This window comes from Cavia porcellus, unplaced genomic scaffold (genome assembly GCF_034190915.1).
Source record: "Cavia porcellus strain 051 isolate PalLab524CR breed Dunkin Hartley unplaced genomic scaffold, mCavPor4.1 scaffold_20, whole genome shotgun sequence".
Lineage (NCBI taxonomy): Eukaryota > Metazoa > Chordata > Mammalia > Rodentia > Caviidae > Cavia > Cavia porcellus.
In genome coordinates this window covers 29,024,514-29,152,116 of record NW_026947503.1, presented here as the reverse complement: position 1 = coordinate 29,152,116, position 127,603 = coordinate 29,024,514, and the positions used below count along the sequence as shown (strand labels likewise).

Here is a 127,603-nt window from a genome sequence, read left to right as displayed (position 1 = left end):
ATATGGTTATCAATCTTATACACTTAAATATACATGCAGTTATACCGTTTAGAGCACTTTCTTTTCCTCTCTTTTGTAAAATGACATGAATTGTCATTCTTAAATTGGCATTTCCACATAAATTTTTTATATTCCTCAAGTTCCTAGGATAAAATTTTGAGGAATTCTTCATAGTTCTTTTTTCTCAGCTGATCTGTGTTTCAGAAATTGGTCTCAGAACTCTGAACTTATTTTTTAACCACTGTGATAATTCTGCTCTGTGCAAAAAATTTGCACAGATCCAGGTCTGACTGCTTTGTGTATAAAAAATATACTAGCTAAAAATTTGACTAATGTCTAGAAAATCAGAGGTTCTATTGTCTCAATGAGTAAAGAGCCAAATAAGAGAGCTGCAGGCTCAGGAGAGAGAGAGAGAGAGAGAGAATATAAAGCTTGCTCTTTTAATGAGAATTATGCCCTGATTATTTTCCCTTATTTATCTCCTCCATCTATTAGTAAGAATAATTATTCTAGTTTATGAGTTTCATGGAGTGACAATAAATGAAAAACTATCTAAAATTTTAAGGGAAAATATTTTTTCTTTAAAAGGCATACAAACATAACAGTTTACAAATATTAAGATGCAATTTGTCTATAGTAATACATGTGTGTATGTATATATATAGAGAGAGACAGAGACAGAGACAGAGAGACAGAGACAGAGACAGAGTCAGAGAGAGACAGAGAGAGAAAATACCTTCTAAAATCCATAGATTTCAGGTTAATTATTTTGTGCATCATCTTTCAGTTTGTTTTTGTCTGATGTTTCCTCATGATTATATTCATTATATTCATGTTTACGTTCATCTTTCACAGGAGCAGCGTAGAAATAATAACTGTGATCTACTCCTTATATTCTTTCAGTTGAAACAAGATTTCAGTTTGTCCCATTATTGGTAGTATTAGTTGGTTTTGCTGTTGCTAGGAGATAATACCCAACTCCCACACCTTGCGGGAGGACAGGTTTTTACATAGTTCATGCCTTCAAGGAATTCAGTGTGTTACTGGCAGCTTCATAGTCAAGAATATGATGGCAGGAGGTATGACAAGGCAAAGCAGCTTAGTTTGTGGTGTCAGGAAGCAGAGCAAACTTTCAGAGAGCAGGAGGCCAGACATAATAGGCAGACCCCAATACCACGCCTGCATGACCCATTCAGACACACTCAGAATGTGTTCCACCAATTCCTGAGTTAGTTCCCCAAACCAATCAAACTGACATGCTACCCTCACTGCCTCGCTGGTAATGTTGACTTCAAACTGCAAGGTGGCCTCTGCCAAGCTTCTCCACTGTAAAGTTATATGTGTTACCATTGAAATTTATTCATATTAAATATAGTTTTAAAAAACAAAACTGATACTATCCATTTTAAGATGGTGTAGAGCAACTTTTAAGCCTGTTTATGATATTAACTTAATTTGTTTTTGAATGAAATTTAGCAATCAATTTTCTTTAGGTCCTTCCTATATCATTTCTTTCTTTTTATTTTGAGGTTCTTCAGATTGAGCTTGTGGTCTCAAATGTGCTAGGCAAGTACTCTACCACTGAGCTACATCCCCATCCTCTTTCATATAATGTTGGATGATTCTGTATTATTTATTTTTTTCAGTTATGCTTTCATCTATAATTATGAATTTAAAGAAGGTTTAACACTGAGTGGTAATCCTGAACTGTTTACAACATTTCCTGGGAGTAAAGCTTCTCTGTTAGTTTTCTATTACTGGATAACAGATTGCCACAAATTTAGTAGCTTTCTTATTACCTAATTTCCCTAGGTCAGGAGTGCAGTAGGCATGACTTAGGTAGGTCCTTTGTTAATGATTTCTGGCTCCCCTGTTCTTGGCTGTATTCCAGGTATTGACAGGCACTAGGGTCCCAGGTGAGGGCCAGCATCTGCCTCCAAGATTACATATTTGTCAGCAATGTTCATTGATTTTAGCTGTCAAACTCTTTCTTAGCACTTTGTTTTTCTTCAGGATAGTAGAGAGTTTCCGATTCTTACAGAGGCCTTCTCAAAGGGTTCAGACTCTTGAAGGATGATCTCCTTTTCAATTAATTAGTCAGGGACCTTAATTATAATTGACCTTTACCATCTGGTATAACAACATACATTGAAGCCATAACCTATGATCATACAAAGCCTGAGATCTTTAAGGAGTTATTTTGTAGGGGCTGGGGATTTAGCTCAACAGCATAAGCGCCTTCCTTGCAAGCAACCAGTTGTGAGTTCGATCCCTGGTACCGATAAAAAGGAAAAAGACAAAAAAAAAAGGAGTTACTTTGTAGATTCTGCTACCACAACTTTCCTGCCACCTGGATTAGTATATTTGAACTTTTTGCACTACCTCACTAGTTATTGACTCCTCTCTGACTCAGCTCTTTTCCTCCCTCTCAAAATTTAGATTTTTGCATGTCCAAACACATAAAGTTGTACAGGCAAAAATGCCATGCCCCATTGTGAAATGTCAGGCAAAGCAGAAGTGTATCTAATTTATAAGTGCAAATCATGAAGTAAAAGTTGTGTAATAATAAGTAAAAGTATAGCACGTTGACTGGCTTATTTTCAAATTAGATCATTTTAACATATATGTAAATTTCTGTCCTTCTTCACTGCTTTAGTAAGGAATAGAATATAGACTGTTGGCCGGAATGTAAACTAGTACAACCACTATGGAAATCAAAATATGAGATTCCTCAAAAAACTAAAAATCGAAATTCCATTCAACCCAGCTATTCCTCTAGGTATCTTTCTGAAGGAGTTAAGACATATACCATATAGTGGTATATGCATACTTCTGTGTATAGCAGCTAAATCTTGGAAGTGGCTTGTATGACCATAAACAGATGAATGGATAACAAATATGTGACATTTACAAAATGGGTAGTAATATGCCATAAGGAAGAATAAACTTGGATCATTTATAGAAAAATGGATGTACCTTGAGACCATAATGTTAATTGAAATAAATCAGGCACACAATCTTAAATACTGTATGTTTTTTCTTAGAAACTCAAAAAATATATAAATAGCAAAATAAAAGATAGACAATAAAGGACAGGGAGACAGATCGCCTGCAAAAAGAGAGAGGACTGAGAAATGAAGGGAGAGGAAGGAAAGGAATGAAAAAATGAACTGAGATATTGTGTACATACACCAACTCACCGTTGCACACAGGATTTAATCATTATGTACTGTAGACATGTACCAATAAAAATAAAATTTTTAAAAACCTAGAACCAACATGTTTTTATCATCCTTTCAAGCTTCTCGATCAGTTTAAGGGAGAGCATGTTTACTTTTCAATGGGCACCGATTTTAAAATACATAACTGCCGAGAATATAGCTCAGCAGCACAGCACCTGCCTAGCAAACATGAGGTCATGAATTTGATTCCTGGTGCAAAAATAAATAAATAAACAAATAAATAAATAACATATCTAAAGACTGAGGGCGTAGCTCAATGGTAGCATTCTTATCTAGCATGCATGAGAACCTAGATTCAATTCCCCACACCCACAAAATGAAAAACTTTCAAAGTGCCATACCTGTGTTACTCTAGAACACTTTTGAAAAGTATATTACAAGAATGAGCATTGTTTTGGTTTTCTTTGTATAGTGTCAGGAATTGAACCCAGGGCTTTGCACACATTAGACAAGTACTATAAGCACTGAGCTATATGCCACAAGCTAGAAGTGAATGTTGAAGGTGATATACCACCATCCACCCCCCACAAATGCTGCTTGGCAAATCTCATGGTAATTTTTCTTCTCCTCCGCTTCTCTTTCCCTTGCCGCCCCTTTCTCTCTCCCTTTTCCCCATATCTCCGCCTACTCCTTGTTCTTCTTCTTCTTCTTCTTTTTTTGTCTTTCTCCTTTTTATCGGTGCCAGGGATTGAACTCACAACTGCCTGCTTGCAAGGCAGGCGCTTATGCCGCTGAGCTAAATCCCCAGCCCCTTCCCTTGTTCTTCTTGTCCTTTTTCTTCTCCTTCTCTTCCTCCCTCTCCTCCTTCTTGTGGCATCGGTGATGAAATCTAGGGCCCCCCACATGTGAGGCTTTACCCCTGAGCTGTGTTTTCAGCCTACATTTTAAAATTTATTTTATTTATTTACTTATTTGAGACAGGTCCTCATGCCTCAGCCTCCTGAGTGCTGGGATTACTGGCGTGCACCTGTGGAACAGATTGAAGTTTTTCTTATTGATTTATAAGAAGAAAAAAGTAAATTTGCAGAATAAGCATTTGGTTATTTTGTGCTTTTATTTATAGAAGTGATGACTGAGGTGAATGTTTTGAAGGAGCTTTTGTTAATTAAACTGTTACTTAAAAACAGTTTGAAAGCCAAAAATCAATTTGAGCTGGAATAGCTGCCTGGATCTGCAGCTAGTGAATAAGTCTAGGAAATTCAGGAGTCTCATCCAATAGTACTTAAATTCAATGCTTCCTTTGTTGGAACTTACAGAGCAGTTTCACAAGTTGATTATATTTACAAAGCCTGAATAGCCAGGTAAGGTGGGTGGTACATGCCTGTAATCCCAGCACTCAGGAGGCTGAGGCAGGAGGACCAACACAATTTCAAGGCCAGCCTGGGCTACACAATAAGTTCAAAGTCAGCACGAATTACATGGCAAGATCCAGTCTCAAAACACCAAAAAACCAAAACCTAAGTCTGATTCTATAATACTTTTCCCTTTTTGGTGCTAGGAATCAAACCTGTACACAAGGCACATAGTAGGCAAGCTCAGGCTCCTCAGGGGAACAGCACAGCTTCCTGCCACAACCACCTTGGTTGCAGAACTACTGACGTCACTCTAAACTAATGAACTCTTGAAGTAAAATTTGTTTTACCCTCTTAGAACCTTCATGCTCTTCTACCGTGACATATGGTAACTCATTCTGTGTTGAATTAAGCTACAGAGCTTAATAAATCAATGTTCCATCATCAAGATTTGTCTATCTGTATTTTTTTTTTTGTCTTTTTTCATTTTTATCGGTACGGGGGATTGAACTCACTACCACCTGCTTGCAAGGCAGGTGCTTATGCTGCTGAGCTAAATCCCCAGCCCCTGTCTATCTGTATTTTATGTAACAGTCTGAACTGTCAGCTATAGTTTGGGTTAATGTAGACTACATAGGATCCAGGAGACAGTTTTTTAAATGCAGATTCCTGGTAAGTGCTTCATAAGTGACATAGATTTCTTTCTTGAAAAGGGCCCAAGAAAGGACCTAAATCTACAGATTCTTAAGTGTAAGGCTTTTACATATGCTTTCTTATCAATTTTATTAAAGTATAATTGAAGTATATCAACCACATACATTTAAAGAGTACATTTTGATCACGCTTAATATATATATCTGCCTTAAGCGCCTGCCTGGCAAGCATGAAGTTATGTTTGATCCCTGTTACCTAAAAAAAAAAAAAAATATATATATATATATATATATATATATATACATATATATGCCTGATGTAATAATACACACTGTAATCCCAGAACTCTAGGAAGGTGTAGCATGAGAATCCTAAATTCAAGCCTAGCTGGGGCAATTTAGTTAGCTGACATGAAATGGTCTCCAAAAAAGAGTTTACAAAAATTGGGGGTGTAGCTCAGTGCAGATGCCCCGGGTTCAATCTCCAGGGGCAAAAAACAAGCTGGCAGTCAAGATAATGAACATTTCTACCAGACTCAAAAGTTTCCTTTGACCCTTCTCTATCCCTGTCTTCCCTAGAAAACTGTAGATCTATATTTAGTCAATGATAAAAGTATCAACATTTTCTAAACTTCTGTATAAATGGAATTATCCAGTCTGGCCCCTATCCTTCTGGAATTGAGTGGGGAGCTTACCTTCGTGAATTAAAAGTCTTTATGCAGGCATGTGTTCATTTTGGGGGATAATCAGCTAAGAGTGGAATGACATTTAGAAGATGCATATTGAGCTTTCTAAAAAAATTGCTGTTTTCCAAAGTTACTGTGCCATTTTTTCATTCCTCCCAAGGGGGAATATCCTCATTTGTAATTTACCTGGTCCATTTTTTTAAAAGTTTAACTTTGCTTATGTATGTAGTAGTACCCCATTGTGGTTTTAAGTTACATCTCCCTTAAGTAATGATTTTAAGCACCTTCCCATATCCTCATTGTCCATGTGCATATCCTTTTTGTCATAAAGCATCTGTATACAGATTTGGCCCATATTTTGGTTTGATTTTAATGAATTTGTCTGGCAAAGACTTAGTCTCCAAAAAACCTTTTGAAAATTAGTTAAGATAGTTATACTACTCATTTCTCAGAATTTGTTGAAGAGAAACATTTGTATTGGTATCGCCCAGACAATTGAAGGCAGATGTCTTGTGCTTTGGGTGAATGATTTGGGAATGACAATGTGCAATGTATGTACCATTGTTACCCCCTGATTGATGTATTTTAAAATTTTGTTGTAGTTTTTTTTCTTTTTCTTTATTCATGAATAAAATAGATTTGGAAAAAAAAACTTTTTCATCATGTTGGAAGTTTTGATTCAGGAAGGAGCCAACTATTTTGATTTTGCCAAACCAAGTGACTATAACAAGAATCCTTCTATACTGCTTGATCTGTTCAGTCATGATTTAATGCCTTCCTTATCACTGGATAATCATACCCAGTACTTGTAGTAGACATTATTGTGAAACATAAGAGCATTGAATTGATGCAAGGGATGCCAACAGCCTGACTGTCAACAAATGGAAGTTTTTGCATGTATGTTTTATTTAGATTTTAATGGTTATGCTTCTTGGGAGAATATGTGAACTTAAATACAATATTTTTCTCTAAATGCATCAATAAATAGAACAAGATATGACCAGTAGAAATCTAAGGGAAACTGACTTTTGTATTGAGCATTACCTAATAAAACAAGACATATTCATTTAAAGATAATTAGATATTTTACACTCTCATCTTCAGGGTATTTTTAACTCGATCGACATTGACTGATAGCCTCTGACTCGAAATCTTAAACAGCTGCCTCCAAGCTGAGTTACAAGAATAATTGGAGGCTGAGACCAACATTATTTGATAAAACAAAATGCAAACAGAGTCTCATCCAAACTACTAATAGTTATTTCTTTTTTTAGCTGCTGTAAGAGGCCATTATTGATTTCCTATTGTTTTGAAGTCCTGTGCATTTACACTGGTTTGTTTTGATTGGATTTATTCTGTTTTATTTTGTTTAGTTTTATTCTCTTTAAAATAAAAATAAAATTTCATGATCAGTTAGTCAGCTAGAGGCACAAACTGATAGTTATCTGGAAGGCAAATAATTTTTAGTTTAATTATATGTTACCTAAAATATCTATAAGTATAACCCTGGATCAGGATAACATGCATGTGATGTGAAGATTTCAGGTTTTTTTTTTTTTTCCTTTTTTTTTTTTTTTTTTTCTTTCAATACAGGGTCTTGCAATGTAGTCCAGGCTGACCTTGAACTCCCTACATAGCCTAGGCTGGCCTCAACTCCTGGCAGTCTTACCAAGTGCAAGGATTACAAGTGAGCAACCGTGCTTTTGGTTTTTTTTTTTTTTTTTCAGTTTGTTTGTTTGTTTGTTTGTGATGAAGGTCTTAGAACTGGCAGAAATTTTGGTAATTTTTTCAGTTCCATAATCCTAAAACAACTGCCCTGAACTTTGTAGACTGCAATCATTTTTCTCACTCAAAATCAAGAATACTGCCTCAATATGATTTATTTCAGTGAAGAGCTCACATTAAATACAATGCACAGTGAGGGTTTCGGTATCTGAGCAATTCAAAACCCTTTTTAGTTTTGTGAGTTCCAAGCTTTGCCTACAATTTTGCCGTATATTATAACAATGAGTCATGTCTGGCCTAATGTCAGAGACATTATTTTCAACACGTATAATAGATAAATTAATTTGTTGTACATTTCATCTGAAATTATTCTCTTCTTTAATTACAAGTTAAATTTTCAGATCAATATTGAATTTAACTTTAAGTAGGACTATTCCACTGTTAATCTGGGTGTTTTTTTTTTTTGTTTGTTTGTTTTTTTTTTTTGCATCTATTAATTAAATCAGTTGGAAAACAATGAGTCTTGGCAGTTTTTAGTGGCTATTAGTTCACCGTAACTAAGGGCTAAACTGTAGTTAGATACAAATCCTGGTTATTGACAGTTTTACAAAATCTGTACCTCCCTAGTCAAAAGTGGTTTCCTGACATCTGTCACAGATTGTCAAATACTCAGAGCTACCCATGACCCTTGTGCATTTCCTTTGCTGTTATCCAGCTCTTCCCAAACTTAAAGATTTAGTTGAACTCTGCAAACTGGCTCTTGTGGCCATAGTTTTTTCCACACAAAACCATGATGTGTAGACGAAAATTTAAGCAACTTGAGAAACGGACTCTGTCTAGGAAGACAGTTTTTGAGATTAAAAAACACTGGTGTAGGAACCAGGAAACCCGTTTCTGCAGAATAGCTCAGCGACTGTGAACAAGTTACTTAATCTTCTGGTTTTCAGTTTCCCAGTCTGTAAAAGAACCCAATTGGACTGGATAAGCCTTATGATCCCTTTCGCACTGCAGATACTTGGATATCTACTGTTTCTAAATATTTTGGCATTTCTTATAAAGCCTCTTTCACAGATTTATAATTTTACCCTCACAAGCACCCCTGAAACAGACAAGGCAGGATTTTAGAGGATAGAGAGACAAGCTGAGTAACATTTTAGATGTTGTTATTAAGGTTATGAGAGATTAAGTGAGTGGAAAAGATTATCTTTAAAACAGCAGAACTGGAACATGAACTCAGGTCTTCTGACTCCAACAAATTTTTGTACAGGTCACAGAGGATGACACAAGAGGAAGCGTAATTGTTGGGAATAGTTATATGCATGAATTACTTATGTTTCTAATGTTTCCTTTAAAAGTTACTCAAATCATGCTAAACTCAAATTCAAGAAATAAAACTACTGAAAGGGCCACTGCTCTATTGCAGTATGAATAAGGGGATAATTATAAGGAACTGAAAAAACACAACTGAGCTTTCCTGAGTAGCTTTGAGGCCACAATGTGGAGGAAAGTTATGATTTGGTTATATGGTCTCTCCTTACAAGAAATATTGAAATAGTGTACAGAGAGGAACAAACATATGATGAATTGGGGAAAATTAAAGGGAAAATTCATTGACTAAAACTATGTGAAAAGCAACAGCATATGGATATGGAAAATACTGAGTAGGAAAAGATGTTTAGGATATAATTTTTGTCCTTTATTTTGTTTTTTTAACCAGGGATTGAACTCATGACCATGTGCTTGCCAGACAGGCACTTATGCCACTGAGCTAAATCCCCAGCTCAAGGATATAATTTTTGAAAATTCTTGACTACACAGTTGCATGCCAAAAACAGTGACTGTATATAAGAAGTATATGCAGGCAATGGACCATATGTACAGTGGGGAACCCATAGCATTGTAATGGGGCTGAAATATTCCTATTACCTGGTACATGGCAGTTGCTGTAACACAGTAGTATTACTGCACTACTCATGAGTTTGTGATGATGCTGGTGCAAACCTCCTGGCTGCCAGTCATATAAAATTATAGGATGTGCTATTATGTACAGAGTACTATATTGATGATAGTAAAAGGCTGTATGACTTGTTTAAAAAAAAAGTATGTGCAGAAATATTAATGAGTAAAAGACAGTATATGGATCTGTCTCTTAAATAGTTCATAATAAATAATATCTATGAGAAAATGTTAAAAAGTGATGAATCTTAGCAATGAGAGTTATTTCTGCTGTTCTTACAACTTTTGAGGAGTCTAAATTATTTCAGAATTAAATATTTAAAAAGTAATAAAAACACAGCTATTGAACCACTAAACTATGTCACAGTGCCCTAAAAGAGCTGACAGCCAGGTGTGGTGGCACATGCTTGTAATCCCAGCACTCGAAAGGCTGAGACAGAAGAATCATCATGAGTTTGAGGCCAGCCTGAGTTGCATAGTAAGTGGATAGCCTGAACTACATAGCAAGAACCTCTCTACAAGAGAGAGAGAGAGAGAGAGAGAGAGAGAGAGAGAGAGAGAGACAGAGACAGAGAGCCAGGTATGGTGGTGCACCTCTGCAACCCCATCACTCAGAAGGCTGAGGCAGGAGAATCACTGCAAATTCGAGGCCAGCCTAGGCTACATAGTGAGTTCAAGGCTAGGCTGAACTACATAGTGGGACCCAGTTTCAAAAACAACAACAGAAACACTGGGGCGAGGGGAAGGGAGGGGACAGAGAGAACCAAGAAAGATTTCATACAAATTCTGAAGTACTGAAGATTAGAACTTTAACATACAAACTTGGGAGGATGGCACAATTCAACTCATTGCACAAAAATTAGTTTGTTTTGTGAATTTAAATGCAGAATCTGTTTCTTGAAGATCTAACTCTCTGAGGAGCCATCAATTTTAGTGAAAAACTATTTTATCCATTTCAATCATGTCTCATTTGAACTGCAGAATCTATCTTACTGAGACAGAGAAAGGGGAACAGATGAGCTTCCCCTTCATAATAGCACAGGAGAAGACAACAAATTCGAAGGACAGCTTTCCGTGCCTGTCTCTAAGTATACGTTATCTTTTCTCAAAAATTCAGGAACAATGTGTTAGAGTGCACTTTTTCACTTTCTGCAACACCCATAAGGAATGTAGCTGGCTGGTGGTTTAGCCACAGAACATAGCTCTGCAGGTGGGCGTTCACTAATGTTAAAGGAAAAAATAAAGATTCTTACAGTGCGGGGCTGGGGGTTTAGCTCAGCGGCATAAGCGCCTGCCTGTGAGAACTACAAGGTATCAAGAAACCTTTCTTTCTATAGCTAAAATATTATTAAACCCGAGAACTAACCTTTTTATTCATTTAAAAACATAAAGCCAAATTTATTTATCATTTGAATAAAAGTATTCTAGCTAAAATATTCATTGCAGCAGCCAGCATTTTCTATTAAGTTTAAACAATGGTGTGCACCCCCTAGATTTAAAATACAATCTTCGTTTGTCATGTATTAACATGTACTGTACATTTTAATGCAGGCAATTAGCAAAAATGTCTTTGATGTGGGAAGATGTTTTCGCCCAATTTTACTGTTCTGACTCTTCAGTGCTCAATGATTAACTCTGAAGACCAAAAAACAAAATGAGGCAAACAAACAACAATAAAATAAAGCCTTTTTATGAAACCTTCCTGAAATTTTAATTCAAATAATGCCCAGTATAACTACTGCCTACGTACTTACCCTAATAGCAATAATTCTTAAATAGTAATGAAAGCTTTATAATCAACAGTCAGCAAAGCACACAAAAGAAGTTTCAAAATCATCCTCCGGTAAAAGAAGCTGAGAAAAGCTTCTGGCCTGCAACTGCATGCAGGGGCAAAGGTCTGAGAGTGGAACTCTCCGAATTAACCTTTTGTAGCAGCCTAATTTCCAGCCCTTGCACTTGTATATTTACAAATGCTGTCCTTGGGTAAGAGCAAAAGTGCACCATTGGACTTAAATCATCAGTAAGTGGTGATGACAAACACTGAGCCCCAGATAAATTGAAGTATTGGCAGGAGGATCATGATGAAAAGGAAAGAATCTAGTGTTTCCTGAACACATACACAGAGACTGAGACAGTGCTTCTCCAGCTTTTAATGTGTTTGTGAATCATTCAGGGAATCATTTTAGCGGGCCTATTCTGATTCAGCAGGTCTGGAAAAAAATTCAGATCTGCAACTTGAACACATTTTCAGTGACTGCTAGCTGCTGATTGCTAACTTCTAGACCATACTTTGTGAAGCCTTGAACCTTCATATCTAAACTTTACAATAAATTTGAGTGCTAAATAGTATTGCCATCTTTTAAAACAGGCAAATTTGTTCACAGAAAAACCTGATATGTGTCTAATAGCAGGGTTCAAACTCTTTTTAGCATCCTAAGAATGCTCCACGTAGTAACAAGTGTTTTTTTGTTTTTTTTTTAAATGATCCCACTGTGTCTCAAATACACCTCTGTGCATTTGTCTAAAATTCAGATTCTTGGTATAGGGGTGTAGCTCAGTGGTATGTCACTTGCTTAGCGTGTGCAGGGCCTTAAGTTTTAATCTAAGCTCTGCAAATTTAAGTAAGTAAGTAAGTGAAGAAATAAATGATATTCAGACCCCCCAGGCCCAACCTAAATCTCTTAAATATGAATGTATAGGTGTGGTGCCTATTTTTTGAGTGGTATCTAAGTGCTTCTATGATCAGGAACATTCAGGATACAATGATCATCTAGGTTACAAGTTAGTTGTGAAAACTCAAGTAAGTAATGATGATATTTTGTGAATTTTTGTTTTTGTTTGTTTGTTTGTTTTGGAGAGCTTTGAGAAAACATTGTCTGCTCAGGCAAAGAGGACCTCAGAATCCCTTGAATGAACTTCATTGAGAAGGGTTGCTGGGCACACGGAATGAAACTTGTTGGTTTCATGATGTCAGGGATAAGTTTAAACCTGTATCTTATAACAAGGTTCTAAAGTATAGTGTCTAATTATGTCACTTTTAATTGTGAGGTGAAAGCAGCAATAACTACAAAATTTTCTTTCACTCTTTTAAGTAAATGATCTTGTTTACCAGTCCAATTATAGAGCTTCTATATTGAAAATAAAAGCTTAACTGGAAAATATTTCCCATCTTCAGAGTCCATAATTAAATTTTTATTAGGACCGCTCAATGAGATCAGAGAAAAGGTAATTATTTATCTCTACTTTGAAAGAGTAAAATTCAGCCAAGTTGATTACCCATAAATTTTTCATTGTAGTTCTGAATAGTAAATAAAGGATCAAGGAAGTAGATTTTTAAAGTAAACATTCAGAGTTATATGTTTAACATCATTGATATTTTTTCTGGGTTTAAGAAACACACTCAGTGTACTGCATATACATTACTGAAAAGCCCTCTAGATTTTAATGTTAATGTATTGATAAAAGAAATTATTTATTAGATGGATATAATATGTTATTAACAACTTAATAATTTAATTAATAACAAGTTCTTGTTTTCACATAGTTCTATTCTTTGAAGAAAATGTAATTGTAAATGACGTTTGTAATGAAATATCACATTGCATATTAAAATTAACATTTTTTCAAGTACAATAAGGACTTAATTACTGAAATCTCACTATAACACAGTTTACCAAGGGTAGAATTTGTGGCAGGGTAGAGCATCCACTATGAGTAGTTAAACATGTAGAGACAGAACAATATGACTTTTAAGCCAAAATTGGGCTAACTACTTAACTTCTCTGAGGATTCATTCCACATGTGAAAAGAAATAGGCAATTTTCAAGCTGAGTTTTATGTTAGGCTAGAGTTAAAATGATGAGGAAGCATGTGAGAAGTTAAAATAGCATGTAGTAGGTGAACTACCAAAAGGTTCTCCTTTTTAATGATTGTCATTTACAAAGTAACTTCAAAAACATATTTACCACTTCCCATTTAGCAGTTTATGTATCTACTTCCTTCAAGGAATTTCCATGGAATCTACATTTTACTTATTCAGATTCAACTTGCATTTGACAAGCAAAGAAAATTCTCCATTTTAAAATATCTAAGCAATTTAGCCCAATATTACACTCAATGAGCTAATGGTCTGCATAAATATTTGCCAGACGCTTAATAATTCTCTTGAAGTATGAAACTCTCAGCACGCAGAGTTCAATTCTAGTATGTTAAAGCATGTATTTTTGTACAAAATATTCCTAAAACACAAGGCAACCACTGCATTCTGTTTGCTACTCAACTGAAAAACAATGTTATGTTTCAGAGCTGCAGGGGAAACTGGCTGTATTGGAACTATTGAGAAATATGTCTCACTCTGAAGTAACAACTTCCTGAGGAATTTTCCAATGTAGCTTTCTTTTTTATCTTTTTTGTTTTGAAATAATTTTAGACTTACAGAAGCTGCAAAAAATTATCAAAATACTTCAGTAAATTGTGTACTCTTTACTCAGCTTTCCCTAATGTCTCTAAGAACTTGAATAACCATAGTATAGTTGCCAAAACAAGCTGAAAAATTGATACAAATTGAACTAAACTATGAACCTTTTTACCTCTCACCAGTTTTTCTTCTGTCTTTCCCAGCATTTGCACAGAGTTCCATTATTCATTTATTTTTTTACATTTTCTAATCTCCTCCAACTCGGTTGTTTTTCAGTCTTTCTTTGTCCTTTCACAGAGTTTATGTAGGTAAAGAAAAATAAATAAATTCAATATTTTTTTTCAAGTCTTCATTACTGATGTCTCAGGTAATTCTGTGTAAATCTAAAGCCTGGATGTTTTCTACAGTGGATTGTTAATTTGTGAATGTAGTGGAGAGCATTATCTAGTTGAATTTAATTTACCTGGTGATAACAAAAAACCAAAACAAAACAACTACTGTATTGTATTCTCTTCAGTTTTTACCTTCTAGAAGGAGCCATTTCAGACACCGGAAGAAGACTCTCTGGTTAGCATTTGATTTCTAGCACCTTGAATGAATAGCAGATTTAGCAATTCTGACTTCAAGCACTTACTGCCATCAGTTACTTAACAGTGTTTTTTGGCTTTGATGAAAAAGGAAAATAAGCGAAAACTTACCAACAAATGAGAATCATTTCACGTAGAAATTCTTTTTTAATGAGTGGTGCTTTCAACAACAGTAATTGTTTATTTACTGTCAGTAGGTCAAAAATATTCTCCAGCTATAAACACTAAATGGGCATTAATTCTGATGAAGCATCATTTAAGTATTTTAAAGTATTGTGACAAAAATGAAAAAGGATAGTTGAGATCTAGGAGCTTTAAAAACTTTTCAACATAGTTCAAAACATTGTAGTTCACTGACATAAAAAAGGCAGAATTTGCATTGCACTTTTGAACATTACTAGCAACATATAAGAACTTCTCTAGCCATTTTAATTTTACATTTTTATTTGGAAAGATTAAAAATTGTGGGTTACTTAGATTCTGATATGTATTTAGCTGTTTTATAAAAGCTTTATTTTGGGATAAATTATGTTTACAGGAAAGGTGCAAAGATTAAGTTCTCATAAAATTCTCACCAATCTTCCCTTTGATAGGTTAAAACAACCCTACATTGATATAACTTGAAGTTTTTCCTACAAACCAGAGACTTTATTCAGATTTCACCATTTTTCCATTAATATCCTTTTTCTGTCCCAGGATCCAACTACAATGCCATATTGTCTTTAGTCACTGAGTTCCCTTCACTCCATGTCTTTCAGGCTGAGCAGTTCCTCAGTCTCATCCGTCATGACCTTGATTTTTCTGATGATTATCATTTTACAGAACACTTGTCAACTTGGGTTTATGTAATGTTTTCTTGCTATTTGATTGAAGTTAACGTTTTGGGAATTTCACGGAAGTGATGCCATATTCTTCAGAGTGTCTGCTATCAGGGGTTTATGGTATCCGTGTGGTTGTTTGGTAAACATGGTGATTGTTGGTTTCCCCAGTGTAAATTTACTATTCCTCTCTTCGAATGCTATTTTTTGACAAGTCACTGTGTCTTGTCAACCAGGAAAGGATTATGCTTTACTCATTCATGTGGGATAAAGAAACTCTCCTGTAAGGGAGATTTGTAAATAGAGGACTTTAAAAATGTCACATTATCAAGATATCCAACTCTTCTATTTATGTTACAATAATATTGTTTATTTGCTGTGCATGTACTTTTAGTAGATTTCAATAAAATATAAGTCACACAGAGTTTCCAACTTTAAACAATTTATATTCAAAAGAGAGATGAAAAAGAGCTTGACAGTAAACAAACAAGATAATTACATATTGGGGTAAGTGTTAGAAATGAAACTTCCTAAGACATAAGAGAGTAATTTATGTAAATGGTAACTGTGGGGGAGGCTCTGAGCAATCACAATTTGGAAAGGTCAGCCTTTAGTGTTGCCATTTAATAGAGAATTTTAAAAATAGAACAAACCAGTTTTGTGAAATTACAGAATGGCCTGCTGACAGAAAATGGTCCATTAATTCATATGTCAACTTGACAGGGTCAGGAGGAACCCAGATATTTGGTTATTCTGCCGCCCCATTTTATGCTAGAGGTCGAACCAAGAGTCTCATATATACTAGGCAAGTGTTATAGTATGGAGCTTATCTCCAGTCCTTAATTTCTTAAACAGTGGATGAGAAGAAAAACCTTTTTTTTTTTTTGGTACTAGGGATCGAACTCATGACTTGCGCTATTGCAAGGCAAGGTGCTTATGCCGCTGAGCTAAATGCTTGACAGAAAATTTTTAAGGAGTAGGCACAAACATTACTATTAGGATTTAATAGTTATCTCAATGAAATATTTGAATCAATTTTAGGAAATGAGTTCTATAAATACATGTATATATTATTTTTGTTGATAAAGATTTTTGTATTAATCTCAAACCAGAAACAATAAAAAATTCATTAAATGTAGTAGTATTTCCAAATTGATGTTGAGAATGTCTTTACTCATATTCATTTTCTTTAAACTAACTTTAAAAATAAGTAAATAGAAGTTTTTCTGAGTCATTTATTCAGACTGTATTACACAGTTCAATGGTTTGATGAGACAGATATAAAAATTTATTTGTCAAATAAAACTATTTCTTTTTAAATTCTGCTTTTTTGAAAGACTATTAAAGCACAGTTATCTTTGAGTACCAAAATTATGGATTACTATAGACTGTTTCCATTTTTTTCTTAGTTCCTTTGTATATTTTCCAAATTCTCCAGTATTACTTTTGCAATCAGCAAAAGAGAGTCTTTTGAAAAGAATGTTAAAGTAAAATGTTCACAAATACGACCCAGTATATCAGGTATATATCAATCTACTTGCAGTTTCTATATGACATCAAGTAGTTCTCTTTCTCCCAATGACTAAACCTTGCAGATTTTATTTATAAATTGTGACCAAATGATCTACATCGTGATCATATTGGTGTCTCCCCACCACACTTAAAACTGACAAGGCCAGGTCTATGGAGCATATCCTGTCAAGTAATATTAAAAAGGTTATTATCAAAATGACTATGCAGGTTTTTCACCATACTTGGACAGAACCACAAAGAAAGGTCAAAGCAAGGAGAAGCTATAAGAAAAACTCCAGCCTCTAAGACTAGCCTGGACTACATATTGAAACCCTGTTTTAGAAGAAAGAAAAAGAAAAAAGAAAGACTCCAGCGTCTTACACCTTCTATTAGCCCCAAACAGGGCATGCAGCAAATCTTTTCAGGTTATATGAGCATGCAAACTGCATGTATACTGTGCAGTGGATCGGGGGTGGGTAGGGGTGGTTTTGAAATATAACAGTTGAAAATTTTATTCCAAAAGTTTAAGACACTTGGATGAAAGTTATTAAGTAAATGCTGTAGACTATACACATTGTACAACAGCCAGTGTAGCATAATTACGGTTTACTTCTAATCATACAAACCCTTTCTGTGCTTTGGCTTCTTAGACTTTTAAATTATTTCTGACTCCAAGCCTTTCACCCTTGGGGAAACTCATAAGTTTTATAAAATAGTGGGTGTTCTTCTCAAATATCTTTTCTAACCATGCGCTTTCAAATTTATTTTTAGCCAAAGAAGGTAAATCTCTCAGAATGAACACAGCTAAATAATATTAGTTTCCCTCTTTATATCCCCCTTTCTCTAAAAATGTCCCATTTACAACAAAACCACATGAAAATTAAGCCCTACTTATAATTTAAAAGCATATAACCGAAGGCCAATGCATTATGTCTACAGTGCCTAATCCGAAGAGGTAGTGGGGAGCAAGATGGTAGACTATCACTTCACCATGGCTAAAGATGGTAAAGATACTCACTACTAGGATCCCAACATTGGCCCACTTGGCAGTTTGGCCTAAAGGATTCTTTGTTTTAAGGGACTATCCTGTTGTAGAATGTTCGATAACATTTCTGATCTTCCCTAGGTGTAGTAGCACAGAGCTCCTCACCTCCACCCCAGAGGTGATCACTAAAAATGTCTCTAGACACTGTCAAATGTCTCTTCAGAAACAAAACTCTATGTGGAATGAAAACACTGAACCTGACCAAAGATCTTACTGAACCACACGTTCTGTGCCTCTTGTCAATTTTAATTTTTCTCCTAACTCCACTGTCAACATCTAGCTAGTTATCCACCCACTAACATGGCATATAGATGCTTACAAATGCCCTCATGTGCTCCATGTGAAAGCATGGTGAATAGTGTCTGGCGTTTGCAACCATACATGACTAATATGCCTAGGAAGAGAAAAGATCGTTGCTGCTTGTTCCCATCCTTCACTAAAATGAGCTGTCATGATTAGACTATAACTTCTAATGTACTTAAATTCTTAAGTCTGGTTTGGTGGCACATCCCTATACTATGAGGAGGACTGAGAACTTGAGGTCAGTCTGGAATGCATAGTGAAAATCTGTCTCAAATAGACAAGTTCTTAAGTTCTTAATGTCTTCAGTTCTGATATCCTAAAATGTCTGCTGTCTTTCTCTCTGTCTCTCTCACTTTCTTTCTTTCCCACAAGATGTGGTCTTGCTATGCGATGTTACCTAGGCTGGTCCTCAGAGACCTTCCTGCCTTACTTTGCCAAGTACACAGAATGACAAATGAGCACCACCATGCCTGGCTGTCCCATCACTATCAATGACTCCTCATAAATATTATCTTGACCGTGATTTTATTTATTCTGTTCTGCTTTGCACTTGTTTTTCTCACTTAAATATATAATTAGGATTTGAGCTCAAGATATGTATTCTGAATTATCCTAGATTGGTGCCTATTGGTGCCTTCCTCTGGTTAAAATCAGAGGAAGGGATTTATAGAGTATTAACGAAATCTTTTTCTAAAATGTTTCACAATAACCCAATGCATTTTAGCACATATAAAATTTACTTTTATGCCCCTAATATATTTTAAAGGGTTTCTTCTACTATTCCAAGTCATCCAGTATTTGAAACACAGGAAAATGGCAGGAAGGAAATGGTTTCTTCCATGGAGAAATTTTACCAATGAATTTTTCTTTGTCAAAAACTCTGAAAACTGGATATTCCATTAGTAGACTCACAATCTAAAGTAAGCATGATAGTTTCTCCAAGTCAATTTCATCTTTAGTAAAATGAGAATAATGGTACTTGATCTCTATAGCCTTACTAAATGAATGATCTATTTAAAGCTCTTACCCTGTGCCCAGTATACAGAGTTTTTTTCCCTTTTATTTTGTTTTTGTTTCTTGAGACAAGATCTCACTAGATTGAACTTGAACTCACTACATAGTCTAGGGTGGCCTTGAGCTCATGGAAATCCTCTTGCCTCAGCTTCTTGAGTGCTGGGATTCTAGGTGTGCATGCTTGGCTCACAGGTATTTTGTGAGTCACTTTCCTTACAGCTTTCTTTCCATGGTTCCAGCACTGGCTGAAGAATTTGTGGAGCTCAGTGTAGATTGAAAATATGGAGTCTCTCATTCAAAACCAAAGCAATAGCAGAATATTAAATGAAATGTAGGAGTTCAAAATGTGAGGCCTAGGCTACACACTCATAAAACCAACCCTGCTCACTCTGCTGTGCTTCCCAAAGGTCCAGTTTTCTCCCTTTCCACTAAATTATAAGCCGTTCTTCAAATCTGACACTGACAAGGAAGTAAATGCAGTTGACTAGAGAGAGTGTGATTATGCGTGTTGTATTTTTACTGCCAACTCACTTTTACTTAAGCAACATGTCGAATGGTAGTAAGCCTAAGGCTTTTCTAAAGGGACTGGTTTTATTTGGCAAGGTATGTCATTGGTTTGCATCATTCTCAATCTGGGAGAAAAGAAAAGAGGGAAAGAATGAAGGAATGAATGAAGAAGGGAGAGAAATGAAGGAGACGGAGGAAAGAAAAAAGAAAGAAAGAGGGCATAGAAAGAAAGAGAAAGCAAGCAAGCACTTAGTTACAAGAAATGGAATGCTTGAGTTACAGCTGCAGAGGCGTTCAGTGGTCACACAGGCACTCAGTGCTAAAGCTCTCTACTTAAACTTACCAAACAGCATTCACACAAAAAAGGTGGTCTTTAAACAGGCGAATTAGATTCTGTGCAGATATTTTGAGATCTACTGCAAATGTGTAGGAAATAAGAGGAAAATTTGGTCTCTAACTCCCTGAGCCCCAGCTCTACTTGTTATTTGTCCTTTATAGTTGCATCAGCATGTCCTTTAAAGGGTTTCTCAAAGTGCTTATATCCTGTTTGATAAGAATCAGTATCATAAAAAAAGTTTGAATATATGTATGTACATAAATTAACAAACACATAAATTGTCTCTAAATAAGAACTCCGTTTTATAGAAAATAAAATTGTTTGAATCAATTTGGGTAACCATGTTCCGGGAACGTGGATTCAAGATACTCTGAATGACATGTTCCAAAGTGAAAGTGGTTACTTAGCTTTTATAGTCAAAGAACAAAGAAAGTGATAAATCAATATGTTCAACAAATACAGCTGGGTGTGGTCGTTTGCACTTGTACTCCTCCCTATTCAGAAGGCTAAGGCTGTAGAATTGCAAGTTCAAGGTTGGAATTGGAAATTTAGCATGACCTTGTTTCAAAAAATAAATAAAATAAGTTTAGGGATATAGCTCGATGGTAGAGTGCTGATCCAACATACAGGAGGCTCTGGGTTAAATTTCCTGGATCCAATTTCCAGTACCACAAAATAGATTAGTGGGGGTAGTAGGTAGTCTGGCTACATTTGGAGAGGTTACCTAATAATCATTAGAATGTGAGGTCATATATAACAAAGATTAAAAGTAAATGCCTGGGCCAGGGATATGGCTCAGTGGTATAGTGCCTGCCTGGCAAGCATGAAGTCATGAGTTGGATTCTCTATAGAATAAATAAACAAACAAACAAATAAATATAAAATAAAAGTAAAAGCCAGTCTGCCCCTCTTGTGAGTCGGCAGAAGCCATCCTGGGACTGGAAGGAGTGTAAGAAGCCAATTTACTCTTCCCGTAAGCTGTCCAAACTATGAGAGACCCAAGAAGAAAGAAGCTAGTTCACCCTTCCCCTGAGCCACACAAGCCATGTAGGGCCCAGGAAGAGAGAAGCCAGTTTGACCCTCCTGTGAGCCAATCAGTGCGTGGACTGAGAATCAAAACCCCATCACACACACCAAACAACCTGCTGGTTCAGAGTTCAGAGGACAGGCTGAGTTGATATCAACTGAGGTACAAAAACAACTAAATGCTTGTATTGTTTGATTGACTTTTCAGGCCTAAGGCAAGTAGTCTGAGCATCCATTAGGTAGGTAACAGAATGCAATAGAGCAAATATAAGGCATTTCCTTCTGTCTTGTTTTTGAAATCCAATATTGCTCTCATTATTTAGTTTTGTCCTGATTTATTGTTTTGTTTTATTTAATGTCCTGTTTTGATTGGTTTTATTGTTTTGTTTTATTTGATTTTACTATGTCTGATGGTATGGACAACTATTGTGAAGTTAGCAAAGAGATTATGGTAGCCATTGTAGATTTCCTATTATTCTGTTTTGAAGTTCTGTACCACTTTCACTGTTTTGTTTTAATTGGCTTTATTCTGTTTTACTTGGTTAGGTTTTATTCTCTTAAAAAAAAAAAAAAGTAAATGGCTGTTGTCCTAAAGAACTTAAGAGAATTCAGGATAATTTTGGCTTTTGACCTACAACACACCATCTCTCCACATAATGATGTTTTACTCAATCAAAGTCAAGAAAGACAAATTTTTTTCTACTGAAAGAAACACACACACACAAACATTAACCCACACAGGCACAAATGGCATCCTAACAAGGAAAAGGGAATGCTGATTGGCCCCAATGTGCCTAATTCTTTATATTCATTGCAATATTAAAGTATATTAATTTTTATTCCTTCATTAATCTCAAGACAATTTTTTAAAGAATAAAATACACTTTTGTTATATAAACTTTTATTTAGAAACTTTCTTTTCATAAAATATATCTCACTAGCAATTCCCACAGTGTGAAAATAATTTCTTACAGTTTTATATTTGTAGACAGATTTTAGGGCAAGTAAAGAATTACTGACAATAATTTGTTTGGACTATAATATTTTGATACATGTAAGAGATCTCATAGATCTTGTCTAAATTCACAAGCTCTACAAAATTTTCTTCCTAGGATTTAGAGATCTGTATATTAGCATCTCCTATTTTAAAGTTTCTCTAGGGTATATAATGATGATTTGCTTGAACCAATTGAACAGTGAAGTTTCCAAAAGTAAATACTGATTTTCTGCAAAATCTTTACTCATTAACAATATTTCCTTTTGTCCATTATTTCTCAAAAAATACAGAAGTATGATCATGTATTAGTAATAATAAAGCTGAATCCTCTAAGAAATTGAGTAAATTGAAAGGCAAAGTTCATATGTAACATTTAGTTATCCTGAGTCTTGTGACAACCTCATTAACTCATCAACATATAAAACCTGGTCTCACCATTTCTTGGATACAATTTCTCTCCAGCTGTTTCCCCAGAATTAAATTCTGAAAATACCTATGTGATGAAGTTTGTTCACCAATGGACTTAACTGTTATTTCTTCCTTATAGTGAGCTGAATCGCACCACAGAACAGAGGCAGACTCTTATTAAGACTCTTATTAATGAGTCAACTCTTATTAAAGTATTAAGTCAAAAAGGTCAGAGCTTTCACAGCATGGCAACAGTTTTGCATATATCTAAGTCATGAGAGCCTAAATAACAAAGTTCAGCAAAAGTCAAGGTCAAAGAGTATTGAAAGTCCTGCCTCGGCAGCATCCGTTTGAACATAGTAACAACTCATCCTAGGCCTCGGTGGCTACAGAGAGGTAGGGCTGCAGCTAGGGAGTGGTCCATCCGCACAGACCACGCTTGGAACAAGACTTGAGGCTTGGTGACGGGTGAACATGCTTTGCTGCACAACACGCTGGGGCAGGTTGGTTCTGAAGAAATGCTGAGACCTGAGCAAGTCTGCCCACGAACCACAGCAACAGAGCTCAGCCTGTTTGAGAACCCTAGAGGTCATCCAGCCTCAAGAGAACTACCATCTTGTGTTTCTCAAGATATTTTGTTAAAATGGTGGAGCAGCTGGGACTTAGAGGAAATATAACCGGCCCAAATCACACAGCAAGATGCTGGATCTGGATTAGAAATTTTCAGATTTTCTTTTTTTGGTGACAGGATCAAACTCATGACCTTATGCTTGTCAGGCAGGCACTGTGTCACTGAGCTATATCCCTGGCACCTGAATTAGAAATTTTATCTGACCTCTTCCCTTCTAAAGCTCAGAATCAAAATTTCAGTTTTGATGTATATATCCAGTTTCAATATATTACAGCCTTTTAAGTAAAAGAAAGAAAACATACTTTCTAATTACACTAGTTTACACAGCTGCTTTGCTTTTTACCCGATTTCCTCTCATTCCGAATCCCCACAAATGACTAGGTGGAGGGCTTAGCCACTTTGTTAGCAGTCGATCAGATGAAGAGTAAAGGTAAAAAATTAACATTTGAGTCACAGGCCTAACACTAAAGCGCTTAAGAAAAAAAGTGAGCAGTGTGGCATTTCACTCTCTCACTTCCGGCCTCTACTGTGTTGCACAAAACTCCAGCACGCATAGCTGAGTGATTCTCTGAGCTCGCTTCACTTCGGGCTCCAGGCCGGTCAGCCACTACTGCGCAGGCGTGAGGACCCGAGCGATTAGGGGGCTGTGGGCCCGCGGTTTCCTTGGAGACCGAGTTGAAGCTGCCGGAAGTGGAACTGCAGTCGGCGGCAGCAGCGCGGGGGGTGGGGCCAGAGGACGAAGGTGGCCGCTCCGAGGACCAGGACTAGGATGAAGATCCTGCTATGGAGCCGGCGGACGCGGGGGCGGCTGGCGGCTCGCAGGGTGCGCCAGGGCCTCAAGAACCCGGCATTCTCCCTGGGCGTGAAGGACAAGGTTGGGGCGGGCGCCCGGGGCTGCGAACGTTGGGCCGTGCCTCCCTCACCCCTGTTCGGTTCCTTTCCTTTTCTGGGCCCTCTTCTAGGTGTTCGCGACTAGTATCTTGAGAGCGAGGACTTCGCCCCGTAAGAGCAGGAAGGGCGCTTCGGTCCCACAAATGCGTGTGGAACGTACATCTGTACCGCCCCCCACACACACCCACGGGAGGGGGCGGTAGTCCCAGCAGCAGCCCCGGAAAACTCCACCCGCTTCCTGGCCGGTTACGGTTGCAGAAGCTGTGGACCTTGTGGCTCCTCTTCCTGGACCGAGGTTGAGACCTGGCCTTTCTCAGGTGGAAGGCGTGGCTCAGAACTTCGCACGTCTGTGGTTGCTTCTGTGGTGACCTATTTCCTAGTGTTAATATCTTAAAACAGCGTTTTGACACATCTGTCAGGAAGAAATTAACATTGGTGTGCCAGTAACTAGCAATAATATATTCAGATTTGGCTTTCTACTAATTTTCTTTTCTTCTTCAGGATCCAAACTAATTGCATTTACCCTGATATTTTTAACCATAGCTATGAGCACGATTCACCTCTGACACTTCTCCACTCATGGCATAGTTTTTTTTTTTTAAAGTATTTATTGGTGCGGGGCCTTGATTTCAGGACCTCCAGCAAGTTGAGCTTCTGCACGACCAAATGAATTATGCCCCAGTCCCTAAATTTTAAAATCTCATACCAGTGTACTAATGCATTCTTTCAATTTATTGTTTATTGTTGTATTCCAAGTTCTGTTCTAGGCCCTGGGGATTTAGCACTAAAACAATCTATTTTCATGTGGGAGCTAAGTATATTTCACTCTTACTTACCGGTTGATTTTTGATATTTTGTATTTCAGATTTTTTTTTTTAAAGTGGGACAGGTACTAAGGATAATTTTCTAGTTGGTCCGAAATCAGCATTGTTTCAACTTAACTACCTCCGATGATTTATTCTAACAGTAGAAACTTCTCTGTGGTAGTAGTCAGTTATGTTACTGATCAACATTTTTCTACCCTCAAATTGCTATTCTAAGAAAAATAGTGTGCAAAGAGATGCTAAGTAAAGTATTGAAGACCCTACTGTAGATGTAGTTTCATTTTTTTAAATGTCTAGATGCTTTGACATAAGAATCCAGAGAAAAAAGTTGAAACTACTGTGAATGCCTTCCCAGACAAAATATTGTAAAGAACTGTTGGCTGCTCAGAGATAATAAGCTGCCTGGATATATTGTTTGTTTCTTTGTATAATGTGCAGCAGTTCCTGATCAAGTGGTGCCTACGCGAAACATTTCACCCAGAGTCATAGTACATGTGGATCTAGATTGCTTTTATGCACAAGTAGAAATGATCTCAAATCCAGAATTAAAGAACAAACCTTTAGGTAATTCTTGACATTGATATTTTTTGTTGTATAATGATAATAGAACTAGCTACTTACAGTATACTGTATTGATTAAGCATGTTAAACATTTTGAAAGCTGTTAAGGTTCTTTATAGGCAGTATTTGCTTCGTAATCAAGTATAAACTTCATAAACCTCACTAAATGATAACTGTTAAGACTAATACTGGATAGTTAACTGAATTAATAGCAAAATAAACTTTGTTTTCTATATTAAACATTAACAGTTTTCTAGGAAGATATTTTTTCAGTTTGAAATTTTACAAACCTAGTATGTCAGAAATGCTCTTGTTATTTTATTGCATTTTAGTGGAAGTTTTCATCTATTTCTTTTTAACTTAATTCTTGAATAGTAATGTCTAACAGTTGGATTTTAAACAGAACTGTAGTAACAGCAAACTTTCAGCAGCAACTCAAGCAAATTTTTAAATAAAAGAAATTTTACATTGAGGATTTATATATTGATATTTTTCATATTTTAACATTTATTATTATATCTTGCATTGGAGAATAAGGATTTCTTTCATGCATGCCGGAAGGATATTTTAGTGTCAGTGTAGGGAACAAGTTTGCATTTCTGCTATCTTCCTGTGCCTTTTCAGCTTCTTTGATAATTTATAGAACAAAGGAGTAACTAGTTTTTGGCATACCAGGGTAAGGCTAGGATCTTTAAACTTTGCGAAGGATATCAAGAATTTAGGATTAAAGGATCTAAATTTTTTCTTCTGCAGACATTTCTAATTGTAATAGCAATGCAGCACAAGATGCTCTGCAGATAATACATATTAAATTGTCTTATGTAAGAAGTACAAATGCATGATGATGAAGTGAGGGATTTGAATGCTGTGCATTTCTTGGAAAAAAAACTTTAGTCCCATTTATACTTCACAAATACATTATTAACTCAAGCTGTGATATACAGTAAGGAATCCTTAGAGTGTAATTCTATAAAAGACTTTATGGAAGACTTTACCAGCCTGATTTTTATGTGTTTCACTGATAATTAAACTATTACCTTTGACCTAGGGATTATATTTTTGAATATACTCTGATATAAAGAAATTAATACTTTGTCTAGTTTACGGTATTAAAAATTTAAGAACAGTTCCCTATGATGTTATCATTATCTAAAACATAGCAATAAAATTAATTAGAAAAAAACTAAAAACAAACCAGGTGAGGTAGTGCACATTTGTAATTCCAGCACCTGAGAGCTGAGGTGGGTGGATAGGCATAGGTTTGAGGCCAGCCTTGGCAAGGCCATCCTGGACTAGATAGTCCTGTCATAAGACAACTACAAAACACAAAAATTTAAAAACAAATTGTAATGGGAATGGGCACAAACTTTTATGTGTTTGCATTTACATATTTTTTAGATGAACATTGCTTTTATAGTGGTGTCAACTTGCCAATTTGTTTTTAAAAAGCAAATTTTAGATGTTTTAAGTTGCCAATAAATTAGAATTTCTGTGTAGTCTGTGGGTGATCATTTCTGATAGGGAGCTTATAAACCTCCCTCATTATCAAATTGTCTGGAGCGTATAATAAAGAACAGTAGTAATTAGGGTATTAATTGGGGAGTGATGCCTAACAATTGCCATAAGTTGGCACTTGTAGCAGAACATTGGTTTTATCTACTGGCAGTTTACTCAGAAGATACTGTAAGTGGATTTTCATAGGCAGCAACAAGTTTTTAATTTTTTTGACTGTTTTACATGATATGAATTAATGGGATTTTGTGTTTGAAAAAAATCCTAGAATGATTTGATTTCTGTCTTATCCATATAAAATACTGATTTGCGATGATCTTTGTTTAATGCACAGCTTGACTTGTATAAGAATAATAGACCTACATTCTAATATATGATTCCTACTACTGTTACTCAGTGTTTAACTTGGTAACATCCTTCTTCTCCAAAGAGACAAAACAACCAAAGATTAAAAGTATAATATGGAAAGCTGGATGCAGTGATGCATGCTTATAATCCTGGCCCTAAAGGAGTGTAAGGCAGAAAGATTTCAAGTTGAGTTTCCAGTCTGGTAATTTAATGAGACTGTGTGACAGAAAAAAAAGGGGGGTTGGAATTATAGCTCAGTGGCAGAGTACATCTGGGTTCCATCTCTAATACCAAAGGAGGAAAACAAGGTAGGATGGATATGGAAAAATAATGTTTTACTACCTTATAATTCATAGTTAGGAGAAAGCTCAAAAACATGTGTCTTCAGAGAGTTTTGACGAACAGGCTGCTAAAGACATCTTTTTATGAAAACACATTGCACTGCAAGTGAAACTCTTGTGAAATGGAATTAGTAAATCATATTTTAAGGTGTTTCTTCAATCCTGTGTGATATTCACAGTGTTTGTTTTTTTGTAGGTGTTCAACAGAAGTGTTTTGTGATTACTTGCAATTACGAAGCCAGAAAACTTGGAGTTAAGAAATGTATGAAAGTGAAAGATGCAAAAGAAAAGTGTCCACAGTTGGTATTAGTTAATGGAGAAGACTTGACTCGTTATAGAGAGATGTCCTATAAGGTTACAGGTACAAATTACAGACAATGTATACTTTAGCATTAATTTTTATACAGGATTCCTAATATGCATTCAATAAATTATAAATGCCATGAATCAAGTTTTTTTTTCCAAAAAACTTTATTTGGGGTCCTATCTACTTTAAAATTCTATAAGAGGGTGACTTATGAATAATGTTGACAAAATATGTATAATTGGAAGTAATTTGAATTTTGCAGTGACTATAGTACATATAAATAACCACTGAGTCGTTGCCTAGTATGTGCAAAGACCCCTGTTCAATCTCAGACCCCCCCCCAAAGGTAACTGTTATTGAACCAAGTGATGCCACTGCTAGAAACTGATTAAATAGAAATAAAATCATAAGTACTTAAAGATACCTGTTCAAAATTATTTTAGCATGGTGTGTAACTGGCAAAAGAATCTAGCTTCAGGAGTGGAATAGTAAAGTAGTATTAGTGGTTCACCAGCTTTATACATGAGTCTATATTTAACTTTTCCTCTTAAAGCTTTCTTGTCAAGAATTCAGTGTGTCAGTAATATGGGTATCAATTAAAGGGGATGTTCTTGTATTATATTGTGGAATAACTGCTTAGTGAGAATTTATCAGTCTGATACTGAAAAGTTTATGAAAGCAAGAATAGCTCTATTTGTTATCTATTAATATTTAAATTTTATACAAAATCAGTAAATACAGTAGTTCTTTGAAGAGTGTCACTGAGTTCCCTATGATTTTAAGAAAAATAAAATCATTCATGTCCTGAAATTAAAATAATACTTACCTTTTTAAATGTAGTATTCTTTTGATGTTATTCTAAATGTTATTTTTGAATATTAGGTATGTATTTCTGAAAAATGATAGCAATTCTTTATAATCAAATAAGCGGTCATTTTGTCCTCAAAGGAAATAATGGATCTCTAGGTGGATCCGAAATTACTTTAGATGTTTACCAGGTCACATTGTTGTCTTTATTGTTTCTACTTTTATCATTGTTGGCATCCATAAAAGATAGGTGTTTTAGTATTTTTGTGAAATAAGATCTGTGTGGAACGACTTAGTCCTTTTACTTTCATCTTATAGTGCCTTAAGCCCCCATCGATTTTCATGTGCTAAGAGAGGTACCGTCAGCTTATTCTGTCCATCAGTTCCATATCTACGGGTTCAACCAACTGTGAATTGAAACTATAAAACATTTCTTCTGTGCTAGACTTATGCAGACTATTTCTTGTTCTTCCCTGGACAATATAGTATGACAATTATTTGTACTGTGTAAGATACTGTCAGTAGAGATGATTTAAAATATATGGGAGGACGTGCTTAGGATATATGCAAATACTATATCATTTTATATAAGAGACTCAAGTATCTGCTGGTTTGGTCCTAGAACCTGTGTATACCAAGGAACTACTATATTTCTGTCACTCAGCTTGTATCAATAAAAGGTGATTTAGACAGAAATGAAAAATTCTTCTAAGTTTCAGAGTTATTATTAGTTAATTTTAGTAGGTGAGAATTGATAGTCCTTTTGAATTTATTCTTAATATTGGTGAAGTTCAATTCAATAAACATTTGACTTAATGATTTATTATGCCAAATGCTGGGTATTTGAATACCAGTAAGTTCTGGTTCATCTTTGCTGTTCTACTCTTAAGAAATATTCTGGGGGTTAAGGGATGTAGCTCAGCAGCACAGTGCCTGCCTGGTAAGCATGAGTTCCTGAGTTTGATTGCCAGTGCCAAAAAAAAAGAAATATTCTAGGGGATGGCTAATCAAAATACTGTACTACAGTATTTTTTTGAAATTTAACTGACTTTTGTTTGACTCAATAAGTAGAACATTTGACAGTTACTTTGTTTTGCCTGTTTTAAACTCTTATGGAAAATATAGCTAAAATACATTATTAGATTTTTTTTTTACTTTTCTAAACAGACTAGTTTATTTGATACACTGCTTCAAGATTATAATTAACTCTAAGCATTGGTATTAATATACTAGAGATACAGAAATAATAGAAGATTGAGCTAAATATATTGTCATTAGAAATTGTCGTGGGAATGTCATTTTTGGACTTACTTCATTGAAAAATATTGCCTTTACTGAAAATGCTCTATAGGAAAAACATTTTTCATTAAGAGAGGGTGTTATTAACATAAATTATTCATATATTAAGGTTTATTAAAGATACTTTATATATAAACCTTTAAAGATATATTTAATGTGCTTTAAGCATTAGAGCTATTCTAATTACAATTTTGATTACATCAGTATTGTAATATTTCAATCTAGAATTGTTGGGAGAGTTTACTCCACTTGTTGAGAGACTTGGATTTGATGAAAATTTTGTGGATCTAACAGAAATGGTTGAGAAGCGACTCCAGCTACTACAAACTGATGAACTTGCTGCTCTGACTGTGTCAGGCCATGTATATAGTAATAAGTGTGAGTGGGTTTTATTCATTTTGCTTAATGACTAAAAGTACATGTATTTCTTAATGTTAAATGAATTCATTGTGTCACTTGAAAAACTTAGGACTTTGCATTGAGGTATAGCTATATTTAGTCAGTAATCTGTCTAAGATAACTAAAATTAGGCATTGCTATTCCATAGTAAGTGCAAAAAGAAAGGACTTTAATGATATAGGTCAGTAGTCTACGTATTTTTCATGTATTTTTGGGTCTGATATAGTGTGTCTGTGCCATTTGTTTTACCATCCTTTGGTCATCCCCTGATGTTGTTCTCTGACTTTCTAGGTAAGTGTTATACCACTAAGCAATCCCTGCAGTCCTTTATTTACTGACTCTCTTAAGTTAACAGCAGTGGAATCTTGTCCAGGCCATGGAATCATGTCTACCATGTACTAGTGTATTCTCCAAGCTCCTATTTAATCATTCAAATAATTATTAGTATTAGCAAAAAGCAGCATGATTCGTCTTCATTCCATTAGTAAGTTGTGAATGACTGATAATATTTTCAGGGATGTTTGCGTTGAAAATAAGTAAGTGCCAGTGAGAATCTTAATTGGACTTATAGACATCGTGTGACTGCTGGTGACTCTCCATGTCCTACCACATAGAAGACAGGCTGCTCTGCTTTTGTGTAGGAATTGCTGGACCCTTTTAGTCCTAGGCCTTAGCATGTACACCTCATATACCCCTATTTTGAGGGCTGATCATCAGTCTCCTATATTGTTTTCCATGGAAGGAAAGGGCTACCCTTTTTTTGTAAAAGCTCCAGCTTTGAGGGGATACAGAGCATTTCATGTTCCCTGTATACCTGTGCTTTTGTGTTAAAGCACTGAGTTGCAAGAAGATTCAGAACATATTTCTGTGTAATTTTTAAAGCACAATCAGATTTTATTGATTGAAACATACCATTGTACAGAGCTAGATTTCATATCCCAAATAGGAAATTCCTGATTATTCAGTGATCTTTTACCCAAGATTAAAAAGTTCTATTCCAAACCTATAGAAAAGTTGATAGAAACATTGCAGTGAATACCCATTATATCTTGTAGGTATTCCACATGTCATTTTTCTGTGTTTAGCTTGTTCTTTTTGTGGAAAGACTGGTTGATTGATGAGCCATTTAAAGTGCATCGGAGCCAGGTGTGGTCACTCATACCTGTAATTCCAGCACTAGGGAGGCTGAGGCAAGAGGATCTTTGTGAGTTCAAAACCAGTCTTGGCCACAAAGTGAGCTCAAGGCCAGCCTGAACTGCATAGCAAGACTCTCTCTCAAAAAGACAAAACAAAACAAAACAAACAAACGGTGCATTGGGGCCAGGGATATAGCTCAGCGGCACAGCACCTGCAGTCTCAGTACCGAAAAACAAAAACAATAAATAAACGAAGTGCTTTGCAGAAATCATGACACTTCCTCCCTGAATCTCTCTAGCATGAGTGCAGAGGCTAAGGATATATGTAACTCTTACTATTTCATGCCTACAAAAATTTGTTTTTATGCAGTTTCTCTACACTTTTCAAGAAAGTTCTCTTAAAGTTATGTACAGGTCAGAAATGTTTTAGCAGCACATAAAGCGAGTGTGTAAAATTTAAGCATCAATGCCAGTAGGAATTTTTTGACAGATCAGTTTTCATAATCTGTTTAAGCATTCTTAGTACATATTTATTACCCCTGGAATTTACTTGTGGTAATTGTTTACTTTACATATTTCTATGGAAAACCAAAGAAATAAGTCAGAGGGGTAGCAGGGGAGTGGCAGCAGAGGTAAGGGTTTGGGTGTAAACAGCCCTGTACCTTTTTAAAATTCTTGTAAAAAAAGAAAACTACAATAATTTTATGTGACTTTTAACAATTTTTATAGCTGTAAACATGAATGATATCATGCACATCAGACTACTTATTGGATCTCAGATTGCAGCAGAGATGCGGGAAACCATGTATAATCAGTTGGGACTCACTGGCTGTGCTGGAATTGCTTCTAATAAACTGTTGGCAAAATTAGTTTCTGGTGTCTTTAAACCAAATCAGCAAACAGTCTTACTACCTGAAAGTTGTCAAGATCTCATTCTTGGTTTGAGCCACGTAAAGGAGATACCTGGTAAGACAAACAGATTTTAAATGCTTGTATTGACTTTATTGTATTTCTTTATAACCTTAAAATTTATAGAGACAGCATAATTCCTGGAAGTGTGTACTTGGCTCTTGGAGAAGACTTCAACCAAAGCGAAACAAACCTGTAATGTTTCCTGGAGCAGATATGTATAAGGAACTTTGCTATCTGTGATCATAAAAGTTATAACCTGGAAATATATGATCTTTTATTACCAGTCTGTGTGCTCATACTCCACGCTGTGCATTGTATCCATACAGGAAAGTTCATTTTTCACCAATGGCCCATGGGAATTACATATAAAATATTTGAGCTACAGTGAACCTTTCAAGTTTCTAGGCCAAGTTTCTCATTTTAAAGATGAAGGAACAGATTTCCTTGAGGGAGGGGTTCACTGAATAATAGGTCATAGGGCAAGCTTGTATCTTTAGAGATCAAATACTTATGTTTTTATAACCACAATGAACATTAAATAAATTTCATTACAGTAGCAGTTGTGGAGAATGAGATGAGTAAATCTGTTAAGACAGTTAAAATGTAATTTTCTCATTTTAACCCGTTTGATTCTAAAATGAAGCATATACTGTCTTGCCTTCCTTGATATAGTACAGCAGTACCTTGGTTTACAAACTTAATTTGTTTTGATTTTGGGGAAGATGGCTACATTGGTGTGTGTGTGGAGAAGATGCCTGCGATTGTGATTATAACCCAATGCAGAGTTTGCAAATCAAAGCAAAATTTTGCAAAATACATTTGTTTGTGAATCAAATCGTTTGCAAACAGAAGTGTTCATGAACTGAGGTGTCATTGTATAATTTGAAAATTTGGGCCTGCATTCTGAAGAATAGTGTCATACTAATACACTGAGGACGGTATATTGGTGCAAAACATTTTTACTTGCTTTGTATTTTGAGTGACTGTATGTGTTTTTATAGGCTTTTGATTTTTGCTCATTGCTATTGCTACTCTTCTTTTCTTTTCTTTTTCTTTTTTGGTACCGGAGATCAAACTCACAACTGGGCACTTGCAAGACAGGCGCTTATGCCACTGGCTAAATCCTCAGCCTCTCCTCCTTTATTTCTACTATAAAACATCTATCAGTCCACTTTAATAATTATTCCACCCTTCACCTTCTCTGTTCACTAGATTTACTGTGCAAGAAAACCTGATAGTTACAGAATTACTGTTTTTTGTTTTGTTTTGTTTTTGGTATGTGGGATTGAACTCATGACCTCCTGCTTGCCAGGCAGGCTCTTGTGCTGCTGAAAATCCCTGGCCCCTAGAGTTACTATTTTTTTAAATGAAAGAAATACAAAGGTATTAACTGATCTGTTTCTTCTGTGAATAAAATGACTGACTTTTAGTGCAAAAATTGCATAGTAGGACTTTTGTAAGTAAGATTTTTTTTGTTTTCTTGCTCTTAGTTGTATTGTCATTAATACTGTAAGATACCATCTTGCACATAGAAAACAGCTTAGCTAATAAACAACATGAATTAAAATTCCTGTAGTGATATTTTTGTTTACATTAATAATCATGATTCTTGAGTTTTTCCACAATACTTTATAACAAGTGATAAAAATTTCATTTTATCAAGACAGACTATTGGCTGTCTATAAACTTATTTTACTATACTACACACAGAGGCTTCAACTATAACTCAGGGGGGCTAAGTAGAAGAATAACCTAACGTGCAACAGAGTTTGATTGAGTGAAAAACTTTTTTTTTTTTTTTGCTTTGTAGTCCAAGCTGGCCTTGAGCTCAGTGTGTAACCCAGGTTGGTTTTGAACTTGGAACAACCCTCCTGCTTCAGCTTCTCAAGTGCTTGGGATTATTAGCATATGCCACCATACTCAGCTGATTTTAGCAGACTATTACAGTACTTATGGAATTTAAGAGATGGTTCATATTTTTTTTAACATTTTAATTAACTTTAAGGAGTAAAGGTACCGTAACACTTTATACATTTTTTGTTGTTGTTGTTTAGGTATTGGCTATAAAACTGCCAAATGTCTTGAAGCACTGGGAATCCATAGTGTGCATGATCTTCAAACTTTTTCATCCAAAATATTAGAAAAGGAATTAGGAATTTCATTTGCTCAGCATATACAGAAGCTCAGTTTTGGAGAGGACAATTCTTCTGTGATACCCTCAGGACCACCTCAGGTATAAGACCATGCTATTTAACTTGATTAAGTACTGGTGGTCACAGTACTTGGAATAAAGATTTCTAGCATTTGTATTAGCCGAGTTGGCTTTTCTAGTTTATTATTATGTTTTTACTGTTCTCATTTGCTTTTCAGTTAGTAAATGATCCCTTTCCTCTGAGATGTCTAATTTATTATGCTAGATTAATAAATATTCTTAAATTGAAACTTTGATATTAGTATTTTTAATCCTAATGCTAGCCGCTTTGTATACAACTTAATTTTATTAGCTTCTGATGGCACATGTGTGGCAAATATTTAATCTTTTAAAAATCTTGTATTCTGAATAGGACAGTGATTTAAAAGACAAGAATAAGTATAATCACCCAGCTAATACTGATTTTTTTTCCTAAGTAACAGACATTAGGTGCTTTATTTAGCCCACTTAATCTTCACAACAAGTTTCTGAGTTAGGCAGTAGTAGGACTGTTTTTTCTTTCTTCTGCCCCCACCTTTTTTTTTTAAAGATTAGGATAGCATACTTCAGAAAGGCTAATAACTTATCCAAGGATAAGTCACACTTGGTTTTAGCGGATTAAAATTCTGGTTGTAGTCATACAGTAAAGTTTGGGATTGAGACGAGTTCCATAATTTCTTGACTTCCAATGTACTTTCTCTTGGAGGACAATAACTTGCAGATAAAAAGAGTTAATATAAATGTGAAATAAATGGTTCAAACTAAGCATGAGAGATAAGTTAATAAAGAATGTGTTAAGTATTTATTTGACATATACTGCTAATTAGATATATTTATTTGAGTTTACATTAATTGTTGTTTATGCTTCTTTGGTAGTCCTTTAGTGAAGAAGAATCATTCAAAAAATGTTCATCAGAAGGTGAAGCTAAAAAGAAGATAGAAGAACTACTTGCTATCCTTTTGAATAGGTGATTTTAAGTCTATTTTGTTGAGTCTTCAATTCTACATGCATTCACACTCATATGTTCTAACTTGCATTTTATGGATTAATTGGAGACTTAAATAATGCCCTTCATCATACGGCATTTATCAGCTATATTATAAACTATGGCAGAGATAGTAATACGTGTTTTTTGTTCTTTGGTTTTTGTTTGCGTGTTTGTTTTCTTGAAACAGGGTCTTGCTATGTAGTTTGGGCTGGCTTTGAACTCACTATGTAGCCCAGGCTGGTTCTGAAGTCATGGCAGTCCTCCTGCTTCAGCCTCCTGAATGCTAGGATTATCGGCTTGGGCAGCCATGCCCATTTTATGTTTTTATCTGATTTAATCCATCTACTTCCATTGTCCAGTACTTCCATTAGTCTTCTAGTGGCATGATGGTTGTACTGTACATCTTAAACTATAGTAAACCTGAATTGTTTTTATGGATATTCTTAGTCCCTAGATATGTTCAGCTCCCTAGGTGAGAAGAAAGTTAATCTTTCTTGATGGCAGTTACAAAGCCTTTGCCCTTAACAATATAGTTACTAGTATTGTCTTTGCAGAATTCGTAAATTCCTTCAATAGGAACAGTTCCATAAATTGTGATGGTTGAGGATAGGAAATTATAAAGCACAATGATGGAGGAACTGAGAGGTACCTTTTATCTCCTTTGCCTCAGTCTGTATAAATGAGACAGGAGTCAAAAGAAGCAGTGGCTAAGTGAGGCTATGTGTGATAGTGGGAATGTGCAGGGATTCTGATTTCTAAGTAGGCATGAAGAATCTCTGGGATGATTGTGCATGTATGCAGAGCATAATAAACTGAAGTACAGATTTGGTTTGCTGATATTCCTTAGCATGTATTTTTCACTTTTCATAGAAGAGTGTTAATCTCTTTTTCCATTTCTTTGCTTCTCTTTGTTATTACGAATTTCTCAAATTGGGTTATGAGAAGTCTTAACACTGGAGAGTGCATGTGCTTCTGTAATAATTCTGGGAGGGCTGACCGTGTACTGATGAGGTGACGTTGCCTTCAGCTTAGCTGTCACATGCAGCATGTTGTCACACACAGCATGCTGCCATGTCTGGAGTTTTAATCACTGTTGGCTGCATGCAGTGGAGGCTGCTTGTCTGTCCCGCTCCTGCAACATGGTGCAGGCTCTGCAGGGGAGTGCACAAGTGAAACTGGGTCATCTGCTCAGCTCAGCTAGATATGACTACATACTGTGAAATGCCAGGCCATGAAAAACAGTTCTACACATAGGGAAACCACAAGAAATGTATGTGTTACAGGTTTTTCTTACTTGAAGAATCAAACCAGATCCTAGGACCTGTATGATACCAGGTGTTAAAACAGTTATCCAAGCTCTGCTTGTCAGTCCCTTTATCTCACATCACGGACTCTGCTTCAATGACTGAAATATAATAGCTTCTAAGTTACTAGTAAAAAATAATACATGTATGTCTCTGTAATTTTTTCTTCAGTAGATGATGATGAATTCTATAGGTATGAAAGAAGTATAAGATGATATAATTGTTAATCTATCCTGTAGACACTTGTTTAAAATTGTTTAGGATTTAATCTTTTTCTAATGTGTCTTAATTAGCATATCATACTCTTTGAGTGGTATACTTACATAAAAAACAAGTTTAACTGGAAGATATTAGTAATACATTTATAGGTATTATCCTAATTGAATAGCCGTCAAATTTTCAGATAAAGCAGTAAAAAAAACATTATTTGGTAATAATCTCAGTTTTCTAATTCAAAATCATCTTGAGTTTAACAATATTAACAATATTATTTGTGTTCTTGATTTTTATATGTATTGGTATACAAATAAAAAGCACACTATTACCTTTAATGATATCTCTACTTTTAGTAGTTAAATTTTCTACTTTTTAAATAAATTTTCCTTTTTTTTTTTTGGTATTGAGGATTAAACTCATGACCTTGCTTGCACTGTTCAGGCAAGTGCTTCCACCACTGAGCTAAATCTCCAGCCCAAATTTTCCTTATCATTAAAACTTTTGTTTTAACACAAAATCCAGGATCATTTGGATGTAATTCTTTTAAGATGTGCGTGCATGTATGTGTCCTTAATATAGCAGGTAACTGGTCCTCATAATAATCATTCCATCATATGATGAGTTACTGGTTCTCTGGGATCTGTTTGGGGAATGCCTTTTATTTTAGTAAAAATAATCTCACTTTTAAAGCGAATAAAAGTTGTGTAATCTCATTTTGTGAAACAAATTCATAAAAACTTTTCTTTGTAATTTTTTCATTTGCTTGGTTTCTGCCAGATTTCCTGCTGATTTTAGTATGTTGCTTATAGTTACATTTTAGATTTAGATTATAAAACAGCTTGTTATAATTATGTCTTATTTCTATTCTGATTCTGACAGCACCCAATTTTGAGTGAGGCCTATAAACCTTACATTTAAAATTTCAGAGCTTAAATGCATGACTTTTAAGATATTTATCTGTTTATTTTGGAACTTTTATTGCTTAGTATTTAGTTATATACTGTATATATAATTACTATAGTTACACAGTTATATAATAAATTGTTATGCCATTTTAAAAACCATTAATATTTTTATAATTTCTCATTTTTTAAAGAGTGTGTAAAGATGGAAGGAAGCCCCATACAGTAAGGTTAGCAATCCGTCGATTTTCATCCAAATACTATAGTCGTGAGAGTCGGCAGTGCCCTATTCCAGCCCATATAATTCAGAAGCTGGGAACAGGTATGGACTAGTTTTCTAAGGGTTTAATTGTATTTGTAAAGAGCAAACTTTGAATTAGAAATATACTCCAAAAAAGAATATGTGTGTGGAGTAAGCAAGCAGTTAAATATTTTTATACTTTCTGTTTTGGATGTATTTTTTTCAATCAGGTTTTATTGGTACATTTTAGATATACATAATGATCACATTCATTATGGAAAATTTGTACCTCTGCATGGTACAACTTGGTTTTTTTCCCCATCTAAATGTTCCTTCTACTTCTGTCTCCTGATTGGTAGGATTGCAAGCATATGTCACCATGCTTAGTGGATTTTAATTTCTTTTTCTCTTTTTGTACTGGGAATCCAATCCAGAGGCACCTGACCCTGAGCTACAACCTTAACTCTTACTACTTTTTATTTGGAGACCAGGTCTTACTAAGTTGTACAGTGTGGCCTTGATCTTATGATCCTCTTGCTTTGGCCTACTGAGTAGTAATTTCTTAATCTAAGCAATAAAAATTTATCCTCTTAATGTTAATTATGATGCAGTGTGTTTAGATATTGTCTTTTAAACATTTTATTTAGGAAATAGTGATGTGATGACCCCATTGATTAATATACTAATGAAACTTTTTCGAAATATGGTAAATGTGAAGATGCCATTTCATCTTACCCTTCTAAGTGTGTGCTTCTGCAACCTTAAAGCACTAAATACTGCTAAGAAAGGATGTATGGATTACTATTTAACACCATCATTAACAACTTCACACTCTGGCAAGCACAGTTTTGTAAGTACACTGGATTTATGTGATTAAATGATGTATTGATTCTTTGGGGTGCTTTGTTTGGTTGGTTTACTTGTTTTCTAGTATTTATCACATTTACTGGCCTTAATATATACCATATTTCCAAAAAATAACAGTAGATCTTATATTAATTTCTGCTTCAAAAATGATAGGGTGTATTTTCAGGGGATGTCTTATTTTTTCATGTACAATGATCTACATTTATTTATGGACAACAATCTACATTTATTCAAATATAGTCATGTCATCTTCTTCTGAAATGTTGTCATAACTGTCCAAACCCTGAATTCTGGCCTGAATTTCTTGAGACTCCATTTCCTGTAGAATCATTGACCCCAATCTCTTATGTCCAGCAACAAAGCTCTCCTTAAATGAACAGTTCTTATCTGTGTAGCCTGCTTGTAGTGTATTTGTTAGCTCTTAGTGATTTTATCCCATGAATTCTTCACCCAAATCACCACCTCTTGAAGACTAGGCTTCCCAAAGTTTCCCTTAAATCAAGTGTTAACCATAGATGTGTGAGACAAGAGTGGCAACAAAAATGGTGACGGGAAGGAATGAAAGTTCAAGCCAGGCACAGTAGTGCATGCCAATAATCCCAGGACACAGTAGGCTGAGGCAAAAAGATTGCCATGAGTTTGAGGCCAGCCTGGACTATAAAATGAGTTTGAGGCCAGCCTAAACTACTAGTCAGACTCTGTCACAAAAAGCAAAACAAATAAAAAAGGTTGGTTCATACAAAAATGACGAAAAATTGCAGGCACCAAAATTCAGAAAATGTTTATTTCACGAGTGCATTAGCATATTTGTTATAACAAATGACAGATTAAATTATGAAGATTCATATTAGACAAAACATATCCATTTGTTACTGGAACGTACATTATTTGTGCTTTGTGGTACTCTGATCATTCAGCAATTAAGTCTTATGTTCATCTGTTTACATAGGTGTTTACCTGTTGTCCAAAGGCACCTAGTTGGATATTTACAAATACTTAATTATAACATATTATCATATAGGTATTATTGTGAGTAATATTTGTATTTCATTATATGTTAATATTATAATTCAATATATCCCTCACGTGTTGTAATGGATATACTAAGTGCCTACATCTGGTTGATTTGGCTTATTTTTGGAGTAAGGTTTAAGCATCTTGAAAAATCATGTTAGGACTTATTTTCCAGTTAGATCTTATTTTGGGGGAAATAATGATCTAAGAAAAAGATGTAAGGATTACCAGATCAGAGAAAACCATTATAAAGCTTCCCTATTGTGGAAGTGTAACACATTATCTTAACTACTTGTAGAAAGATGGTAGGTTATCTCATATATGACAATATATCCAGAAATTGGGAATAAAATTTTTTTGTCTGACAGTTTGGATATAAGCTACTAGTACCCTTCCTACAATTTTTTATTAAAGTATTTAAAATTTTGAAATTATGTTGAATTTTCATAGCAGTATTGATAGAATTTACTGATTTTACAGTTGTAACAATGTGGCAATAGAGAGGCAGAAGCCAGTTGCATTGTCAAATGACTAAAACACCTTTTTAGATGAACCTGTAGTTTAGTAGATGTGAGGTACTATACAAGTTTCTTTTACCTCTTATGGTAGCACATACCTGTAATCGAAGGTACTTAGCTGAAGCTGGATGACTATAGTGTGCAGCTTCAAGGCTGACCTGAGTAATCTGGTGAGACTTTAGCTCAGAAAAAAAGAAGAGCTGGGGATATGGCTGAACAACCCTCTGGGTTCCCTAGTACTGCAGAAAATAAATAGATAAATAACATTTTTATGTAAGTTGTTAATGCTTGTAATTAACTCATAATTTAAATATTTTAAGTTAGTATAATTTTAGTAGTATTTCATCTCTACTTAAATTTATAATGAAAATGAGTAGTGTTATGAAAACAGCAAGTTAATACTCTCCAGATTAATTTTAATCTGTGACTTTTAAAATTCCATGTATTAATTAAAAGTTAAAGTATTTTATTTTTACACTTAAATTCCTATAAAGAGAATTAAAGCTGGGCATGGTGGCACATGCCTATAATCCCAGCACTTTGGAGGCTGAGGCAGGAGGATCACCATGATTTCAAAGCTAGCCTGGGGTACATAAGTTAGTTCAAGGCCAGCCTGCACTACGTAACAAGACCCTGTCTCAAAAAAAATAATTAATGATTATAATTAACATTGGCATTAGATGTAAATAAAAGTAAAAGTACAGTGACATTAAATAGAAGTGAAAGTACCTTCTATATCTGAAACAGTATAAAGGTTAGAATCTTTTGTATTCCTTTTATAGTCTTGGAGTTACAATTGTAGTAATGTTTACTGAGCTATATTTGCCTGTGTATACATTTGGATGATATTATGTCCATCAGCAGATGAATGGCTAAAGAAATGTGGTATTTGTACATAATGGAGTACTACTGTACTGTAAAGAAAGATAAATTTGAGTCTTTGCAGGAAAATGGATGAACCTTGAGACCAGAATGTTAAGAAAATCAAATCAGATCCACAGCTTAAATACCACATGGTTTCTCATATGAGAAACCCAGAATATAAAATAGGCAAGGTAAACAATAATAGGAAGTAGGGAGATAGATTTTGTTCAGATGGGAAGGGGATAAAGAGATGGAAGAGGGTCTACCGGGCCTGGTGACATGGGCCTGTCATCGCAGCCCTCAGGAGGCTGAGCCAGGTGGATATCCATGAGTTTAAGGCCTGCCGGTATTACATACCGAGACCCTGTCTCAAAAAAGCAAAGAAAACAAAATGAAACAAAAAAAGAGAGAGAGAGCGAGGAGGGAAGAGAAGAAAAGGGATGGGTGAAAAAAAGAATTGAGATGTGTTATGTACATGTACCAGTTCCCCATAAGGAATGTAATCTTTTGTAATGTAAACATATACTAATAAAAAATAAAACCAGAAAAAAAATGGAAAGGAAATTTAAGCAAAAACTAAAGAAAAATTATATAAGTTAGAATTTAAAGTGTTTTTATTTTATGTAAACATAAAAAATGTTGCATGTTAAGAAAACATTAGGGCTGGGGATATAGCTCAGTGGCACAGTGCCTACTGGCAAGCATGAGGCCGAGTTTGATTCCTGGTAAAAAAAAAAAAAAAAGAATTGGAGTTTTACTATAGAAATATTCTTTTACTTTCCAGTCAGCATAGTTTCAGGACAGTAATTTTTGAAAAATCAGGCTTTCATGCTCTATGCATATATTTATAAAGAAAAATGTTTAGGTGACTCTAGGACACTTATTTACAGAAATGAATGTTTAAATACATTATTATTGAGCTCCTTTCCAGGCCTCTAAGTGCATACTTAGCTTTTTCCTGGCATAATAAGTAAATATCTACATCATAGTGTAACTGATGGGTCATCTCTAATTGTTTGGAACTGGCCACAAAGGATTGAAGGTGCTGAGTCGTTTTGAAATATTTGTCAGATAATAGCTACAGCCTCATTTCAGCAGCAGTTTAAAAACATCAGATACCTGAATTTTTCTGTTCTCTTTGTATTCTAGAAAATGAAGGATACTTACATGGAAGACTTTTCCAAAGACAAAGAAGCAAACTGTGATTTTCTAACAACTGGAAGAATTGAAAGAACAGAAGTATCTTCCCTAGATAGTACAAATTTTTCTAAAGACAAAGACATCAGTGAATTCCTACACTATTCATTTCCTGAGAAAATTGACCAAGAAGTCTTTAGGCAGCTTCCAGCAGATATTCAAGAAGAAATCCTTTCTGGAAACTCTAAAGAAAAAGTTCAAGTGAATGAAAAGTTGAGTTGTTCACGACAGGCTTCCAGAGGACTGTTATCTTTCTTCTCTACAAAACAAATGCAGGATAGTCCCTTAAATTCTAGAGGTAACTTGTCCAGTTGCAAACAGGTATCCTCTGTATCTCCCTGTGAAGCAGGAACATCAGGCTTAAATAGCCCACAAGGTTACTCAAATTATATAGTCAACGGATTAAGCATGAGTCGGGAACCTAAAGAATCTCATGGATTCCATTTTCCCAATACAAACCCTGTTCTCCATTCATCTCCTAATTTGCAGAATGAGCAACTTTTCTCCAAAAACCACACTACAGATAGCCACAAACAAACAAAACCAACAGCCTCTCAGCAAGGACTCAAAGAAAGTAGAGATTTTGCTGAAGAGAAAATTAGTTTTCCACCTGACATTGATCCTCAAGTTTTCTATGAACTACCAGAAGAGGTACAAAAAGAACTGGTGGATGAGTGGAAGAGAACTGGATGAGATTGCCATACTGTACATAATGAGCGTGTTCAGAAAAAGGTCTAAAAGCTGGAAAGTATCAGTGGTCTCAGATTAGCAGCTTCTTAAGCTCTTCTGAATTAAATACTAATGTTCAGTAATAAAGAAATCCAATGTAAAATGTTCCAGATAAATCAAGAATGGATATAAGAAGTAAATTTCAGCACAAAGCATAAATACATAACAGAAGCAATAATGTATATGTATTGTCACAAGTTTTTGTTTGTTTGTTTTTCCTTCCTCCCTGGGACTGTCTTGCTATGTAGTCCAGGCTAGCTTTGAACTCAAGATCCTGTTATCTCAGCCTCCTGAATGCTAGGATTACAGGTATGTACCACCATGCTTAGTTTATAGCTATTTTTATTGCTTTTCAATAAAAGGAATATTTTTGTCAACACTCGTACATTTTCCATAAATTGGGGAAAAGATACACGTGCCTACAAATAAAATACAGGATCACCAAATCTGTTATAATAGAGAATAAGGTTCTTTTTCTAAGAAATACTGGACTGTCTCACATTCAGGCTATTATGAAATAGCCATTTAGGAAATTGTATTCTTTGTTTTTTTTTTTTTGTCTTTTTTGTTTTTATCGGTACCAGGGATTGAACTCATGACTGCCTGCTTGCAAGGCAGGCGCTTATGCCACTGAGCTAAATCCCCAGCCCCGGAAATTGTATTCTTGGTAAGCCTGTTAAAAATATAAATTTCTTTGGCTAAATACCACATATCCTTCAGTAAGTTGACTTAAAATAGCAAAGCAATTTATAGTCAGTCCAGCATTTAATGTGCAACTCACAACATATTGAATGAGTGAACTGGGAATTTGAATGTAGGAGAAAGGAGTGTGTTGTAGAAGACAGTAGTAGAAGGAATTTTTTTTTTTTAATCGGTACCAGGGATTGAACTCACGACTGCCAGCTAAATCCCCAGCCCCTAGAAGGAACTCTACATGCAAGTATATAATAGGGAAGGGACATCTGAAGTGCAAGCCGATATAAGGGGCTATAAGAATACTAGTAGTGGAAGTACTCCCTTGTCTTTTAGCCAGTTTGTAAGGTCTAAAAGCAGTAGATTAATATGTGTGTGTGTGTGTGTGGACGTGCGTGTGCACTTGCACATGTCTGTGAGCTTAAGGATGTGGCTTAGCACTGTGTTCAAGCCTCAGAACTTGGGTGGGGAATCAGATGTTCTTTAACATCTCTGAATACTGCATTTAGACATGAGATCAAAGGTGGCGTATAAACTAAATTGGTGGGTGTTGTCCTATAGCTGCCTGTCCTTTTATCAGCCATATTAAAAGCTGAATATAAGATTGAGGACACTATGACATAGCGGTTTGTAGAGCATAGCAGAGTATTCCTCAGCAAGTTTGTAATTTTTACAGATACAACATTTAAAATACAGTACACAAATGTGGATAAGGATTAAGTTAAAAACACTTTTCATCTAGGCCACTAAGTTTTAGATCCCTTATATTTTGAAAATTCCTTAACTACTAAGATATTTTAAAAATTTGGGATTAACCGAAGGAATTAACTTGGGCCACTTAAATACTTAGTGCTGTAGATGAAGGACTATATATTTTTCTGTATACATTATTCTGGGAACGTAGTGAAACTGATAAAAGGAATATTTTAACACTTTGTAAAATAATCCATTTTAAAAATTCTTGGAGCCAGGGATATAGTTCAGCAGCACAGCACCTGCTTGGCATGTGTAAGGTCCTCAGTCTGATGGCTGCTAAAAAAAGAAAAAAAAAAAACACAACAACTTTGTGATGATTTCAGGAACTTGGTTAGCCAAAATGATTTTCAGGGAAAATAAGTAAAAAGGAAATGGTTTGGACCAGTTTAAAAAAGGAAATAAAATAGAAGAGCAGTTTCTCAAGAATGCCGGAGGTTGCTTCACAGATTTGCTTATTTATAGCTCTAGATAAGGGCTTGCCTGATAATCAAACCTTTGGGTTTAAATTCTATTTCTGTCTGCCTTTAAAGTTATCTTTTTTTCATTGTGCTCTGCTGATTTACTCTACTATTTGGAAATGTGAATTTCTTTTTATTTGTTACATGCTAGCTTCCTGTGTGTTTCAGTTTATGTTCAATCTAATTTTCTGCCACTAGCCCTTAAACTGCTTTTCCTATATTTTGGGACTCTAATTGCACAAATGGTAGATTTTCTTGCTCTAGCATTCATGTTGTCTAATTTTTTTATATTTTTCATCTTTGTTTCTTTTTGAATAATTTTACCTGTTATCTTCCTGTTCACCAGTTGTTTTTTTAGCCACAATTAACTTGTTTAACACACATACAATGGTTTTTATACTATTTCCCATTTGATTCTAAGTTAATCTTCAATTCAGTCATTATAATCTCATGTAAATCCATTTCTAATTAAAAAAGAAAAAAACTTGCAGGCATGCCAGTAATCCCAGCACTTGGGAGGCTGAGGCAGGACTATCACAGTGAGTTCAAGGCCAGCCACCTGACCTACATAGTCAGCTCAAGGCAAACCTGCACTGCAAAGTGAGGCCCTATTTCAGAAAACCAAATCTCATTTTGTATTCCACTTTTGATAACATCAATGTTTTACATATTTATAAGCTTAAATTTATGGTTATTATGTACCATGTGTAGCTCATTTCCTTGAGTACGTAGCTTAATTTAATCTGCAGGACAAGGGACCTACATTATGGATGCTTTCCTTCAGATAATAATTTGTATTCACTTCTCTTTGAGTTGGTACAAAGACTTGGCATTGTGATGGCCCGCTCTGGGCATGCTGACTGAATGTCGTTTCTTAATTTCAGCTTTCAGTCCTAGCTTCTTGTACTTTTGGTTATAGACGTCAAGTACAGGTTACTGTCAGTGTTTACCTTCAGAGCAGACCTCACCTTTCAGGCTTACTTCTTGGCTGGTGCCTCCTGCTCTTTTCCTGCTTTTGTTTCAGGTCTTTGTTTTTTTCCTGTGTTGACTGTACGGGGATTAGGACAAATCAGCAGCAGGATGTGATTATTATCTTTGAAAGCTGTAAAAAGTTTGCCATCACTGAACTAGTGCTTTGTAGTAGAACTCTGTAAAGAGTGCTTATAGTACCAAAGTACCAATCTATTTGCATTTATTTTTGCAGTCTTTTTTTTTCTTCTTCTTGCAATATTAATGTTCTCCTACACACACATATTTTTATCATCTCTTCTTTATGGACTGGTCTAGTCTTGCCATTTATGTTTGAAGTGTGAACATTCTATTGTAATTACTTTTGATTACTTGTAAAAATTTAACATGCTCAAACATGGTTTGATTTTCCAATACAATAAATATCTGCCTTCCTTCCAAACAACAATCATATTCTACTTCTTTAATCTTTAAATTGAAGAGACTGCAGCCCTTCCAGGGGGAGAACCAGCAGTGTCTCCTGAGATCCACGCCATGTTGGAACTGAGGACGCTGTGAAAACAAATGCTTAGGAATAGTGAACCTACTGCTACATGGCCTAGAGTCAAATATCCCACTTCCCCTATCCCCCCCACCCCCCCGGCCCATTAGCAAATAGGAACCAGAAATCTGAGCATCTCCTGGGAGGTTGGCCATAGGAAATAAGGAGGACTTCCTTCTACCATTTCTTTGAAGGCAAATATTTTTATTACTGTTTTGCTCTTTTCTGATTAATGGTACTGCTCTATTCAATTTTCTGTTTTGATAAGTTCTATAGTGTTCTATATTTCATCCCATTTTGATATACGTGATTGAAAGAACAACTATTATTAAAGATAACAAAATATACTGTGATACCTATAACTGTTATCCCGGTAACCTGCTGTGAAGTTCTGTACCAATTTCACTGTATGATCTTAGTTGGCTTTATTCTGACTTGTACTGTTGTATACTTTCAAAATTTAAAAAAAAAAGGCAAAAAATTGAAATATTATTAATATGTCCCAAATGCTTATCTTGGGAGAGAGGAGTGTATTTTTTTGTGTGTGTTCTTATTCCCTTGAATCTGAGAAACTATTTCTAAATTTAAAAATATTTCCTATATGCTTATCTTGAGAGAGAGGAGTGTATCTTTTTATCTTTTTTAATCCTTTTGATCTCAGAGTTTTTTCTGTTTAATTTGAGGCAGGGTCTCACTATGTAGTTCAGGCAGACCTTGAACTCACCATGTAGCCCAGGCTGGCCTTGAGTTATGGAGACCCCCCCTGCTTCAGTACCCCCAGTGTTGTGATTACAGAGGTGTACCATCATACCTCACATGCAATTGCTTAATTTTTAAAAAGTAGTTGGCCTGGGGTATAGCTCAGCAATGCAGGATCTGTCTGGCAAGTGTGAGGTCCTGAGTTTGACTGCTGGTACCAAAAAAGGGGGGGAAAAGCCCCTTAAAAAGTGGTTATATTTGTTTAATAGAATTTTTTTCTGAAATTGCAAAATTGGACTGTAATAAAATTCAGCATCAAGTTGCTCTATCTCAACCAAACGTACAAGGCTGTATAACAAATGAGAGAAATTAGAGATGTTAGTAGTACAATATTTCATTGTTAGTCTTAGCTACACTATATAATTTTCTAGCACAGTATCTTCATTGATGCAACAGTAACAGAAAAAATCACTTAGGGGCACACATTCCTGGTTTATGTGTATATTTACTAATATGTTCAGTGCTAGTTGGTGTTCAGCCAAATACAGTTATTTGGTTTTAGGTAGCAAAATAATTATTTCAGCATCATTTGTGGCATCCCATGATATGCATGAAATGTGATTCAGTTCTCATCATATCTAACTAGTATTCATGATTTCAGTCTTAAAAATAAGGCATCACATTTAGGTTTTTTAACATCTGAAGATTTATCTCAAATTAGATAAACATTCTAGATGTTACTTAAAATCTCATGAGCTTTCTGTTGTGATTCCATCAAAACAAATATTATTTTAAGGAAAAACAGTAACCAATGATTATGAAATCTATTTTATGTATAAACACAGTTCTCAAGTTGCTGAGCAGGGAAAGATTGAGTTAATATTGAGAGTGCATTAGATCGTTTTATAATGAAGCATGTTCTTTATGAGCCACCAAAAATAAATTTGTGCTGTTATTTCAGAAATAGGTAACTGCTGCAGCACAACAAAAACAAAATATATGGTATTTAGGATTTGTGGTAACAATAGGTTGAGAAAACTGCTAGTAAATGTTTCAGTAATGATAAAGAGACTTCATAAGGTTTTATAAAAGAAAATGTATCTAATGCTTGGTTTTGGACTAGGTATTCCAGGCAAAATGTAGAAGGCGCCACCTGGTGGTACTTAACTGCATAAGAATCAGTTGAGGTGTTTTTGTTTTTTAAAGCCCATTAGTTTGCAAGCACATGTGAAATGTAATACAGAGAAATGAGCAAAGCAAACTTTTTTCCCTCTGGCTTCTCTAACATAAATTTCAAAGATATTACCAAAGGTCAAACATCAAATCAAAGGAGATTCTGTCAGATGCTTCGTTAAGCCTCCTTAGGTGGTGCTGAGTAATCTCAGATTGACAAAGTTTAAGGGTAGGTTCTGATGGAATTCTGATCTCAAAAGATCACTAAAAGTCTTTAGAGAAGTCATAATACTTGTGTGGCTTTTGTGTATGAATGGATCATAATCAGAAACAGAAAGCTCAAAAGTTTTAAAGTGTACAGCTTTGTAAAAACACCAAGTACTAGAACTAAAAGTTCAATTTATAAAAATGTCTGTGGGGTTTGTTGGTGCACATTTGTAATCTCAGCTCTCAGGAGGCTGAGGCAGTAGGATCCCAGCGAGTTCAAGACCAGCATGGGCTACATAGTTCAAGGCCAGCCCGAACTACATGGGAAGCCCTATCTCCAAAATATAAAAATTCTGTGGGTCCCTCCCTTTCTTTTGGTAGGATGTAGCCTCAGGAAGTAAATTAGAAGCTATCTGGTCATTTCTTCAGAAATAATAAAAGATGGTGAGGGAAAAAGGACATACCAGACTGTGTAGCCAAAAGCTGTGGAGAACAGTGTATTGCAGTTATTCCCAAAGAACAGAATTGGCGTAACTGAGTATTTTCCAATTGCCAGAATGGTAGGCTTGGTGGAGTGTCAGAAAATGTTAAGTACCAATGACTGTGGTTCCCATTCTTTCCCATTTCTGATGTATTTACTGTGGTTATCCTGTTCTTTGTCACATGTACTGGATACGTGCATGTTGGGGGGGGACAGCTTAATAAGTCTGTCTCAAGTGGAACTGCATGTGTGCCTGCCACATACTATGAAATCCTAAACTTGAAGACTGATACTGTGGTTTTATGAGACCATTCAAGGTCTTGGAATAGAATACTGTGTATCTTTCATATTGAATGAAGGTAAGTATACGTATAGGGTGAAATATGGTAGCTCAGATAGATTAATGATCTCAGGTCACTTTGTACCCAGATAACCTTTTATCATATTTACAGTTTTACTAAAAAAGTAAATTCTGTTTTTGCTTATGAATTTGCTCCTGTGACTTTGCCAATGGAATATCAAACTTGAAAGGTATTTAAAAACGTTTGTGTTTCCTCTCCTGCTCCATTTCCTTCTTCATGAGAATATTGTCAACTTAGGCTTTTGAGGATGACAGTGTCAAAGCAGAGAGAGGTCATCCCAGGTGTGGTCCACAACATTTCTCTCAGATGTTCCACAGCTAATGGTCAGACACATGAGAGCCCAGCTTATGCTGCATAAAGCACTGACAAACACAAGATAAGTGAAGTCAATTGTGCCAGGCTTTTTATCTGGTACACATCATCACTGTGGCAATTGATTGCCATAGAGCTATAAATTATCTTCATTGCTTGAAAAAGATAAGTAAAGAAAGTGAAAACCAGTTACCAGTTAGTTTTATTCTGACCAATTAAGTCCCAGAGCAACCTCTAAAAGGTAGGCTGAAATTCAAATTAGAATTTATCAAAATGATTTATTGTAAACTGCCAGGTTTGGTAGTTGAAGAGCAAGCATTTTAGAGATTTGGCAAGTTATAAATCCTAAATCAAAAGTTCATTCTGAAAACTGTGGAGTTGAAAAAAACCGTTATGTTCAGATAAGCAAGTAATTTCATGTCACTTGAATCAGAAGAGAGTGAAAGAGAGAGTGTGTATGAATGTATGTATTTACGCAGTACTGCAGATGGAAGCCAGGGTTTGCGCATGCTAGACAAGCTGCTCAACCACCAGCCTACGCTTCCACTCCATGAACCTGAGTGTTTTTTTTAATATGGATGATGTACAACATAGCATCTGTAGGTATATATGGTCCAGTAACTGACAATTCTAACATTGTTTTTCCTGGAACATAAAAATCAAATTTTAAACTGCTATTAAATTTTTAAACACAATCAGTACCTTTGAGTAAAACCTCAACTTTGGTTGGGCCAAATACTGATTATATACTTAGCTATTTGGCCAAACTGTACATTTTAATATACTCGTGTTTTTATTCACTTCAAAGTTATAAGCTTGTACCACTGTCAATGGATCATGTGTCATGACAGGTGAAGTTCATTTTTATAATAGTGAATATAATTTCTAATTTCAAAGGAATATACAGTTGGCTTTCTATAGCTGCATGTTTTGCATCCCAGAGTTATCTAGCCTTGGCTTTAGAATTGTGAAAAACAGGTATTGGACATGTCAGACATTTTTCTTATCATTATCACTGAAATAATACAGTATAATGATGCTGTACATAATAGCATTTATACGGTATTATCATAAATAAATAACATGACAATGTAAATGGATGTCCATAGGTTATTTGCGAATATATGCTACACATTTTGATATGGAGGGCTGGTGTGCTGGAATGCTGATGATACCAAGGGACAAATGTATCAGATGTAATTGAAAAAAATGATATTTAGCTTTAAAAATAATACAGTACAATACACATAGCCATTAGTTCCCCTAAAAATCCTTTGCCTCACTTTGAACACTCATTCTATGATTCTTGCCACTTCCTGAAGTAGTTCTGAAGTCCTCTTTCATGTCTTTAGTTGTGTTGCTATGACTGTTTCAGTGTCCTGAATCAATTCAAACATTTACCTTTGCCATCATCTTAACTCTGAGGAAGAGCCAGAAGTTACATGACACCAGATCTGGTGAATAGTGAGTGAGGAGACTGCAGTGTTTTCATAAGGCTGTTTTCCATTGGATGGCATTTGGCAGTAACATGTACTTGATTCTTGATCACACGTCATAAAGACACATAGAAGGATTTCCAGAACTAAGTGGCAAGGAGTGTGGGAAAAGTGTGTTCGAATTGAAGGTGAATATATTGAGGAGGATTAATGGCTACATGTCTTTCACTGTAACAAATGTTTTTAACATTCACTGTATATTTTGATTATCCCTTGTATATTACAGTGTGTGATTCAACCATTAGTATGTTTATGGAGTTAGTGAATAAAGACTCACATTCTTCTAAGAGGATACTAAATTGGAAAACAGCAGAAGTGACTGTTGTAGTTTAGACCTAAAATGTCCCTCAAAAGTTTCATGTTTGGAGGTGAGGCCTGGCCAGAGGGGATGTTACTGAGTGCGTGACTTGGAAGGTGCATTCTTTTCCCCAGCTCTTTCCTCTGCTTCTTAGTTGCAACGGGGTGAGCAGCTGTCCTCTGGCATGCCATTTTTGCCTTGAAGCCAGCCTACTACAGATTGAATCCACTGAAACTGTGAGCCAAAATGAACCTGTTCTTTAAGGTTGTGGGTGTTGGTTATTTTTGTTCCAGTGCTAAGACATGCAGTTGATACCAGAGAAGTAGAGCTGTTGGTGTGATTGATGATAACTGACCATTTGATTTGGAAGCCTTTGGAACTGTTTGTTGGGGGACTTTGGAAAGCTCTGTAGATGTGGGTTAGAGAAGCTCTAGAATGATGTAAGCATATCTTGATGAACGAAGGTTAATAGTGGATAGTTAGTGAAGTTCAGGCTCATAAAGTTTCAGATGGAAATGAGTTCTGTTTTAGAAATCGAACTAGAAGCCATGCGTGTTTCATGCTATAAAATTATTTGTCTAAGTTTTGTTCTGTACTAAGACTGTGTGAGGCTCAATATAAAGCTGTTGGCTTATTAATCTGGTGGAGCACATTGAAAGGTAGTCTATAATGTTCAGGCTGTGGCATGGGTACTAATCACTGTTTTTAGCCAAGATTTACAGTGAGAATAAAAAGTAAAAGCAAATATAAAAAGTTTGCAGTCCCTCCAGAAAGAAAGCATCTACAAAGTTGGACAAAGGAGTGATTGCTAAAAGGATTAAATGTTCTAAAAATGATTAATACATTAGAAAGAAGCCAAGCTGGGCATACTTGCAGATGCCTATAATTTCAGCACTCTAGAGGATGAGGCAGGAAGATTACTGTGAGTTCAAGGTCAGTAGGCTACCTAGCAAGATTGTGTCTCAAAAAAAAAAAAAAAAAAAAAGAAAGATAGATAGATAGATACATAGATGAGTTGAAGGCATATAAGAAATTGACCTGACTCCTACCTCTGCAGGCACAAGGGTGGACCTGCAAACACCTTTGAAAGATTACTATGAAAACCCTAGGGTGTTGTAGTCATCGGGGGTCACATAAATAAGTGCTCCCCGAAGTTCATCCATCTGGCACTCCAAGGCCACTGCACCCAGGGTCTAAGGGGCCAAGTTACTGCCCCAGCTTGTGGTAGAACCTTATTGTCATCTATACAGTGCTTGTTTTATAGCCATGAAATTCAAGAGCTGTACGGTCATGGAGGCTTTCCCCCAGAATTCAAAAGAAAGCCTGGGAGAATGGGCAGTGTGCCCCTGAGAGCAGTGTATGAAGCTGTGACAGTGTAGTCAAAGATGCAGTTGATAGCCCCAGAATTTGCTATTTAGTTTTGCTTGGTTTTTTGAAACAGGTCTCATGTAATTCGGGCTGACTTTGAACTTACTATATAGCACAGGCTGGCCTTGAACTTGCGATGACGCTTCTGCTTCCGCCTCCACAGTGCTGGGATTACAGGTGTGCACCACCATGCCCAGCTTCCCCAGGAATTTAAATGATTCCAAGAACACTGACTATTTGCTGATGAAAACTGCAGGCAGTGAGTGGAGCCAACCTAAAAGAGAGGTCAGGTGGGCTGCAACTGGCAGTGCCATAATGAAGAGTTATGATGAAGGCAGGCAGTCAGACTGTGACTCAGGGAACACATTCCTTAAAGGGAATGGAATGTATTAAGTAAACAAATCTCTTCCTGCATCTGGGTTGGTCTGGGAGAATTTAGGAATGCTGAGCAACTGAACTTTTGAACTCTGCACTAGGAAGCCAAGTACTATTTGGGTACTAAGAAGCTACTTGTGGAGGAGGAGGAAACCTCTAGAGCTGTGGTGGAGAAGCTTTAGAACTTTCAGCTCACGGCAGCATGGTACCATAGGTTTGCCACCACTGCTCTAGACAAACTTCTCGCACTGTTCAGGACTCCATCTGGTCAGCAGGGGCCTTTCCTTGTCCTTTCCAAGTTTTCATATTTGCAACTTAACTCGCCCCATTGCAATGCTATTTTATTATTTGACTTCCTGTGACCCAGCCTTTTGATATATCATATTCACCTCAGACTGCCCTGTGTGTTGCACAATGAGCTGCAAGAGTTAAGGTTTGCTGATTTTTGGTCTTCTGTTAGTCTGATTAAGGATTTTACTATTCATCCAGTTTCAAATGGGAATGCTTATCATGAGTCATTGTATTTTTAGAAGTATTTTAACTTTTTTTTTGAAATTTACAAGGATTTACAACTCAAGCTGTCTTGAATCTCAGAGGAGACTTTGGAAACATTTTGTCATCTTTTAGAGATGGACTAAATACATTTTGCATTTTGAGATAGACATGAGCCTTCTGGGGACCAGGGGCAGAACGTTATGGTTTAGGTCTAAAATGTCGCCCAAAGTCTGGTTTAGAGCTGGGTCTGGTGGAAGGGGTAGGCTGCATTGGACATGACTTAGAAGGTGTTTTCTTGTCCCTAACTCCTCCCTTCTTGCACTCTGCTGCCTGACTGCCATGGGGTGAGCAACTGTTCTCTGCCATACCCTCTGCAGTCCCATGTCTGCCTGGGAGCCAGCTTATCGTAGACCAGACCCTTTGAAGACCACGAGCCAAAGCCAACCTCTTTAAGTGGTGGATGTCTACCCCAGTGCTAGGAAAATGATTTAATACAGTGGCATATTCAGCAAAGTAAATCATACCCTAAATCATAAATGTACCTATAATTCTGACCCTGAAAATGTATTAGAGAAGGAAAAATAATACCCAGTATCTACAGTTTTAACAAGATAGAAAACATTCAAACATTGGGGAACAGAAAGCAGAGATTACCTTTATTTCTCAAACCTCAGTGGTTGTACATATTTCTCAGCTTCCAGCATCTTCCTCGCTGTGTTCTTCTCCCTGCTTACTAATTTTCTTTACATTTTCTCTCTCTCTCTTAAAGGTGGCTAGAAGACAAACATTTTAACCTAGAAGGTGGTTATTACAGGTATCTGAAGTGACTTTGCATTGGAAATATCCCATTTTTCATTAGAATATTTATCATCCTACACTTCAATTTTGAACTTACATTTTTAATAAAACATCAGATCTCTTCAAACCACAATTTCTTTTTTTTTAAGAGAAAAAAATTTCAAACCTAATTTTTTTTTTTTTTTTTTTTTTTTTTTTTTTGGTACCAGGGGATCGAATCCATGACCTCGCACTTGCAGGCCGGCGCTTGTACCATTGAGCTAAACCTCCAGCCCCGAGAAAAAAATTTCAAAAGAAGATAAAAGAGTATCAATGGCTAATATATTACATTGTTATCTTTAAATTAGTTACTCAGAGAACAAGACATAGGCATTTAATTGTTCAAACAAAATTAGCACAAACCTGTCTTTTCAATTAACTAAGAAAAGTTAGTGTATGCATCTCAGATGCCCAATTTTGGATTGGATCTTTAAATTTGGGAGGTCTGATTTTTTTTGAGTCTTCATATGTTTCATCAAACCACAATTTCAAAAATACATGTGCTAGGTCTGTGGATATAGCTCAGTGGCACAGCACCTGCCTGGCAAGCACAAAGTCCTGAGTTCGATTCCCGTAAAAAAATATGTGCTAATTTAGATTTATGACTTCATATTTAAATTTTTTTTGTCTTTTTCATTTTTATCGGTACTGGTCATATTTAAATTTATAAAATTAGACTTTACTTTTGACAGTCATTTCAGTCCCTATAATGATATTAGAAAATCTTCCCTATAGGAAGAGTAAGACTTGGAAAGAATGTTCATAACATAAACCTATCAACTATCTATTGGTAATTAATAAGGAATGATAGGTAATTAAAGTCAAATTTTAAAATGTTATTATCTGTGAGATAGCATTCTAATTTTATGACTCATTGTTTTCTTGAATAGGTCTTTCTGTTTATTATTTATTATTTTGAGACACTATGTTGTCCAGCCTGATCTCAAATTTGTAGGCACAAATGACCTTACCATCTAGGCCTCCCAGGTACCTAGGACTACAAGTATGTGCCACCACAGCTGGCCTCTATTTTTTTTAAAAATCTTTTTATCAGTACCGGGGATTGAACTCACGATTGCCTGCTTGCAAGGCAGGTGCTTATGCTGCTGATCTAAATCCCCAGCCCTTGGCCTCTATTTTTTAAAAGTGATTTTGAGATCATTATAGATTTGCATGCAGTTATAAGAAATAATATGTAGTATCATATTTACCCAGTTTCCCCCAATGGTAACACTGTGGGTAACTATAGTGCAGTATCACAATTAGGAAACTGATACTGACATAATTTATTCAATTTATCACCTTTATTCAGACAGCACCAGTTTTATACTTATCTCTGTGCATAGTTCTATGTAATTTTATCACGTGTAGATTCATATGACCGTCACAGTCAAGACACCAAACAGCTTTATCATTCTGCGTTTTCCTTCTGCTACTCTTTGCAAGCCACGCCACTTTCCTTTTTGTCCCCTGCCTTCTTATGTGACTATAATTGAGTTCCTCATCTCTATCATTTTGTCATTTCAAGAGTGCTGTATAACTGGAGCATGCCTGAAATTCCAGCACTTGGGAGGTTGAGGCAGGATCACCTCACATTTAAAAACCAGCCTGGGTCATAGCAAGGCCTAGAATAACAAGACCTTGTCTTTAAAGTTGTATAAATGAAAGCATATATTATTCAGTCTTTGGAGATTGACTTTTGAAATTCAGTATGATTCCCTTGAGACAATCCAACTTATTGTGTGCGTCAACGGTTTGTTCTTGGCGGGTGTGGTGATGCATGCCTGTAATCCCAGCACTGCTGAGAGGCTGAGGAGAAAGTTTGCTACAAGTTCAAGGCCTTAATGGGCTACATAGTGAATTCAAGGCCAGCCTGGACTATGTAGTGAAACCTTGTCTCAAAAAAAAAAAAAAAAAGTTTGTTCTTTTGTTCAATACTATTTCTTGTAGGGATTACCACAACATATGCCCATTACAGGATTTGTAGGTTGTTCTCAGGTTTTGTCTCCTTTGAACACTCTTACACAGGTTTTTGTGTGAATATTTTTTTTTCTAGAATAAAGGGTGCATATGCTGAGAAATAGTAAACACATGCTTAGTTATGTGAGACACTTAAAACTTTTCCAGATTTGCAATACTATTTTTCATTTTTGTCTGCAATATATGAATGATCCAGTTTTTCTATCCTTTCTAATAATTTTTATTATTATATATTTTTAAAAATTTAGTCATTCTAGAGGCTGGGGATTTAGCTCAGCGGCATAAGCGCCTGCCTTGCAAGCAGGTAGTCATGAGTTCGATCCCTGGTACCGATAAAAATGAAAAAGACAAAAAAAAAAAATTTAGTCATTCTGAAAAAAAGTACTGACATCTCATTTTGATTTTTATTTCCATCTACTTAATGACCAATTATGTTGAATATTTTTTATGAGTTTACTTACTGTGTTTTCTGCTCAATGAAATGTGTTTAGGCCATTTTCTAATTGGATTGTTATTTACACTGTTGAGCTTTGAACATTCTTAATAAATGTTAGATACAAACTCTTTGTCAGAATGTCTTGCTGATGTTTTCTACCAGTCTATTGCTTGTCTTTTCATCATCTTCACAGGGTCCTTCATATAGCATAGATATTATATCTTGATGATCATCTTAGCAATCTTGCTTTTGATGCCATGTTTAAGAATTCTGCCTAGCTGTCAGTTATAAAGATTTTCTCCTAAAAGGTTTGCATTTGTATATGTTCCATTTTGAATTAGTTATTATTATGGAATAATATTAGGTATCCAAATGCTCCAGCACCACTTGCTGATACACTTTCTTCCATTGAATTGTCTTTGATTCTTTGTCAACATCACATATGATTAGTATACTTATGAGGGTAGTATATCTTTATCCATCCCAGTCTTCTGTCCTTTGTGAAGCACTCTAGACTCCTTTTTAGCAGGCAACCTCAGGATTCAGGTGTGGTGTAAGGGCCAAACAGTATTTATCACCACTCTGACTGAAACTCATTGTAGATGAATGAGATGGCAGTTCATCTTCCTTTCTGTTAATTCCTTCATGACAAAAGTAAACATTCATGTATATATTCAGGGTACCTCCCAGTGGGTATATAAACCCACTGACACCAGGGGAAGGAACAAGGAAGTGGAGTGCTGGCTAGTTCCTTGTCCCACCACCTTATTTTACCTTGTTGCTGCCAAGTGGGAATGGAGACTAAATGTCACTGGTCAGGTAGTCTAGTGGGATTGTTTTTTTCAGTGCTGAGGATGAAACCTAGGGGAAGTACTATACCACTGAGCCATACCTTCAACCTGCTAGTTGAATTCTTCTTAATTTTTATGTTCACATTTCTTGCAATCCTCAATTTAAGCAGTTAGTAAAGAAAAAACGTATTTACTACTGATCTCTAAATGCATTTGTGTTTGTATGAAATTATTTGCATACACAGCATTTCCCAGAGACAAAAAGCAACAACTAAAAATGTATTAATCATAGTTATTTAGGAAACAAAACTTTATAAATAAGGAGGAAAAGAGGAGCTGAAGGGAGGGAAGGGGATTGGGAAAAAAAGCAGCATCAAGAGCTATCATAAACAGGTGAAAATTCTCTATGATGAATATGATCCTTATGTATATTTAAATTGCACTAATAAAGTTAGTAAAATATCTGCATACAAAATAAATAAAAATGTTAAGGAAAAGAAAAAAAGTTATTTAATGTTATATGGTATTAAAATTATACTTGGTTTTGTTTTCTTGTTTTTATTTTTATAAAGTATCTTCACTAATTTGTAGAAGAATATTGTCTACAATAATTTAACAGTATGCATGTGTAGAAGTAAACTGCAGTTAAACATTATACTTACTAGCAGTTCATATTGTCTTTAATTTGTGATTTAGTAGCAGAATGATCTTATTTTTTGGGGGGGGATGATGAATGGCCACTATGATTTCCACATCCTGATGGAGCTTTATGTGTCCTTAATCCATCTTTTGCATTGAGGACAAACTTTATTAAGTTGGAAGGCATCGTTTTTTCAACTATTGATGTGGGCAGTTTCCCTCTCATGTCTGTCTGAACAAACATCACTAGTTTGGAATATGCTGGGTTTCTGTAAGCAAAGGAAAAATTTTAAAAAGACAAAGAACGTTTAGAGTAGTCTATTGAATTTATCATTTTATGAAGAGCAGAGTTCTTATCTTACCATTGATTCTTTTCATAGTGCTTATACTAAGAGTAAACAAGAAGAGAATGTGACTTGTCATATCTTCATAAATAAAAAATTTACATAAAATATTAATATGTTTTAAATCTTCAGTTTTAGGCACCTTTTCCTTTTTGTAATTTTATTGATTTTTTGAAATTATATGGATATGAACCCCACATGCACCTACACATACATTATTCATAATGTGTATATATAAAAATACACCCACAGATATGTATGGTTTTATAAAAGGAGATATATTTTCTACAGGTAGCTTTATTTTCCTCTTAATAGAATATCTTGTCCTTCCTTGTCTATACTTTCATTGCTTGTTTTTCATAGTTATCTACAGTACTTCATACTGTATTTAATGGTCCTTTAATTCACTGTCAGGTTCTGAGTAGTACTTTCTGAGTAATTTCTGAGTAGTAAGATGTTGCAATAAAACATCGTTGTAATAAAACTGTTCATGCTTTTATAAACACATAGAATATTTAGGTCAAAGCTTTGTACTTTTAACATTTTGATATATTATTTCCAAGTAGTCCTCTGAGAAGACTAATGGTTTCTATTCTAACACAGTGATCTTCAAACTGGGTTATGAGAGATCGAATACTTTTAGGGAATAAAATTTTAAATTCATAACCTCTATATGCATTTTTCCTTAACCTGATCTGTGTTTCTGATGGAGATGTAGGGTTTTCATTCTGATCAGCCTGTTCAAAATAACTCACTTGCTTCACAAAACAAAGACATATTCACCACTTACACTAAAAAGTAAATGACTAACAACTATGGTGCTTTTCCATAGCAAATGGTATAAAAATGCTTTACTCTACTGGAAATGAGTTGTGAAAGCAAATGACTAATAACTGGGAGGTAAATATTATTCAAAATCTTGTCAGTTCTTTCAATAAATTTAAGGATTTGATGGCTTCAAATGCCAGTTATATTCTTCCCATTTTAATTATTTTTGTGAATAAAATGTCTCAGAAAACATATTTAAAAATTTAAATTCACATTGTTTAGCAGAAAATTATGATAGGATGATTAAAATTTAATTCAAAACCTGAAGTGTATCCCATTAGGATACAGTTATGTGAGGAGGAAAAATTAAAATGTGTGTTCAAAAAACAGGAATGATGGGAAATTGCTGATAAAATCTTTGTGTATTCTGCAGTGGACAATGTAATGGTGGATTCCAAATTATGGTACTTACATTTTACTAATACATTTATAAGGGTGATGTCATTTTTAAAAATGCTAATATTTACACTATACAAGAAATTATACTCCTTCAGCTTAGTCCTATGGAAATTTTTAAGGGTGATAAGAACATGCAAGAGGAAACAGTTTTAAAAATTCTTTTGGGGGTATGAAGATACTACACTAACCAATAGTGTTAGATTCCATTTTCTCATACGTTTCTCCATGCAAAGTGTAAACTATTTTTACTGTGCCTCAAAGGGTTGGATTGAGAATACTTTACCAGTATTTTATGTGGTCGTAAATCTCTATTTGCACTGAGGATTTACAACACATAAAAAAGCTTTCCCAGTATTTACTAGAGAGTGATGTACTACTGATTCAGGTGTCTTACATGTCTTGTTCATAAATGTTAGCTGTCCAAAATGTTGAAAAAATAAGGATGATTTTTTTTTGTATTCTTCTCTATAACTGAAGAAACATATTTTTATTCCAGCAGGACATGAGGCAGATTTTGGATTCTAGATGGGATATCAAGATCAGAGATTTTGTCTCATTGTTTTGTACTGCAAATTAGTGATTAAAAAAAAGCTCAAGAAAGACACTTGTCCTATGAAGCATACTTGGAGTCTATAATTTCCAACTAGAGTCTCTAAAACTGATTTACTTCCCTGATTTGGAGCAATAATCCTTCATTTGTTTTGTTCTTGTCTGCTATGGAGAATAAAATCTTGGCCATGCATTTGAAATTAGCATCTTAAGAAAATAAATGTATGCAGAGTTTATATATTACCAATAAAAGTTTTTACATTTATTTTCTTAACATATCATTAGCATAAATTAATGCTAAGCTATGTGTGAAATGTACATTGATTTACAACATGTGTTTTTACAGAATCTGTGTGCATTATATTGCCATTTTGTCCGGATGCTGGCCACCTGTAGGCTGTAACTCACTTTTTTTGGTACCAGGAATCAAACTGAGGACCTTGTACTTGCCAGGCAGGTGCTTGTGCCACTGAGCTACATCCCTGGCCCAGTAACTCACTTCTGGTTTCTTCAGCTTTTCTCTAATCTGAATGTATGTTTCAGATGTTGTATTCTGCAGCTATCTGTCTCAGCATGTAATCTATTGGAAATGGTTCATTCAAGTGAAGAATTTACTGCTGATAAATATGAACTGTTCTAATGAAATTTTTAATTCACAAAAAATTCTTAATATATAAAAGTGACTAATAGAGAAATAGGAAATATTAGGACAAGTTGAACTGTACAGAATGTTTGTGTATTCTTGACTATTCCCAGAAACCTCAAATAGTACTGTATAGAAAATATATATTCTAATTATACTTAAGATGAAAACACATAGAAAAAGTTATTTTAAAATTGATGTAGGGGTAGCTTTTTACCGACAATATATGCTAGTGTATGTTTCTACTAATGAGCAAGTTCATCTTAAAAAACTGAAATAAATGCAAATAACACTTACTCTTTCAGAGGTGAACATACAAAACCACAAGGATAGTTATAACCACGGATATACTCAGAAGTTGGAGGATATCCTGGGAAATCCACGCTTTTAGCTAAATGATTTAAAAAATGAAAATGAAGATGAAAAATACTTCCAGGAATGCATTTTTAAAAATATGTAACATTTAATTAGTTATTAGCATCAACATTAGTTATACATTTCTGTATATATTTACACTAATAAAGATGCTGTTATTCTTTTGTATGATAAGAGAAATTATTCAAAGTAATTATTTCCTGAGATTTGAGCAAAAGAAATTACAGAAAAAGATTTGGTTGTACTGTTATGGTACATAGATTTTCTCATTACTTTGTTATTAGTATTTTTCATTAAAATATTTTAAGTAGTTGAATGGTTTAAAATTCCCGCTTCTGGGGCTGGGGATATAGCTCAGCAGCAAAACGCCTACCTGGCAAGTGCAAGGTCATGAGTTTGGTCCCCGGTACCAAAATAATTAAATAAATTTCCCTCTTCTGCTAACTTCTTGTAAATAACTTCAAAATATAATTAAAAATCCATAGAATTTGTTTTAATAAATGTGTGGAATAATATCTAAATTATATGCAAATGGAGAGGGAGGTGATTTGATTTTGATTTTTTTTTTTTTTTGTCTTTTTCATTTTTATCGGTACGGGGGATCGAACTCACGACCGCCTGCTTGCAAGGCAGGTGCTTATGCCACTGAGCTAAACCCCCAGCCCCTTTGATTTTGATTTTGATTAAATGTATAATTATTCTTTTTCTATAAACATTTTAAATAATATATCTGTTTATTTTGGGCAATTAAATCTTGCTCTTGTTGGAGAAGATGGATTTTTTTCTATGATTTTAACGTAAATTACCAGTTCAAGGGGTAATACAATATGAAACATTAGTTTAGGAAACGTGAATGAATTTCCATTTTGTACCATGGTTTTAACAGAGCCTATTATGTTGACTTAATGGTACTGCCAGAAGTAATATTAAAATTTTTTTTATTTAAAATATGGATGTTGGGATTCATGCTTGTAATCCCTGCACTCAGGAGAATGAGGCAGGAGTATTACTGTGAGTTCAAGGCCAGTCTGGGCTATATAAGAAACTTCAAGGCCAGCCTGCACTATACATAGCAAGACCTTGTCTCCAAACAACAGCAAAATGTGGAGATTATATTTTATTCTTTAAAAAGCCTTTTATAGTTTAAACACAGATATAGGTCTTTGGTGAGGCACATAGTATGCTAGGTTGCAATTCTTTTGGAAAATCAGAAGAGTTAAATTGTTTCAGTTGTTTTATAGCTGTTCTGCTTCATTTTTAAACTGCTTCATTTACGTGAACTTCAGTTTCCTAGTGAGAAAATGCATGTAAAATATTTAACTCAAAGGAAAATGCAGAGTAAGCTAAAAAAAAAAAAAACACTAAGTGTTGGGAGCCGCGTCTGTGATAGCTCGCCTTGCGCGGCTGACGTGCGGCCTGTGGTAAAGAGCAAAGCCTGAGGTAGATTACCCCTTCCATCGAATATGTTAGTTTCCTGCTTACCGCGTAAACAACCCGCTCAACAATATAGTCTGCCTGGCAACTGATGATGTTAGCCAATCAGCTTGCCTTGCTTACTTTAACATGATTGGACACTGTACCCGTATATATACCGGTGCCACCCCTGGGCGGAAGAAGAAGCCAGGTAGAAGCCCAGAAGTAAAAGCCCAAAAGGAGCCGCGGAGAGCGGACCGGTAGAGGCTTTGGGGCAGACTGAAGCACAAAAGGAGCCGCGGGGAGCGGACCAGAGGAGGCTTCAGCTGGGAGAACCCAGGGCAGGCTGTACGGAGAAGGAAAATAAAAAGAAAAGGTTGTCCACTACCAGACTTTGTCGTGTGTCCTTCCTGCCGGCCGGGAGCGGACATCGACAACTAAGAAGGAAACTAATGGTATTCAAAACTTTGTTCAATGGAAATTTCTTACAGCAAATTCAATAGTGATTAGTGTACCAAATGACTGATTACTTGTCCTTGTTGGGTTTAACCTCTGTGCTCCTTTTTAAGTTTCCCTCTCATCATAGTAGAGAATAGTAATTTCAAAATATGGACAATAACAGATTTATGATTCAGACAATTTTGTATTTTAGGCAGTGAATATATTTTGTGTGCCTTCACTTCAAAAATGAGACAGATCTCTTGGGCATGTTATGAACATCAGTCTTCAGTGGTCTGCTGTAACACAGAGTGAACTGGGTTTGTGTAAACGTGATGACTCAGTCTGGGTTGTGAAACTTCACATACAATCATTTCAGGGTAACTGAAACTTTGTTGGGAAGTAGTAACAAGACATAATTGTTTACATCCCTAAGTAGTTTACAGTAGAGGAAACTATTCAGATATGAACAATAAGATTAAATCAAATTATAAAAAAAACAGGGATCTTTGTTACTCTGCTACCGAAGTTATTTTACCATTATCTAAGCTGTCATAGTCTGACAACAATTATGGTATAAAATGTTTAAATTTAAGTGAATAATACAAGTAAGGGAATGGTCTCACAGTTGCATTTTACAGTGACACATTTTCAGAGGAAATATTTAGGATATATCAAAACCTCTAGTTCCCAAAAGAAACATGAGCATGTTTGTGTAAAGACCCATCTAGCAGACATTTTTAATAGTTTTATCAGTTACTGTATATTCCCACTTTAAGTAATTCAAGTATAAAATTATATACCCAAAATTAATTTGGGCCCTTAAGACCTAAAAAAAGTATTCCTTGAAGTTTTAACAAACAATCATCTATTGAGTCCTGCAGTGTTTATGCTGTAAAAATCCAGGAGATGCCATAATTACTGACTCCTGTATATGTGATACCTTCTAAGTTGGGTAGAATATCTGGCATCACAATATAATAGGTGTACTTGTGGGTCCTACTGAGTAGATTAAGAAAAAAAATTGAAAAGAGTTTCTTCTAAACTCTGAATTAAAGAGAAAAGTTATTAGTGACTCATAACAATTCCAAAATGTGGGCAAAATGTTTCAACTTACAACTGATAATGGCCATATTCCCTTCATAGCACTTGAAGCATACTACGTCGATAAAGTCTCGGGGGGAAATTGAGCCCATGGCAAAACTTTGTGTAATGGTATGACATATAAATGTGCTCTGTAACAAACCATAAAGATTACAAAATTATTTAATATCATTTTTATTGTTCCCCAAAGAATCTCATTACATAAGATAGGCCTTGCTGGAAAAAGCAAGGCTTTGAAATTTTAAGACTGTCTTCAAATAAGCTTGCCTTTTTAATGTTAAAGGAGCATTATAGCTACATTTATGAATGTAGAAAATTCAAGGAATAGTCTTAAGATCATCTCATCTTCCACTTTTTAGATAGAAGTCCAGCAATTATATGTATAATGAGATACATGCGAAATTAGAATCCAGATCTTCTAGTTTTTCCCAGGACAGTACTATTTCTACTATACCACATTGGCTAAGAAATGTAGTACGAAAAATACATAATTTAGTACCTTGTGATGTAAGGCCTAAAATAAAAACCATTGTTATGAGCTACCTATGATATCTGGCAAAACTTGGTGGGTCTTGACTATCATAACAGCAAGTTTCTCTCCCTATTTTTTTTGCAAATAAGATCCACTGGCCAAGCAACTCTTGTTATCAAAAGTACCAGCAAATTACATAATCTCTTGATCTTTCAAATTTTTTGATGCCAAGTCTTGTATTCTTTCCATCATAACAGCTGACTTGCGCCTCCATCAGAAATATCTTGGTCTTTTGTTTGTTTGTTTTTTAGTATTTCTTTTTGGTACTGGGAATCCAACTCAGGGTCTTGCGCTTGTCTGGCAGGTGCCACACTGCTGAGCTAGCTCAGCAGTTCTCTCTTTATGACGTGATGCATACAAAGATGCATGAGATAGTTCAATGTTTAGATTTTTATTTGTGATGGACAGTGTTTCTGAGACTGAACATTCAAATCTCAAAATGGCTGTGGACATCTTTTATTTATTGATAGGAACTTCAGGGGCTCTCTACAAGATGAAGCTGATTCACCGTCTTGGGCTTCTTACAATTTCCTTCCTAGACTTTAAGATCAATTTAATAAATGTAGAGAAAATTACAGAGTTCTAAATGTTAAAATGATGAGCAGATACCATTCATGGAGCCTAATTTTTGTTTTGATGGGTTGAAGACTAACCAAGATTTACAGTTTTTCAAATGCAATCATGGATAAAAATCAGAAAAAAAAGTTTGTTTCATTTCCTCAGTCTCATTTCCTAATAAAGCCATCATTAGCTAAAATCATAGCACCACTTTTGGGCTGGGGATAGAAGTGTATGTATATGCTAACAAGTACTCTACTACTAAGCTATATACCCAAACCTGTTTGAAAAATAGTTAACTAAGGTATACTTTATACATTATAAATTCACCCATTTTAAATATACAGTGAGTTTTCTAAAGTTTATTGAATGGTGCATTCTTCACCACAGTTCAGTTTAGAATTCATCTTTGTCTCTTTTCTCCTGCATCAGTAAATCCAGTTAACTCTACAATGCATCTTGGACCTCTGATTCATTGCCTCCTCCTCTGCTGCCATCCTACCATAAGCTTCTACGTATCTCCTTTGATTACTATGAGAATCTTCTAAGTGTTCTTGCCAATTTCATTCTCACCCTCTTCCAATCTGCTCTTGGTTCAGCAATTGTCTCCTAAAACCAAATCAGTCCCAAATCAGGTTTAAACCACTCCACTGGCTTCCTACTGAATTTAGAATAAAATTTTTTCCCTTTGTAGAATCAGATCCCATCCTACTCTCTCCAACTTTACTTCTTACCAAATTGCTTCTTTTTGTTCAAACTTTACAGACTTCCTTCTTCATTAAACAGTGCCAAACTCCAAAATTCAAGTTCTTCCCATTTTCTCTGCTGTGTCTCCTAGTCATTGCTTGTCTTTCCTTCTCACCTCCATATTCCATTATTCACATTTCTACCCAAATATCTCTCAAAGACTTTTTTTTTTTTGGTACAGTATATCAAACACATAACCTTGCACTTGCCAGGCAGGCGCTTGTGCTTCTGAGCTATTTTCTCAGCTCTCAAAAGACCTTTTCTGATAAGGTGTCAGCTGCTTTTGGTCATTGCCTTTAGCCTTCATAGTACTTATTTTTATCAATCCTAACCTTCATTATACTTTTAATTATCTGATACTATCTTTTTTATTGTTTACTTAAGATGTGTCTTCTGACTAGAATATATTTTTTCTGAAGGCAGGGACCTTTCTATCTTGTATTGCAGTATCTGAACAACAGTATATAGTTCACAACTGGTGCTAAAAATCTAAAAATGTATTTGCAGAATGAACTAGTCAGAGAATTAATATCTTTCCAGGAGGGAGGAATTGCAGTGAAGTCAGGATTCCTTCATAAAACTGACTCGAGAAAAAAAACACAAACAGTGGCAGAAATGGAGGATAAATTATAATATAATTATATTATTTTCCTTTCCAGATGCTTATTTATATAGCAGCCTCAACGAATAAGGGAGCTATTGCTTTTTATTCCTTGTTTCTTCCTAGTTTTTTTCACTGTATCCTCCCTCCTACTGATCTTTCTTCTTTCCCCTTCTCAGCCTACCTTGCCTCTCACCATCTGTTTCCTTTCCCTTGCCTGTCTTCCATTGTCTATTCCAATTAGCTATATTTTTATGTTCTCCATTTTTATTGTCCCTCTTCCTAGCTATTTTACTGGAATAAGTGAAAATGTTCTAAACTGTCACATTTTGGGTACCATTGAAGTATTTCTGTGTACTTTACCCTTATGCTTTAATGCTAGTCATAAGTCCTTATGGCATCTACATTGTTCCTGTTTTGCAATGTAATATGAATTGCCTTGACTTTTCATCTACAAGGAATGCTTAATTTTTATTTTCCATATAATGGAGGTCAAATTCCTTCATAAAAAAAAAAGTTCAATTCCTTCATAACAAAATGTATACAACATCAAGAAATGAGTTTTGGGGGCTGGTGATTTAGCTCAGCGGCATAAGCACCTGCCTTATAAGCAGGCAGTCATGAGTTCGATCCCCGGTACCGATAAAAATGAAAAAGATTGGCCTGGAGGTTTAGCTCAGCGGCATAAGTGCCTGCCTTGCAAGCAGGCAGTCGTGAGTTTGATCCCCGGTACCGATAAAAAGGAAAAAGACCAAAAAAAAAAAAAAAAAAAAAAAAAAAAAGATGAGTTTTCAAACAAAATGAAGCTATTTAAAAGTAAACTCTTGACTAATACAGAAGGAAGTTTTTTGGGATTGAACTAACGGCCTTGCATTTTCCAGGTAGATACTATGCTGCTAAGCTACACTCCCAGCCCCAAAAGGAAGTTTTAAGGCTTTTATAAAAACTTCAACTCAAGTCTATACAATCTTGTCTATATGCATAATTTTACTAAGCAACCCGAGACATAAAATTGAAAAAAATTCAATAAAAGTATATTACTAACAAATCACCGAATCAATCTTGTGTACCACATCGTATGTTTTCAATGATTTATCCCACATAACCTTGTTCCCAGGCTGGTAGAGGAAATCAGATAGTTTAGTTGATGATTCTGGAATTATCCCTTCAACACGATATCTGTAAATAAAAAAAATGAAAAGATTTAAATCTTAAATTTAATCGAAGCTGAAAATATACTATTGAAGTTAAAGGTAGGCTAATGGAGCAAATAACAGTGAAGAAAACTTGAAGTATCTTAAAGTATCTTGAAGATGAGTGTGTATCATTATCTGAAATGCTTCCAGTGGTTCCACTGTATGACTGTTAGTTCTCTGGACTCTGAAATGCTTGGGACCAGAAATGTTTCAGATTTGTTCGGCTTTGGGAAAATTTACATATAAATAATGATATATCTAGGGGATGGGGCCCCTCATAGTAAATGAAGAGCTAAAAGAACAAGAATATGAAAGGTAAGAAGGGGACTGTTGTGATGCAGCTCTTTTTAGAAGATCTGGAAGACCCTTTAATAGTTATTCCTGCCAGCGTCAAGAATAGACAACATTCAAGTGTTGGTGATACTGATGATACCAATTCTTTCACTTGTGAAGTACAGACGTGTGTGAAGTGATCTAATCTAAATCTCAGATTCTGTTTTTAAGAATGCTACAAACTCACTACTGAATAACAAATTTTCTTCATAAAGTGAGAGGGCAGCAGAATTTAACAACACTTTTCACACTATCTTATTAACAATATCTATATATTTGATAGTCAAGAATAATTTCAAAACTCAAGGTTTAGAAGGTATTGAGCCAGGATAATATGGGGCAAAGGTAATGTTCTTCATTTTGGTCACGGAAAATGTGTTTGTTTGTTGCTTTAACCTCAATGTTGTAATTTAAAACACTTATTAGACTCTCTCACTTGTCTGCCTCAGAGGACACAATTACATGTAGTGGTGGTAATGAAGGTAATAATAAAAATATGGAAATAATTGGCAGAGAACAAAAGGTAGTTTGCTAAATAACCCTGAAATGTCTAAAGGTAGGAAAGGTATACTACTACACTCTTCTAGATAATTTGCCTTAATTATTCCACAAATAGTTTGGGGGAGTCAGAGAAAATAGTGATTAAGAAAGTACACTGAGCCTTTGCAGCAAAGGCTTAGCCTTTAAAACTTTTTGTTTCACCAACATTTATGAGCTAGGAGACCTTGGGATAGTAACCTGTTCATCTGTAAAAATGGGCATATGAACAGTGCTTACATCATGTGATACATGAGGAGTAAATTTAAAAATAAATCATCTGGCATAAGGCCTGATTTATAATGAAATGAATAGCTGAGGAGCTTCTAATATTTAGGAAAATGTGTAGCCTGAACTGTGTGATGTTAAATTTATATTTCATTTCTTAAGGGCACAAAGAAAAAAAATTCTAACCAAACAACTAGCACCCTTTTCATGTTTATAAGTGTTCAAAGCCAATCATAAATGGCCCTTTTTGGGTAATAAATTTTAAGAAAAATGATAAATGTTGATAAGATATGTTATTTTTTGTACTGCAGTTAAGAGATATCTAACTTTGGTATTGTCCATAAATTCATTCAATAAATATTATGAGTCTACATGAGAGGGGCTGCTCTGGTGCTAGGGACACTACTCTGGTTCCTGTTAAAGTTCCTATGCTTGTCAAGTTTATAAGAAAGACACAAAACAACAAATGAATCATAAATAAATGTCACGTAGTGATAAACAGTGGCTGAGGGTATCTATATGGAGACTTTGGACAGGTGGCCAGGGAGGTATTTCTGAAGAGGAGATAATGAAGTTAAAAACTTGACTACAAAAACATTAACCTTGTAGAGATCTGGGAGAACATGCTAGTCAAAAGAAGTGCAACTATGAAAGCCCTGTGGGTTTAAGTTTGATGCATCAAGCAAGAGAAGTCTGTGGTGGCTTTAATGTAAGAACAAGGATCAAGAGCTAGGAAGTGAAGTCAGCGAGGCAGGCAGGGGCCAGGTAGTAACTTACAGATCATCATAAAATGTGTGGGTTTTGTTTTAGAGGTCATAGGAAGCCTTTAGAAGATTTAGCCAGAAGGATGACACAATCTGACATACTTTAAAAACCTGCTGTGGCTGGTGGTACATTCTACAATTCCAGCACTCGGAGGCTGAGGCAGGTGGATCATTGCAAGTCCCAGGCCAGCCTGAGCTACATAGTGAGTTTTGCACCAACCTGAACTACATAAAAAGACCCTGTCACGAAACAAAAACCAAAACTACTTTGGCCATTCTGTGAAGAATAGGATGTAGCTGAGTAAGAGTAGATACAAAGATTTTTAGGTAGCTACTCAAATACTCTAATGAGATGATGATGGATGCACTGGGGTGATAGCAAGGAGATAATGAAAAACTGTTACTTCTCTCTGTATGTGTTTGGTTAGATAGAGCTTCTTTTAGAGTCCAAATCTGAGGTTAGTGGCTCATTTTCTAGCCCAATGTTTTATAAGCATGCTATAGGTTAAGAAAAATAACTAAGTTTGAAATTAGACACCCTTCTTTACATTAGAACTCCTTGAAGCCTGAGAGTGAATCTCCAAGACAAGATTCCATGCTATCACGGAGTGTTTTAAAAACTTTTTTGACACTGCAACACCACCGCCCTTTTTTTGGTCTTTTTGAGACAGAATCTCACTGTGCAGTTCAGCCTGGCCTTGAGCAGCTCATTAGTAACCCTGGCTGGTCTTGAACTTGAAATGATCTTCCTGCCTGAGCCTCCCAAGTGCTGGGATTACAGGCACGCAACCCATTTTTCTCCCATGAAAGATTGTGAGAGGTCACACTTTATATACTATACTATAGCTCCATATTATAGATCTGTAGATCTATATTGTATAGATACTTCACACTTTATATACTATACTATAAATGTATAATGGTTAAATGGATATGTTTTTTGCTTTGATTTCTTACAACTCTTTTAAATACACGAAGCTTTGAAGCACTGGAAGACTTTAAATTTCCCTAGATTTTCCCCAGCTTGATGACAATCTCACTTTGTTCTCCCTCTAGGCCAGGGAGTGTACACTTTAAAATGAGGCATGCCTAGGTAAACAAAGTTTTAAAAGTCAGCACAATTTCCTTAGCATATTTGTATTTGAAACAAGAGTATCTTCAAAAATATCCTTAAAAGTAGCTTATGGGGAAAAAAAAAACATGTCAGCAAAACAAATGAGGAAAAAGACCTACTTTTTAGTAGTTTAAGAGAAAGGAAAATAGTTTAAGGCTATAAATATGGTACTACTTCTAGCAAGAAGACAGCAATATGCTTGTATACATTATTTCTTGAAGTGGAATTTTCCTATCTTAGCATATTATTCATTAGAAGGGATATTTGTTTTTGTGGGTCTCAAACTTGGCCTCATGCATGGCAGGCAAATATTCTACCACGGAGCGATACTGGCAGCCAAGGAGAGAGTTTTTTGCAGTGGGTGGGGGGAAGGTGGTTGTTTTTAAGTTTGAAAATAAATGATTAGATAGTGCACAGTCACTATTTTATTAATATCACATTGCAACGGAATTTCTATTTTGTGTTCAATAATTTGCTGTAGTTAATGAAGCAGCACTAAATTCTGGATACACTGATGCTACTGAATTCTTTAAAACAATGATTACAAATAGAAAATTGTACTCACAGATTTCCGACAAATCTTTTAGAAGCCTTGGTGGAAACAGTTATCTTTTTCTCAAAGAGAAATAAAAATCCACAAGTAAATTGTCAGATTTAGAAAAAGAAAGAACACAAAAGTAAAAATATTTTTCTAGTTGGTAAAAGAAACTTTTTAAGAAGTGTCTTTAACAATGAATTCTCATTAAAATATAAATTCTTGAAATATGATTGTTTTCTTACTGAATTTTTAACCACTTTCCAGCCAGATGTGTCTTGATTGTAACCAAAAACTTCTTGGGAAGTTTGTTGAGCAATTGTCTTATAGTCCATCTACCTGCAAATTTTTAAAAGCAAATGACAAATAATGTAATCATAAAACATTTTTTTAAAGAGAAAAAGATAAAATTTCAAAAAGATACTTGGAGGGTAACAATGATTAATAACTATATTGTGTATTGCTATCTTTATATTTCTTACTCAGAGCAGAAGATATCTGCAATTGTCCAAAAATATTAGCACAAATCTTTCTTTACAATGAACTGGAAGACAGCAGTATAACTCTCTTAACTATCTTTTATGTACATATTTCAGTTTCCCCCTACATTGTAGGTTGTCTCTTCACTCTGCTGGTGGTTTCTCTTGCTTCTTAATGAGATGAGATACCAGTTGTTTATTCTTTGTGATAGTGCCTGTGTGATCAGGGTTTTATTTGTAGTCTTGCTTACACTAATGTCTTTAAGAGTTTTACCTATTGTATCTTCCAGTAGATATAATATTTGTTTTAATACTTAGATGTTTGATTCATTCTGAATTTAATTTAGTGCATGGTGGAAAGGTCCACTTTTAATCTTTGGCATATGCAGAGCCAGTTTTTCCAGCACCATTTATTAATCAGTCTGCCAGTGAATGTGTTTGGCACCTTTGTCAAGGATAAGGTAGTTTAGTGTATCTGGAGTTGTTTCTGCATCTTTTAATCTGTTCCATTGATCTTAAGGTCTGTTTTTTTCTTTGCCAGTAGCACACTTTTTTTTTAAATTAAGTAGCTTTACAGAACAATTTCAAGTCAGGGACTGTGATGCACCATTTTGTCTGTTGTCCAGAATTGCCTTTGCTATTCTAGGTCTCTTCTGGTCACTTCTGGTTTCACATAAATTTTAGGATTGTATTCTCTAATTCTGTGAGATATGCAATTGGACTTTTAATTTGGATTGCATTGAATCTGTATAACAGTTTTGGAAGTATGGCCATTTTCACTATATTGGTTCTTCCCATTCAAGAGCAAGTGTTGCCTTTCCGTTTTCAAATATCCTCTTCAATTGCTTTTTTCAGAGTATTGTCGCTTTCAATGTAAAGATCTTTTACATCCTTCATTAGATTGATTCCTAGGTATTTAATTTTTTTGGATGCTATTGTGAAAGGTGGTATTCCACTTATTTTTCTCCCAGTGACTTTGTTATTCATGTACAGGAAAGCTATTTAGTTTTGAATGTTAACTTTACATTTAGCTACACTACTGAATTTGCTTATTAAATGTACCAGTTTTTTAGTAGAGTTTTTGGAGCCTTCTATGTAGAATGTTATGTTATCTGTAAATAACAATGATTTAACTTCTTCCTTATCTTTATTCCTTTTATTTCTCTCTCTTGTCTAATTTCTCTGGCTAAAGTTTCTGGGACTATGTTGAATAAGAATGGAGACAGTGAACATCCTTGTCTTGTTCCTGATTTTAGAGAGAAAACTTTCAGTTTTTCCCCTTTTAGTATGATGCTGGCTTAACATAGATGGCTTTTATCAGATTGAGATAAAAAGAATCTTACAATTTTTTACAGGGTTTTTATAATTAATAGGTGCTGGACTTTGTCAAAAGCTTTTTCTGCATCTATTGAGATGATCATATGATTTTGGTCTTTGGCTCTGTTAAAATGATATATTACATTTATTGATTTACATATGTTGAACTATTCCTGCGTTCTTGGAATGAGTTCCACTTGGTTATGGTGTATAATCTTCTTGATGATTTGCTGCATTCTGTTTGCATGGTTTTTATTAAAGATTTTTGCATCTGTGTTCATTAGGGAGATTGGATTATAATTCTGTTCATTAGTTGGATCCTACTCCAGTTTTGGCATCAGGGTAATGCTTACTTCCAGGAATGAATTTGGGAGTACTGCCTCCCTTTCAATTTTATTAGAGTTTGAAAAATAGTGGTGCTAGATCTCCAAATTTCTTGTAGAATTCAGTAGTTAATCAGGGACTGGGCTTTTCTTTGTTGGTAGGTTTTTAGTTATATCTTCAATTTTACTGATTGATAATTGGGTTATTTATGATTTTTAAATCTTCATTCAGCTTTGGTAATTCATATTTATCTAGGAATTTGTCCACTTCTGCATTTTCCAGTTTATCAGAATACAAGTTTTTAAAGTAACAAAGGATAGGGGCTGGGGATTTAGCTCAACAGCATAAGTGCCTTCCTTGCAAGTGTGCGGTCATGAGTTTGATCCCTGGTACCGATAAAAAACAAAAAAGACAAAAAAAAAAAAAAAGTAACAAAGGTCTTCTAGATTTCTCCAGGGTCTGTTGTGATTTCACCATTTTTATTCTGAATTGTGTGAACTTGAGTCTTTCTGTTTTTGATGAGGTTGGATAAGGGTTTATAAATTTTATTTACTCTTTCAGAGAACCAGCTCTTTATTGTTTTTTAGTCTCTAATGCATTAATTTCTGCTTTGATCTTTATAATTTCCTTCCTTGTCTGAGCTTTTGGCTTAGCCTGGTTTTTTTTCCTAGAAGTCTGAGGTTCACCATTGAGTTGTTCATATGCATTTGCTCTGTTTTCCTAATATGGGTATTTACTGCTATAAATTTCCCTCTTAGGACTGCTTTCATGGGTCCTGTAAGTTATGATATGTTGTACTGTTATCATTCAGTTGTAAAAACTGTCTAATTTCAATTTTAATTTCATCTGTGACCTATTGGTTTATTACTAGGGTATTATTAGTAAGGGTATTATTTAATTTCCATGTGTTAATGAAGTTCTTGTGGTTTCTTTTGCCACCGATTTCCAACTTCATTGTACTATGGCCTGATAATATGCACAGGATAATTTCAATTCTTTTGCTTCTACTTAAGCATGTTCTATGGATCATATGTGCTCTATTTTGGAGAACATCCCATGTGCAGCTGAGAACAATGTGTATTCTGATGTTGTGGATGGAATACTTTGTAGAATCTATTGTCGTTTCGGTCAGTTCTAGTATTTCACTGTTGATTTTTTTGTCTAGTTGACCTGTCTTTTTGTGACAATACTATTGTATTAGTGCTTATTTGGTTTTCATGCCTATTAGTATTTTTTTATGTAGTTGGGTACATTGATATTTGTTGCGTATATATTTATGATAGCTATCTCTTTCTCTTGAATTGTTCTCTTTAGAAGAATGTAATGGCCTTCTTTATCTCTCTTCATCAATCTTGGCTTGAAATTCACTTTGCAAATAGAATAGCTACCCCTGATTTTTTTTCTGGGTTCCTGTCTCATGGAGTATTATTTTCCATCCTTTGAGTTTGTCTTTCTTTTTGAATTAAATATTTCTTATGTAGCATATTATTGGGTCTTGTTTCTTTTTTATGTTTTAAAAAAATTTTATTTAAAGAGAAAAAAGAAAAACAGAAAAAGGGTAGAAATAATATATAATTTCAAAAAAATAAACAGTAAGAAACCACTAGTTGATAAATTACATACTGTCCTCTTAGAAATAGTTGCTCAAGTTACAAAATTAAAGCATACAAAGTGGACATTTCAAAGAGTGAGACTGCAAACAGCTCTGTTCAATGATCCAACAAAAACTTAGTAACATGGTTATCAATCCTATACACTTGAAACATACATGCAGTTTTACCCTTTAGAGCACTTTCTTTTCCTCTCTTTTTTTACAATAGCAATTACACATTTTGGGTTTTATTACTCCTACGTTCTTATTTCTTTTTACACCCAATCAAGATGGTATAGCAATTTTGAATAACTCAGTATCAGCTATTGAAATTGGAAATGTAATTAAAAACTTACCAACAAAGAAAAGCCCAGGTCCTGATGGAGTCATGGCTGAATTCTACAAGAAATTTAGAGAAGATTTGATACCAATACTCCTTAAACTCTTCAATGAAGTTGAAAAGGAAGCAATCCTCCCTAAATCATTCCTGGAGGCAAGTATTACTCTGATACCAAAACCAGAGAAAGACCCAGCCAAAATGGAGAACTATAAGCCAATCTCACTAGTGAACACTGATGCAAAGATTCTCAATAAAATACTGCAAATAGAACGCAGCAAGTCATCAAGAAGATTATACATCATGACCAAGTGGGATTCATTCCAGGAATGCAAGGATGGTTTACAATAAGCAAATCAGTAAGTGTAAAATACCATATCAACAAAGCCAGAAAAAAAACATATGGTCATCTCAATAAATGCAGAAAAAGCTTTCAATAAAAGTCCAACACATGTTCATGATAAAAACCCTTCAGAAACTCGGATCTTGCTTGATCCATTCTGTCAAGTCTCTTTTGATTGGCAAACTGAGACCACTAACATTGATGGTAATAACAGATACGTTTTGATTTATACTTGTCATATTATTTTCCTGTTGTTGCCTCCCCCAGCCCCAGTTTGCTTTGCCTGGTGGGTTCCTTCTATGGGGGTTTATAGAGTTGTAGTCCTTATCTCTTTCTAGAATGTCCTTCAAAACATTTTGGAATGCTGGTTTGGTGTTTATAATTTCCTCTGATGTTCTTTGTCATGGAAGTATCTTATTTCTCCATCCGTTTTTTTTTTTTTTTTTTCTGGGAGCAGGGATCAAACTCATAACCTTGTGCTTGCCAGGAAGGCACATACTCTGCTGAGCTAAATCTCTGCTCCTCTCCATCAGTTTTGTGGGGTATATCAATCTGGGTTAAAAGTTGTTTTCTTTTAGAATTTGAAATATTTCACTCCAAACTCTACTTTGAGAGTTTATGTTTAGAAGTCAGCTGTAATTTTGATGGACTTTCCTTTATAGGTGATTTGTTTCTTTTTCCTAACAGCTTTTAAGATTTTATTCTTGTGTTGAATTTCTGTAATTTTGACCATAATAAGCCTGCCTGTAGATTTTTTTTTTTTTGATCACAGCTAAATGGAGTTATATATACCTCACTTACCTATGTGTCAAATTCTTTTTCTCCACCAGGGAAGTTTTCTGCCATGACATCAATGAGTAGTTTTTTCTTTTCTTTTGCAGTACCAGGAATCGAACTCAGGATCTTGTGCCTGCCAGGCAGGTGCTTATGCCACTCAGCTAAATCCTTGGCCTCTTTTTTTTTTAATGAATAGTTTTTTAAATATCTATTTATAGGATCTCCTGCTTTTTCATTGACTCCAATCAAACTTGAGTTATTCTTTGTCTCATCTAGCATCTGCTGGACTGATTTCTCATGGTCCCCTGATATTTTTGAGAATTCTTTCTTTTCATGATCGTTAACTGCAAGCCTGTTTTCTCTATCTACAATCCTGTCCTTATATTGGCTTAATCTGATGCAAATACTTACAATGGAATTTTTATTCTTCTGGATACCTGCTTGAATCTGCCTTATGGATTCCATCTTTCCCATGCTGAACATTTATGGTTTCTATAATTTTCTTAAACTTAACTATTTTTTTCCCTGTATCTGCTCTAGGTTCACTAAGCATGGTCTTTATTTTGGATACCATCTCTGCAGTTATCTGAGAGATTGATTTTTTTCCAGAGCTTCATTCAATTGCTTTGTTGTTACTACTTCAGAAAGGCCAGGTAGGAGGTTTTTGAATTATCCCATCTTACTGCCCTCTGGGTTTGCCGTTGGTGAACTAGACATCTGGGGTTGCATCTGGTTTTAGTGTCTTCTCATTTTTTCTTTTTTTTTTTTTAGTTTATTTCCTGAGGCGATGCTTGTAAACTGCCTATGGTGGGTTGTTTTATTGCTAGTTTTTAGGATCCTTAGGTAATGACGTCTTTGAGGTATTTTCCAAATGTAGCTGGTTTTTGGGTTTTGAGTCTGTTGGAAGATCAGACTGTTCAATTTGTTGGAGATGAGAAGTTGCTGCTTGTTTGGCCCAGTCCATGGTTCTTTGGCATTGTGCAACATTATTTTCTGTGACCCTTAATCAATCTCAGACATGGAATACCAGGAAGAACAGATGTTTAGAATAATTATGACACTTTTGGATACATTGGTACCAATAGCATCAAACACAGACTAGAAAATAACAGATTGAGCTAACCATTAATTTGCCACTGTTAACCATATGAACTAGATTTGTGGTTTTATAACAAAATCTAAAACAAACTAGAAAATTAAATGTGGTATACAAGTCCTTACTATGTCAACTTTGCCCTCAGGGAAAAAGACTTTTGAAACAGGGTCCTACCATGCTGCCCGTTATTCCTGAACTTGTGGGCTCAGTCTTCTCGCCTCAGCCTCTTGAGCAGCTGTAATCATAGGCATGTGCCACCATCCTTAACTCATAGAAAAACTTTTGAATTGGTATATTACCTTTTAGTACTATTTCTACAAAGTCTGTCACCTATAAACACAAAATAGTTATGTGTTCATTGTATGCATGAATCTTTTCTCTACATTTTTTCAACTGAAAAAACATGGCCTAGTGGCAAAAATCAGGCTTTGGAATCAAAGACACCTAATAAAAATTCTATCTCTGACACATCACGCAAAGCATTTAACTTACTATTTGTTTTCTCATTTTCCTCTTGGTATAAAATTGGGATAATACATTGTAAGAATGTGTGAGGATTGAGATAATGTACTTACATATTCTACCCTCAATTCTGGCACATAATAGTCATTCACTAAATAATTATTTCTTACATGCTTTCTTTTTCTGTAATGTATCACAATATGCTCTCTGGAATTGAACTTTCCAAGTGTGTAGTAGTGACAGTATCTGATCTGAGTTCCTCTTCAAAACATATCTCCTACTAGTTGCCTTCTTGTCTCTTTAGCTCTAATCATATTGAACTCCTTCCTGGCTGCTCTTCAAACATAGCTAAGCAACTTCCTACTTCAGATCTTCGGACTTGCTCTTCTGCTTGGAAAATTCCTGCTTGGTATGTTTACACGACTGACTGTGTCACGGTTATCTTTGCTTAAATGGCACCATTTCAGGATGAAGTTTAAATGAACTTATTTCATTTACCTTTACTGAACTCCTACTTGAAGTTAGGTCTGAATGGACTGAGTGTTTGTGCCCACCTTAACCAATTCATATGTTGAGATTTAATCTCCAATAAAATAGTATTGGAAGAGAGGCATTTGGGAGGTGATTAGGTCGTGAGGGCAGAGACCTTATGAATGACATAAGTATCCTTATAAGAGACTTCAGAGAGCTCATTTGCTTCTTCTGACATGTGAAGACATGGCCAGAAGATGACAGTTTACATTTTGGAAAAGGCCCTCACCAGAAGCCAATTACGATGGCACCCTAATCTCAAATTCCAGCCTTTGGAACTGAACCATATATTTTTACTGTGTATAAACCATTCTATGGAAATCCGTTGTTTCAGCCCAAAGGGTTTTAGCTCAAAAGGTTTAGTGGTTTAGACAGTTGAGAACAGTACTGTTTCTGCTGTGAATGAAGCTATATTCCTTCCGGTTCTCAGCCTGTTTTCCGGTAGGCAAAGCTGGCAGGTATGATGCAAAGAACATGCAAACAGACCAGGATTTAAATTTTGACTGTGCTATTACTTGCATTATTCTGGAAAAGTTGCTTAACCTTTTAACTTCAATTTACACATTTAAAGAATGAGAATAATAATAGTTCTCTCATGTAGCCTATAAGGATTGGGTTAACTTGAAACAGTGAGGGACCTTGTTACAGGTGATCTAAAAGGTTACTTTTCTTAAAATGGGCACATTTAAAGCCATCATTTAAAGAATCCTTTAAAGAGCTTTTTGTTAAGCACCTTGATAATCTTAAAGTTTAATTATCAGAAATTACTTTTCTTAGGTGTCATCATAACTTTTTTCCCTATTTCTCCAGCAAGTACAACACCTAGATGACTTTTAAAATGTGTATTAGAAAGGCTTTAGTAAACTATTATAACCTTCTCTTTCCTGGTACAGACCTGGTTTCTTTACTTTTCCTAACAAATTTAGTCCAGAATTTTAATAACCACAGGGACTCTTCTCTAAATTCTCCTGGAAAAATCCATATCTGTTAACCTGTAAGGGAACAAAGAGGTAGAATTACTTTGATCCATGAACTGGGTCAAAACATTTAATAAATCCCTTTGTATCTTAATGTTCTTTATGTTGTCTGGGAAAATGAAGTGACAAACTTTAAAAGCTAATAGTTATTTAGAATTTTTATACAAAGCAGAACAGATTAAAAAGTTATTTAGGTAGAATGTGGGTTGGAAACATCAGCAACTTACTTGATCTTGACTGATTTAGAAATTTCACAGATCCTTATTACCAGCTGTAGGGATTGTGTTTTATAATTTTCAAATCAGTAACACTGATACAATGGATGCATTTAATTGAATCACTGAACTAAATTTGATACCTTCTAAACATTTACTAAGAAACTGGAAAGTAAAGTTCAGTACTCTAAAGGGGCGGGGGGCAAATAGCACAGTTCTATTACCTGGTGATGTAACATCAGATGAACTGGAACATACTCAGATGTAGTGTTGGTCCAGGATATCTTCACCCACAGGACAGTGGAAAGTAAACATAAACCAATATTGAGATGGCACTGTTTGGTTTTGCCATACCACTAGGTTGAAACTGGATTCTTTGCACCTCATACCCTGTCCAGGTCTTGTAGACAGTTTCACACATGTGGTAAATGGGTCTTTAAGTCTGTTCTTATAATTCCCTTTCTTCGGGCTACCTGCCTAGGTCCCCCATCCGTGTCATTTTTCCTTGGGAATCCAGGTCCCTAAAGAGTTTGTTCAGTCCTGTCCCTGATGCAAGTCCCTTCCCCAATCCCACATCTGCCTTTTAACTCGAGGAGCTGGCTGGAAGGAAGCCCTGCAGGGCCAGGGTTGCGGGGCGAGCCTGGGATGTGGCCTGGGAACTGGCGGCGCCACAGCTGCCGGGGAGCAGGAGTCGCCTGCCCGTCTGGGTGCCCCTCCCACAGCCCCGGGGCAGCCGAAGATCCGCGGATCAGAGGAGCGGAAGTGCCGACCAGAGCGGCGGCCAAACCGAGGAGGGCGTGGGACACGGCCCAGAACCCCTCCCTCCCAACCGCGAGAGACCACGCGGCGGAAACTACACCTCCCAGGAGGGACCAGGACCCAACGCCTCGCCGTGCGCCCTCGCGTCCCACCTCGGGCACCCCCGTCCCTCGCGCTAGCGCCGCGCACGCGCACCGCCAGCCGGCGCCATGTTGGATCGGTTTGAACGCAAGCGCGGGCGTCGAGTTCTGCTGTGACGGCAGCGGCGGCGGGAGCTGCGGGCCGGCGGAGGCGGGGCGTGAGCTCGGCGCGGATGCCTCGTCCCGTCGCCGGTACCGTGATACACCCAGGCTTCCGGCGGAAAGCTGTGGAAGCGTGCGTTTAACATCTCATTTTGGGCTTTCGTGGGTAACCGGCCGGACAGGGAGGGGGCGTCGCTTTCTCTGACAGGCGAGCGAGAGGAAGGAGGAGGTCGGCTCCCGGGGGAGGGCGGCGCGCGGAGGGCGTCCCGCGGGCCGAGGTTCCCGGTCGGGGAGTTGGGGGCGCGGATTCTGGGCTGGCTCTTTGGGGGCAGAAGCTGAGTAAAGTATTCCGAGCGAGCCGTGGCTCCTGTCGGAGACTGCGCCTTCGTCTGCGAGAGCCTGGGGCGCGCATTTCACCACGTCCAGCTCTAAAGTTTGAAACGAGCGCGCCCGTGTGGGCGAGGGCTGCGCTCGGAGTTGTCCTGAACTTCCCGAGCAGTATTCCCGTGGGTGATTTAACACGAAGCGTTGTTTTTGAATCAAGGTCGTTGAAATGTCTCGCCCTGACTTTAGCATTCTGTTTGCCAGGATGGGTTTGCTTTTGGAGATACGAACGGCAGCTTTTGCAGAGGAAATGGTAAGAGGAGTGATGTTTGCTTAATGAGATTCAAAATAATCCCGTGGTCGAAGTGGCAGGGGTGCATTGTTAATCAGCTTTCCGGTCCTGTTTGTAGAAAGGCTAAAATTTCATAGTGGCGCTTACAGTATTGACAGTAAGTAGTCTCCATTGACTGTTCTTTTAGCCAAAAATCCAAGAAGCGATCCCTTCTTGTTTCCAAAGCTTCATTTGGTATCTTGAAAAAAATTTATTGACCACTTCATTATCTTCAAGTAGGCACTGGTGATTTAAAAAACAGTGTGTGTAGTGGGACTATTGAGTATTGTGATGTCATAAAGTATTGCCATAAAAAGAAAAGACAACAGTTTTTAGGACTTTGAAAAGCGTAAATATTCTTTCCTTGGTTTTTCCGTGTATATTCTTACATAATTTTTGTATACATGCAGGCGTGTTTTCTGTATCATTGATGACATAAGTCACAATAGACAATAGAAAACATACAATTCCCAATTAAGACTATTATAGATATGATTTTATTCCTTAATGAAAAAATTTTAAAGTTTATAATATGTAAATATTCTTTGCATAAATAGCCATTATTTTTAATTTAATTGGCGCTTTGTCCTGTTATCTTTGTATTACAGCTGTTTCATCAGGGAAATGCATAAACATTTTGAAGAAGCATGGCAAAATCAAAAACAAAATACAGAGTTTGTTCTCAAGAGTCTTCAATATCTTCTCTCCTGGCAAGCTGCAGCCTAAGTAGTAGCAATTCCTCTAACTCTGTTGGCTCTTTTCACTATAAGGATAAACTGTACAGTTCTGCTTCTCAGGCTCTACAGGCCTATATTGATGATTTTGATCTAAGCCAGGTGTATCCTAGTGCAAGCACTGGAAAAATTAGCATTGATAAAGGTGCTGCTAATATTCCACACTTCTCCAGTTATATTTCTAAACCAAGCAATGGTACGCTTTTGTTCTTTGTTTTCATCATGTCTAGTGATTTGAAGCATAAGTAGGTAATTGATTCTAAACCTCTAAAAAGTTGTTTTACTGTATACCATAATGGTAACAATGTTGCTTCAGTGATTCTGGCTTTCATTGACTAACTTAACAGTTTTAAACTTCAGCACATTTGAGGTTATACTTGTTTAGTTTCACTTGATGGGATAGGATTATATTAGTCTTTTTGATCTGTTTTTGTGTGGACCAGTAATCACAAAATGTTAAAGAGAGTTTGTCTTTGATAAAACCTCCATGAAGGTGAATCTGAAAGTGTTGTTGATAAACTAGTTAGCACTTTACTAAGCAATGAACCGAATGGGACTAGAGGGCTGGGGATACATAGCTCAGCCACACTGCACCTACTTGGCAAGTGTGAAATTGATTTTTATTCCTGGTACCAAAAATAAAAAAGGCCCTAGAAAAGAAAAAGTGTGTATTCAACTGTGGATGATGTATTTCAGAAGAAAATGAGCACAACTTTTCAGTGTGTGTAACCATGCTGTTGTGAGTAGGAAAGAGAGCACATTATTTTTCCTCTTAGTTTGATAGCATATCTGTGCTACAACCAATATCAAATGGCCAGTGTTAACATGGTTGTATTAGAATATCAAGCATGTCTAAATGAAAACTGTTGAAGACATGGTGAATTAGAGAATATTGGACAGTTCAGGCAGTTGGCGATGAGTATGTAGAGTTAAATATTGAAGACAAAAAAACAAAGGCATTCTAGTTTAACTGTTTATACCTTTTATACCTTTGAAATTCAGTGAAGATAAGAGAAAAGCAGCAAAAAAATTATTAAATTCTTAATTTGCATTTACTATTGAGTTTTTTTACTATTGCATTTACTATTTTATGTTGTAAAAGAAAGGTAAGTAGAACTATGCTTTGTTTTTCAGCTTTTGATCACAAAGAGCACTCACACTTCGTGTCCTATAAAAGAGAGCCTATTAATGACGTAGACTCCGTTAGCCTAACAACTGATGATCTGTTAAGACTTCCAGCAGATGGATCATTTTCTTTCACTTGTGTTGGACCAGGTCACCGAACAAGAAAGAAAAACAAGAAATCCATTAGAAGATCAGATTCATTGGACGTTGAAAAGAATCCAGATTTTCGAGAGACCTTCACCTCCATGGGCACAAATAATTTAGTTACTCCAGTTGAATACACAAATAGAAAACGATGTGGTAGGCTAAAAAACCCAAAACTTACAAATAAGACTAATAAATGTGTTTTTGACTCATCTTTATCTTTTTCTAAAGAATCTTTCAAGGACGGTTCAGAAGATGGTCTTGAAAAGAATTATCCAAGATGGCTCACTAGCCAGAAATCTGATCTTAATGTGTCAGGGATAACTAGTATTCCTGATTTTAAATATCCAGTCTGGCTCCACAATCAAGACTTGTTACCTGATACAAGAAGTAAAAAGGTTTCTAAAGAAAAGCATTGTTCCCCCAGACATAGTTATCTGGCTCAAAGAACTCAACATATGAATAAAGCAGATTGTTTGGAATGCCCTTTGGAACCCTCGAATTTTTCAAATTCCTTATGTGATGATGAAAGACTTGTTAATGACTACAAATATGACTCTGAACATAGTCAGTGTAAATGTCAAAATCCACTTCTTCCAGGACAATCCAAAAATCCATTCAGTGGTAATATTTTTAGTTTTTTTAAAACAAAGTGCTATAAATTTGCTTTACCTTCTATGATAGTTTATATTTTATTTTTGATGCAAGTATATTGCTGTTTAGAATGTTTACAATCTTTATTTGTACAGCATTTCATAACTATTAATGTCTTTTTATCTTGAGGGGTCACATTTTGATATAGTTTGCTGTTATAAATGTGTATATTCCAAATTACTGATTTTGTGAGATACAGTTGTGCTATTTTTAAAGAATTAATACAATTTTTAAAAACTAGGTGACAAAATTGAATTGCTTATCCTGAAGGCCAAGAGAAATTTAGAACAGTGTCCTGAAGAATTACCAAGATCTGTGAAAAAGGATGATAGTCCATGCTCATTAGATAAACTTGAAGCAGAAAGATCATGGGAAAATATTCCTGTTACTTTGTAAGTAAGTGACAGTATTTTCTTTCTGAGTGAAAAATGTAGTACTAGATTTATTTTTAAAATAATAGTAATTAGTAATACTGTGATTCTGTTGAATATAGTTTTCAGTTTTGGAGGCTGTAAATTGTATTTTTCATTTGTTACCACAAGATAGTGTAGTGTTTTATACCTTCATGGTACATTATATAACTTGGATTTGTCACATACTTTGTTTCACTATTAAATACTGATATACAGGGAGCTGGGGATTTAGCTCAGCGGCATAAGTGCCTGCCTTGCAAGCATGCAGTTGTGAGTTTGAGCCCGGTATCAAAAAAAAAAAAAAAAAAAATACTGATATAGATCTCAGTAAGAGGTGTTAGAACCAAAGATGTGTTGGAACCAAAGATGGTTATTTTGCACATGGAAAGGTTGTTATAAAATTTTTGTTACTTTGTTTTTTAATTTTAAGCTTTACACATTTTCTATCATTTCATTTACATTTTACTTTCTCAGTCATCATTTTCCTTAAGTAATGGAGTATTTTCTTAATATGGTCCATTGTTTAGATTTTTGTAATTTGGAAGGTTGTTTTAATTTGTTTGCCTATCTTTCTTTTTTCCTTTTTTTTTTGGTACCGGGGATCAGTTGTCTTTTTGAAACAGGGTCTTGTATGCAGTTCAGGCTGGTCTTGAGCTCACTTTGTAACTCAGGCTGTGTGCTTAACTTTTGTCTGATGTTGTTTCTCAGAATAATTTAACAAGTGTTTATCTAGAAATTAGGGGTTGTGAGTAGGGAGTTAGATTTGGGAGGTAGGCAAGATTTTATTCTTAGTGACATTATTATATTTGGACTTACAGAAATGAAATATTGGTAACCTTATGTCTTAGGCTCTGATAATTTATGACGTTCTATTGTTTATTTTGTTGTGGTCTTTTAATTACTGATTTTTTTCTTCTCAGTTGAATACCTCTGTTTTGAATGTCAACACTGTATAATTCCAGTTTGGATTACTGTCTAGGCTGCTTTCTTGTGAGACCCTGTGCAGGTTACTTTTGTAAACTGTAGAGGTAGTGAAGTAAATACTTTGGTAGTGACATACATCCTTTTACAAGGATTCAACTGATTAGAAATGCAAGTATTTAGAACAGTTTCTGACAAAGGGTGAACTATCTTATAAATTATAGTGGTGATGCCTGTCCAGAATATTTTTAGACTTTTGCTTTGTTTCTCAAATTGTGTCAATAATATTTTTTGTAAAAACTTGAATTAATAACTTTATTTTGTGCTTTATCTAGCCTCCTAATTTCTTTTTCAGTTGGTTTATATGTTAGTAAAATATTAGAAATGTAATCCTTTGCTTTTAATTGGGACAAGTAATGCCAAAAATGTTTAAGAGTAAGGTTTTGTTTTGTATTTAGAATAATATAATTCCTGGCTTACATAACTTACATAACCAATGGTTTGGATTAGTAACCTGCATGTAGTAGTTAATTTTGGAGGATCAGTTCATGTTATGATGCTTACAGATAAAACTAAGGATGGATTATTGAGTAGAATGAATAGATCTCAGTTTGACATTGACAAATTACTATCAATCTGTCATCAAGTTGAAGCAAATTGAATGTGAAACATGAAAGATAGTTATAAGGAAGATCATAACTAGGATCCGTGAATTGCTTTTAAAAAATTAAAAAATTTTTCATTATGAAAAATTTCAACCCAATTCAAAAGTAGAATAATGTAGTAGACGTCTATGAACCACACACCCATCTTTAATAATCACATAAATGTTTTTGATAACACTACGTGGATGAATAGTCAAACTATATTGGTAAACAGTGAGGGAAAAAGGCTACCCAGAGTGAGAAAAAACTCATACTAAAAATGTCAAAAACAAATGTCAATAAAGAGGTGCTGTGTATGTGTGTATGTTTGTGTGTGTGTGTGTGTGTGTGTGTGTGTGTGTGTGTGTGTGTGTGTTGGAGATAGGGTCTCACTATGCAGTCGAGGCTGGCCTTGAGCTCATTTTGTAGCTCAAGCTGGTCTCAGACAACATGCCCTGCTAGAGGTGCATCTTTATAAGAAAAAATATTAGCATACGACATTTAAATGTTACAAAAAGATTCTTACATATCTGAGTTCTTGAGTTACGAACGCTTTATAGTGATATAAAAATAATAGAAATGAATTTATTTCTGTGACTATTAGAATTTGGTTAGGCAACATTCTTATTTTTGCTGGGGATGCCATTTACTATTTCTTAAACACCAGGAAATAAATGAGTGTTTACTGGGCATTTATTACATAAACATAACCGTAAGCATAGAGAATTAGCTCAGTTATTTTTATAATATCTCTGTGAAATAAGTGGAACAATAAATTTACAAAGTGAAATTGTCAGGTAAATTTCCTAAAGTCATAGAGTGAACAGGGCTGGGATTTTAATTAAATAAGCACTTTTAATTAGATAAAAGTTTAATAAATTTAATTAAATAAATTCAATTAAATAAAATTACTCAATTTTAATTGAATAAAATTTTAATTTCAAAATTAATCCTTTTCCCAATATAGTCTTTTATATTAATATAAGTTCTGGAGAAGAAGTATGTCCTATTGCCTTGAATTGGTACATTCAGTAGAAATTCTTACGGGTTTGTAGAGGTTTAACTGTCATTGGATAAAAATAATTTTTTAATTTTAATTTAAAAAATGTTTGGTGATGCTGGAAATTGAATCCAAGACCTTGCACTTACTAGGCATGTACTTTATAAGTGATCTGCACCATCAGCTTGACAATGTTTAAATGGAAAAATGTAGGTGTTTCAAATGAATTTTTAGAGCCATCGTTGAGAGTTTATTCATTTACTTAAAGGCCTCTCTTCAGTTTCTTCATAGTTTTTCTTTGAAGCTTGGAGGAGATATAGGGGATAGAAAGTTGTTAGATTCTGCTATCAGTTTAAGAAGAAGATGGGGAAATTATATAAAATTAATCATACCCATGATGATTATTTCTTGGTGATTACTTATAGTTAAATGAAAATTCTTAAATTACAACTAATTTTTAGAATTTGAGAACTTAATTGCTGTTTCATATCATTTAAATGCTATTTAGCAAATCTCCTGTTCCTGTTAATTCTGATGATAATCCTCAACAGACTTCAAGGGTGAAGTGTACTAAAGAGGTTCTTGAAGACTTTTTGAATGATGAGGTAAGTAAAGTGAAGTCTCATTAGCCTATTAAAAGAAGATTTATGACTAATACATAGATAGGAATTTCTTAAGTTATTAGGTATTTTAAATCAAAACAGCCACATCCTCTCTCCCTAACCCATGTTCATAAAACCATCACTCCTAGAATTTTTGGTTGTTTTAATACATGAATGTATTAAAGAACCAGGTAGGGGGTGTTTGGAAAACAAAGTGAACCATTAGAATATAGAGAAAATTAGATTTTCTTGTAGACTAGTTGTTTACTTATGTTCCTAAGATACAATGATAAATCTATGGTAATATAAAATAAATTATTACCCAATTTTACAGAATCTTCTAAGTAGCCCTTAAAGCAAAAGTGATACATAATTTGACTTAAAAGTATAAGCATACCTATTAGATACTGAAATAATACATGCAGGTGCTTAACTAAATGATTTGAGAGGTTAAATACTTAAAAATTAGCTAAAATATTAATGAAATGTCCTTGAGAGGAGTTTGTTGAAGTAAGTAGGAGCAGTCAGAATATGTCTGACTTTAGCTGTACATTACCTGCTGTGGAGATACTGGTGAGTAAAACTTCATTTGTGAAATATTTGGGAGATACTTGAGTACTAAGCACTTTTCTAGGAAATGTATTCCTTGTATTGTACTGAATAAGATAGGAAGAGGTATTTGCCCTCTTTTGTTTTGTATTCCATTTGGGGAATCAAAAAAAGCCAAGGCCTAATATGTAATGTATAAGGAAATACTGTAAATGTTAGGAAAAAAACTAACTGGGTGATGGAGATCAGGGTATAATTTTATGAATGGTGAAATTTTATTAGAAACCTGAAATGAATCAATTAGCCAAGCACCCAAAAGTGAATAACTTTATATGAAGTGGTAATAGAAAGTGTGGGAAATCCAAGGCAGAAACATGTTTACCATCTTCCAGGAAAGTCAGAGTCCAATCGTTTAACACCATCAGAATGAACAACAAAGGTAAGAATGGTTAAAAGGAAATTGGAGTGGTTGCCTAGAGGATCTTGTAAGCTGTAACGATTTTATATTTTGTTGTCAGATAGGAAGTTGCTAGAGTTTTTAGTGGAAAAATGAAGTAATCTACATTGTTATATAGAAATTACAGCTGTGTGGGACATACTGTAAGAGGACCCACAGGAGGAGTTGAGAATCTAGTTTGTAGGTGTCCTGGTGACTTTCCTGTTGCTGGGACACACACAATACCCAACACTTAGGAGAGGTTTCTTTTGGCTCATAGTTTTAGTTCATAGTCAGCTGGTTCCAGTGGTAGAGGGGCACAGTGGAGAATAAAGATGTTCAACCCATGTCAGCCTGGAAACAAAGAGAATGGAGGAGCCAAGGACAAGGCAATATCCTCCCAGGTCATACCTCCCCTCTAACCAGGCCAGGCCCTCCTGAAGCACATTCACCATTAACTCATCAATGGATGAATCCCCTGATTTGTATATTGATGATCAGTCATCTTCGAAAAGCCCCAACTCTGAATGCATGAGATTTATGGGGAACATTTTGTATCTGACCCATATAGGAGACTTGCAGTCTTCTGGGATAGTGATTGGGCTTACAGTAGATACATGAGAGGTGGTAAGAAATTGTTAAGCTTGAGTTATATTTTGAAGGTAGGTCTGATAAGGTGATGTGCTTTGAAGAAGAATGGTAATGGCAGTTTATTAGGAAAGGAACATTGGTAGAGGAACATATTGGGAAGGCTTTAAGGTTTGGGACAGATGTACCAACTCTTCCTTGCCCTCTTCCTTGCCTACACATACAGAACCACATTACCAGAGTCTGTGTTTTGAGGTGTTCTTTGTTAGAAATAATTTTGGATGTACACCAAGTTGCAAAAATGATGTGTGTTTCTGTGCTCCCCTTCTCCCAGTCTCCTGCATTATTTTATATAACCATAGTGCAATGATTACCATTAGGTAATTAACAGATGCACAACTGTTAATTAAGCTGTCGACCTTACTACAGTTTCACAAATCTCTTAACCAGTAAACTATTGCAGGTTCTACCCTAGGATACAACATTACATTTAGTTGTCATTTCTCCTGATGCTTTTGAAAAGTACTCATTACTTATTTTGTAGGTAATTTGAGTATGAAGTTTTCTTGTGATCAGAATGAGATTGTGCCTTTTTTGGAAACATACCACATATCAGAGGATCATGTTAGTTTGATGTCATTAATATATATTAATGCAATAAAATAGTAAACTAATAGTTATTAATAAGAGTATTATGTTTATAGTCTGTTAATAATAGTGATGTTAACTTTGAATGCTTGGTTAAGGTGGTATTTACCAGTTCCCCTTGGTGAAGTTACCAGTTCCCCTTGGAATTAATAATGGTCTCATAGGAGATATTTTGAGACTATAAAAACTATATATTTTAAGAATCTCATTAAGGAATTTGTCTTCTGCATTTATTAATTACAGTTCTTGTATCAAGAGTTATGCCTTCTGCCTTGTTTATTATTAGGGAGCTAATCAATAATCAAAATTCCCAGCTGTCTGCATGAGGGGTATGGTGAAAGGATGAAATAAGCAGAAATAAATTCAGTAACGCATGATAGGGAGGCTGAGTGTCTCCGGATGGGCAAAGACAAAGACACTATGAGCTAGTCCCTGTTTATTGAGTGTATGCAATAAGTGAAGGGATTATCAAATGACTTGGGGGGGTGACTTATGCTAATAAGGCTCTATGTTGATGAGGACTGTGGCTCCTGGAGAGCCAGCACATTAATAAGGAGTTTGTTCTCTCCCCAGAGTGAAACCTTACTTTTATTACTACTGGGTTCTCAAGGAACCAGGATGTCTTCAGCTGATACAGTCTTGCCTAGATGTCACTGCATCACGTAACCATTGCAGCCTCTATTAAGGCCTCCGAGCTCTACCCTCAATTTATAATTTGTGAGCCCCAACAGTTTGTAAAGTTTTTAATTTCAATAAAGACTCAGACATGTATTTTATTGTAGGTTAATAGTAAAAATTGTTTTTAAATTGTTCCAATTTAGACTCTTAGGAATTCTGTCTGATAACTCCTATGTCTTTTTTGATATGTCACCATTTTTTTGAGTACTTCTCTGGGGAGCTGTGTTCTTTTTATTGAAAATGGTGTTTAGAAACTTGATTTAGGCAATAGGTTTCCTTATTGCTACTGTATTATTTTTTATTCTACACTCCCTTGCCAGTCTGATCTAGGAAACATGTATTTATGTATCTGTGTATTACCATACATCTGTGTTTATATATTTGCCTAGAGTTCTGGTTGATTTCTAGTCCAATTCTGGTTTGTTTTAGTTTTTTGTTAATCTAATTTTTTTTCATCTGTGATAATCCTATTATATACAGTGGATTTACTTCTTGGGTCAGTGTTAGTATGCATATGAAGTAGTTTTGAAATTGCTAGCCCATATATATAAGAACCAGATTTACTAACTAGATTGGCTGATTTATCTATGTATAGACTTTTTTTGTCATTAGCTTTATGTAATCCAATCAAAATACTGTTTTCCAAAGTTACCTAGGTTATTTTCTCAGTTCCTTGTATTTTATTTTATTTTTTTTTCTTGGCTCCAAATTTATTTTTTTTCCAAATCCATTTTATTCGAGAATAAGAAGAAAGAAAAAGAAGGAAAAAAACTACAACAAAATTCAAAACACATCAATGGGGGTGACAATGGTACATACATTGTATATTGTCATCCCCAAATCATTCACCTAGAACACAAGACATCTGCATTCAATTGTCCAAACAATACAGCACAAATCTTAATCTTTAGCAAACTCAGAGAAACTCACAAACTATCTTAATTATTTTTGTATGCATTTGCATACATGTTTTTTCTTTCAGCTTGTCACATAGACAATAACGATGTTTACCCATGTGTGTCTAATTTATTTCACCAATTATTCTCAAGTTGCATCTTTTACCTCCAGGAATGTCCAGTTTATCCTTCTTTATGGCTGAGTAGTACTCCAGTCTATAAAAATACCATATCTTTTTTATCTGTCCCTCAGTCGATGGGCATTTAGGTTTCTAAGAACTGGCTATCATAAGCTCTGCAGCTATAAATATGGTTGCACATATATCATGTGGTATAATATTTTTAATGCTTTTGGGAAGATAACCAGAAGGGATAGCTGGATTGAATGAGCCTCCAATTCTAGTTTTCCACAGTGATTTCCACAGTAGTTGCACCAGTCTGCATTCCCACCAACAGAGCAGGGTTTATTTTTCCTTACAGCCCCTCCAGCATTTCTTATTGCTTGATTTCTTGATAGTAGCTATACTTTTTAGAGTGAAGTAGAATCTCAATGTTTTAATTTGCATCTCTAGAATGACCAATGATGTTGAACAGTTTTTCACATATTTATTGGCTGTTTGTATTTCTTTATCTGAGAAGTATGCATTCATCTCAGATGCCCATTTTTGGATTGGGCCTTTAAATCTGGGAGGACTGATTACTTTGAGTTCTTTATATATTCTCTGTAGTAATCTTTGTCTGAGGAACAGCTGGCAAACATTTTCTCCCATGTTGTGGGTTTAGTTCCTTTTAATACATTTGTATTATCTATAATACTTTTAGATGGTTTATTGTCATGTGTATTGAATTATGTTCTATTTGGTTTGAATTGTTTGGTTTTTAGATATGTGAAATCCTCTGGTTAGGATTTAGAGAGTTAGACAAGACAATTTAGAGTTAGACAAGAACAAAAATGGAAATACCTCGATTTATCAGGTTTTAATGGAAAGTCTCAGAAAGCTTGTAGCTCATGTCAGTATTGAGTTTAACTGAATCCTTTGTATGCCCTCTTTTTCTAAAAATTTTATTGCAGCAAAATATATATTACATAAAATTTGCCAGTTTAACCATTGTTAAATGTGCCATTCTGTGGCATTTAGCATCTTCACATTTGTGATCCATTTCTAGAACTTTTTCATGTTCCCCAACTGAAACTCTGTGCCAGTTAAATACTAACTCCTTATTTGATAAAAGCGCTATTTTTCTGTGACTGTGAATTTGCTACTCTAGGAGCCACATACAGGAAATATCATAATGTGCCACATTTTGCTTACCCATTTATTTATATCCTTCACCTTTTGACTATTGTGAGTATGCTAGTATGAATATGGGTATACAAATATTGTTTGGAATTCTTACTTTCACTTCTTGTGTATATATACGTAGAAGAAAATTACAAGATTATAGTTTAGTAAATTCTGTGTTGAAGTTTTAAAGAAAGTGCTGTAATATTTTCTTCAGTGACTACCATTTTACATCCCAATACTATTATATCCTGTTTTTATAACTGCGAGTATCTTTAAGATCTGTTTTAGCTATTCTGCTTACCTTGAAATCTTACTCAGGTCAGTAACTTCCTACATAACTAAAGTTTAAATAGTACCTATTCTGTACTGACTATGCTGTCTATTTATAGACTTTTTAAAATTATTTAGACTATTTAAACTAAAGTTTAAATAGTACCTATTCTGTACTGACTATGCTGTCTATTTATAGACTTTTAAGAAGTTTACTTACCACTTTGTGGATAACTCTCAGGATGCAGCAACTCATTTGAAGAGTGTAAAATAGTAGTTTGTTAAAGCTTTCAAAAAGAAGCTTAAAATATCCTTTAAGCTTGAAAGAATCCTGAGCACCTTATGTGATTAAGTGCTGCCCTTTGGGCATAAAATCAGTGATAACTGAGATCTGAGTTTTACTTAGGTATTTCTTTAGAGATGTGGCCCCGAAGAGATGAAAAGCCAGCATTCTTTGTATGAAAGCATATTTTAAGGATTTAGAGAGACTACTGTATTTGAAATTTTGGTCCCCACTCAACTGAAAAGCAGTTTCATTTACACTTCTGAAAAGATCATGTTGGTTAACATGCTCTCTGAAGACTTTTTTTCATTTACGAAAAACTGTGATTTTAAGTTTATTATATGAATTTTCAGAAATATGTGTACTGTTCACAAAGCAAGGTATAGAAGTACATGCCAAAGTTTTAATCATGATTTTCTCTAACTTCATTTGGGGATTATGTAGGGGGAGAGGTGAGTTAAAATTTTGATTTTTTAAAACTTTATTAATACACATCATTTGGATTTTTTGGGAGGCGTGCAGGGTACTAGGAAGCGAACCTGGGACCTTGCACTTGCTAGGTATGCACTTCACCCTTGAGCTATATCCCCAGCCAATTGTTTGAATTTTTGTATTTATTTATATTAGGGGAAAATAGTACAAAATAAAATTCCTTTTCTCAAATTTGAATGGTTAAATTCATGTGCTCATCTGTTTTGATTTTAGAGCTCTACCCTTTCAGGAGGCAAACATCATGGTCCTGTTGAAGCCTTAAAACAAATGTTATTTAATCTTCAAGCTCTACAAGAAAGTTTTAATCAGAACAGAATTATAGAACCAAAAGAAGAGATTAAGCAAGTAAGCACAAAGTTGGCTTATGAATTGAAAGCTATGAACTTGTATAAAGGTTTCTTCCTACAAGATCTTTTTCAGACCAACTACAAGCATGCTTGCATTTCAAGAGCAAATGTTGTAGTTGTATTACTATTTTTTTAGAAAGTGATTTATTTATACTTTATACTGTTAGACTTGTTTCTTTACCCTTTTAGCATATTTTTATGATTTTGATCCAATACTTTATTTAGATAGGATTTTAGATCTGTAGTATGAATTATGTAAAATGTTTTGTAAGCCCTACAAAATGAATCTGTATTGCCACGACCAAGTGTGGCTCCTGAGGTTCTTGGGAGTTAAGGACCAGTGAGAGGATGAGAAAAATACAAGAAAAAGCTAGGGTCAGGTGGAGCCCTTACTCTCCTGAAGGGAGGAAAGGAACTGCCCTGCCACTGTAGCACCTTTTATACACTGGGAAAGATGATGTCAATTTCAGCCCCTGTGCCTTGCAAGCTATTGCTTGGCAGGCCTGGGCCCCTTGTGTTCTTGTTTGGGGAACAACTTGTTTACATAGCTTGTTTCGGTCTGGTTTTTTTGGACTGACCTTGCTTTAGCCCCACGCACATGATCAATCGCCAGCTTCAAGGGCTCCCTACCCTGTATGGGTCACATTGTATTTACATTTGGGGAAGTCTAAAAAACCTTTTCAGTATTAGACGTATCTGTCATCATCTGACGTTTACTTTTGTTACTATTGACTTGAATATAGTTATATAATATTTTAGGGCCATTGTGTTTTTAAAATTTGTGTATTTCCTGGAAATGTGAAACTTTCTGCTTTGTACTGCTTTTCTATGGGGAATGAATTTTCTTCACAAAAGTGTAGTGCTTAAAAATAAAGGTTTTTTTCAAGTCTAAATTCAAATTCTGCCACATACTAGCAAGTGGAACATTTGTGTAGATAATCACATATATTCTTCAGTTTATTTTCTTTAACTTTTTAATTTAAAAAATTGCATATATTTTGGTGTATAATGTGTTTTGAAATATATATATATATAGTATCTAATAGCTGTATTGGATTAGTTGATGTGTATTGCCTCACCTACTTTTTTTTGTTATGAGAACACTTATCAAGAGCATAATGCATTGTTACTAACTGTAGTCACCATATTATGTAGTAGCTTTCTTGAACTTAATCCTCCTAATTGAAATTTGTGTTTTGACGAGTATCTCCCTGTCTACCACCAGCCCCAATACTGTTAACTACCATTTTACACTTTTCCCCGTCTTTTTAAAATTTCACATACGAATTAAATCTTGTAGTATTTGCCTTTGTGTGCATGACTTATTTTTCTTACCAGTTTCCTTTTCTGCAAAAGGAAGTTGTTTGAGACAGACTACATAAAATAGGTAGTGTAATACTTGACCCCTGATCAATGCTTAAATTGTAGCTCCTTTTATTGTCTTTAATCTTCTGTTACTATTACTCAGTAGAGCTTTGTGATTCAATTTCATTTTCAACACAAATGAGCGACTCAGTTCTTGAGAACTACTACCAACTTCATTTGAATTGTATTTAAAAATTTTCCTTTGACCATTCTAAAAATCATGGCACATAACATATTCTTTTAAGTATCACTGAGACATAATCTCTTTAGTAAAGTATAATTTCAAGCCAAGATTTGATTTTTAGTGAACATGTTTAGAAGCATGCTCTAGGGTGCATCAAAGGTGAAGCCATGTGATATTTATAGTGTTTTTAGAGTAAATAAGAAATAAAAAAAAATGTAATGCTCTGCTGAAAACTTTGCTAGCAGTAATTTTTAATTTTTGAAATGTATTTTAAAGGGGATAAAACACAATAAAACCAATCAAAACCAGTATAAGAGATACAGGCCTAAAAACATTACAAAATCAACAATAGTTACCCTAATGCCTTTTGATGTCTTCAAAATAGCTCCAAATAACTTCAGAAATAGTAAAAATCAAACAATAGATTAGAAACCATACAAACAAGACAACTGAATGCAGTAAAGGACCTTGAAACAAGCCAATAGCAAATCCAAAATTGCTACCCATAATATATCTTGCTATCTTTGGAATAGCTGCTCCTGCCATCGGATTTGACGTAAACAAAACAAAAGAGAATAAAACCCAACCCAACCAAACAATGGCAGTGATGTAGGACCTCCAAAACCAGACCATAGAAAATCAGCAATGGCTGTAATCCTCAGAAGGAGATCCTCCTAGGTGTCACACTGTGTACCGCTATCCTCTGAACCTATGATCAGACCACTGGCCCTCGACCTACAATATTAGTGAAACACTGAGACACCACAGGCATCCACTTGTGTTTCACCTCCATAGTTATCATCACAGCCTGTGTTTCTCTGGATAAGCCAGTTGCTTAACGAGTGTGATTGGGGCAGCTGTGGAATGGTACTTGTTTGCCAGCCTGCATCCCGGAAGGGGCCAGGACGTGGCTGTTCCAGCCTGGAGGGAGGGCGGGGTCTGTGCATGGCCCTAGTTCCCAGGTTGGGTTTGCTCACTAATGTGTAGAAATAACTAGAAGCACAGAACATATTTTTAATGTTCTTAATCACATTTTAAGTTGCACTGAATTTTAGATTTACAACATGTTTAAAACACTGCTTATATTTTTATTTTCTGGTGTTTTCAATAATAGGTTTCAGAAGATGATTTCTCTAAATTGGAATTGAAGGCAAATATGATTCCTATTACTAGGTCCCTTCAAAAGTAAGTATTCTTTGCTACTCTGGATACAAATCTACTTTGTTCTTCTCTGACTGAAGTTAGGGTGGAATTAAATAGTTCAAAGACTAGAAGTGTATCAGCCATATTTCAGCTTTTCATAGCACATTATCTTAAAATGTTGCTTTCTCTTAAACCTATGCTATTTCCTATTTATCATATTCTGAGGATTCAAGGAGACACTTTAGACAGTTAAAATATAACATGAATGGTTCAGATTCTTCATTCATTTTAAAGTAATGGTAACATTTGAGAAGTTAGCGATTTAGATATCCTCTAATAACAACTTGTTATTTTCTTTTCTTTATTTTTTTTGTCTTTTTGAGACAGAGTCTCGCTATGCAATTCAGGCTGGCCTTGAACTCACTTTGTAGCCCAGGCTGGTCTGGAACTCTCAACCATTCTCCTGCCTCAGCCTCCCGAGTGCTGGGATTACAGATGTGAGCCACCACACCTGGCTTAACTTGTTATTTTCATACTGGTCCTTTAGGATATACACAGTGATTCTAAGTGTAGTATTTGTGCCACACTTACAGGAATCTAATGTAGATAAAATACTCTAGATATGGTCTAATTTTCTTAGTTATGTTGTCTTTTATTAAAAAGCAGACTATTCAAGTCTCAACTACGGTTATTATATTGCCGTAGTACTTGCATGTGATGTTTTGTACCTGGTAAAAAACAAGGAGAATGATGAGTAACACTTATTGAATACTTAGCAAATGTCAGTCCTTTTGCTGCTGCTAAGTGTTGATTTAGAACAAGTAGTGCTGAAGATAATTCTTGTGCCTTCCAAGTGCTGTTATCATCATTATAATACAGATCAGGGCATACACAGGAAGTAATAAAACTTGCTCAAAGTTACTCACTAGTAAGAAGTTTTACTGAGACTTAAATTTGAGATTTGAAAAGCTGTGTTAGAAACATTCATTAATGATAATGGTGAATTGTTAATTGAGACTTTGTAGAGGACCTGAGTAGACCTTTTAGGTAAATAACCTCATTCTGCTTTTAAATTTTAAAGTGAAAGACCTTTCCATTTCTCTTAAAAGCATGACTAAAATTGTGTTGAAGACCCAGATGTTTTCTGAGTTAGAGTACATACATTAACACGTGGATACTGATCCATATAGGTGCTTTTAACATTTGCTAAAATTTTTTTAAAAATAGTAGTAGTTTTTCTACTGTAAACAGTAGTCTTTAAAGAGTAAGCGTCTTTAAAAGATAAAGATTGTACCTTGAGTGTTTTATTGACCTAAGGTGAATGTCCTATTATATAACTTCTGTTTCTGAACTAATAGTTTCTGTTTGTAACAGTTTGCATGACTAGCTGGTGTTAAGGTATTTCCATTAGTTTTAGGGAGCTCCAAGCTTCTGGTTTAGGTTCCATTTTTCTTATAGATTTTTGTGTTCTTCCATTAGAAACTTTTTTTTTTTTAAATGACGACTTACTCTGGCTGAGGTATATGGAGAGTGATCAAAAGATAGAGTGAATGTTTAAGCCAAAAACTTATTACATTAAAAGATCCATTGCCAAGAATGATGGGCATGTTCAAAGTGGGGGCGAGTATTTGGAGCGGGATGAATGGCAAGGTATAGTTCCTGAAATACATGTTTAAATTTAAACAGTCACATTTTTTTTGGTCTTTTTGATACAGGGTCTCACTATGCAGTTCAGGCTGGCCTTGAGCTCACTGTATAACCTAGGCTGGTCTCAAACATGTAATGATCCTCCTGCCTCAGCTTCCCAAGTGCTGGGATTACAAGCATGTGCCACCATGCCCAGCTAACATTCGCCATTTGATCACTTTTATTGATAAACCATTTATAGCAGTTTCTGCCAAATAAAAAACATTACAGCATGTCCTCATTCACTTTATGCACCAGATCTGTTGCAGGCTGACATCTAAATCTTTGCCCAAGGCAAAATGACCGTAAAGGATAAACGGATTGAAGTAATCAGGGTAGCCACAACAGCACAATTAAACATGAAAGAGGACTTTCAGAGCTGCTTCAGAAAGTGGCAAGAATGATAGAATAAATGTTTAAAGTAAGGGGGAATTCTTGAGGGGAATTAATGGCAGCTTTTCTTATAATTTAAAAAACATCACTATATTTTTGGTCACACCTAGTAAATGACTGACAACAACTTACAATGTTATTTTTTTCAGGTTTCCTCTTATAGTAGGAATCAAAATTATAATGGTTTTGTTTTTATTCCTTAGCCTTGTGCTATATAGTCACATATTAGGAATTCCATGAAAACATTTTAACTGAAATCCTTGTAAGAAAAATTTGTCATCTTTAAGCAAATGAAAGAAGTTCAGTTTTTGAGCAAGAGATTTTCCTAGAATCTTTTATACCATGAAGGCAACCAGCTGATAAGATAGTCGTAATATATATCTTACATACCTTGAAGACCAGTAATTTTAGACTATTGTGAAATCAATACTTCAAAATAATTTATATTTAGCTTTGGAGTATGTTTATAGATAATTTTCAAAACAATTGGGATTTTGTAGTTTTCAATACTAAAGGCCGTGCTGTGAAGTACAAATTTAATGACAGCTAGAAAGTTGTCTATTTTCCCAGTTCCTTTTTCCTGTTCAGTTTTCTAGACTTCATTCTATACTAAAGATAGAACTACCTCTCATACTTGTAAAATGTGATCTTTTTATTCTAAAGTACTAGCACTTTCCCTTCCAGGGAATGGTCGGCATTGAAAGACAGTGAAAGCAGGGGATGGTGGTGCATGCCTGTAATCCTAGTGCTCTAGATGCTGAGGCAGGAGGATTGCTGTGAGTTCCAGACAGCCTGGGCTAGAAAGTAAGCTCAAGTTCAAGGCCAACCTGAACTGCATAATGAGACCCTATCTTGAAGAGACCAAAAAAGAAAAGACAGAGGAAAACCTTCCATTCAGTTTTTGCTGGATATAGTCTCAATATAGGCCAGTAAACGTAAAGAAGACAGTAATATTATTAATAGTCACTTTATGAATAAAATATGGCTAAGCTGCCTTTGTATGGCTTCTTAGTGAGTTTCTGTAGGTGGTTTGTATTTGCTGTAAATCCCATGAAAAGGTACATTGAGTTTCTTCAGTATTTTTTTTTAATTGTTTACTAGTACATGAATGTAGTACATAATGTTTACTGTGGGAGTGGAATATGTGTGGGAGATTGATATGTGTATGTAACACATCTTAATTGTTTTCATCCCTTTTTCCTTCCCTCCTCTACCTGTCCTTTGATTCTCTTCCTGTTACCTTTTATTTTACTATGGGTTTCTCCTATAAGCAAAATAATGTGATATTTAAGTTTGTGTGTGAGGTTAATTTCACTTAACCAATGTGGTGTGAGGATGCATCGATTTTCTTATAGAGACTCCGATTTATCTTTCTTAATGGTGGAGTTGTACCCCATGATGTGTAAGTACACATCATCTTCTTCGTCTGTTGATGGACATATGGGCTGTGAATGGCTATTTGTTGTAGTAAATCATCCTTTGTGTTTCCCTCATTAGCCATTTTTTCATGGTTGTAGAGAAGAAAATCAAGAAAAATTTTCTCTTACAACTTTATTTCCACTTGTTACATACACATTTGAAGTAGCAGTTGCTACTTCATAGCTCCTCGGCCAAGTATATTCATTAGTTTAGTCTTAGGCAGGGCAGGTAGAGGTTAAATGAAAAGAAATGTATGCTGATTATGTAGACCAAGCATAGGGAATCAGAATGTCACATTTTTATTTAACTTTTTTTATTCCTTCTACCATAAGACACGTTTTTCTTTGCTTCCAGTTTTTTTCCTTTCTACTGTTTTATATGGAAATAGAATGGAAATCAGTTTTAGTGAATTATATATTCAAGTATTATAACTTTGATATGATAATATGTTATTTCTTTAGTCATGCATTTGAAATAATACATTCAAGATAGAGATAAGTTAAAAATGATTTTATAGGCAGCTGATGGTTATAGCACACCTGTTAGCCCAGCATAGGGAGGCTGAGGCCAAGAGGATTGTTGCAAGTTTGAGACCAGCCTGGGCTACAAAGTGAGCACAAGGCTTATAGCAAGATCTTATTTCAAAGAGACCAAAAAAAAATTTTTTTCATAAAAAGCATGTGTCTGAGTTAAAACTTTTTGCATAGCTTAAATTAACACTTTGTATATGTCATTACTTGTGAAAAGGGATTTTCAGAAAGCATCAATATCTGGATCATCTGTTTGGTGGATGATCAGTTAAGGTGTGAAATTATCCTTATTTTAGGAAAAAATCCACATTGTTAATATAACAACATGTTTGGATATTGCTGGGTTTTTTTCCTCTCAATAATAAAAATGAGTTTTCTCAGAAATGTGACTGATGTGAAATGGCATTTAAAAAATATTAAACCATCATAATTGTAAATGTTAAAGCTAAACTAAATGTTTTTATTTCCTAAGTAGTATGCACAGCATACCAAAAGAAAAAGTACCATTTTGCAGAGTTTTGGGGAAAAATACATGAAAAGTAATGTTTTGTTAAATATGATACAAATGACATACATAATTATTATTATTAGAATATTTGACAAATTAACTTAAAAAGATGCATGTCGATACTGTAATTTTTAAGTAAATGTTAATACAGCATTAGATGAATATTTTAACATTCAACTATTCAGATACTAAGGTTTTATAAGGAGCAGTTTTCAAAGTTTGACATTTATATTCTTTACCTTCATCTCATGCTAATTTTGAAATTAATAAGCAATGTAATCACTATATCTTGCTGTCTGCATTGGCTGTTCAATCCTAAATATTGGTTTATAATGTATTTTATACTTTTAAACAAAGGGCCTTGCATCATTTATCTCGCCTGAGAGATCTGGTTGATGATACCAGTGGACAACAGTGACTGAAAATGTGAAAAATGTGAAGAGGAAAGTAAAACTGTCACCACAATAACAACAGAACAAACACGTATTGTTTTCTATTACTTAAACTGAACAAAGTAAATATAAGCCATATATTATTCTATGATCAGTTCAGCTTTTTTTCTGAAAAACTAAACTTGACAATGACCATCGGTTTTGTGATCTAACCTCATTTTGTGCTGAAAAATGGAATGTATTCTGAAGTCTGTCTTCAAATGTTTAAGGATAAATCATTTCTGTTTTTAATGTTTACTTGATCTTAGCCTTCTGTAGTATCATTTTATCATTTGATTCTAGAATACTAAGTTTCCTAGTTTCTATCTCTAATCTCTTCTGTGGACCTTTTCTATTTTTTAAACAAAATTAGCATGCAGTTTTAAGCTTTAAAGAAATACCAAAGTTTTATAATATATTTAATATGGGAGTCTGTTACTTTTAAATTTCAGAAACTAAATATTAAAGATATATTGTATTTGTAAATGACATCAGTTTAACAGTGATACAGTGCTAAAAGAAATGTTCTTTAAGACTGTGGCATCCAGCAGAATCTCTGCATTTAATTCTTTGATTCTATATAAGGTAATATTGATAATACATGACATTTTATGAATCATAAAATGAAGGGGAGCTACCTGAGTATTTAATGTTAGATTATTTTCCAGGTTTTGGTTTTGGAGTTAGCTGCAGCTATTAAAAATAATGATGCAATTGTCAATTGCTTTCTGTAATTTGAAACTACACTTAAAATGAGTGTGGAAACAGAAAGGAACACTGTTTAAAGCTTTGTTTTAAGAGTTGATGTTTTATAGCCTTCTGTAGTTTTCACAGTTTATCTGTAGCTAGAAGGTAGGAGAGCTCTATAATTTTGCAGTTTCACCAGACAGTGTTTCCATTAAGTTGGAAGCATGTTTACCAAAACTAAAAATTAAGTCATCAAGCATAACAAACATATTTTAAAAGCCTGATGAAATTAAAGACTATCTATCTGTATATGTAAATACTACACATTAGCACTTTACCCAAATGGCACCATCTTTGCTAAGTAGATTACTGCTAAATAGGAATTTATAGGCACATAGTCAGATAATTTATTTTCCAAATTATTGAGAGGGATTAACAAATACCTTTGTTATAGAATTGACATGTCCAACACTACAGAGTGAACCCTGCCGGTTTTCCTCCCTTGTGAATTTCTCATCATATTTGACTGATTTGAGAGGCACTTACTGATAGGTTTTTATTTACCTGTGAAAATCTTTTTTTGCCATTTACATGTTCTTTAATGATTATGATCTCCTGCATGGCAAATAGCTTATGGAGAAATTACTTCAAAGATCAAAGAAGTACTGATTTTTTAAAATGTAGATTTAATTTTATAAACATTGGGCGGGTCATTTTTCAGGCCTGGTGAAATGTATTAGACAAACTAAAAAATGCAGAGATGATGGAAGAATAACTTCTAATTCTATGTTGAAGGTTGGGTGTATACCCATAATCCCAGCATTCAGAAGGCTGAGGCAAGAAGATCACTGCGAGTTCAAGGCCAGCCTGCGCTACAAAGTGAGTTGAAGGCCAGCCTGAACTGCATAGTGAAACATTGTCTCAAAAAGACCACCGAAAAAAATCCGTATTAATAATATGCTGACATACATAACATATACGATGCCTAGAAAGTACCTCTAAAAAGAGCATTCTGTAATGACTGAATAATACTGATTTTGTTGGTACCCCTATTTATAAGAACATATCTCCAATACTGAACAGGAGGTGTCCTAAAATTTTATGTTACAAATGATATTTTAAGGAACTTTATTATGTGTACTAAATATTTGTTTTTGTTTTTTATAAATATGGAAAGGTTTAATCTTTTACCTAAAAAAATTAATTTTATCAAAATTATTATTCCCAACCTTCTTAAATATATTAGAGTCAGTGAATCTCAAATCAAACTGTCTAAATGATAAATGTTCAAGAAGTTAAGACTTGATTTAATTACATCCTTAATCATGTGAGTTTTCATTTTTATTTTTAGATTTCTGGGGGAAAAGAGGGGACATCAGTATGGAGACTGCTATGTTGAGAGTTTAAAGCAAATAAAGAGAAGATCAGATTTTAAAGATTGCATTTTGAGTGTAAAATTTTATCTTACTCTTTTAGGTATATGGAAAAAATACTTAACATCTTCAAGTTTTTCAGTTGAGTATGAAGAAAATTAATAAAGCTTGATTCCAAAAATTGTTTGGGCTTAGGGACCAATGTGTAGAGAGTAAAGACTGAAATGACTTTTCTATCAATACAAATTCTACTTTTCAGGTTTTTTTTTGTGTGTGTTCAGCATCATAGAGATACCTCACCAAATTGAGGGACCATTTTCTTGGGTTTAATTTAGGTGTAGTTGTTTTATTCCTTGTGAAAATTTATGAATGTGTGTGTGGTTTTTTTTTGTATTTTGTGTTTAATGCTGTATATGATAACGTTTTGTTAAATTATATGTAGTTACACAAAAATGTCACCTAAACATCAAGGTGATTCCTTGGTTTTTCCTGTTTGAATACATGGAATTCCTTTAACAGATTTGAAATTGTTTCATTTTTTTTGGCCTCGCTGTTCAGTCTATATTTGAAAACCTATTTGGTAGAAGTGCTGTGAAGTGAACTAGCCAAAAGGAAGATATCATGAAAAGTGACAGAAGAAACAAAAGACTATTTCAGAGCAATTGAAGTTTCTTTAGAGCCTCAAGATCATGTGTCTCTGTTATACAGAGGTTGGATATTGAATACCTAGTTATATGATATGTTGGATTGTATGTGATTGGCTTAAATGTAGGTCTAACATAGTTTGTATTTTTAGATATTTTCCCTGTGATGTATGATTTTATTATTTTCCTTCCCCTTTCTCTTTTTCTCCCTCTTTCTCACATCATTATAGTTCTCTATGATTGTTTTTCTTTTTTTGGACAAAATCAAAAACCTCTGCTCCTTATGGTCTGTTTATTTTCATGCTAGACCAGAATCTTCTATACGGCAGCTGTTTTCACAGTGTAAAGATAGATAGATTTTACTATTTGAATATCCCAAATCCAAAAGATCTGAAATCTGAAATGCTCCAAAATCTGAAAATTTTGAGGCATCATGTCATTGTTTGGGTTTTTAGATTAAGATTCTTCAGTTCAATTTTCATTCTTGTATTTATTCGTATTCTTAATGTTTCTTTAAGCTCTAACAGGTTTACAATTTCTTTTCAAGTATTCTGTCTTCTAAATTTTGATAGATTGGCTTTCCCTTTTCATTGCCCCGTCACTTTTATCTTCCTCATTTTGACATTTTGGGTAGTTCTTAAGCTCTATTGAGTAGAGATGAAAATACATCTCAAAAATGTTAATTGATTATATTTTATTTCCTTATGCACTATCACCTTATATTCAGATAATTACATGTTCTTATTTTATATAATCAGGAAAAAATAAATATGTAGTGTTCATAAGTATTTATTGAGGATTCTAAGCCAGATTTTATATATAGGTACACATTCAGGTAAGAAAGATAATCTTTTATGTGATACTCAAATATTTTTATTTAAAAAGCATTTTTATACTGCACCATTTATTAAAGAGGCTTTCTTCCATTGAATAAATTTTGCCCCTTTGTCAGAGATAAAGTGGCTGAGTGTGTTTGTAGTTGTGCCTGTATCTTCTATTCTGATCCTCAGGTCTGTTTTTATTTTGTTCAGTCTTGAATCCCGTGTTTTGCGAAGTTAGGTATTTGAGATTATTTTAAAAAATAATATCCTTTCACAGACCCTCAGGTCTTTTTATTACGTTTAATCTTGAAAGAATCAGTGTTTTGGGAAGCTAGTTATTTGAGATTATTTTAAAAAATAGTAACCTTTCACTGACCCTCAGGCCTTTTTATTATGCTTAATCTTGAAAGAATCAGTGTTTTGGGAAGCTAGGTATTTGAGATTATTTTTAAAAATAATATCTACTCAAGTAAAGCTAGACAGACTTAAGGGTCTGATTTTGTTTTGTGTTGCTGTAATGCTTGAGACTGGGTCATTTATGAAGCAAAAAGGTTTATTTGATTTACAATTTTGATGGGTGTAAGAACCAAACAGCATGATATTGGCATTATTATGAGACTCATTCAGGACAGAGAATTTGAAAGGGAACTGGCCATGTATAGAAGGGACATGTGCAAGAGAGTGAGCTAAGACAGCTGAATTTGCTTTACAACACTGCATTCTCAAAAACATATTTAGTCTCTACAAAATTTGAGATCCAGACATTGGAAAATAACTTGGGGAGGAAAAATGAAAAAGCAAGTCCATGGGAACCAGGAAGGAACTGACAGGAAAATTCCAAGCTACAGAAAAATTGAAAATAGAGAACACAGTGCAGAGAAGAGAAAGCGACTATGCACTGTCTGGCTCCCAGATTACCAGAAAGAGATCCTGAATCTGCAGAAACAAAGTGAATGCTAAGGACTCAGAGGTCCTCAGGTAGAAATGCAGCCATGGAACATACTACACTGGTGATTGCCGTGGTCTTCAGGGACAGCATGGATGTCTTTCCTCAGGTGAGTCATGCAGGTGCAGGTACCAGTCACATCCCTGGAGAGAGAGGCTTGGGTGTCATTCTGGGAAAACCATTGAGTGTTTTAAGCCATGACTCAGCAGCTGTGGACAGCTTCACTTCAGCACTATCCGTAATTCCCTTCACAGTGACTGGGTGAGAGCCATGAGTGATAGCTGCAGTCAAGCAGTATGCTGGGAGAGACCCCTTAAGGGTTTTGAGCTAGGCTGGACATAGCTCACAGCTTCAAACCCTCACAGCCAGAAGCTTTGACACATCCTGAGTTACTCTGGATTTGAAAGTTCTGACATTTGGATATTTGAGACCTACTGCTTGCTGGTGTCTGTATCCAGCACTGATGTGGGATCTAACTGCCTTTTTTATCTACCAGGGCGAGCCAGTACATACCTGAATGGTGTAATAGTATGGGAAGAGCATAGAGACTGTAGAGAAAATTGAGACTTACTAGACCTCAATCAAATTTTGCAGATCTAGGGAGAAGACCACACATTCAAAATCGCAAGAAAAATTTGTTTTTCCTCTTTTCCTTGCCTCCTCTTGACTGTTAATTCAGGCTCGAGGGATTTTTCTATGCAGAGAAGAAAAAAAAAAACCCGACTTTTTTTCTATGCCTCTTTTCATTTTGTTCTTCCTTTTTTTACCCCTGAATGTCTGTCCGTCCTTTCCTCCTTCCTCCCTCTCTCCCTCCCTCTTTCTTTTTTTCTTTCTTTGTTAACTGAATTGAACTTAGGACCTTGTGCTTGACAGGCAGGTGTTTTGCTGCTGAGCTATGTCCCTAGCCCTTGTCTTCATGTAATTGCTTTCTTTCCCTGCTTTTGTCTTTTATGTTCTGTCTCGGTTTTTTTTCTGTAGCCATTACAGCATTCTGTAAACATTCTTCTCCCTAGTAGGATTGTCTGTCCCACTTTTCTTATATCCTGTATTATACTGCATGCTCCCTTCCCTAACTGGAGTCAGGTCCTGGGGCAAAGGACTAATATATATAATTAGCCATGCCTAAGAAGCAGATTATAGAGTTACCCTTACTAGCAACACAGTCCACTAGATAGAAACATGAGAATGCAGACACAGATGCTCTCAAAACTCAGCTACCTCAAATCCATGGAGCACTGAGGGGGAGAAAAGCATAAGCCAAAGATCCAAATTAACTCAAATGGATAATGGCACATTGAAGAGATGTGTAGTGGAATCACAGAAGATGTAGCTGCACAGATAATGGAAGCAATGAGTTTTTAGAAAGGGCTTGAGTTTTTAGAAGGCACTAGTGGAAACCTTACTGAGCTAAATAATACAAATGGTCAGTTTGGCTAAAAATTCAGCCCAGAAATAACTGAAAATTCAGGCTGTGAAAGTGACCAGTGGGAAGAAAGAATTTTACAACTAGAAAGCAGGTGCTTTTAAAGGCTACTGAAAGACCTTACAATCTGTAACAACAAGAAAAATGGATCCAATAGCTGCTAAACACAAATCTGACTCTTGTAATAACTGGGAAAGCAGAAGGTAGTACAAAAGATGTAAAAACTTTTTCTCTAGCTGGGACGAAATACAGTGCCCAAAATGAAGGAAAGAAAGGTTTATTTAGCTCACAGTTTGTGATTTCAGTCCATAATCTCTGTTGCCTCCAAGGCATGGTGGCGTGGCTGATACCAGAAGTTAACCAGGGCAAAAGGGAAGGAGCATGCAGAGAAGACTACTCATTCTGTGTAGGCCACACCCAGTTGAGTGTAGCACTCACACCCATAATTCTAATGTTGGGCCATGAGTCATTCACAAACTCTAGAAGCCTACCTCCATGATTGCATGAGGCTTTGGGGTGACATTCAGACTCAAACCACATGAAACCTGTTTACAGAAAAAATAGAAAAAGGGGAAAGAAAAAACAAATGAGGTGTATAGAAACCCAAATAGCCATGATCAAAGGAGAACAACTCCAGTGCCTGGCATAGTCAAAGTAGTGTATATCACAGGCAAAATCTTAAAAGCAGAGTAAAGGAACAGTTCACTTGTAAAAGTTAAATAATTACAGGCTAAGAGATTTGGAGGGTTCAAGCCCCAAAAGATAAGTTTTAACCAACTTACAATATTCTGCAAAACTTTAAAATTGATGGAAAAAGGTGTTTCAAAAACAATATTTCCATGATAAAGGAGGACTCAAATTCATGACCAAGTGATCATTAAAACAAGTCTTAATGATATACTGACAAGCCAATAATGCCAGTAAGTTATATATAATTAATACACCTGGTTGGATGAGCTGTTGAGCAGGAAGAGAAAAAGAATAAAGATAATGCAATGACAGGAATAAGTTGTACTTTTCAGTAATAATGTGATTTCAGTTCTCCAAAAGACACATTGTAGAATGGGTCAAAAAAGTAAGAAAAACTAGATATGGTGATACTCTCCTATAACCCCAGCACTTGGGAGGCTGAGGCAGTAGAATCGTTTGCAAGTTTGAGACCAGCCTGGACTACAGAGAACCCAAGGTCAGCCTGAACTGCATAGTGACACCCTGTCTAAACAAAAAACAGTGCATGAGATACATTCAATTCAAAAAAATTCTTAGATTGAAAATCAAATGATGGAAATCAGTATGCTATGGGAGCCCAGGAAAAAGCAGATATAGCTATTCTAATTTCAGATAAAATGGTTTTCAAGTCAAAACTGATCTGAAGAGATGGTCATTTCATCCTAAGGAACAATTCAACAGGAAAGAAGTTCTATGCACCAAACACCAGGTTGCCAAACTTCATAAAGCAAGCATTACTCAATATAAAGAGAGAGACATATTTTTTTTGGTACCGGGGATTGAATTTATGACTTCATGCTTGCCAGGCAGGTGCTTATGCCACTGAGTTAAATCTCTGGTCCTGTTACTAATATAATTGTAATGGAGAAACTCTAATACCGCACTATTACAAATAGATAACCGGAGGGAAAAAAAATATCAGACGAATCAACTCTTGCAGTAAGTGGACTTATTACACACAGGCTATTCCACCTGATAATAATACATTGTTTTCAGTAGCCTGAGAGTTTCTCCAGAATCAACCATATAGTAGCCAATGAAACATGCTTAAAGTGCAAGAGTTGAAATCTATGCATGGTATCAGATCATCATGTAATGAAATTTGAGATTAATAGTGAAAGAAACCACAGAAACTTTGAAAAAGCATAGAAATTAATATGCTGTTGCGTAGTGAAACAGGTTACAGAATTCTAATTGGTTCTAAAATCAAATGGTAATGTCAGCACAACATGCTGAAACCTAGGGGACACAGTAAAAATAGATCCAAAAGGAAAATTAATAGTAGTGATTGCCCACCTCAGAAAAGCTGGGGATTTAGCTCAGCAGCATAAGCGCCTGCCTTGCAAGCAAGCAGTCGTGAGTTCAATCCCCGGTACCGATAAAAAGGAAAAAGACAAGAATAAAAAAAAAAGAAAAGCAGCAACGTCAAATAACCTCATGATGCACTTCAAGGTGCTAAATACAAGAACCAATCCAAAGCTAGTAGTACTAGGGGGTTAGATAAGTGAATGAAATGCATACTAAAAAGCAATACAATGTACAAATGAGTCAGAGTTGATTCTTAGTGACAGCCAGTTCTACAAAAAAACAAAACAAAAAGCCAAATGCATATAATTAGAAAAAAAGATCACAGTGGATTGGGCTGAAACCCAGAAGATTGTTGGTAACTATTTTAAGAACTTTTAGCAAAATGTATAGAGTTTGCAGGAAATCAATAGATAACATAACGAACATCAAAAGAGAACCAAGGAAATACAAAAATCTTGAATAATTCAAGTCAATGAATTGGAAGAAGTAGTAAAACTATGGGAAACAATTTGAGTGACTTCCCTTGAATGCAGAACAATCACTGTAATTTTGATTATTTGACTTATTTCCTACATTGTTATGTACAGAGCTGACAGTATCTCCTCCTCTCTTCAGTTGGCTCTAAGCATTGTAAATAAGGCTAGTGGAGGTACTGGTATGTAATCTCTAGCCATAGCCACCAGACAGTCTCATGTTTCCTTGAAGTGTTGTTTATAGAATATATGGGCACAGCAGGATGGTAGAGCTAGTCAGTTCCAGGAATGTCAACTAGGTATGAGCCTCAAAGTAAAAGAGGCTATGACTCCCCAGGGCACAAAAGTTTACATATCAGAAACTGAAGCCACAGCCACCAAAAACATTTCAGTTGCTTCCTTAATCGAATTATGCAAGTTGATCCTTCTGCATATCCTTATCTCTGCATTTTGCAGAAATGCTTTTCTCACTACCTGGCTAGCCAGCTCAAGTTACATAGTTCCCACCATCCTCACTGTCACTCATCTTCGAACCATCCCCTTCTTCACAAGATAATAAATTCTGGGAGAGGTCTATGATCAAGGCCTTTATCTGCACATCCTTACAGGGATTGGACTAAGGCCTCCTTGGTTGCCCTAAACTTGGAATATGCCTTTGTGTCTTTACTCTCACCGTGGGTTGCATTGGAGATGGTAGATTGGAATTAACTTGCTGGGTAACATCTCAATGGGATTATAAATATATTTTTTTGTATTGTGAGGAAGGCTGGAAAAGGGATTATGATACTTGGGTAACTGTACTCAATATTTTGGATTACAGTAAAAACTACCAAGAAAAATTCAGGTCCTAATGGATTTGCTGCTGAATTGTGGCAAGAACGTTAGAGACATTCTAATGTCAGTACTCCTTAGACTCTATTAATAAAATTGAAAGGGAATTTGTAATCCCAAAGTCATTTCTGGGGCAGGACCCTGATTCCAAAACCAGAAAAAGGCCTAGAGTGAAATATAGAACAATCTCTTTAATGAAGATAGATGCAAATATCCTCAATAAGATACTGGCAAATATCACAGCAAATCTTCAAAAAGATTATGCACCATGGTCCACTATGACTTGTTGCAGGGATGTAAGGATAGTTCAATATGTGCAAATCAATAAATATAATACACTACATAAACAGAAACTAGGCCAAAAATCACATGACCATTCCAACAGACACAGGAACCCTGAAGGTGTAGAAGGACTTTATCTCAATCTTATAAACCTCATAATAAACCAATGACCAACATTAAATAGAGAGGAGCTGAAAACTGTAAAACAAGACAAGTGCCTACTATCACCACTCCTATTCAGAATAGAAAGGCAAGATAGAGAAAAGGGGTATGTGTAGGAAAGGAAGAAGTATTTGTAGATCATGATCCTCTGATGCTAAAAACTCCACCAAAAGACTCCTAGAATAACCAAGCTCAGTAGCATAGCAGGTGACATTCACACCGAAATCAGAGTGTTCCTAAGAAAAAAAGTTAGAGAAACACTACTTTCACAGTAGCATCAGGAAAAATTTCTTAACCAAGGATGTGAAAAATGTAATAAAAACTACAGTACTCTGAAAAAGATTGAAGAGGATATTAGAAAATAGCTCCTGTTTCTGGAGAGGCAGAGCTAGCATCGTAAAATGACCATACTTTCAAAAACTTTCACGCAAAAACTTTCATGCAATTCCAATCAAAATACCAATAGCAGTCTTTACAGAACTAGACAAAATAATCCTAAAATTCATACAGAGCCCAAAGAAATCTAGAATAGCAAAAGCAGTTCTGAGCAATGGCAAAGCGAGAGTTACTACAGTCTCAGGTTTGAAATTATACAGTGATATCTTGGTCCACAAACTTAACTCATTCCATGTTTCTGGGAAAGCTGGCCACATTTGTGTTCCTGCAGAAAAGATGGCTACAGTTGTGTTCTGTTTCTGAACCAAATTGTTCACCAAAACATTTGTACTACAAACCTAGTACAAACCTACATGATGAAAGCACCATGATATTAGAGAAAAAGGGGGAGGGAGACTTGTGGACCAATGAAATAGAACACAGGTTGTAGAAATAACTCCAGACACACTCAACTACCTTACCTTTGACATGAAAGGAAAGATAGTTTTCATGGAAGGAAAGATAACCTCTTTAACAAATGGTACTAGGAAAATTTGTGATATGTATGTCAAAGATTAAATATAGACTCATCCACTGAACTAAGCCTAAAATTGATCAAAGTTCTTAATATTAAAACAATCAGCTGGGAGGCAAACTAGGTAAAACTCGAAATCATAACTATAGGCAACGGTTTTTCTGAATAGAATCTCATTTACTCAAGAAGTAATATTGAGAATCAATGATGGGATGATACCAAGTTAAGCTTCTGCATAGCAAAGGTAACAACAAATGATGTGAGGAGACAATCTACAAAATAGGAAAAATTGTGACAGCTACTTATCAGACTAGTAATATTTAGAATATATAAATAACTAAAAAAGATTAGACCTAAATTTAAAGACCCTATTAAAAATAAGTGTCTGATGTACAATTCTCAGATGAAGATGTACAAGTGGTCAATAAATACACGAAAAAATTTTTAGCTTCCCTGGCCATTTGAGAAATGCAAATTAAAACAACACTGAGATTCTATCTCCTGGAAGAAGAGTATTTTCTTTTTCTTTTTTTTAATTTAAAGAGAAACAAAAGAAAAATACACAGAGGAAGAAAAGGGTAGAAATAATACAGAATTACAGAAAATAAATGGTAAGAAATCACCAGTTGATAAGTTACATATTGTCATCTTAGAAATAGTTGTTCAGGTTACAAAATTAAAGTATGTGAAGTGACATTCAAATAGGGACACTGCCAACAGTTCTGCTCAATGATCTAACAAAAACTTAGTAATATGGTTATCAGTCCTACACACTTGTTTTTTATCTTAAAGAGGGTAAGATTAAACATAACAAAACAGAACAAAACAGTTCAAAAGAAACAATTTTAAAAAATACAGATTTCAAAGCAAGTCCACTGGAGATCTTCACTGTTTATCTAATTGTCTCTAGTTTCTTCCAAATAGTTGTCCGTATCTTCACACACATTAAATACATACTATATATTATAGAACTAATCAAATCATTACAGGATGATGAAGGCTTTTTAGGTCTTCAAGATCTGACACTGGGGAAGACAATAATAACTAACATAGGATCTCTCATTCTCTTTGTAGTAGCTGTCCTTTATGTATGCTGACATTGAACTTAAGAGACTAGACTAATATCACTCTGAACAGTGAATAATAGTACTGCTAGATTTTATATCATAATGCTATGGAATCAACATTGGGTTTCTTAGAGTCTCTTCTTCAGAGTATCTGTTCATTACATCTTGCATTATATAATCTGTTCCCATAAATAGTTTTAAAAAATCTTCCCATGTGTGAATTTCTACATGTATATCTATCCTCTCTGTATTATAGGGAAAAACAAATCATAACAAGACAGCAAAACAAATTCCTAGAAAAACATGCAATGAAAAAGACACATAAGACCACAATATTAGGTGATCTACCATAGTTACTATGTTTTCTCTTGTTATTTTCAGTAAACTTGTCCACATCATCAGGCTTAATATAGTTAGGCATAGTGTTACATAGCTATTTTTATAAAAACACAACTTTGAAAACATTGTAGGACTTGAGAGCTATTAATAATCAAAATTGGTATGAATATCTTTTACATCTTGTCATCTTCAGAGTAGTTGCCTCTACTTTTAGGGTTGATACTATGAAGCATACCAAATTCAAGTAAAATCAGCCAAGGCAAAACCATGGTCTAATGAATCAGATTCAAATAAGATCAGTCATAGTAAGACAATGTAAGTAATACAGGGTTTCAGTTTAAGTTAATAGGAAATTAAGGATAGTTACCATGATATAACCTGCTATTTTTGGGTCAGATGTCTGCATCCTCAAATCTGATATGAGTGGACAGACTGGAACAAAATAAATTCAAACTAAACAGAGCAATAAGACTACTGTGACTTTTAAATCCTGATACACTATTAACAATGACCTCTGCCTTTTTTATAGTGTATCGAGGCTATCTATACTAAAGATTATATCTTACCGCCTCTGCCTCATGTCTGCTACTCCACTTTATTGCTTTAATTTGTCCACCTTACTCCCTCACTCCATTATCTGCCCCATTCATTGAGGCCTCTCTGCCACTGTTGCTGGAATCCTGGTATCCTTTCCTCTCTCTCTCTGGAATGTCCTTCAGCACTCTCTGTAGGGTTGGGTTGGTGGCCATGAGCTCCCACAGTTCCTCCTTGTCTTGGAAACATTTTATTTCTCCATTGATTTTGAGAGAGAGTTTTTCTGGGTGTATCAGTCTTGGTTGCAAATTATTTTCTTTCAGGGCTTGGAATATTTCACCCCAGGCTCTTTGAGATTTGAGAGTTTGTGTTGATAAGTCTATTTTGATAATTTTTTTGTTGTAGATTATCTGCTTCTTTCCCTAGATGCTTTTTATATTCTGTTCTTCTGGTGGATTTCTGGAATCTTGATTATTATATGTCTGGGTGTAGATCTGTTTTGGTTGTAGGTGGCTGGAGTTTTGTATGCCTCATTTTTCTGGATATCATTTCTTTTTCCTATGCTTGGGAAGTTTTCCTTTAATATATCTGTGAATATTTTTTGTATTTCATTTTTGGTTGCTCCTTGCTTCCTCGCTCACGTGCTTTATTCTTAAGTTATGTATCCTGTTTGTCATCTTCTAGCTTTGAATTGTTTCTTCCTGGTTCCTCATTATTTTTTAGAAGTCTTTTCTTTCATGATCATATATCATAAATCTCTTTTCAAGTTTCAAAAGGCTAACTTTAGTTTCTGTCAAGGCATTTTGCCAGTGTTCAATGGAGTTTTTAGTTTCCTCGTAATCTCTTTGGATTCGTTTCATGTATTCTAGATTGTGTTTAAATTCTTCTTCAGAGGTTTCTCTTTTCTGATTTCCTCTCTTCTTCCATCGGTGTTCTCTTGGGCGGGGCTTATCATTTCTTTAATTAATCTCTTTATATCTTGCCTCACTTGGATCAGAAGTACAGTTTTAAATTCGTCTATGAGGTCATGAAGGTATTTCTTTATTTTGGCTGATGCTGTGTCTAGTATTGGGTGGTTACTGTGCTGGTTCTCTTCTGTGTTTATTTCTCCTGGGCTTATTTTCTCACGTTTGGCAGCAGGAGATTTTTTAAAATTTCTATCTCGTGTCATGTTTCTGATTTCTTTCAGACTGGTGTGTCGTAAGGCCCTCTCCATATTGCTTATGGCCTTTCTGAAGCGGACTTGAGTTTTTGCTGCCTTCCCCAATTTGCTGTTATCTGAGGTAGGCAGGGATGCAGGGATGATGCAGGCTAGCCTCCAGCCTCTGTGCCAGTCAATCTGCAAGTTAGGCTGTACCTTGTGGACGTCACAGAGTCATGACTATTTTGTATCTGCTTATTGGGTCCCAACCAGAGGCGTGGTTCAGCCCCAGCAGACCCTGCCAGTTCTCTCTGTGCCAGAAGTGGCTGACTGATGTCACCACGCAGCAGGGCTCTGCCCAAATCCCAGCTGTCCTCTACCAGACCTCTCTGCACCAGGGGCAACTATCTGATGTCACCACGGCACTGGGTCTGCCCAATTCCAAGATGTCCTTCACCAGTCCTCTCTGTGTCACTGATGCTGTCATGGCACCGGGCTCTGCCCAATTTCAAGATGTCCTCCACCAGACCTCTCTGTGTCTCTTATGCCACCATGGTGCCAGCCTCTGCCCAGTTCCAAGATGTCCTTCAGCCAGGGACAGCAGCTGTGGGACCCACTCCCTAGTACTCACTGGGACTCAATGCAGATCTTCCTCTTGGGTCCACTGCACACTGCACTACTTGTCTTCACTGCATTTCCAGCACAGCGCAGATTGGTCAGAAAACTGAATGGTGTCCGGCTTTCGAGCTCTGGAGTTTCTCGCAGTCTCCTCCAGTGCAGTCAGGTGGCTTTGGCTGCTTTGTGGGGTCCCAGGTCTCAATTTCCAGCAGTAGCCAAGAGCCAATACAGCTTTTCCCCTTGGATCCACTGGTTAGTATGCCGCATTAAGGGTGTGGGATTCGCATACTCCTGTTATCGGCAGCCACGGTCTCAGCAGGATCTTAAATCCTCCGGGGTGCCTAGTACAGTACAGAACGGGGCTTAGTGAGTACATCGGGCTTCAGCTCTCCATCCGTGCTTTTCCTTCCTCTTTCTAGTTTTATTTTTCCCTTTGGTTACCACCTTGGTTAATAAAAATTGTAATCCATTCATCTGGCCCTCTCCAAGTTGTCATATTCTAGCATCTAATCTGATTTCTCCACAGAGACTCTTCACCCATCCCCCTAGCAAGCCGCCATTATTCTCCTAGCAAGAAGAGTATTTTCAATAAATCATCCAGTAACAAATGCTGATGAGGTTGAGGAGAAAGAGGAACCCTTCTACATTGTTGGTGGGAGTGTGAAGTAGTACAGTCATTATGGAAGTTGGTGCAATATGGGATTTCCTTAAAAAAAAAACCTAGAAATTCCATTCAATTCAGTTGTTCTTCTTCCTGGTAGTTTCCTAAAAGAGTTAAGGACATTATATTACAGTGATACATGCATTCCCATATTTATAACAGCATAATTCTTAGTAGCCAAACCTTGGAAGTGACTTGTATGTCCATAAACAGATGAATGTTTGAAGAAAATGTGTTTATACACAACATAGTATTACTGTGCCATAAAGTATAAACAACTTTGTAATTTTAGGAAAATGAATGCATCTTGAGATCATGTTATGCAAAGTAAATTATACACACACAATCTTAAATATTGCAGGTTCTCTTTTGAGAAGCCCACAATGTGAATAAATGCAAAATAAAAAACAATATAGTGAGGAGAATCTTAGTATAAGAGAAGGGAACTAAGAGATGCAGAGACTGAGAAGGGAGAGGGAGGGTAATGAAATTTTAAAAGAGATAATTGTGGTATCAAGTCTTTGAGGATGTAGTCATCAGGTACTACATGTTATATACATATATATGAATGAAGGGGGTCCAAGAGATGGAGGGGGGAGGGAGGCTAGAGGATTAAAAAAGAAATGTGTACACATACCAACTCCACAACAAATGTAATCATAATACTCCTCAAATGTACTCCCAAAAATGTTAGCCAGTGACCAAAGAGCCTTGATCTCCCCCAATGCAACATTAAAACCATTCTTGAGTGTAGAGCCTTTCCTCAACCTAATCACTTTCCTCTAGACCCCTCCTCTTAAGGTTCCTACTTCCTCAGTACTAGTATGCTGGGGAGAAAGTTCCCAGCATGTGAACCTTTAGGGGAAAACTCATATTCAAACCATAGTTGGATCATTGTTTCTATCCTTAACTTTATGTACATGAGGAAACTGACTTTAGCAAGGGTAAGGAACTAGGGCAAGGTATATTGCTATGTAAAGTAAAGATAAAGGGGTAGTTTTTGTTAATTTCACAAAATCCGGGCTCCTTATTATTGTCTGATACTTATATAAGAGGTTTGTTTCCATCTCAATGCCTATGGTAGTATGGTTATTTCTAATAAAAATATTTCTAGAGTGATTAACAGGTGTGGGAGCAATAAGAATGCTTTCCCTACAAAGATCAGAAATTTCAGTATTTGGCATAGGTCATTTCTGGGACAAGTAAGGTAATTTCCCCATCTTGTTTTCAGGGTACCATAAAAGATGTTTATTTCATGTGTAATTGTCTTTGAGATTTGTTAGCTGAAATGAATCATTATGTTGTAAAATCTTTGAAATAAGGTTCTGTATCTATTATGACTTGATAACTCTCAACAGTGTCTGGTACATAGCATATTCTCTTATATCTCTGAAATCCAGTGGTCATCTCAAAGTTGGGAAATAGATTAAGAAATATTTGCATAATGAGAACGTTGATGACACTTGTTACTGGTAGACATTTTGAGAGAATCAGAATTACCTAACAATGTCTTATCAGTCTTTTACAACTGAAGGAATGCCCAACAATCTATGCAGTTGCCCTCTTAACCATTTTACTATAAACATGTGGACCATTGGTGGGATTGGTATTCATCTTGTACATATTGGTATGGTCACACCAAACAAATTCTTTCCTATTGGCCAGTGCAAGTGCCTTATAGACTATTAGGTATTTTGAGTGTAAGATTGGCTGCTGGTAAATTAAAATGTTTGTATTTCCTTCTATGTTCAAAATAAACAAGACACTGTGTATAGCATAGAGATGCAGAAATTTTATTTATTTTTAAATTTTTTATGTTTTCAGTACATAATGATTACATTTACTATAGAGACAGAATTGGTACATATATATAACACATTTCAATTATTTTTCCCCTTCCCTCAACGCTTTTATTTTTATCAGATTCATTTATTATAAGACTTCATCAAGTTAATTATATGTACAGATTAGAAACCAGACTTTTACCAGATTCATTTATTATAAGACCTTGTAAAGTTAATTATATATACATATTAAAAACTAGACTAATAAAACAAAAAATATATAAATCTTGTAATATATAAATATATAAATCTTGTAAGACCTAAAACTACCTTGAAATAAGGAGACTAAGGAAACTTAATAGAATTTAATAGCATCACTTTTTCACCTTCACCAACATGACATAGAAAGATCTACTTGACTCCATTTTTCTGCTTGATTCCAATTTCCTTTTTGATTTGGCATGTTTCAGGGAAACATGGAGGTCATGTAATGAAGACTTATATCTTCCTATACATTTATTCTATCCCTTTGACAGATATGCAATCAGCAGCTCTTGTACATATGAATTTTTTTATTAGTATGTTCTAGTTTTTTAGTATGCTTCTAATGAAGCTAACCATTTCAAAGAATTGAGTTTTCAGCATATCCCAGGGAGAAATACAGGCTAAAAGATCATAAACATGTTTTAGTTTCAGTTTATGATAAATGATAGATTGCCCAAAGGTATAATGGTGCAAACAACAGAGTTTTATTGCTTGTATACCCAAGAGTTTGAGGTGGGTGGGCTTCATTGGCAGGTAGGTTTCCTTTGCAAGTGAATTAGAGAGCCTGGCTCCTTCCATCAAGTGCCTCTGTCATTCTCTCTCAACCCAACCCCCAGGGCATCACTGTGTTTAGGTGTAATGAATAGGTGTACAATCTTTAAAAATAATTTCTATTCCCTTCTCCTTTGTCTTTCTTCCTTTTTAAATCTTTTTTCTTTTTTGGGGCAGAAATATTTACTGAGAGAAAAAAAGCTTCTGTGTAATATTTCTAACTAGCTCAGCTGCCTGTAATACTCCCCTCACTGAAAAAGTATCCCAAACTGTCATGAGGGAGAAATGGGTAATGATTTGTCTGGCTTATTCAGGCTGAAAGGGGCCATAGTTGTGACTGCCAGTCAGAGATGCTATACAGAGGATCTATCTAGAGGCCCTCGATAGACGCCAGGCAGTTTCATCTTGGGTGGATGTACAGCTGTAAGTCTGAAGGAGGCAAAACCAAAGAAACAATTAAGTATATATGGGCCAAATAATAGAGTCAACAGGATAATTATGAGTATAATTAACAAAGATTTCCACCAAGAGAAGCTAGTAATTGCTTCCCATAAGAAGAAAAAGGATAAGGTCCAGGATATTTTAGAATCTGACACGTCACTGATTTGTTGTCAAATATCTTGAACAGCTATGGAGATATTAGTAGAAAGATCACAAATATACACACAGCAATCAGATTTTACAATTGCACAAGTACCTCCTGTGCTGTTAGAGTGTCTAATGCCCTCTGAGTTTGGAAGGCAGTCTGTTATATTAGTTTTACCTTTATTTATGAGAGAGATCAGCCACAATGTCACTTAAGGCCTACTAAGTATAGTTAATTAAGACCTCAATATGTATCATATAACCTTTTTCTGGGCAAGATCTGGTAGATCCCAGTGAAAGAAATCTAATAGAAATCTGGCATATTTGTTATTGATTTCATCTGTATGATGCCCTGGGGTTTGGCACCTTCTAGAATAAACTTTAATCAAATCATGTGTATAATCAAAGCATGTATACAAAGGCATATATAGTCAAAATATTAGCATTAGAGTTGACAGGTAAGTTTAGAAACTGTTTCTAAGTTATAACAATTGTAACTCATTGGTGTTGTATCCCAAAAATGAGACCCCAAAATATTGTCCAAAAATGGGGCAAGATGTCTTTTTAAAGAAAAAGGAGTGCTTTTATTTATCCTGGCACCAGTGACATAGTGCAGTTGGAGTTTGCAAAGCTGTGTAACTGGCTTAAAATTTTGACAGACTTTTATAGAAAGAACAATGAAGAAGACCTTTGTTTCCCTTTGCTTGAGGGCAGAGAAGTTTCACAGTTGGTGGTTAGCCATTTCCTTCTTTACAAGAATTTACAGTCTTTGTCTACTAATTTCAGGATCAACTATCTTTCACAAAAGGGGGACAAAGGTTGAGAGGAATGTAGGTAACTCAAGGTAGACTCATTCCAGGAACAGTTGTCTCTTGCAAGGGGAACAAAGGTTAACACAGCAAACAGGTTACCAGGGTAATGGCACATACAGAACAGTATGGTGACACTTTATAGTTACAGTATGATGATTGGCTCTTAGGACCTTTTGTCGATGGAGTCTGACATTTTGTCATAAATCCCTCTAGCTTTAGTTATAATTATCTCTAAATTTTTGATAATGTAGGAGAACCAAGTTAATATATTATTTTGACAAATGAAACTCTTTAAGGTTTTATATATGAACAACAATAAGTACTATATTTGTAAGAAACAGTCTCAGCATCATTTTGATTAGTTGGCAATTTGGATATATATTGCAGCATTTAGATAAGATAAAACCTCTCCAGAATTGGAGTCAGGCTTTTAGGCATAACTACAGGAATGAGTGAAGAGAAAGTTGTCCCAATTACAGTTTAAGCAACCTATGTTTTGTGACTGAGGTACAATGCCTGAAAGGAAGACCAGAGTTGAGAAGGGCAAAGAGACATGTGCCAATGTCCAGCAATAGGCTGGTTTTTACCTCTTGTCAGGATTACTCAGGCCTTCTCCATGGAGATGACAGTCTGGCCAGAGGGAGGAGACAGTGTCCTAAGGCCCTTCAGTCCTGCTGACTCATCTGGTAGGATGAGTCAGAACTCTGGGGCTTTGGCCTCAGCGGGCCATCCAACCTCCAATGGTCACCTTTGAAGTTAGGGCATGGCCTGGGGGGCCTTTAAGACAGTCCCTCTTAAAGTGGCCTGGCTTGTGGTAGTGATAGCAGGTCAGTGTAGTCTTCAAGTTCTTCTTGGTACCCTAAGATTTGGACTTAAGGTCTGTGTTTTTAAGACCACAAAAAAGAGCCATTCTTGGTCTGTTTGTTTTCTCTCTTTGGCTTTCTCTCAGTCCTGATTACAGAATACTAAGGAAGCAGTTTTTACTAAAGAATCAAGTGAACTATCTGGAGCAAAGGCTATCTTCTGTAATTTTTTCTACTATCTGGAGTTGACTGGGTAATAAACTTATCTTAAATAAAATCTGTCCTTCTATCGAATCCAGATATATGGAAATTGTTTTATTACTGCCTCTAATAAACAATGTAAGAAGTCAAGGGTTTTTTTCCCCCTCGTTCCTGAAAAATAGCTGACAATTTAGAATGACTAGAAGACTTGGCTTTGGTCCTTTTTAGACTTTCAAAAATACATACTTGAAAATGTCTCTTGCTCTAATCTCCTGCTTCATTGTCAGGCCACTTGGGGTCTTGGGTGAGAACAGCTTGTGATTCAGTGGGAATTGATAGTTCCCCTGGATGTCAGTCTTCTGGTTATCTAAAATGAACAATACGATATTCATCTCCAAAGGCTATAGCAGCTTGGAATGCTGCTGGTCTCTCACTAGAAGTCAGTGTTTGATTTAAGAGTAGCATTACATCTTTCCAATCCAGCTTACAGGTCTGAGTAAATCCTCTAAGGACTTCAATGTACTTATCAAAGTTGTCTGAAAATTTTCTGAGGTCTAATTTAATCTGTTTTAAGTCCCTGAGAATAAAAGACACATGAATTCTGGAAGTCTCAAATTGTCTCTGTATTTCCTGTAAGGAATGCTGCCCTGTAAGAGCTTGCACAGACTCAGCTAAGGATGGGTGCATCCTATGGAAGCCTGGATTACTGCTGGTCTAGAAGCCTCATTCTTAACACTGGAAGGACAAGTAGGAGAAACCTCAGGTTCAGTGATGGTGGACATAGATTTTAGTAAGGCTGTTTTGTCCTCAGGTTCCAAAGTCTGGAAAAAGTGATCTCAGCCTAGGGAGTGGTAAATGTGGTAAGGGTTTGAGGAGCTGAGTTTTCCTGTGGCTCACATTTACATTTAGAAAATAAATAAGGAGTATTCCTCAATGCAAAGAAAGTCTGAGTATAAGACAATTTGACCGTTTCTGCTCCTTTTTACAGTATGCCTCTAGTTGTAAAAGAATATCATAATTAATACTTCCCTCTACCTTCCATTTTGACTCTAAGGGGTAGGAAGACCATGCACATGTACAGAGAAATATTTATTGACTCTTTTTCAATATGGAAGGTTTGAAAACCTTCCGGTACTTAAGAATGCATTCCAAAGGAGTAAGGGGCTTTGCCATTGAGTTGCCAGTGTCTGTAATGTAAAAGCAACATTTAAGGCTATGAAAGCTTTTTTTGTAACAGGAGTTGAACTCAGGAACTTCTGCTGATCTGTCTCTAGCCCTGTAGTGCTAGAGATTTTGACACTGAGCTACCCATCAAGGAGATAACTTAGGTGTCCCTTTTTATTCCTATTTGATAATATCCTCATTGTGTCCCTTGTGTTGACTCTGCCCCAGGGCAGGTGGATACCATCTGTGCATGATAAATTCAACCAGCTTATCCACTCTTATTGGTGTGTAATTTCATCTTCTCTGGTGGCTCATAAACTTTGTTTCCATGACATTTATAAGTTATTGTAACAGAAATGTTTAAAGAGGGAGTAACTACTGCTTTTGTTCTTCAGAAGAGGGCATATGCAAAAAGGTGAGTTGTAATTAGAGTATTTATCTGACTGCTCTGTGAAGGAGATCACTTCTGGAGATAGATAAGGCAATATATGACTTGGGGAATTCCAGCCCTGGGCCCTAGGGCAAGGAAGCCTCCAACGCAGTTGTATTACTCATTTAATCACTTGGGCAATCTTTCCTAGCAGCAGGACATGACTACACTTTACTTAAATTTCTGTATCTTTGAAACTCACAAGTTATAATCTAGAAATCACATTTTGTGTTAAGGCACATCAGTCTCTTATGCACATAGAAAAAAAGGGCTATTTACTCTTAACCGTATGTAAGGCACAAATGTAAATCCTTTCCCTTCTAGCTGCTGTGGAATGTAAACAATTGTTGCAAACTATCTCAGTTTACTCTCTGAAGGGATAGTCTAAATAATCTTCAAATCCACTGAAAGACTCATTAAGAGTTCTTAGTCTACTAGCAGAGAAAGATGATAGATAAGTGGAGATTTCCAGTGGTTATAAGCAAATGTCCACTGAGGAACTTTTGAGTGTCCATTAGAGAGTTGCCCTGGTCAGGAACCCTCAGATCTCAATTTCTGTTGGCCTAGAGAACCAAAGATCAGTCTCCAGAAAGGAATCCAGCTGCCTGTCTGGTCAACATTCCATTGATTCCATTGGCCACTGTCTTTGATGGGGATTCACCAAACAGATGCTGGGGAAACCTGTCCCCTGCTTTTAAGAGTGGCAGCTGCTATAGGAGCAATTAAATAGCTTGCAGAGTAAGCATTGTTCATCAGAGTTCATCAGAGTAAGGGATAGTTAAGAGCCCAAGCAAGATCATACCTAGTGCTCCATAGATCTACAATAAAGGTTTTAAAATCCACAACTTGAAAGTTTGGAGAGTTTCATTAGTCTACATGTTTAGGTCCAGTAAGTGTGCTGCTTTTGGGAATATCTCCTTCCATAGTCACATGAAGTCAGCTCTTAAGTTCAGTCTTTGGAACAGATCGTGGCCCAGAACACTAAGCTGGGACATGGTTTTTATGTGTGTTCTCCTGAATGCACACAGTTCGGAGTCTCCTCTGACACAGAGATGGAGTATGTGTCCCGCATCTAAGACTTCCCTGTCTTCTTGTGTTGTAGCTTGGCATAACTGACACTATCGTGAACCCTGCATTTAACTAGTGTCCTGTATTTGACTCTGAAAATGGAAAATTACTCAGGGTATGAGTCCCACGAGAAAAGCAGAATGAGCTGTACCCACAGGGGAAAAATTAACCTGCTCAACAAAAGAAGCAGGGTACAGGTGTCAACCAAAAATTAATAGAAGATTCTAGCTAAATTTTTTCCAGCAGGTTGTCTTTTGTGATTCTAGGCACAAAGAAAAAAAAGGGGCTATTTACTCTTAATTAACCATATGTAAGGCACAAACGTAAATCCTTTCCCTACTAGCTGCTGTGGAATGTAAATAATTGTCCAAGTAAGGCCTCTTTTAACTTTCCAGTTCAGTATCCCTTGTTTGGACTCTAAAATGTGTGTGTGTGTGTGTGTGTGTGTGTGTGTGTACAAGTGGTCCTGAGCTCAGTTAATTAAGTTCCAAATTTATCAATTTGGCTGCTTGGAATTCTATATTATTATTCATGAACCCAACTCAGGTGTTAACAAACACTCATTTTCTACGATCTTAATTTAGAAGGATAAGGTTAGAATAATCTAGAATTCTTTCTGATTTCATTTGCCTCTATAAGTAAAAGTAAAGTAAAAGTAGAAGTAAAACCAAAGAAAGGAAACTGAAGCAGAACAGGCTTGATATGCCCACTAGAGTGTAAGAGGATCAGGGCTAGTCTGTTTCAGTGAAACTTTGCCTCCGAGGCTTAGAGACCAGCCACCAGCCGAGGGCTACTTAAATGGTGGAAGGAGTCCTGGTTTTATTATAGGTATGTATATTTTCTAAGGCTGAGCTAGATTTCTCTTAAGAAGACTCATCTTAAAGTAGTTTATATTAAAGTCTGCTAGGGGTGCTCTAATATTATTCTCTCTAGCACTATTGTTTAAAAACAGTCAAACAAGGAGTACCAGTAAATTTAGCAACTAATTTAAATGCAATAACATGTACAAGAAAAAAATAATAAAAATGCCCCATTAAAGAAATATCATTACCTAATGATACCTAATGATATTTAAACTTAGGTTTATCATTATTTTAAGAGACAAGGTAATTAAAAACAATGGGCACATTGCAAGCAATTATAACCAATTGACAAAGACAAAGCTGTTAAGGGTTTTTTGGGGCAATAAAGTAGCAGAATATAAGAAAAAATAAAAGTAGCCTTTATTCTAAAGATGTCATGAAGGTGGTCTTCTGAGGTGGGAAGCAAAGTTGCCAGATTAGAAGGATCACCAATTGAAACAGAGATGGAAGGGTCCTGAGAGAGGGCAAGATGTACCTGTTGAAAGTGAGAAGGGGTCGTTAGGGGAGGGAGTGTCTTATGTGAGATAAGCTCACTTAGATGATTAAGTGAGTGTACTGTAACAGACTGCCCTAATGTAACCTTTTTCGCTTCCTGTGTCAGGAGGGCTGCAGCTGCAAGGGCTTGGAGACAAGGTGCCCATCCTTTTCCTGTGTTGTCTAACTGCTGTGACAAGTAAGCTACCACTTGAAAAGAGGGTCCCTTTTGGTGTTCTAGTACACCTACAGCATTCTGACCCTGAAAGGTAGTGTATAGAATGAAGGGTTGAGTGGGGTCAGGAAGGGTAAGGGCTGGAGCCCTTAGGAGAGCCTCTTTCAATTTATGGAAGGAAGCATGTATGGCCATAGTGGGGTCTAGGGGTTCTGATAAGGGGCCTTTAGAAGGTTTGTAGAGGGGTTGGGCTAGAGCTGTAAAATTAGGAATCCAGAGACTAAAGAAATTAGCTAAACCTAGGAAATATATAATCTGTCATTTGGTTGTGGGCATCTGGAGATCCTGAAGAATCACCTTACGATCTGTAGTGATGGAACAAGTGGTAGGAGTAAGAGAGAAACCTAGATACTTGACTTCTGTGGAAGCTATTTGGGCTTTAGCAGGAGAAACCCTGTATCTATGACTGGTGAGAAAATTAAGGAAAGCAGCTGAATGCTGTGTGGCTAACTTATGGGTTGAAGAACACAAGAGAAGGTTTAAAGTGCATAGTGGAGGGAGGGATATGAGAGAGCATGGTATAAGGATTTGGTACCTCTTGGTGAATTGGGGTAACAGTGTTATTGATTACCCTAAGGTCTTGTACTAGATGATAAGACCCATTAGGCTTGAATACTGGGAGAATGGGAGTATTGTAGGATGAATGAGTAGGTTTAGAAAACTGTTGTCTAAAAGATGCTTGATTATAGGTTTAAGTCCCCCTAAATGTTTGGGAGCTATAGGATATGCAAGGAAAAATTGAAGGATCCCTGAGATAAATTGAAATAGGTATGGCTTGAGTATCATGGATGGGGTTGGAGGTATTACAAACTAGGA

At 35.6% G+C, this 127,603-nt stretch overlaps 3 protein-coding genes across 21 annotated transcripts; 2 read left to right on the top strand and 1 right to left on the bottom strand.

Moving 5' to 3' along the window:
* The first annotated feature begins 23,760 nt into the window (after positions 1 to 23,760).
* On the top strand, positions 23,761 to 43,902 carry Poli (DNA polymerase iota). Of its 3 annotated transcripts, none has more exons than XM_063231604.1 (10): positions 23,774 to 23,979; positions 25,310 to 25,435; positions 27,830 to 27,994; positions 30,272 to 30,424; positions 32,311 to 32,547; positions 34,548 to 34,726; positions 35,561 to 35,652; positions 38,290 to 38,417; positions 38,984 to 39,186; positions 42,749 to 43,902. In XM_063231604.1, exons 1-10 carry the CDS (start codon positions 23,940 to 23,942, stop codon positions 43,487 to 43,489), a joined length of 2,064 nt encoding a protein of 687 aa, XP_063087674.1. In that variant the 5' UTR covers positions 23,774 to 23,939; the 3' UTR covers positions 43,490 to 43,902. The 3 variants fall into 3 exon arrangements, with proteins under 3 accessions (XP_063087675.1, XP_063087674.1, XP_063087673.1); XM_063231603.1 differs by having other exon boundaries at positions 23,775 to 24,030; XM_063231605.1 differs by lacking the exon at positions 30,272 to 30,424 and having other exon boundaries at positions 23,761 to 24,030.
* Positions 43,903 to 46,460: 2,558 nt separating this feature from the next.
* Stard6 (StAR related lipid transfer domain containing 6) lies at positions 46,461 to 81,824 on the bottom strand. 8 transcript variants are annotated; one of them, XM_063231615.1, is made up of 10 exons: positions 81,490 to 81,824; positions 80,803 to 80,862; positions 77,322 to 80,378; positions 76,197 to 76,239; positions 72,375 to 72,468; positions 72,160 to 72,209; positions 68,475 to 68,601; positions 64,998 to 65,115; positions 61,952 to 62,045; positions 46,461 to 59,160 (listed from the first exon to the last, which is right to left on the bottom strand). In XM_063231615.1, exons 5-10 carry the CDS (start codon positions 72,462 to 72,464, stop codon positions 58,962 to 58,964), a joined length of 678 nt encoding a protein of 225 aa, XP_063087685.1. In that variant the 5' UTR covers positions 72,465 to 72,468; positions 76,197 to 76,239; positions 77,322 to 80,378; positions 80,803 to 80,862; positions 81,490 to 81,824; the 3' UTR covers positions 46,461 to 58,961. The 8 variants fall into 8 exon arrangements, with proteins under 8 accessions (XP_063087685.1, XP_063087687.1, XP_063087684.1 ...); XM_063231617.1 differs by having other exon boundaries at positions 80,282 to 80,378; XM_063231614.1 differs by having other exon boundaries at positions 80,803 to 81,824.
* On the top strand, positions 81,694 to 105,183 carry CUNH18orf54 (chromosome unknown C18orf54 homolog). 10 transcript variants are annotated; one of them, XR_010041407.1, is made up of 10 exons: positions 82,080 to 82,216; positions 82,843 to 83,164; positions 84,103 to 84,861; positions 85,133 to 85,283; positions 88,378 to 88,474; positions 94,811 to 94,942; positions 97,608 to 97,678; positions 102,530 to 102,686; positions 104,086 to 104,169; positions 104,642 to 105,183. XR_010041407.1 is itself a non-coding variant. In XM_063231607.1 (9 exons), the coding sequence occupies exons 3-9, from the start codon at positions 82,882 to 82,884 to the stop codon at positions 102,588 to 102,590; spliced, it is 1,554 nt and encodes a 517-aa protein (XP_063087677.1). In that variant the 5' UTR covers positions 81,694 to 81,712; positions 82,168 to 82,216; positions 82,843 to 82,881; the 3' UTR covers positions 102,591 to 105,183. The 10 variants fall into 10 exon arrangements, 6 of the variants coding, with proteins under 6 accessions (XP_063087677.1, XP_063087676.1, XP_063087680.1 ...); XM_063231607.1 differs by adding an exon at positions 81,694 to 81,712 and having other exon boundaries at positions 82,168 to 82,216; positions 102,530 to 105,183; XM_063231606.1 differs by adding an exon at positions 81,790 to 81,808 and having other exon boundaries at positions 82,168 to 82,216; positions 102,530 to 105,183.
* The last annotated feature ends 22,420 nt before the right edge of the window (positions 105,184 to 127,603 follow it).

Coding starts and splice junctions, on each gene's coding strand:
- Poli (XM_063231603.1), top strand. CDS start 23,940: ATGGAGCCGGCGGACGCGGGGGCGGCTGGCGGCTCGCAGGGTGCGCCA. Junction 25,436..27,829: donor ATTAAAGAACAAACCTTTAG/GTAATTCTTGAC, acceptor GTTTTTTTGTAG/GTGTTCAACAGAAGTGTTTT. Junction 27,995..30,271: donor GATGTCCTATAAGGTTACAG/GTACAAATTACA, acceptor ATTTCAATCTAG/AATTGTTGGGAGAGTTTACT.
- Stard6 (XM_063231613.1), bottom strand. Junction 68,602..72,374: donor GGAAAGTGGTTAAAAATTCA/GTAAGAAAACAA, acceptor TTTTATTTACAG/ATATCGTGTTGAAGGGATAA. Junction 59,161..61,951: donor GTATGTTCACCTCTGAAAGA/GTAAGTGTTATT, acceptor CTTTGCTTACAG/AAACCCAGCATATTCCAAAC.
- CUNH18orf54 (XM_063231607.1), top strand. CDS start 82,882: ATGGCAAAATCAAAAACAAAATACAGAGTTTGTTCTCAAGAGTCTTCA. Junction 83,165..84,102: donor TATTTCTAAACCAAGCAATG/GTACGCTTTTGT, acceptor TTTGTTTTTCAG/CTTTTGATCACAAAGAGCAC. Junction 88,475..94,810: donor AAGACTTTTTGAATGATGAG/GTAAGTAAAGTG, acceptor TTTTGATTTTAG/AGCTCTACCCTTTCAGGAGG.